General features: G+C 46.6%; 4 protein-coding genes and 1 long non-coding RNA gene across 6 annotated transcripts; 1 reads left to right on the top strand and 4 right to left on the bottom strand.

The window, feature by feature from the left end:
• Nucleotides 1-28,247: 28,247 nt before the first annotated feature.
• GLUL (glutamate-ammonia ligase) lies at nt 28,248-37,634 on the bottom strand. Of its 2 annotated transcripts, XM_081223524.1 has the most exons (8): nt 37,497-37,630; nt 36,339-36,452; nt 34,675-34,853; nt 33,218-33,379; nt 31,475-31,621; nt 30,935-31,062; nt 30,530-30,729; nt 28,248-29,952 (listed from the first exon to the last, which is right to left on the bottom strand). In XM_081223524.1, exons 2-8 carry the CDS (start codon nt 36,347-36,349, stop codon nt 29,634-29,636), a joined length of 1,146 nt encoding a protein of 381 aa, XP_081079650.1. In that variant the 5' UTR covers nt 36,350-36,452; nt 37,497-37,630; the 3' UTR covers nt 28,248-29,633. The 2 variants fall into 2 exon arrangements, with proteins under 2 accessions (XP_081079650.1, XP_081079649.1); XM_081223523.1 differs by lacking the exon at nt 36,339-36,452 and having other exon boundaries at nt 37,497-37,634.
• Nucleotides 37,635-37,884: 250 nt separating this feature from the next.
• On the top strand, nt 37,885-70,240 carry LOC308610207. Its single transcript, XR_014014449.1, has 3 exons — nt 37,885-37,992; nt 38,349-38,967; nt 70,106-70,240. It is a non-coding gene; the product is annotated as an uncharacterized lncRNA (long non-coding RNA).
• Nucleotides 44,101-44,923, bottom strand: TEDDM1 (transmembrane epididymal protein 1; the record flags this gene model as incomplete). The annotated part of the gene is made up of 1 exon (XM_081224906.1): nt 44,101-44,923. One exon carries the CDS (start codon nt 44,921-44,923, stop codon nt 44,210-44,212), a length of 714 nt encoding a protein of 237 aa, XP_081081032.1. The 3' UTR covers nt 44,101-44,209.
• RNASEL (ribonuclease L) lies at nt 54,982-71,217 on the bottom strand. Its single transcript, XM_081223517.1, is given in 7 exon segments — nt 54,982-57,120; nt 57,123-57,244; nt 57,899-58,029; nt 61,897-62,029; nt 62,824-63,029; nt 64,275-64,360; nt 69,058-71,217. Coding segments are annotated over 7 exon segments (2,211 nt in total). The 5' UTR covers nt 70,535-71,217; the 3' UTR covers nt 54,982-57,064.
• An 8,642-nt stretch (nt 71,218-79,859) lies between these two features.
• RGS16 (regulator of G protein signaling 16) lies at nt 79,860-85,670 on the bottom strand. Its single transcript, XM_081225359.1, has 5 exons — nt 85,447-85,670; nt 84,445-84,555; nt 83,601-83,665; nt 83,147-83,313; nt 79,860-81,721 (listed from the first exon to the last, which is right to left on the bottom strand). Exons 1-5 carry the CDS (start codon nt 85,488-85,490, stop codon nt 81,497-81,499), a joined length of 612 nt encoding a protein of 203 aa, XP_081081485.1. The 5' UTR covers nt 85,491-85,670; the 3' UTR covers nt 79,860-81,496.
• Between the last annotated feature and the right edge of the window lie 34,507 nt (nt 85,671-120,177).

Consider the following 120,177-nt stretch of genomic DNA (forward strand, 5'->3'; position numbering starts at 1 on the left):
TTCATTAACTAAGGGTGGGCCAAGAATCCTCAGATCACAGGAACGTGAAACTCAGACCATCTCTCAAGATTTCCAGAGATCCCCTGACCTTGGACCAAATATTCAGGGGTCCCCACCATCACCCCACAGCCACAAGGGTTCCCAACTCAGCTGAGAAAAGGATTACTATGCAGATAGTATCTATGATATCTTACTTATTCCATGTAGGCCCCCCTGAGATAAATACCATTATGCCCTTATATACATGAGGAAACTGAGTTCAGTGAAGTTGAGTGGCTTATCCAAGGTCATGTAGTTTGGAAAAGGCCCCGTCAATTTTTACTGCCTTATGACATTTCCTATCTAGCCTATACAAATGTATTCTCTGTGTTCAAGGGTGTCAGGGACATTCACCTCTGAAAGGTTTCTGAAATGTTATGGAAATAGGACTTCAGAAATAGAGAGACCAGGGAATTCTGTGGTGGTCCAGTGGTTAGGACTCAGCGCTTTCAATGCTGTGGCCTAGGTTCCATCCTTGGTCAGGAAACTTAAGATCCCACATGCCACTCAGTGCAGCCAAAAAAATTTAAAAATTACAAACTAAATAGAGAGACCATGCATCCTGGTTTCCCTAGGAGGTTCTGAAATCCCAGCGTTATTATTAATATTGTCCTCTTCTCAAAATTGTCTTAGTTTGGACAATGTTACATAGTCACCCTATCCAAGATAGACTAGGAGCAAAGGAATAGAAAAAACTACAAAAAGAATTGCTCAAGAGGTCACTGAGCAGTAGGCATGGAAAAGGTCTCATTAGGACTTTGATGTTCTCAGGGTCTGCCCCACCCCTGCTACTCCCGCAGGCTTTGCCTCAGATGCTCTCTTCCAAAATGCTCATAACCCTCCTTGCACAGTGCCAGAGCTGTGACCTACAGGACAGGAGGAAATAAGGTTGGAACATGCCGGAGGATTCTTATGACCCCAGATGACCCTTCCAGTGGATCCCTACCTTACTGTGAGCAAACTAATTCTCCAGGCAGAAGACCCACGTCCTTCTAACCCTAACAGATAAAGGACTCTCTCCTGTGGAGGAGAAATCTAAGAGACCACCAAGGTTTTGAATGTCCTGTTTGAACAAAGTTTTTACCCCACATGGGATCTCCCCCAGAGAGTCTCCTTGATCACATAGTGAAATGACACATGGAAAGAACAAATATTTAGAGATCAGACATTTGAGTTTGTATTCTAACTTGTCCACTTATGAGTTGGGTGACCTTGGGTATGTTTCTCAACTTTTCTGAGCTTCAGCTTTCTTTTTTTTTGGCTGCATTGGGTCTTTGCTGAGTGTGGGCTTTCTTTAGTTGTGGTGAGCGGGGGCTACATTTCGTTGCGGTACACAGACTTCTCATTGTGGTGGCTTCTCTTGTTGTGGAACACTGGCTCTAGGCCAGTAGGCTTCAGTAGTTGCAGCACGTGAGCCTTACAGCGCGTGGGCTTCAGTAGTTGTGGCACTTGGGCTTAGTTGCTCCGTGGCATGTGGGATCTTCCCAGCCCAGGGCTCAAACCCATGTCCCCGGCATTGGCAGGCAAATTCTTAACCACTGCGCTACCAGGGAAGTCCCAGCTTCTGCTTTATAATACATCTGAAAAATGGGTATAAGAATGCCTACTTTGCAACGTAATTACAAAATATCAGATGAAATTATGTGTAAAATATCTGGCACATAAGAGACTCTTATTAATAGTAATGATGATGATGATAATGATAATGAATGTCATCTTTCACTGATAGCAACACAGCAATGCTGGTCACTGGGCATAGAAGGAATATCCCAAAGGCATAAACTCCAAAAGGAATAAGCAATAAATGCTCCTCAAGCAGTCAGAAGATTTGAGGGGAAAGGGTTCAATTACTTAACTAATTCAAACTAAACTGAGATTTACTTGACAATCAGTGTGTGCCAAGTAAGATAACAGATACTGGGCATTTCAGGGATACATATAAATGAGTTCATGCCCTTAAGCTGCTCACAATCAAATGGAGGAGGTGACAGGTTAAGAGGGGACATGTGGAGAGTTCCCTGGTGGTCTAGTGGATAAGATTAGGTGCTTTCACTGCTGTGGCCCGGGTTCAATCCCTGGTCAGGGAACTGAGATCCTGCAAGCCGTGCAGCATGGCCAAAATATAAATAAGTAAATTAATAAAGTCGCACAGTTTCATTAAAAACAAAAACAAAACAAAACAAAAACGGGACATGTGTCCACACCTCACCATGATGTCAGGCAGAGTTTTAAAACACTGTCAGAACAAAGAGGATGAGACTGGCCAGTGTGGCTTAGCAGGTGCAGGAACTCACAGAAAAGTAGGAAAGTGAACTGACCCTGGCTAACTAGGCAGGATTTCTAGGCATCTGACAACAGGTTTATAGTCTAGGCTGAGAAAATTTGGTTACATTCTTCCCTCTGCAAAGAAGACAAGTTGTTTTTCAAAAAGGAGAATAAAGGAGACTCCATACTCCTCTTCCATTTTCTCATCTGAAGTCAGTATCCAATTCTAAAACTGAATACACATCTTGAGAGCCACCTAGACCACAACGCAGAACTTTTGATGCAGAAATTAATCAAGACTTATATATAAATTCACATATAAAAAATGTTTCAACTTCATAGAGTTCACTTTGAGGCATTCAATGGAAAACACAGCATTAACTCACAAAATAAATATACAAAATATGACTTATCAGAGGTAAAAGATAAACAGTACTTGAGACATATCACTGCTAAGAAATATTAACCAAGGTCACTGGCTGGAAAGAGGAATTAGAAAATTCATTCATTAGCCTTCTGCTTCTAATAATATTCTCAAACCTTGTTTAAACTAGTTAAGTTAGAACTTTTTGATTAAATAAACAAAGAAGTAATTAGCTCGGAATGGAAAATGAAACAGAAGCATAATTCAGTTTACTTGTTTTTGTTTGGATATCAGCTAGTAGAGCATGAAGTGTTTCTATGTCGGCTACTGGCCATCTTATCCAATTTTCCTCCATTTGCTCTAAGTCTGAAGCAATAGTTCTCAAGGTCGGGAAATTGCTCCCCAGGGGACATTTGGCAGTGTCTGGGACACTTGATTTGGCAGTGTCTGGGACATTTGATTGTTAAAATGGAGGGGGGTGGGAAGTGCTATTGGCATGTAGTGGGTAGAGACCAGGGATGATGCTAATCATCCTGCAATTCACAGAACAATTGGATAAGCAAAAAAGTTATCCAATATGTCAGTAGTGCTGAGGTTGAGAAACTGGACAAAGTCTGGGTAAGTTGAGAAAGGCCTTGAAAAGAAAAGAAAATTCAGGAAATCCATAGCTTTCTTAATCATGAAATTGCAAGAAGAATGTTAATATGATTTTAATACTTAAAATCAAAGATCCTACAGCATTTTGAGAAGAGCAGATTAGAAACTCCATAGTTGCTGTTCAGGTCTGCAGTGATTCTATTTTATGAACTCCAAATTGAAACCATGGTTTGATAAAAATTTTCCTTTTCTGAGTAGTGAATTTATGTGAACATCTTAAACAGTAAAAAATATACTACATGTGTATGTATGTGTTTATCTATATCTGTATTTATATATATACACACACACACACACATATATACATATGTAGATATAATCCCATTTATTTAAAAAAATTATACTATGGAAACAAATATCCATCAGTGAAGGACTGCTAAAATAAATTATGGTACATATCTTTATATCAGAGTATTTATGTATCCATTAAAAATAATAAAGATGAAAATAGAAATATGATATACTTTAGGATCCTACAACAAAAATTTTAAAAGAAGAGTAGATTTAAAAATTGGCAAATTATCAATAATTGTTGAGGCTGCATGGAGGTTATATGAAAGGTTAAATTTTCTGTATACTAAGTTTTAAATTTTCTATTAATAGAAAAAGTCAAAAGTAATCATTGGGAAGCACTCTGTTTTCATATGGAAATACCTTCAAGATATAATGTGAATAGAAAGAAGTGAGGAGCAGGATGGGGGGACACAGTGGGGAAACATACATCTGTAAGGACTTAAATAAGGAAATTATGGAATGCTATCCAAAAATGAATTAAAGTGGTTACGTGGGGGGCATGGAGACAGAAGTCAGGAACTAAAAGGATGGGGGGTAAAGTTGGCAGCAAGACTTTTCAATGTATACCCTTTTGTACTTTTGAATTTCTGAGCCCTGTGAATGTATTACATATTCAAAATTTTAAACGTATGAAATAAGAGTTCATCAGATAGAAACGAATCTGTCCTCAAAAATTGGGGACATGTTGTTGCCATAGTTACATTCCAGCCTTGAAGAGAACTCAGACTACTTTCACAAAGATTATCTCATTTATCTTCACAAAAACCCTGAAAAATTAAAAATGGGCATGGGGGAGGGGGAAGCAGGAATCTTCAGTCTGATACAGGCTGGGCACGTCACATGAAACAGGAATAAGGTTTGTTCTCCCTGGATCTTAGGGATAGGAAAGAACCAAAGTATAATGGTAAAGAGAGAGAGGGAAATTCCCTGGCGGTCCAGCCGTTAGGACTCCATGCTTTCACTGCCAAGGACCCAGGTTCAATCCCTGGTTGGGGAAGTAAGATCCCACAAAAATAAATAAATAAATAAAAGAGAGAGAGAGAGAGAGAGAGAGAGTGAGAGAGAGAGAGAGAGAACATAAGACTCAACAGAATGTACTTTTAACAGAGAAAGCAGTCTAAGGGAGCCCTCAGAAGCAGCTAATTGCCTGCGTAATCCCCATATAAAATCTTGGTGGAGCATGCAATTTAACAGACATTTATTGAGCTTAGACCGTGCTAGACCCAAAGGTAGAACGGAGTTAAAGATGAACAAACCGAATTCTTAGATATGGCTATCTCTGCAGGAGAGGAGAGGGTTACTTGACAGTATCTGTAAAGATTTAAAATGCCTGGGACTTCCCTGGTGGTGCAGTGGATAAGACTCCACACTCCCAGTGCAGGGGGCCCTGGTTCGATCCCACATGCATGCTGTAACTAAGAGTTTGCATACCACAACTAACACCCAGTGCAACCAAATAAATAAATAAATATATTTTTTTAAATGCCTGCATCCTAAAACCCAGAAATTTCATTTTATGGTAACTACATGTACAAAAGAGGCATACGTATAAGGATAATCTTTGCATCATTGTTCTGCAGTATCCTAAGTTGGAAATGACCTATATATCAATTAATAGGGGATTGACTGACTAAAGAAACTAGAGTATTATATATTCATAGTAGGAAATACCAGGAAGCAGTTTGGAAAAAGAAAATAAAAGACAACTTGAGAAAGCTACATGTAATAAAAGAATATATTGCCAAAATTTATGGTTGAGTTGGAAAGAAAAAAAAGTTGAAGGATTATCCATACAATATGATACAAGTAAAATTGTTTTAAAACTTTGTATTTTCCACGTGCACATATACGTGTACGCAATATGCAGGAAAAGGTCTGAAGGAAAACCAAAAAGTGCTAACAATATTCACTCCCAGGGACTGGGAAAAGGAATGGTGAAGGGATGCCTTTAGCCTTCTCTGTAATTTTCTAAGTTTTTACAAGGCCAGTGAATTCATGGATCACTCATTTAGTTCAAATAGTTGCTTTCATACTTCAAAGCAGAGAAAAGGAGAAGATAACATTCCTTTCTCAGTAATGCTGGGAGATGCAAAAGCCGTCTTTAGACCAGGAGTAGAGCCACTTACGAAGGATGGTGGAGCAAAAACATCTAAGGATGACAAGTGTTGTCTAACAAACACACAGGACTCTGGAGAGGTTCATTTTGGGGAACGAATAGAGGTGCCTGAAAGGCATTAGCCTAGCATGGCTTTGAAAATGTAAAAGAATTGCTGCTCCACTCCAAGGTTCCCTGGGACCACCAGGCCCAGAGCATGTGCCAGACACAACGGGCATCAGATAGAGCCACAGCCCTCAAAGCCTCGGAGAAACATGGAATGAAGCGGGTGGGGGGTGCACGGGCTTCAGATCCCCCTAAGCAAAACCACAGGGCAGAAGGACAGGCTGCTAGAGAGCTGAGTACCTGCAATTTGACTCCAGCGTTTAGGGCCATAGATCCCACTCTACATATAGCAGCAAGTGTGAGGGAAGAGCTGGTGCTTAGGCAGCTGTTTGTTTTGAACCTGCCTGGGCAGCTCCCTGAACATTTATTTCAAAAGCAGGCAAGGAAAGGGGACATTTCAGGGGTGGAAAAAAAGAGCGTAGGAGAAGGGAAAAGAATGGCACACACCCTTGAAATGGATTATATTCCCCAAGGCAATCTTGGTCTTTTCAGATGGGCCAAATCTCCCCTGATGGGATTTCCCGGAGCCTGACCACACCCTAGACCTGGGCTCAGCCAAGGGTCAGCCAGACTAGAGCTAGACTAGACTGGAGGCTGTTTGAATGTCAAAAGGAGACCAAAGTGTCAGTCACTGACATGAAAGGGGAGGAGCCTTTTGAGAAGGAGTCAACTGGGTGGAGCTACTCAGAAAGGCCTGGGAAGATGGTGGTGTGGCCAGTGGGCCCGGCCATGTAGGCAGGTGGGGTTGGCCATTGTTTCCTAAAGTCTGGCAGTGAGGAAGGAAACAAATACGGAAGCAGCTTTAACAACACGGTGGAGTTGAGGACGGAAGGGAGGTCCAGGCAAGAGAGGTAGCCAGCAGGACCGAAGGGGCACACAGAGTGGGAATTTTATTTATTTATTTATTTCAGATTATTTATTTATTTTTGGCCGTGTTGGGTCTTCGTTTCTGTGCGAGGGCTTTCTCTAGTTGCGGCAAGCGGGGGCCGCTCTTCATCACGGTGCACTGGCCCCTCACTGTCGCGGCCTCTCCTGTTGCGGAGCACAGGCTCCAGATGCTCAGGCTCAGTAGTTGTGGCTCACGGGCCCAGCTGCTCCGCGGCATGTGGGATCCTCCCAGACCAGGGCTCGAACCCGTGTCCCCTGCATTGGCAGGCAGATTCTCAACCACTGCGCCACCATGGAAGCCCCCAGAGTGGGAATTTTAGATCGTGGCAGGCTGCAGCCATGCCTGTGCTGCCACCCCATCTCCTAGGGCGCCTCCTATCCTTTTGTTTGCTCTTAGGGTCCTTTAATCTTTTTTGCTTTTAGGATCTCCCAGAGAATTTGAACTTCAGCTAGACAATCTTAAAAATGAAACATTTTTTATGTCCAAAGACATGTTATAATGGTAAGTGCCAAGTGACAAGGGTACTGTGATCATTTAAAGGATGAAACACAGAGCCAGCTCTCAATAGAAACTTGAGAATATTTCCTAATGACTAAAGAGAGGTCAGCAGCCTAAAACTTGAAAGTGAGAAAGGAATTTGGACCACCTAATCCAACCCCTTTACTTTATAAATGAGAAAACTGAAGGTCAGAGAGAGGAAGTGAGTAGCCCTAGTCACACAACTAGTTTGGGTATTATAAACGCAAACACAGAGCACATATACCAGGAACTTTACACTTTCTATCCACTAAGTCATTTAATTTTTACATCAGCCCTATCAAGTGGATATTCGGAGGCAAAGTAATTCATCTGACGTCACACAGAGACAGTAAGCTGCAGAGCTGGGATTTGAACCCACATAATCTGCCTCCAGAGAGTCTGTGCTCTCTTAACCGCTTTTTATTCCCTTGCTTCCTCAGTAGCTTTTTCTCCACTCTCCCAAGCTACCTCCACCACTCCCCATCCCTCTACTTCCTCATCACTACTATCCCTACCCCACCCACCCCCACCCCCCCACCCACCCCTCACCCCGGCCTGCCATCTCCTTTCAATGTCAATAGGATGTCCTTGCCTTTCTCCTGTGTTCGTGTTCGGATAGAGGCAGGAGAGAAGGCTGGTTTCCTGTGGTGTGAAGTAAATGGCAGAGGAAGAGTAAAGGGCAGATGGCCACCACGGAGGCCAGGCAGGGGCTGAGGCATGAGCCAACAAGGATCAGGGCCTAAGCCTCTGCTGAGCTCCCGGGGTGAACTGGCCTCGTCTCCCTCTCTTGTTTGGAACAGAAAGTTGGAATGTGGGGTTCCTAGAGACTTGGTGAGGTGGGGACGATGAGCCCCAGGAAATGGTATGCAAAACTTTGATCATATGCATTTTTTCACATTACACCTCCTCCAGTACAAAAGCTGCTGTAGAATGAACCAGACTCTACGTATTGCCCTCTCCCACATCTCCTGGGATCCCAGGAAAGACAGCCATGATAGAGGCAAGAGCACTGGGGCTGGAGTTAGGGAATTAGGGTTCAGATCCTGGCTCTGCCACTTAACTAACTGTGTGGCCTTACGGAAATCACATCATTTCTTGGAACCTCAGTTTCTTTTTTTTTTTTTTTTTTCTTTTTGGCTGGGTTGAGTCCAGTTGCTGAGCAGACTCTCTAGTTGCGGCGAGCAGGGGCTACTCTTAGTTGCAGTTCGCGGGCTTCTCATTGCGGTGGCTTCTCTTGTGGTGGAGCACGGGCTCTAGGCTAGCAGGCTTCAGGAGTTGCAGCACGCGGGCTCAGTAGTTGTGGCTCATGGGCTTAGTTGCTCCACGGCATGTGGGATCTTCCTGGACCTGGGCTCAAACCCGTGTCTCCTGCATTGGCAGGTGGGTTCTTAACCACCGTGCCACCAGGGAAGTCCTGGAACCTCAGTTTCTTCATCTGTTGAGAATAACTTACCTCTCACCTAGAGGAGTTGTGAGAATCAGATGAACACTTGCAGTGAGCAAGTGCACCCAGATCAAGCTTGGCATGTAGTTGGCCTTCGTAGACTGTTGGTCACATCTGAATCTTGGGAGACAGGCAGCCCCAGCTCTCAGGGAAAACCTGAGCAAGATTCCTAGCTACAGGGTCTTAGTGGCAGCATGGTTGAAAGAGAGCTCTGGGCTATTTGATTTGAAGCTCTATTTGCTTAGCAAGCATACCCTTTTTTGTTTTGTTTTACTTAAAAATTCTATCTTGTCATAACATAAACCTCCCTATTAAGAAATTAATTTTAAACATTTTCATTATAAAGTCCTACATTCTCCTTACTAAACATTTTAAAATGTAGGAAAATCAGCCATAGTTCTACCATTTAATTTTAACACTTAACATATTTTTTCCAGTTTTTTTCAATGTGTGCTTTTTTTTGGTTTTGACTTTGGTAAGATGCTGATAAAAACTAATTAGGTTTTATTTTCTTCTAGGACAAAATTGTAAATACAAATATATACACGTACACCTATAATAAATATAATATAAATATATAATATATAAATATATAAAATATATATATGAGAGTGAGAGACAGAGACAGGGAGAGAGAGGGAGGGAGAGAGAGAGATTTATTTTCAGGAACTGGCTCACAGGATCATGGAGGCTTGGCAAATCCAAAGGGAGTGGAGATTGAGGAAAGAGTTGCAATTTGAGTCACAGCAGAGTCCCTTCTTGCTCTGGGGAAGTTACTCTTTGTCCCACTTCAACAGATTAGAGGAGGCCCACCCACATTACTAAGGGTAAACTGCTTTACTCAAAGTCCACCAATTTAAATGTTAATCTCATCCAAAAACACCTTCACAGAAACCACGGGCAGGCACCACGGCCCAGGCTAGTTGATATATAAAGCTAACACTTTGGTACTTCCATGGCCGTCCAGTGGTTTAAGACTCTGTGCCTCCACTGCAGGGGGCGCGGATTCGATCCCTGGTCGGGGAACTGAGATCCCACATGCCACATAATGTGGTCAAAAATTAAAAAAAAAAAAAATTAACACTTTGTAAAAGTTTTTTATAAATAAAAGTTCTGAGGGTCGAATGGAGCTCTGTGTAAGCTGCTTCTCATACCATAAGGGTATTTGTGGAAATCATGCCAGGTGCTGAACCCTGGGCAAGTTTACTTAATTCTAGGAAGAGTTTTCTAGTAGGTGTGGTAGTATGCGTGGAGTGCTTTACTCTCTGGAATGAGCAAGCTCACTGCTTTTGTTTAGATTGTATGATGAGGATAGGAGTTCGCAGTAGAGTTGATGGAAATTGTGGGTGGAGGTGGTTAAATCACATGACTTTCCTTAGTGAGGTCACTTGGCTTGAAGGAACCAGGTGGGACAATGACATCCTGACAGCACCTCTTAAGGAGACAATGAAATGTTCTTGGGTGTTTCTCTAGATCGTGTCCTCTGGAAAGCATGCAAGCCCAACCTACTGCTTTGACAAAGCTCCATCACCCTCAGGAGAGGGCTTGGGGTGGCCAAGGCAATAAAGGGAATTAAAACTCTGGCAAAAGTGAAAAAAGACTTCAGGCCAAAGTCCCCTTCCCAAAGAATGGGAGGTGGAGCCATGAACCTTGCTATTTCTATCTTCCCAGAGATTACCAGTCTGGCTGGCAGGCATCTCTGTCAAGAGAAATTTGCAGAGCACGAGAGCCAGTAGGTCAGAAGCGTCTGAGGAAAGAATAGCCCCACCCCTGCCCCACCTCCTAACACACCCACCGTCAGCAGCCTCCATCATCAGCAACTTTAGTCATCCCCAGTCTAAGATAGAGGCTGTCCTGCAGCCTTAGCAGGAAAGGTCAGTTGATTTAAATAGCTGTGTCATCCGCAGCAACTTTCCTGGCCTAAGAAAGGAAACCCAAGCCACAAGAGATGATGTGCCCACGGCTCTACCTACTGTGGCAAGGACAGAAAGGGAGGCTAACGAGCATTTGTTAGACATCGGCTGTGTTCCCTACTAGTGTGCTTTGGCGCATCCACAGAGTGACCTTACTTAATCCCAAGGGCTGTATATCATTATAAACATGTTGTAGGTGATGTAAAATCTCAGCAAGATTAAATGACTTGCCCAAAGGTAAGAGGATCAGACATCGCTCCTTCACTGACTCAGTGCTGTAGACTTACGGCCATGGGGCTGAAAAGTGCAGACTTTTTCTTCTGAAAAGATGATAAATGCATGATTTTTTTAAAACTCCACACTGTAGAGAAAAGCAACCACAAACAATTCGCTCTTATCCCTGTCTCAAGGAAGTCACCATCAGTACTTGAAAATTTTACCAAGAATAGTTTATGAATATAAGCATATAATTGTGCCTGGGAGTGTGTGTGTCTGCTTTTGGTGTGCTCCCACCTTTGCTTTTTCACTTAACAATATAGGTCCAATTTCCCTATCAGTACACATAGACCTCCTTCATTCTTCTTAACAGCTGCATAATACCTATGAATGGGCCTTACTTATCTAACCACTTGGTTTCAATAGTTTGCTAATATAAACAATAGGGCAATGATCTTTCCTTACGCGTAATTTATGCATATATGCAAGCATATATATTTCTAGAAGGATATTTGCTGTGTCAAAAGGATATGTGCATATTATTGGAAATAATAATTTTTTTAGTTTTTTTTTAATATCTTTATTGGAGTATAATTGCTTTACAATGTTGTGCTAGTTTCTATTGTACAACAAAGTGAATCAGCTATATGTATACATATATCCCCATATCCCCTCCCTCTTGAGCCTCCCTCCCACCCTCCCTATCCCACCCCTCTAGGTGGTCACAAAGCACTGAGCTTATCTCCCTGTGCTATGCAGCTGCTTCCCACTAGCTATCTATTTTACGTTTGGTAGTGTATTTATGTCAATGCCACTCTCTCACTTCGTCCCAGCTTCCTCTTCCCCCACTGTGTCCTCAAGTCCATTCTCTATGTCTGCGTCTTTATTCCTGCCCTGCCTCTGGGGTTCATCAGTACTGTTTTTTTAGATTCCATATATGTGTGTTAGCATACGGTATTTGTTTTTCTCTTTCTGACTTACTTCACTCTGTATGACAGACTCTAGGTCCATCCACCTCATTACAGATAACCCAATTTCATTCCTTTTAATGGCTGAGTAATATTCCATTGTATATATGTGCCACATCTTTATCCATTCATCTGTTGATGGACGTTTAGGTTGCTTCCATGTCCTGGCTATTATAAATAGTGCTACAATGAATGTTGTGGTACATGTATGGGAAATAGTAATTTAAATTGCCAGATTGCCCTCCCAAAAGGATGTCCCAACTTCCACCTCCACTAAGAAGTCTGAGAGACTGCTGGTGACCCCAACCTGCCATAAGACCCAGAACCTTTCCACATTGTATCTGACAGAACCAGTGCCCAGACCCAGGATTTCTGTTTTTAATTCTAGTATTTGTTTATTTTTCCTTTTATGCAAAATTACCTTCAACATAGACATAGTCTAAAGGAGGTGGGAGAAAGTCAGAATTTAAATGAAACAGAAGGGATAGTGTCTCTACCTTTGGAGCTTAGCTCCTAGGAGTAAAGAAAGCAATACAAACTTTTGAACAAATCACTAAACAACTGAAGGTCCAATGGCCAGCCCTTTTCTGAGCCTCAGAAGTCCAGCGCTTGCATGGATCTACTTTATAGTACTACCTTGTCTCCACTGAATCTCTCCAAGGCCTTCCCTGGGCCTCACTGGGCTTGTCTGGCTCTGAAGTTTTTACTGTGTGGGTCCATAAAGCTTTGCCTTCTTTCCCTAGTGTCTGTTCTCCAAGAGTGAAGGCCCTTGTGTCCATTCTACTGGTTTGCAAGATACAGGTGCCCAGAGCATTCCCTGATTCATACCATAAAAATGGGAGGTGAACTACAGAAAAAAACTTTAAAGACTTCTTAAGTAATTCTTTTTTTGCGGTACGCAGGCCTCTCACTGTTGTGGCCTCTCCCGTTGCCAAGCACAGGCTCCGGACGTGCAGGCTCAGCGGCCATGGCTCACAGGCCCAGCCACTCCACGGCATGTGGGATCTTCCCGGACCGGGGCACGAACCCGTGTCCCTTAGTATCGGCAGGCGGAATCTCAGCCACTGCGCCACCAGGGAAACCCTTAAGTAATTCTTAAAATGATCTTACTTAGGATGTAATTTTGTGAAAGTGAAGGTCTTTAAAAATGCCACGTCCAGTGCATAGTAGCAGGAAAAACTTTGCTTAGCACTTCATGGATGTTAGCTCATTAATTGTAATGACTTTATATTGCTATGTTAATCCCATTCTACTAATGAGAAAAATAAGACAGAGAGAAAGTAAAATGCCAAGATCATATAGTAGGTAAGTAATGAGACCTAAAATTAACCTAGGCCTTCCATTGAATTCTGTATCCCAAGCTCTTTCTATTATCTTATATTGAAAATAATAATTATCGGGCTTCCCTGGTGGCGCAGTGGTTGAGAGTCCGCCTGCCGATGCAGGGGACACGGGTTCATGCCCCGGTCCAGGAAGATCCCACATGCCGCAGAGCGGCTAGGCCCGTGAGCCATGGCCGCTGAGCCTGCGCGTCCGGAGCCTGTGCTCCTCAACGGGAGAGGCCACAACAGTGAGAGGCCGCGTACCGCAAAAAAAAAAAGAAGAAGAAAATAATAATTATCATTATAAGGAATACAGATAATCAACACACAAATAAATAGATTAGCGTGATAATGTTATGCTAATTATGATACTTGTGATGAAAGAAATGTTAAGATGAATGTGCTAGAATAAAGCAGAGGACAGAGTAGAGGGTTTAGAGAGTATGGTTAGGGAAGGCTTTTTTGAGAAGGTGGCAGTTGAGCTGAGACGAAAACAGACAGCTCTGCTTGGAATTTGAGGAAGAACCTCTTTTGACTGAAGAAACAGCACACCCAGAGGTCACCATCTTGGTGTGTTCACAGAACAGAAAGCAGAACGGAGAGACTGAGCAGAGGGAGTGAGGGTGGACTGGTCTAAGATGAAGCTGGAGAAGCAGGAAGGGTCCAGATCAAAGCAAAACCTAAGAGACAACAGAATGGAGCTTGAATTCCATAACAATAATGGGAAACCATTAAAAAGTGTTAGAAGAGATGAGACATAATCCAGGTTAGGTTTTTGAAAGATTTCCCTGGTTGCTGTTGGGAAATACATTCATCAGAGCTTAGAGTTGAAGGAGAAAGACCATTTGCAAGGCTTGAGTGGAAGGACAAGTGAGAGATGATGGTGACTTGGACTAGGAATGTAATGGTGGAGATAGATAAAAATGGGAGGATTCACAATACATTTGTAAATAAAACAGACAGGATTTGCTGATAGACAAGATGGGGAAAGAGCATGCCATAAATGAAAAGGAAGAAGCAAGATCAATTGCTAGGTTTGGGGCAACAATGACTGGTACCAGAGAGGAGAGGAGGAAGAGTCTTAGAAATGGTGCTCTGAAATAAAGAGCTCTTTATTGGACATACTTGAGTTTTAGATTCTTATTGATAACCAAGTGAGGTTCTCAAGTATGTAGTTGGATATAGAAGTCAAGAGCTCAAGGGAGGGCTTCCCTGGTGGCGCAGTGGTTGAGAGTCCGCCTGCCGATGCAGGGGACATGGGTTCATGCCCCAGTCTGGGAAGATCCCACATGCCGCGGAGCGGCTGGGCCCATGAGCCATGGCCGCTGAGCCTGCGCGTCCGGAGCCTCCGGGAGAGGCCACAGCAGTGAGAGCCCCGCGCACTGCAAAAAAAAAAAAAAAAAAAAAAAAAGAAGAGCTCAAGGGAAAGATCTAGGAAAGATCTAGGCTGGAGGTAAAAGTTGGGACACATAGTCTGAGGGTTACCAGGGGAGGGATATACATAAAAAAAAAAAAGAGTCTAGGATAGAGCCCTAGAAACTCTCCAAAATGTAGAGATTGGAGCCAGTCAAGGGAGGAGGAGGAACAAGTGAAAGAGATTGAAAGGGAAAGGCCAGGTGAGATGTAGGGGATGAGAAAGGGCTAAGAACTCACAGAAACATCTGGGAATCCAAGAGCTCCGGACTCATATCCAACTGGCCCTGAAGGGGAGCCTTGGTCAAGGCAATGAGATGGAAGGAATAAGTTAGGACTATACGTATAGAAAGTCTGCTGATCACAAGCCAGGCATTCTAGCGAGCACAGTGGAGGGGTCAAATGTGGGGAAGGGAGGAATAAATTGGTCCACATTAGGGAATGTGTAGAACAGCATGGATATGAGAGACCCTGTGATAAAGGCTGAGGTTTGGAGCTCTGGCTGGAACGGGAAAAATAGGGATGGGGGCTTGATGGAATTCGTATTGGGTAATCAATTCAAAGTACTGTCCAGAATATTCCTAATGTCTGAGTGAGGAGATTAGGCTTTGTAGCAACAAGCTCCCTTGTGCAGCTTGGGGTATTATGAGTCCCACTTTACAAGTATAGAAAATTACACTTGATGAATTTGAGAAAATTGATGCCAGATGGAGAGTGAACTAGGTCCTTTGAGTCCAAAATCTGGGCTTGGCCCGGCACTCCAAAGCTCAGCGGTATTTCCTAAACTTGACTGAGAAGAGTCATCTGGAATGGTTCTTAAAAATATGTACTCCCTCTCTCCCTCCTCTGGAGATTATTATGTAGTTAGGTCTACGGTGGGGTCCCTGATTCTGAAAGTTTATAATTTTCCCCATTACTGCAGTTGTGGATAGAAGATGCTGCTGGGAACACAGAACTCTTTGGTTAGTTTGGAATTTTACAGGACCATCTTTTATATGATTGTGATGTTTGAGGAAAAGGTAGAGGGGAAGTGAAAGGTTGGCTCTAGTTTAATCTAATGTATCCCCACCAATTAAAAACAAACAATATACGAATAAGTCCTTTGCCTTTTGAAAGCAAGAATTATATGGTCAAGGAATACACTAGCTGTATAGCAATTGTAGATCTATTAATCATTTTTCTGAGGGACCTCAGGGACATCACACTTAGTTTCCTTGCTCCTTTCTTTACTTGAACCTCCTGTCCACCTGCCTTTTAGGGATGTCCTGAAGGTTGCCCGTTAGCTCCTAGTATGTCCTTAGGTGTGAAGAGCTCAGGAAACTATGAGAATCATAGTGGAAAATTCAAGCTGTTTGTTTTTCTTCTTCATCCATCTGGTCATTTTAACCCTTCTTGCAGTTCTTTAAGAATACAATAGAGGGACTTCCCTGGCAGTCCAGTGGTTAAGACTCCCCTTCCAATGCAAGGGGCGCGGGTTCGATCCCTGGCCTGGGAGCTAAGATCCCGCATGCTGTGAGGCACAGCCAAAAAAAAAAAAACTATAGAGTTATTATCATTACACTTAGTCTTTTCATATCACAAAGGAAAAGTTAAATGGATTTGACATACAGGTATCCCCCACTTTTCAAAAGTTCACTTTAGGGACTTCCCTGGTGGTGCAGTGGTTAAGAATCCGCCTGCTAATGCAGGGGACAAGAGTGCGATCCCTGGTCCGGGAAGATCTCACATGTAGCGGAGCAACTAAGCCCGTGTGCCACAAATACCAAGCCTGCGCTCTAGAGCCCGTGAGCCACAACTACTGAGCCTGTGTGCTGCAGCTACTGAAGCCCGTGCGCCTAGAGCCCCGTGCTCCGCAACAAGAGAAACCACAGCAATAAGAAGCCCACGGGGCTTTCCCTGGTGGCGCAGTGGTTGAGAGTCCTCCTGCCGATGCAGGGGACACGGGTTCGTGCCCCGGTCCGGGAGGATCCCACATGCCGTGGAGCGGCTGGGCCCGTGAGCCATGGCCGCTGAGCCTGCACGTCTGGAGCCTGTGCTCGGCAACGGGAGAGGCCACAACAGTGAGAGGCCCGCAAAAAAAAAAAAAAAAAAAAAAAAAGCCCACGAACCTCAACGAAGAGTAGCCCCCTCTCGCCGCAACCAGAGAAAGCCCACGCACAGCAACAAAGACCCAATGCAGCCAAAAATCAATCAATCAATAAAATTTCTAAAAAAGTTCACATTATTCCAGGTTCCTTTACACCTCTCCGATTTTAGGAAAGACCTACTACGATAGTACCTGTTTTTGCTAACTGAAAGAAATCCGAAGAGGATTTTTGCTTTTACAAAAGAAGTCGAAAAGTGAAAGTAGGGTTCAGTGTTTGTTTTGCCGGAGCCTCCTTTGTAGAACAGCACACACCCTACCCAAGCAGTGAGAGTGGCCCCAGCAAGCTCCTTCCTGGAAACTACACTCAGCATCTCAGCATCAAACCGCCATGACTTTGAACTGTATCTGTAAGCGCCTGTGCTTGATCTCAATTTAGATGCATCCTAAGGTGACTGCTGCTGTGAGTTACACCATCTCGACTTCTTAGGAAAGGTTTCAGAGGAACACACCGAGGCAACCAAGAAGTCAAACTTAACCTGAGTTAGAAATGTTCCCTTTCGCGGTATGCGGGCCTCTCACTGTTGTGGCCTCTCCCGTTGCAGAGCACAGGCTCCGGACGCGCAGGCTCAACGGCCATGGCTCACGGCCCAGCCGCTCCGCGGCATGTGGGATCCTCCCGGACCGGGGCACGAACCCGTGTCTCCAGCATCGGCAGGCAGACTCTCAGCCACTGCGCCACCAGGGAAGCCCAGAAATGTTCCCTTTCTGAGACACGAAGGCAATGGAGCAGGAGCCAAGAAAACAGGCTCTAAAATACAACTGTGACCACATCACAAAAAGTTAAAACAAGAGAAAGGGCTCTGTTACTCTTATAGCTAAAATTACTGTACGCCAGTGCCATATACTGCAAGTTACGAAGCACTTTCACATTCACTATGTCCGTGCAGCAGTAGTGGTGGGCACAGGACAGCTATCACTGCCATTTTAAGGATGACAGACCAGAGTCCCAGGAAGCTGTGGAACTAGACTGTCTGGGATCAGATCCTAACTATGCCTCTTACTTGTGTGTGGCCTTTAGCAAGTGACTTAATCTTTAGGTGCCTCAACTTTCTTATCTGCAAAATGGGAATAATAATAACAACAGCAGCTCATAGGATTGTTGTGCAGTTAAGTGAGTCAACAGCACCTAGCATGCAGTAATTACCAATAGGGAAAGAAAAATCCTTTACTGATAGTCTTTTATTATAGAGATTTTTGTAAAGTTTATATTTTTTAAATTTATTTTTATTTATTTGTTTATTTATTTTTGGCTGTGTTGGGTCTTCGTTGCTGCGCATGGGCTTTCTCTAGTTGCGGCGAGCAGGGGCTACTCTTTGTTGTGCTGTGCAGGCTTCTCATTGCAGTGGCTTCTCTTGTGGCGGAGCACGGATTCTAGGTGCACGGGCTTCAGTAGTTGTGGCGTGCAGGCTCAGTAGATGTGGCACACGGGCTTAGTTGCTCCGCAGCATATGGGATCTTCCCAGACCAGGGCTCAAACCCGTGTCCTCTGCATTGGCAGGCAGATTCTTTTTTTTTTTTTTTTTTTTTTTGCGGTACGTGGGCCTCCCACTGCTGCGGCCTCTCCCGTTGCGGAGCACAGGCTCCGGACGCGCAGGCTCAGCGGCCATGGCTCACGGGCCCAGCCGCTCCGCGGCATGTGGGATCTTCCCGGACCAGGGCACGAACCCGTGTCCCCTGCATCAGCAGGCGGACTCTCAACCACTGCGCCACCAGGGAAGCCCGACAGGCAGATTCTTAACCACTGCACCACCAGGGAAGTCCTGAGTTTATACTTTTTTTAAAGCACATGCTCAAAAGATAAAGGAATATAAATGAGTAGCTCAGCTCCATTAAGAATTCATCCACATGGGAATTCCCTGGCTGTCCAATGGTTAAGACTCCGAGCTTCCACTGCAGGGGGCACGGCTCGATCCCTGGTCAGGGAACTAAGATCTCACAAGCTGAGCGGCAGGGCCAAAAAGAACAAACAAAAAAACCCCTGAATTTATCCATGCATTCAACAACACTTATTGAGTATCTGCTAGGAACTTGGATAGATATCAGAAAGAATGCCAAAGATAAGGTAGAGGGTTCTGAATTTACACCCATAAAATGTTATTTTACTTCATCTGAAGCCAAGAGTAGTGGTACTGAGGTGGCTTCAGCAATCTCATAATCTCCATCAGAATCTCTACTCAGCCATTCCAAATAGATTTACAAGCTATGTAAAAAGTGTCCCGGTTCTCTAAACGCAGGGACAAGTCTCCAGGCTGCCCTGATGACCGAAGAGCTGCCCTGTGCCCCTCCTTTCAATGGAGCCCTCGCTGCACTCCGAGCCTGCATTGCTGGATCCCTGGCCCTGCCCAGAGCTGGAAATAAATTCAGGAGACTTACCTGGTGCCCAGAACACAAGGAAACGGTGGCAAGTGGCTGCTGCTGGCGGTGTCACTGCCCATGGTACCCTGGAAGCAGGTGGCCTCCTCGCCACTCTGACCCAGCCTCTTCAGGTGAACCCTGCCCCCTTCCTGTCACCTTCCTGGACCCCCAAAACAATATCAATGTCCCTTGTGTCTTGGGGAGTATTTCCTTTAAGTCTTCTCAGAGGCTCCCTTTCTTGGGGAGCCCTCTGTGCCCTCCCCCAGTAAGATTTAAAGTGTTTGAGCTTTCATTTAAGGACTACTGGGGAAGTAGTCTCCCCGGTAGCTTCAGATTTCCACCCAGCTTCGGTTTCCACCCAGCAACCCAATCTTCCCCTGAGGCAAAGAAACAAAAATCCCAGCTAACCGATGGCCAAGCTGTGGGGTCAGCTGGGGGTGGGGGAGGGGAGGACTACCTGATAAAGTGCTCTTGGAACCACCCTCAGTAACCTTAGCACAAGGGTAGACAGGATACTATACACTGGGTGAATGCTGCCCTAATTTTTTAAAATACAAATTTTGGTAGTGAGACTGGCAAGCTTTTTATTTTATTTTAATCTTTTTAATTTTTTTATTTAAATTTATTTATTTATTTATTTTTGGCTGTGTTGGGTCCTTGTTGCTGTGTGCAGGCTTTCTCTAGTTGCAGTGAGCGGGGGCTACCCTTCATTGCGGTGCGCGGGCTTCTCATTGTTGCAGAGTATGGGCTCTAGGCGTGGGCTTCAGTAGCTGTGGCACGCGGGCTCAGTAGTCGTGGCTTGTGGGCTCTAGAGCACAGGCTCAGTAGTTGTGGCGCACGGGCTTAGTTGCTCCATGGCAGGTGGGATCTTCCCGACCAGGGCACAAACCTGTGTCCCCTGCATTGGCAGGTGGATTCTTAACCACTGTGCCATAGGGAAGTCCAAGACACCTGTTTTAAAATCATATCCATTAGAATTGTCCTAGAGAATCAGCCTTTTAGAACTGGATCAATGATCCAGAGAATATCTGGAGGAGTGAGAACAGGCTGGGGAAGGATCTAGAAGTCGTTGCAGGACAGAAGTAACTGGGAATGTTCAATGTGAAAAAGAAACGACTCAATGGAGACCTGAGTCCTGTCTTCAACTCTCTGAAGAACTTTCACCTGAGAAAGATTAGCCTCCTGGGTCTGTGTAATTTCAGAGGGCAGAATGAGGATAAAGATGAAAAGAAAAGAAAAAAGAAAGGAAAAAACAAACAACAACTACAGAGAAGCAACTTTTACCTCATCATAAAGAAAAGCATAAAGCGTTGCGTAAACGGAAAGGGCTTACTTATGATATAGTGATCTCCCTGCCCTAGAGAGTTTGAGCATAAAGTGCATGACAGCCTATAATGAATGCTGTAAGAACAGTTTCTAAACCTGGAAGTCTGTACAAAATCAGCCGGTGGGCAGGAGTTTTTAACCTGAATCCCTGGATAGGCTTCAGGCAGACTCTGAACACACTGAAATTATAAATAAAGCTTATTTTAGGGGGGCATCTGTATCTATCCATAACTGCTTCTATTTGTATGTTTTAACCAGAGTGTCCAAGAAAGGAATAACCCAAAATAAAGTTTAGGGTGACTGCCCTTGGCTGACTTCCACTTCTGATTCTAGGATTCAAATTCCTGCACCAACATCTTTGTGTGCCAAAGGTCAGTGAAACTTCCAATGAGCATGCACTGACAAGAAAAGAGGATTCTTTGGATGCCTGGGACATAGATGTGGGCCATCCCTACCTCAGCATCACTACTTTGGCTTCAGACTTGTTTCTTTTTTCTTTTTCTTTTTTTTTTTTTTTGGCCATACCACACCATGGCTTGCAGGATCTTAGTTCCCTAACCAGGGATCGAACCCAGGCCCCCCACATTGGAAACTTGGAGTCCTAACCACTGAACCACCAGGGAATTTCCCTTGGCCTCAGATCTAATCTGTAGTAAGTGAAACAAAGTGACATTTTGTGGGTACAAATTCAAAACCCTTTAGCCTTCTTTGGCACCTGCTCCTGATGTCTACCCAGGCTCCTGTAAGTGGGTGAGAGTAGGCTCTAATCTTCTGAAATACGGCAGAAGAAAAAGGCCTCAGGTCTCCAGGACCCTCTGGGGCTTTCCTACTCACCAGCCCCTGACTCCCGCAGTCAACATGGAATTGTCTTGGAGGCTGCATGAATGGAGACAGTGTCATGCCTGTTTGTCTTCCACTTAGAAGACTGTGCTACACCATGCCAGGCAGCTGCAGCCTCCAATAGGACACCAGTGGGCCTCGGGGTGATGCCTGCAGACAGCTGGCACTCAGCAAGCTTTTCCACAGATTGGGACCTGAAGGAGACCTCCAGCCCAGATCAAATGAGGGGAGGAGAACTTTTCAGGTAGCATATCCTGTCCCTGGAAACCAAAAACATATGAACAGGCAGGAGAAATAAATAGTCTCTTATCCCCACTCTCCCTTCCAGTTTTCTCTCTTTTCTGCTCCTCCATTCTTACTCTCTCTCTGTATTCTCTCTCCACTTCTTTGATTGCTCTTCCCTTCCCCTTCTGTGTGACATCTCAGTTGGCTCAGTGTCACTATTCAAAACTTTAGTTACATAACATGGCTTATGAAAGCGAAATAACCCTGCCGCCTGCCATGCCAGGCTGGGTGAAACCCAGATGGAAAAAAAAAAAAACACCTGGTGCTCGGTGCTTCTGGGTTTTCTTGGATTCTTCGCAAGGAGGATCAGCAGAAAAGGGCTTGCATGTTCTGAGGGCACCAGACATCTGAGTCTCTCTTGAGATGAACTCAGTCAGGTCTTGGAGCTTTCCAGCCTGTTAAAAGGCAGAGGAAGAACAGGTCAGAGACAAGGGAAGGTGGGGCTGGAGTGAGCGGTGGCAAAGACAGACGCAGTGATTAAATAAACGTGAGAACTAGGACAGGAACCTTCCATTCTTTCCATACTCTGTCACCACCTCTGGAATTCTAAGTTGGCATCTCTGCTGAAAACTTTGCATGATACACACTAGTTTAGTAGCCCCTAGACGTATTTCTTGGTTTCTCAATAGATACGAAGACAAAGGGCAGGTCCACATCAATAGTTTCAAGCTCCCAGAAGTGACTTAATTTAACCTCGTCCCCTGGGAGATGTCCTTGGCTCCCAGATCTTGATTATTCAGGCAGAAATATTAATGCAACCCCCCCCACCAGGGGTCTCTCCTGGGAATGCTGTGGTAAGAACCTAGTTTTTTGCAGTTTCTGGGTTTGTATTCATTCTGCTGAGGACTCACCTTTTTTTCCTAAGTATGGATCAGGAAAAGGGCTGATCCATAATGTCATTTTTTAGGCTTAGAGAAAGTTTAGCCCAGGCTAAAGGGGAATCCATCACACTGTGTATATATCTTCTCCAAACATTTTAATCCAGGTGAAATGTGGATTACAATGATTATCAAGGGCATCTTTGACAGAAAGGAGATATCTCACAGAGGAGCATGCAGGTTTGGGCTTATAGTGGAGCTAATATGAATGGAGAGGTTGCACCTGGCTTTGGTAGGCCTATAGGACTCCAGTCTGGGAATTTACTTTATATGCACACACACCTGGGGGCATTTTTGGTCCCTGGAAACATTGCCTCTATTTTCTTGCCTGGTCCGTGTTCCCTGTATGGCTCCCAGAGGACCTTCCTGCTGTTTGGGATGGAGAAAGGGAAAGACATATCCAAATTATTCCTCGCTCCCAATTAAGTGCAGGCATTGAACTGGAAATCCTTAATTCCACTCTCTGCCAGACAAGAGAGAATCATTAAAAACAGGAATCAAAGAAATGAAAACAGAAACTGTAAATAAAAGACTTTCTCCCCAGGATAATACTTCAATCTTTACTATTGTCTCAGGGCCAAAGCTGCTCATCGTGATACATTTAAACATTGGCCCAAGCTCAAGAGGTGGAGCTTTTCCTTCTCCTAAGCGTGGACTGAATTTCGTGACTCAGTTCCAGCATATAGAGCATGGCAAAAGCGATGGGAGGGGCTTCCCTGGTGGCGCAGTGGTTGAGAGTCCACCTGCCGATGCAGGGGACGGGGGCTCGTGCCCCGGTCCGGGAAGATCCCACATGCCGCGGAGTGGCTGGGCCCGTGAGCCATGGCCGCTGAGCCTGCGCGTCCGGAGCACCGCAACGGGAGAGGCCACAGCGGTAAGAGGCCCGCGTACCGCAAAAAAAAAAAAGTGATGGGATGTCACTTCTAAGATTAGGTTATAAAAAGACTGTGTCTTCCATCTCTCTCTCTTGCTTTCATTTTCTTTCTTGCTTCACTCATTCTGAAGAAAGATGTGTCATGAGTGGCACTGTGGAGAGGCCTGTGTGGGAAGGAACAGTAGCCTCCTGCCCAGTCATGTGACTGAGCTTGGGAACAGATCCTGTAGTGCAGTGACATCTTCATAAACTGCAGCTCTGACAGTTTGACTCAACCTCCAAAGAAACTCTGAGGCAGAACCACCCAGCTACGTCACTCCCAGATTCCTGACCCCAGGAAACTGTATCAGATAATAAATATTTGCTGTTTTCAGCTGCTATATTTTTGGAGTAATTTGTTATGCAATGATGGGTAACACACTTCAATGCTTTCAAATTATATATATCCCTCAGGGGTGGAGAGTACTGGGCTAATTTCCCTGGGAAAGATTGTCATCCAGCTTTAAGATTCCTGTACATGAAGCAGGAGTCTTCAAACACAGAGAAACTGTTCTCTCTAACCTAGAAGAAATGAGTTTTCAATAGGTTAAATATTCCTATTATTACTCATACTAAAATGTTGCCTCATATTTTTCCCCCCAAAGAAACGCTGTGTCAAGGTGTGACTTGTTCATTTCTTTCAGACTTCTCCAACATCCCTGACTTTCTGAATTTAGCTGTGAACCTTGATCACAAATAAATAACTGTAAGTTGAAAGCAGTCATCCTCCAAGAAAGCAAATTTAACCCTGAGCTTCTTCATTTCACGGTAGAACATGGTTCACTGCATGGAATTCTAAATCCAGAAGGAATTTCAGGGATGTCCATAGCTTATCTCAGGCTGATTCTATTAGGATGATGTCAATTTCTGTACAAATGAATCATTTAATGCCAGATAGTCTAGGTATCAATGTGTTCCCAACTGTTCCCTCCTTAGGGAAGGGAGGAACCTGCAAGACTCAGCTGTTTTCAGGATAGAGCAGTTGGGGTGATCATCCTTGAAGGCCCTGCATCTGGGACCAGGGAGAGGAGACTATTTCTGGACCAGGTAATTTGGGATGAACTGCAGGAGTAAGGAAGCTCATACACAAATCATAAACATCTAAGATTCATGCTTGTGATAAACTGCCCTCCCACACCCATCCTCCACCCTCTATTCACTTCTTTTAGCCACTGACACTGATAATGACCTTTCCAGTTAATTCGACAAACATTTACCAAAGGCTTACATGGCTACAGTGCCTTAAGTAGGTTAAGCCATAATGTATTTATGTAAAGATGTTAATAGGGTGACAGTTTCTGGTTCCTAAGCCCACCTAGGAATGAGTCTGGAGGTAGGTTATTTGGGGAGGAGAAACCCAGTACACATTTCATTTCATGATCCTCTCTTGTAAACAAAGCCCTGGGGAAGTGGATTCTCCTACTACACTGTCTCTCTTAATATATCACAAATTCCTTGCCCGAGACCAGACAAGTCGCTTCTCTGCCCCTCCCCCAATCCTCTTTCTTCCCTTCTACCACCAGTATGATACTGTACTTCATTATATAGCATTATTTGAGTAGTTATCAAAACAGCTCAAAAAATCATTGGAGGATAAGCTAGTATACATAGCAATATGTCTTGAAGTCTCATACTGTTTCATGATGCCAGTGACACTCTTTTAGCTGTAAGAGGGAGGGGCGTGAAGAAGAGGAAGAATTTCTATTCAGTTGACACCCTCATTCCTATGTTTGCACCAAAACACCAAAAAGTAGTGCCTATTTGGTCCACATTATATCTATTAAATTTTGCAGGTATCTTGAATGCCTCTTCCATTTAATGTCAGTAGAGCAGAATAATAGTCACAAAGGAGGAGTTCTTCTGAATCCTTATTGAAAAGCAAGTGCAGAAATGCTGTCATGCAGTTTAGATTTGACGAGTGTGCACCCACTGGAGTTAAGCCTACAGATCTGCTGACTCTGCCATAATGTGGAGGAGGAGAGGAAGCTGAGACAGTCACAACCTCGAGACAATGCAAGTAACTTAATCTGAAATCCATGAGAAAGAGGACACCTTGCTGAGGTCCAAGGCCCTGCAAAAGCAAGTCATCAAATAACAATAGGAACTGCATAGACACTTCCTCTGTAACATGGGACCAGGACACCACCCCCTTTATATCAGAGGGGCTCCAGGCAGTGAATCATAGATAAACAATTAGTTGACAGTGCCCAAAAACTTCTTGGAGAGGGTAGAATTAGAAAGGGTTGGCGGTAGAACCATGCTTTGAGAATGATTATAGCATCTATGTCCTGCCTCCCCACTCCTAGTGACAGCTTTTCAGACCAGTGAATCCGCTTGAATATGTACTGCTTCTGGAAGAGATATTCTTAAGTTCCTGTCTCCTTTATAAGGTGCTATAGCTTTTGCAGAAGGTTCGTGTAGGGTACCTGGATTGTGTTCTAATGTGTACATATATGCATATGTCCCAATATGGTATGTGTCTATATTTTATATATGTGCATATTATAAAATCAGGTTGACTTTTTTTTTAATGAGTAGCTGGTGATTGAGCTAAAGCCTATAAAATGATAGGGCTCTAATCAAGTCAAACTGGTTACAGTAGTAATCTACCTGAAGCCTTTGGAATGACATGGTAACTTGCCACTACTCATAAAGCAACATGAGGCTCTTGGCAGCCTGACTCCAGCCAGCACCAACCACGCCAGCAGTCATTAAAGATTCAGTGAAACCTAACTTCACCTTAGTGCCATGACCAGAGTTAAAACACAGCCAAACCACCAAGACCTTATGGGTTTAACACCACCCAATAGAGTTGTGGGCTTAAAGCTTGCAAAACTGGTACTTAAAAATAATTCAGGAAACAAGCCCTGCAGGCACCATGACAGGTCGGGATACAGCCCTGAGAAAGAAAAACAGGATCCCTGCCTTCATGAAGTTTACAATCAAAAGGTCTAGTGAGTGAAGGGCTTTCTTTGCAATAGCAAGTTACTTTTCAAACTTTGTACTTTTATTGGTGTAAGGGCCAAGGAGTAGCTGGAATTACTTAAGTGCAGCCTTTGGTGAGATATTTGGAGCCCCGGCACCAAGTATTTGTTTAGGAAGTTCTTTTATCCACTAGGGTAACATTCTACCCAGCAGCGCAGATCTGGCTTGTTAAATGATCCCAGTAGTAACCATCCAAGGAACTCCTTGGAACCCTTTATCAGCTCCTCGACGTTCTTCTACTAGCTTGTGTTGTCATTTAGCTCTTGTCCAATAACTGGCAGGATGGAATTCAGGGAACTTGTGTTTAAAATGGAGAAACTCCTTTTGTGAATACTGGCCTGTCTCTTTAAGGCTGAAGGCTTGGCCGTCATTCTGTTTAATCTATCACTGATAAAGTTATCACGTAACCTAGTGTCTGCTAAATGAGCTATAAAAAACACCTTAGAAATACAAGGGGATTGCACTGTGACCTGTAGGTCAAAGCTAACTCTATGTAAGAGGGTGGAGAAGGAAATACACTAGTTGTTTCCACCTAAATCCTGTTCACGTTGAGAATTCCTTTCTACGTAATCTGTCAGAGAATTGTCTACAACGAGCACACAAGCAAAGCGCTCAGGTTCTCTCCTTAATGTAGTGCTTGCGCTGTGCAGAATACCCCCTCACCAAGAACTGTGCTGGTGACCCAGGGAAGGGAAGCCAACTTCGGCTGGAGAGAGGGAAACAGAACTTCAGTTGAAATAAATAATTTATCAGCAAAACCTGGAAAACACTGAGAGCAAGTGGGCACTCTTAATAATCATGCCAAAACATGGTGCAAACTGCGACCACTCCCAGCAAACCAATAGGTAAGATCATCCTACTTTGAAAATGGGATATAACTTAGAAAAAAAAAATGCAGGTATCTAGGATTACCTAAGACTAGAGCAATAAGCACTTGCCCAAAGAAAACTCATCTCTATAAATTTGCTGTAACAGGCACCAGCTACCTCCAAACTGATAGAGGACACTACTTTTTAAAAAGGTAATTACGATTGCCCACAATACCTGGTACCTTACAAGGTCAAAGGATGAATAAGTGCTTTTGCTAGAGGTATGTGCACAGCACCGGAGAGCAGGAGGGAGCTCCTACCCAGCCTGATGTGGAAATGAACTAAGGTAGGAAGAAGCCAGGACGAGGTGGAAGAATTTCCAGTTAAAGGGACAGGGAGCAAAGGCACCAAGGTGTCAACATAGTGCTTTTGGGAGTATCACAAGCAGCTCACTGGTCTGGTGCAAGGAAAAGCGTATCCAAGGCATGTCTGGGGCTGGCTTGCCCTCAGCACAGCCAGCCTCAGAAGGCTTTAACCAGCGTAGCAACGTGGTCAATATTTGCTACTTAGATGAATCACTGGCAGCTGGGCACAGGATGAAATGGAGACCAGTAGGGATAGTAAGACCAGTTGAAAGCACACTAAACACTTTAGGCTGCTATAAAATTAAGCCAGAGGGGTATTCAAAACAATGTGATAGCATTGATAGGTCAAAGCCAAGCTCTGGAGCACATGCAGGGGACGGTTGGTGTTTGTACCCTACTGCAAAATTCTAAGGCTGGGATATGCCTTAACCCACAAATCCAAATTCCCAAAGCATGGGAAAGATCTGGTTGGCAACAAGACTCGGGAAAGATTTTTTTTTAAATTCCAAGAACAGGTAAACCTGAACTTACTTTGCCTCTTTTAAAAAACTCCCCTTTTTTGGTAGTAAAAGGGAATGAAGAGGCACATAGGGATTTAAAAGAATCACAAAGAATCAAGTCAGAAGAGATCTTCTAAATGTTAGGTTGATTTATAAGAGCTGCTCTGGGCAGTTAACACAGTTTGTTTACAGTGAGTAGTTATCTATCTCTGAACATACTGTATGTACATGGCAATTAGAAGTTGTCATGGTAAGAAAAAACCATAGCCCGCCTGCTGCAGCCAACACAAACACAGCCAGAAACAGTAGGGGAGAGAGACGTAGGGACAAAGGTGGGGGTTTTTTTAATTATAAAAGAAAAAAAAAAACTCCTCAGGAATCTAAAGGAAGGGAATATTTCACACTCAGAGAATAGACATCAGGACACAAAATTACAAGTGTTTTGACTCCAAACCTGTCCTCATCTCCTCCATCAGCAGACATGGGAAGGAGACAGCTGAAGCAAACAAACAATTCTGTAAAACAAAGACTTAGAAACCCTACAAATACGATTAAAATCTAAACTTGTTCTGCTTTAAAAAAAAAGATTTTTTTAATATATCAAAAGGCCTGCTTTAGTGACATGCTAGTCCCGCCAGAAAATAACCCCCAAACCCCCTTGTCAGTAACATGCTCAAGTTGACCAGCCAACTCATATTTCCAAACCCCTGTGTGTACAAGTACGTGTGTGTCTTTTGAACCAAAGCCCCAGGGCTCAGGTGACTGCTGCTGCTCCCGCGGGCTGACACAGCCAACCCGTGCCAGCCTCCCCAGAAGGGTGAGCAGGGCAGAGAAGCCCTGAAGCGGTAGTGAGGGGATGAGAGCCCAGTAGCCAACTTGTCAAGCACCCCGCCCTGTCCCCCCCCCACCGAAAAGGAGACCAGACTACTCAACTCGAATTTGGCTCCCCGTGACCAGAATGGTTTTTACTTGCTAAGGAGAAAACACACATTTATCTGCACACCCGTATATATAATTTTTTTGTTTTTACATTTAAATATAAAAATACTACTCTGCTTTGTGTTATAAATGGAGGACCAAACAACATGGAACTCTTTCTTTTAAGGTAGGGCTATCCATCCATTTATGCTGAGCTTGTCAGGGCATTTAGCCCCAGGCAAGGGAAGCACCACACTAGGAGATCTAGGGCATTTTCCGACCTGATTTCCCACCCTTCCTTCTCCCCTAATTCTCACTTTTAATAGAAAGTTGGTTATAACCTTATAAGTAATGGAATTTCTCACCAAGAAAGGGAAATCCTAACCTTACCACAGAATCAAGCCCCCTGCCCCCCACTCAGCTACGACGCAGAGAAAGTACTCCCCCTCCCTTCACAAATACTATGCTTTCTGTCCGGATAGCTATGCCTATTGGACAAACACACCTGATTAAATGGAAGCAGTGGTTATGTTTCCCCAACCCCGCCCCGACTAACGCACTAGAAAGCTTCAGTGATAGGAAAAAAAATGGGGGGGGGGGGTAGGTGGGTGTGAAGAGATTAAGAACTTGACCCCTCTATCCTGGCCAAAGAAAGCAAGAGTGAGGAATAAAAAAAGACCTTGACATCCCGCCCTTTGAGTTAACAGCTATTATGACAGGTGAGAGGGGCGAGAGTGGCAGCAGGATGTAGGATTAGGAGGGGTTTTGACGGCTGCAAGTCTAGTCCACTTAGTTTTTGTACTGGAAGGGCTCGTCGCCAGTTTCGTTGAGAAGACATGTGCGGATGAGGGCTTCTGTCACCGCAAAGGGGTCACAGTTGGCAGAGGGGCGACGGTCTTCAAAGTAACCCTTCTTCTCCTGGCCGACAGTCCGGGGAATGCGGATGCTAGCGCCACGGTTGGCCACACCGGCAGAGAAGTCGTTGATGTTGGAGGTTTCGTGGAATCCAGTTAGGCGCCGGGCGTTGTCCAGGCCCCCCTTGGGATCGTAGGCTCGGATGTGGTACTGGTGTCGCTTGCTTAGTTTCTCGATGGCCTCCTCAATGTACCTGGAGGAGACAGTTAAGATGAGGGTCCAACCTGCCACCAGGAAACCCGCCCTTCAAGGGCAGAGGAGCAGGTGTGGATCCAAGAATGGAGCGACTCATCTACCAAAGACTGTTTTCCAGGGTCTAATTCACCAAAACATGGCCCCAGGAGAACAAATTCTCCACAAGGGCAGCACTTTGCCTTGTAACCTGTGTCTCTTAGTGCTCAGAAGAGTGCTAGACATGCAGTAGAGGGCATTTGTTGAATGAAAAGACCCCAAGCAAGGACTTTCTCCCACCCACAGGCATTAAATTCATTCATAAGCCTGTACTGTTACTAATTTAGTTCTTACTAAAGACTTTCAAATGCATTCATCTGTGTCAACTTTCCCCTATCACCATCCTTGAATCCTACTCCTAGAGTATTTTTTGGGTACTTTTCAAATAGAAACAAAATGACAGGATCAGAAGACAGTTTTTGAAGCCAAGGGGTAAGGTGCGAACTGAGAAGGCGGCTTACTCATCCCCAGTACATCAAACCCTTGGCAAGTATTCTTGCAAAGAGCGTGAAACAGCCCCAGCAGGAGGCGGCACTCACTTCAGACCATTCTCCTCTCGCATGGCCTTGGTGCTGAAGTTGGTGTGGCAGCCGGCACCATTCCAGTTCCCAGGAATGGGCTTAGGATCAAAGGTGGCAATCACTCCGAAGTCTTCACACACACGATGCAAGATGAAGCGGGCCACCCAGAGATGATCTCCCATGTCGATTCCTTCACACGGCCCTATCTGGAATTCCCACTAGAGAGAACGAGAAGACTGGCCTTTAAAGCAAAAACCCACTGCTCACCCCAACCCAGAAGCTGTGACACATGCACCCTTCTCACCTCTACTCCAAGCCACCTTGGGGACTTTGGGTTAAGGAGTGGGGCCCCATAGCAGCCCTTGCTAGCAGAAGTCCCCACTCGCCTCTAGGTGGGGAAGGTGATGGGCTAGAGCCATTTACCTGGGCAGGCATGACCTCGGCATTCGTGCCCCCGATCTTGATGCCGGCATACAAGCAGGCCCGGTAGTGAGCCTCCACGATATCCCTGCCATAGGCTTTGTCTGCTCCCACACCACAGTAGTAGGGACCTGCAGAGGCGTCAAGATGGAAGGTCAAGAGGCAGGACATCAAGAAAATTCCTATCTATGTGAGATGCACGGTCCAAAGTCAGAAGTCAGAAAGCTCTCAACACTTGCTCTCTGGAATCACCATCCCTGCCTTCACCCGGAGGTGCAGGAGTGGAGTGCAGGGGGCCCTCCTGGCCACATTCTCAGTAAGGCCAAAGGTTTTCCCGCAATGTTAATGTCTCAACATCCACGTCTGGATTTGGGTAGCACGAGGGCTCTCTCTCTTTACGGTATTATTTCAGCCAATCTCAGGGATACTCCCCTAGCTTTTTGATCCACAAGGATTCACTCCCATCTCTGGAGAGAGAGACTTTCCTTGCTAATTAAGCACTTGGGGAGGAGCAAGATTCACCCCTCACCAAGGGGGACTTACCTTGGGGCCCAGGGAAGCCATTGGAAGGCCAACCAAAGGGATGCCCATCTGTGCCCATGAGAGTATATTCCTGCTCCATTCCAAACCAGGGGCGCTGGTTGCCCACCATGTCCATTATCCGTTTACAGGTGTGCCTTAAATTGGTCTCTAGGAAAAAGAAAGAGTCAACACACTATTAGAGACATATGGACAAATGTACCGAACCCCTGTGTTGATGGGAAATACTCCTTGGACTCCAGGTACTTGAGATGATTATAAGCTGAATTGACCCAGTGTTAACCTTTCTGTGCCCTGGTCGGTGTAAAAGGGGACGATAAGAGAGGCTATGATTATATATCTGCAGGGAGACTCTCAAAAGGCTTTATTTATAACTAAACTGGGTTACAACAAAGTCACATGGGAGTGGATCCAGAACAGAGCAAGTTTTCACCTTATCTGCAAGCTGGCTCCTTCCCAAATACCAACTGTCAGGCACTTAAACCCTCTATTCACAAAAGAACTGCTTCTAGCTGTCAGACTTATTCCTAGTTTCTCAAGCATTTAGAGCCAAATCTACAATTTTTATTGAGAGAATCATTTGCCTATTAAAAGAGCCTTACATTCCAGGTGAGCAGATAAAGCGCTAAGTTCTATAGCATTGGTTAGTACAAAAAAACAAAAATAAAATAAAATGCGACGAGCTCAACTGGGAACAATTTCTAACCCAGAACAGAACTTTATAGACTCATTATGGCTGTTTCACTATGTCCCAGGAACCATTTTAAGACTTCTATGTTACATCAAAGAAAACCCCCAACTTCGTTTTCCTAACAGCCCTGAGGTGGGTATTACGAGTCTCCGTTTTTACAAATGAGAAAATGAGGCTCAGAGATGGTAGGTAGCCTGCCCAGGGTACAGCACAAGCAGCAAGGTCAGGAAACCCTGCTTGTTGACTTCAGAGCTCAGGCCCTTTACCACAATTTGATAATGCCTCTCAAAACAAAGACAAGTAAGGTCCAGAGTCACTAAGTGACTTGCCAAAAAGTCTCACTGGCTGAGTGTGGCAAGAGACTTCATGGAAGTGAGACTCCAGCTGAGCTTAAAAAGGTGAATGGTGGAGAACTGGGAGCAATGGGTATGCCAGACAAAAACCAAAGGTGCAGTTACAGCAAACCTCAAGGCAAACGTATATTATCAGTGAACCAACATGCTCTTATTTTAGTCAGTGGACAGAGAAAGAAGACAAGCTCTCTGGAACGAAAAGGCAACCAATATTTACCATACAATTCTTCTCAATCATTTGCACATATTAACTCAATTAATCCTCTAAACAACTTTATGAGACGGATTTCATTATTTTCCCCATTTTAAAACCGGGGAAGTGAAAAGTATAGGGGAAAAATAACTTGCCCAAGTTCATACCAAGTAAGTGGCAGATCTAGAACTCAAGCCCAACATTCTAACTTCAGAATCCGTGTTCTTAAAATCTACAGGCAGGAGGACTGTGACATGTGGCACTCCCCCGGCAAACAGATTTAGAAGAATCCAATGTCATTTTATGGAACCAACAATGGGAGGATGGACCATACAACCTCTCTGAACAAGGAAGTTCAGGATGGAGAGGTCCATGTCCAATCCTTCAGACTTCTAAGACAGTTCTGAGATAAGCTCCGTCTTTCCAATACCAATTTTGGAATATCCTCTCCCGCCCACCTTTACAATTCATGGATTGGGGTGGGGTATCCATACCTATCCTATACACACCTGCAGGCTTTCGGTTGTACTTGAAGACTTCACAGAACACCAGCTTGTTGGGGTCCTTGCGGAAAGGGTCCCGAAACATGGCAGCAGGGACGAGATACATGTCACTGTTGGAGCCTTCGGATTGAAAAGTACTAGAGCCATCAAAATTCCACTCCGGCAACTCTGGGGTAAAAAGAGGGGGAAATTATAGTTAAAATGCACAGGAACTTTTCAGATCTTCACAAGATCTATACTCTCTTGTCCGGAAAGCCAGTGAGGCATGCATAACTGCCACTATTAACATGCAAACCCTGATGTTTGCAGCTAGCCCTACAGTCCTTCCTATCTGAGTTCCAAGTAAGACTATTGCATCACTTTCCTAAAAGAAGTAACAGTCACGAGAACAACCTAAGAATGACGTTTCCTCTGTATATAAGTCTACTGGACACCAAGGACACAAACTGGATATCACCAGTCAGTCAGTCCTTATTTAAGGTATTGAAATAGGAGAAATAAAGACTCTCTGACAGCCAACTGTGTTGCTTCTTTCTCTAATTCCTCCCCCCACTGTGTGATGGACCGTCCTAGTTCAAGTGGTGTCCTTATTTTAACAGATGAGGAAACAGACACTAGCCAGATGACTTATTCAACGGTGCTCCCACGTCACTTATCCACACTATGTTTTAAAGGCCGGTTCCTTCATCACTCCAGTTGACTATGAGTTCTCCGAAGGCAGAGACCAGACTCTCACCTTGTATTCCCAGGGCCTATCTAATACCTGCCACATAGCAGGTGCACAGTATATGCTTTATATTACAGTCATTCATTCATTTGCTCAAATGTGAACATTATCAGAAGAGTAACCTAACCTAAAAGTAGGTAAAAGATGATGGACCACGGTCCCTTTCCAGAAGGAGAGCGGCTATGGTTTGTTCTAGACCAAAAGAATGAAGTTGTCACAACTCATATAATAGCTCCTGTAGGATAAGCAATCAGCCAGTTTAAGAATTTCCAGAAGTGGCATCAACTAAAAACTAATGATGGCTGGTCCTAGAGACCAGTTTAGCGTGTTTGTTTTGCATGTAGAACCTCAGTGACACATGAGTCTGAAACAGCATTCAAAGAGTTTGTAAAGTAGATGGCATAGTCAGGTTAGAGCGGTGGTTTTCAAACTGGGTTCCTGGCAGTACCTTAGGGCCAATTAAGTAGGACTGCCCAAGTAAACAAAGTTTCCAACCCCTCTCTCCCCCAGACTTAGTCTCTTTTCCTTCAATATACTGGCTTACACGCAAGATTTCATTTAAATGAAGGGGACCATTGCTGTTATGCTTGGAGGCAGTGTAGGAGCTTAATGTTGGTTGAATGAAGTCTGAAAAGTCCCGCCTTCGAAAAGCTTTACAAACAGAGGCCAAATCTAGTGGCTCGGTCTCAGGCTGCCGCCCACCCTCATGCTGCTCCCACCCAGCTCAGTCTCTCACCTTCTATACACTTGGGCTCACAGTCCAGGGTCCGGGTCTTGCAGCGCAGTCCTTCTCCAGTACCATCAATCCAGATATACATAGCTTGGACTTTCTCACCCTGAGGCAGGGACATGTACACCTGCTTGATGCCTTTGTTCAAGTGGGAGCTCGCTGAGGTGGCCATGGTGGAAGGTGTTCTGGAGAGAGACAAAATAAAATAAGAACACCAACTCCAAACAGATCCTCTGACGCAATAAGGACAATTAAATCAAGAAGCAGCGAGAGTGGTGGCCCCTCCCTTTGGAAGTCACACACTCAAAAGTACAGTACATTTATTTAACTTGCTTTCAGGGAGATTAAACTTTTATACTAGACAAAAGTCTCCTTATAAGCTTCCTCAAGCCAGAATCTAAACTTGTGAGCACTAAGCTCTACTTTTTGCAGTTTATCAGAGGTAGAGGAATTGTTTCATTCTTCACACTAAGATACTAGAGGGAGAAAAAAACCCCAAAACACAATGAAGATACAAAAGTTCTGAAACAGAAAGTCTGCCGAACAGACATCATCTCCAAGGAAAATCCAGCCACTGAAAGGCTTGGCTGCTATGATCTCTAGGTTAAGTCTTCCCTTTTCCTTACACCCCAGAGGATATCTCAGTAAAAAGGCGTTTTGAAGATTCCTCCACCCTTCCAAAAAACAAACACCCCCCCCATTTAGTTGGTAGGATGAAACAAGGGGGCTAACTAGATTTAAGAGACTGGTGGCTTCCTAGAAGAACAGCAGTTATTACAATTACCAAGATGTAAAAATAGCCAATCCAAGTTGGATTCTAAGATACACGATGGCATAATTTGCATCAGTCTGAGGCAAAGTTCTCACTTCAGAGAGGAGATTTAAGTTTGACCAGATTCCACCAGAGAACTTTTCAAGTAATTAAGAAATTCCCACTTCTAAATCAAAAAGCTCTGGGGTTTCAAAAGCTGAGGCATGCTAAAAACTGGGAGCCTCCACCGCAAAACCCCTGAAAGAATAGACACTGAAGCCACAAAACCAAACCTCAACATTAAGAGGAAACGTTCTACCCCTCCCTCTGCTGTCGACAGCCCAGGGTGGCTGGAAAGGGAACACACTGTTCTCCTCCAAAGACTTGGGTAACTTTCTGAAGTACAGTGGCAAAGTTTCTATGGGCATGTTTGCCCAGCTGAAAACGTAACTGCTTCTCCCTCCAACAGCCTCACCCTTCCCCCACACCCCCCCCCCCCCCGCCGAAAGCGGAGAAGCTGTCTGTCAAGCAGTGTTAGCAGACAACCACTACCTTTGCCTACTCCCTGTAGAAGACTTGGGCAGTCAAATCCCACCCCCGACGCCCATCCTACCTTTAAAAGCCAGAGGGAGCAATCCCTGACCCTTTCAGCTCCCACTAAAAGCTAAAACCCGGTCTCTGGCTTTCGTTCCAACCTGTTACACCTCCAATTTCAAACCACGCTGTCTCCCTTTAAGCCTCGGATCCTGCTCTTTTTGGTGATGAGTTGCATGCCAACAGCCTAGTCTACTGTATCAACTGGTGCCGCCGAGGTGCCAAGATTACGTGGTGGGTGCTGGGAGGGATGGGATTCTGCAGTTTTTAGCTGTTGCTGCAGCTGCAGTGGGAGCCGGGGTCCTCATCCCTGCTCCTCACTCACCCCAGCCACATAAGGTCAACGGTATCGATGCCCTCCTCAGCCTTTCTCCTTTTCGAGTGGCGTTCGCGCCTCTCGTGGGTCTCCGGCTCTCGCTGGTCCAGGCACCGGCGCTTTCTAGGCGAGGGAGACGGAGAGGGAGAGGGAGTTGGAGAGCGGTCGGGATCGGACCGGGACGAGCAGGAATGCGAAGGCTGGTGGGTCAACGTCTCGATCTTGACCCGCGGTTTCTCTCTGGCGTTCACTGAGTAGGCGACGAAGCCGAAGCAGTTGGAGGGGGACCCCGAGGACCGAGAATCCAGGTCGTCACTTTCGTTCGTGGTCGTCTTCACGGATTTGCGGCCATGGGAAGATCCCCGCTTCCCGCCCCCGGGGTGGTTGGGATAATCCACTTTGAGAGCAGCCCTTTCCCACAGAAAGGTCCCGAAAGTCGGCGCCCCGCCCCTCGGGCCCCCGTCTGGATCTCAGGGCCTAGCCGAGGGGGCCAGCCCTCTCCAAGGCCAGGGCTAGGAGGGGCGGAGGATGGGGACATCCGCCAGCGGGACAGCGTGACGCTGCTGCCCCTGTCCGGCCGGCCAGGCCTCTCCACCGCCGCGCCCGCCGGCCATGCCGTATCCCGGGCTCCCCATTGTTCAGTCACAGGGGTAGGCCCCCGGGAGCCCGCGGCGGGAGCAGGCCGCAACACAGACGCTCACTGCCCCTCGCCTCCGCGCAGGCGGCGAACCGCGACGACCGCCCCAGGGCCCGCCTCCGCGGAGGAAGAGAGCGAGGGTCCAGCAGGGGACCACTCCATCCACCACGCACACCACACGGCCGAGCCGGGGGCGCCGGGCCCGGGCAGTGCCTCCACAGCTCGCCCTGCCGAGCGACCTCCAGGGGCGGCGCTTCGGGCTGCAAGCAGCTGAAGGAAGATCAAAACAACTCCCCGCCCTTCTCGAAGGCCTGGCGACTCGCGCGCCCCGCCATCGCCGACCCAGACCCGCCGGGAGGCACGGGCGGCGGAAGCAAGCGGGAGGGCCCGCAGGCCGGGGCGCAAGGTAGAGGCAGGAGGTGGGAAGGGGCCGAGCCGAGCTCAGCCGATCGGTCAGAGCGCGGCAGCTCGGGAGGCGGCGGGGGCGGCGCGCGACACTTCCGACCCCCCCGGGCCGGCCAGGCGCTTACCTGGGCGGCGAGCAGGCGGCAGGGTGGGCAGGCCGCGAGAGCGAGGTGCGGAGAGGAGAGGCGAGGAGGCCGGAGGAACTGCTCACACAGGCTGCTCTTCTCCCATTCTCGGCTCTGCAGGGCCTTCTCCGATCCCGCACGCTTTATCGGCAGCCGGGGCCGCCCCCGGCGCCCTGATTGGCTCCCAGAGGCCCGGAGCCCGGGCGGATCAGCTGATGCGCGTCTCGGCAACTCGGCCATTGGGCGAGCCGCCGAGCGGGCGCCGCCGGGGTGGGGGCGAGACGACCCGGGAAAGAAAGAAAGGGAAAGGGCGGTGGGGGAAGGGGGTGTGGGGGAGGGGAGCGAGGAAGGGCGGGGCGGCGGCGGCGGCGGCGGCGGCGGCGGAGGACCCAGTGCCTGCCGGGAAGGACCCCGCCGGCCCGGGCGGCCGCGCAGCGCCGCGGCGCCCCCGCCCGCCTGGCCTGGGGTCGGACCCGCAGCCCAGTATTGCATTCAGGTCGTATATTTTGCGGGAGAGTTCTCTCTTTTACTAGGTCACACTGCACGCCCCAGAGCTCCCAGAGGAAATTCTGACCCACGGGCACCCACTTTTGCCTTTTGCTGTTAGAGAACCCCCGGCCCCCTTTCCCGGCCCTCGGGTCAAGTTTGTGAGGGAGCTCGCGGGGCGGGGGAAGCCCTGGGCTCGCCGCAGCCGTGGCCAGGCGTGGGAGGGGGCGGCGCAGACAGGGGGCTGCCGGAGGTAGGCCTGGAAGAGCCCCCTCCCCGGCTCTCTCGGCGGGTTTGGGGATGTGAACAGAAGTCTAGGATCTCACATTGGTACTGAAAGTGCTGTGTTTTTGTCTCATTCCATAGAAGGGATCCTGGCGGGCGGAGACACAAGTCGGGAGACCTGATTCTGCCTCTGCCACACCTGAGGCAACTCTCGCAGCCTCTCTAGGCCCAAGTTCCCTCATCTATAAATAAAGTGGGACTTCCCTGGTGGTGCAGTGGTTAAGAATCCGCCTGCCAATGCGGGGGACACGAGTTCGAACCCTGGTCCGGGAAGATACCACATGCCGCGGAGCAACTAAGCCCGTGCACCACAACTACCAAGCCTGCGCTCTAGAGACTGTGAACCACAACTACTGAGCCTGCACCCTACAGCCCACGAGCCACAACGACTGAGCCCGTGAGCCACAACTACTGAAGACCACGCGCCTAGAGCCCATGCTCTGCAATAAGAGAAGCCACTGCAGCCCGCGCACCGCAACAAAGAGTAGCCCCTGCTCTCTGCAACTAGAGAAAGCCCGTGCGCAGCAACGAAGACCCAACGCAGCCAAAAATAAATAAAATAAATTAATAAAATAAATAGAGCGGTTCAAGAAAGGACCTTAAGAGTCGCCCCTCAGATTTGAAATTCTGTGTGCAAACTGTTTCCCGAGGACAGCTGAAAGGAAGGTGAAGTCTTGGCATCTCCTCTTTGAAGCTCAGGGTATGTCAAAACTTTAGAATTCCTGAAACGAATTCTGTCTGTTTTTGTTTGTCAAGTAATTTATTGCACGTTTTTGTAATAGGGAAAATGAGAATCAATACCCCTTCCTCCTCTCTCCTCATAGCCTTGCTATGATAGTTGAGAAAACGTGTATTGTGAACACAAGTCTTGAAGTGGATGCTTGTCAACAGATACACAATAATTATATATATGTATATATGTATACAACACATACACAACACACACGTGAATATAATGTTTTCATTGCTACCAGTGCTATTACTTGATCATACTATTTTTATTTCCTGAATCCATCTGAAGGTGTCTAGCCTTTATTGCATCTTTCAAGAGCCCCAGTATTTGAGACTTTGAGGTTTTCTGTTTGAAGACTAAGAAGTCATGTTTCCAGGGCCTTTGGAAGAGAAAGGGAAGAAGTTTGCTCTTCTGGTTATTTTTTGTACCACAAATATGGAAAAGAAATGTTGCCTGTGACCACACACACATAACTTGGCTTCTTTGGTCAACATCCCTTCCCTGTGAGAGAGTGTCTAACACTGTAGTGATTTAAAATGAGAGATGCAAGATTCATCTCAAACAGGGGCTTTTGGTATGTTTCAGACAGGTAACACTGTGGACCAGGTAAGTCGCCTTGCGAGTGTAAAGGATTCCATCCTTTATGTGATCCTTCGATATGATGGTTAAAAGCTGGGCTTCAGTTCAGGCAACGCAGGTTCAGATCTGGGCTTTACATCTTTTTTTTTTTTTTTTTTTAATGAAGGTGTGCTTTTTCAAATGCCAGTAGAAGGCTGATTATTTTTTTTATTGAGTGCAGTGACTTTATGAGGTAGGCGCTATTGTCCCTGGTCTACAGCTGAGAAGACTATTACTTTTTTTTTTTAGAAGATGTTGGGGGTAGGAGTTTATTAATTAATTAATTTTTTTTTGCTGTGTTGGGTCTTCGTTGCTGTGCGAGGGCTCTAGTTGTGGCAAGCGGGGGCCACTCTTCATTGCAGTGCGCGGGCCTCTCACTATCGCGGCCTCTCTTGTTGCGGAGCACAGGCTCCAGATGCGCAGGCTCAGTAGTTGTGGCTCACGGGGCAGCTGCCCCGCGGCATGTGGGATCCTCCCAGACCAGGGCTCGAACCTGTGTCCCCTGCATTAGCAGGCAGATTCTCAACCACTGCGCCACGAGGGAAGCCCCTGGGCTTTCCTTCTTACCAGCTTTGTGTTGGGGTAGATACTTAGCCCTAGAGCCTCAGATTCCTTGCCTCCAAAATAAGAATAACGGCTACCTTGTATATTGTAAGGATTAACTGTGATGGCCCATGCATATAGTAAATTTTTAGAAAAGAGCAATAATAATTATTATAGGCCAAGATAATCTGATGGGATTAGATTATTTCTTTCCCCACCATGACCTGTGAAGTACAACTTCCTAACTTCGCGTAATGCTCTACCATTGGTTTTATGAGAGTGGGCTTAGATCTGGTAACAGTGAGCTGTCTTCATTCCATTTCTTTCTGTGATGTCTTGAGTTTAAATTGTTGAGGAGGGGGCGTGAGGGAGGGGAAAAGTCATGTTCTTGTTTTAAAAAATGTTAATTTCCAGGTGCCAAACTGCCAGAAGTGAACCAGAGCTTTTTACTGTACTCGTCACCACCAGCACCCGAGGTGGGGATGGCACACAGAATAGAAAATGGAAAAGTAAGAAGCATGTGCAGTTCTTAAAGCTTCTAGTCTGTGAGTGCCTGCTGCCCTTGCTGGTGTCTTAACCTCCCTGAGCAGCTTATTCATCTTAGTGTCCCCCAGTAGTGTCCAGGGTGAGTGGTCAATAACCGATGTTTGTTGACCACACAGAAATGACAGCGGCACCATCAAGAGAACATGTGCTTTGAGCTGCTTTTCCAAGAATGGAAATGGATTTGCTTTGATCCATTCATGTGACGGGGGCATACTTTTTGAGGGTTAGGAAGGTAATACATGACTACTGAGTTTTTCAGGCAGAACAAGAGGCCTTGTCCCCCTTAGTCAGCACCATACTTACTTAACCCAACCGAATTAGGGCCCAAATGAGTCCAATGATTGTTCAGGGAACCTTAAAAGAGTATGAGGGAAGAAAAATCAGAAGAAAGTCCTTAAACTAACTGGTTCGCCCCCAGAAACCCAAACTGTACTTTTAGAGAAGTTAGAAGTAGAATGGACTGTTTGATCCTGTTTGACTTTGCTGTGTCTGCTGCCCTTTGTTCTCTTTCTCCGTCTTCCCTAAATTGCTACCCGCCCCCCATTCTCCACTCGCTGCCTAAAAAGCATTAGAGCACTTGAACGGATGAACTCGTCTGTACACCCAGTATCAAGGCACACAGGGGATTCTGTTACATGTGCTTTGAAGTCAGGTTTTTCTCTCTTAGAATAGAGCAGCTGTGTCCAAGGGGTGGGTGGAGTGGGAGAGATATCACAGGTAAAAATTTGGTTCCAAATCTGCAGAAATGACTGGCGACTAAAAAAAAGCATTTCTTCAGTGTTGTTCTGCTGCTTGAAATAAAGGCCTTGTCTTGGGTGGGCTTTACCTGTGAGTTCTCTCAATTTCTTTCTCTCTTTTAAAGGACCCATTCTCACTCTGCAGGTCGTAAGCCCTTAATCTAGTGATCTGAGCGTGCTTTCCCAGGGCCTGTGTGGTTGGTTGCCTTGCACTCATTGGAGACAAGATTTGGGGTAAGGCTCAAACATACTCAAACCTTCAACCAGAACATATAGTTTGGGAAATGGAGTTCTTCCAACATTTGAATGATTTCAGTAGGCATTGAACAAAACCCTTAACTTAGGCTAAAGAGACATAGCTGAGACTCAGGCTTGAGGAACACCCTGGAAACCCAACCCAGAATTATAAATTTTTTTTTTTAATAAACCGACACCAGTTCTTTCCAAAAGAATAGACCATTGTATATCTTAAAGCAAAACAAAAATAAAACAAAAGAAAAAGAAACAGCCTTGGAAGTTGATGTCATTACTCTTAAAGCACATTTTGGGGAAAAGCTGCAATTGACCAAGCCTTCAAATTTCACAGTACACAATTAAAGAAGGAAAGACCAGGTTTTGCGTCAATTTGGTATCTAGCACTGAACCCAGAGGAATTGTTCTTTATCTCTTTTCTGATTGTTTGATATTCTTAAGCTCAGGTTAGGAAATTAGAAATTCAAGTCTCAGCTTTTTTTTTTTTTTTGTCTGATTTGAGTTTTGTTGAAGGCCCCTGGAAACCATTCAAATATAGAGAACACTTCGTTTCCTAGGCTACACCTTATGATTGAAGGTTTGGGTCTGAGCCCTACCCCAAATCTTGTCTCTAATAGGAAACTGCTGGGAGAGTTGGGAGGAATTAAGTTCATCTTAGCTAACGACATGGTAAAATAAGTGCTACTGAGAAAATTACAGCTGCATAATTCTAGAATGAACCTTCAAATCATTCTAGCTGACCAGTGAGGAAGCTGAGGACTTGCTCACTTGCAGTAGCTAGCTGGATTCACCTTAGTGCAGTATTTCACAGGCTAATATGCTTCCAAGGTGCAATTCCCTTGAGAGCCTTTTTCTGTTTCCTTTCCTTCAGCCTTCTTGGGCTGTGGATGATGCATTCCTGGGACACCACCTCTAAACTCCGAAATCCCTACTGTACCCACTAAGGAAAGTACCCAGTCCAGGAACCAACTAGTTTACCTCTGAATCCTGCATTGTGGCTTACCCAGTGCCTTACATACAGTGGACATTCAATATATTCTTTGTGAATAACTAGATTAGCAGGGGAAAAATTGCTGTATGACAGGTTCTTTTTTTTTTTTGCGGTACGCGGGCCTCTCACCGTTGCGGCCCCTCCTGCACAGGCTCCAGACTCGCAGGCTCAGCGGCCATGGCTCACGGGCCCAGCCGCTCCGCGGCATGTGGGATCCTCCTGGACCGGGGCACGAACCCGCATCCCCTGCATCGGCAGGTGGACTCTCAACCATTGCGCCACCAGGGAAGCCCCCCTTTTTTTTTTTAAAGAAGAAGTTGGGGGTAGGAGTTTATTAATTAATTTATTTATTTTTGCTGTGTTGCGTCTTCGTTTCTGTGCGAGGGCTTTCTCTAGTTGTGGCAAGCTGGGGCCACTCTTCATTGCAGTGCGCGGGCCTCTCACTATCGCGGCCTCTCTTGTTGTGGAGCACAGGCTCCAGATGCGCAGGCTCAGTAGTTGTGGCTCACGGGCCTAGTTGCTCCGCAGCATGTGGGATCCTCCTAGACCAGGGCTCGAACCCGTGTTCCCTGCATTAGCAGGCAGATTCTCAACCACTGTGCCACCAGGGAAGCCCCTATGACAGGTTCTTTTTAAAGGAATCTTTGGAGATCATTTTGTGTATTTAATAATCTGTTTCGTTGTTTTGTGAATCTGGGATCTTCATAGATAAATTTTCTTCCTATTCTCAAGGCATGTATGGATTTATCTTTGTTCTCTAGATTGATTGGAACATTATTGAAGCTTATTTAGAAGTTTAGGAAATTTAGCATTGTGGTCAAAAACTGACTAGGATTAGAGTGTGTCCTTTAGTTGGTACTTTTCCCAAAGATATTCTCGACTGGATCCACAGCCCATCCTCCCTCACTCCTATCCCATTAGTTGATTTGAATCCTTGTTTATTTCACATTTCCACGCCAAATTTTAGCGGGAAGCAAACAGCGCTTCGGTACATTTTCTGGATATTTGGACAACACGTAAACTTGGCTCTATATTTTTTCTGACCTCCTTTCCCCTCCCCCCAGTTTTTTGGAACCGGTTCTTAGGAGACTTTTTACTGGGTTGGAGAGTGAGAGGCTTGGCTGGGGTAATGTGAATATAGTGCCCTCTGGTGGAATTTTGTGAGAATTGCAAATTTCTCCCCCCAACCTTAAGAGTGTTTGAGAAGTCTTTTCTTGGCTGGCCTTCAAGGGGAGGGCTTCTCTGTTACATCTCAAATACTATAGTAAATTAATAGCATGCAAGTTTATTCCTACACTGGATATTTTAGAGATATTGTGTTGGGGATATCAATTGATTACTTGAGGTTTGTTTATCATTATAAAATTAGGCCTCAAATGACTAGAAATGGGCAGCTGGCAGCACCTGTGCTTTTTCATCATCTGACATCAATGTGTATGAGAGGTAGACAAAAAAGGAGTTCCCCCAACAAAGGTAATTTGAAAGAGTCTAGGAACCAAGAATTAAGGGAAAATACCAGGGATCAGAAAACTTGGTCACAACAGTTGTTATCCTCAGCCCTCACTAGGATCTGAGCCCAGACATTTAAGACCCAGCTAGAGGTTGAGAGTCTGCCAGACTCTGACTGATCCACTTCCCGCAGCAATTTGTAGAGGGGTCCCACGGTGCTCGTGTAACATGGAGCTTCTCTGGACCCCGTCAGCTTCCAGCTGGGACGGTAACAACAATGCCAAAAGGAAGAGACGCCATAGATTCCCAACAGGCACAAAGCATTGATCATCACATGCCAGCAGAAGAAGGTGGTGACAAACATGATGTCAGTGATGTCATCATCCTGCCCCGGGTAGCCGGTGACTGGTTTGTACAGAATGAAGCCGGCCTGTACCAGCCAGGAGCCCATCATCTGAAACAGAAAGGTCTCGATCACTGAGAGTTGAAGCGTGTCGGGAACCCACAGCTGTACGGTCAACACCAGCATCAGCAACAACACCACCAAGATGAGCAGAGAGTGAACCTGCAGCTCCACCCCTGCTGAGTCCTGAACATGCGACACCAACAACAGCAGTAACACATAGAAAGTCAGCACCAGGGTCCCTTTTTCTAGGGGCACACAGCGCTGAGGCAGCAAGTTCTTGCTTACAACATCTACACAGCCGTTGAGGGTGAGAAGGATGAACATGGTGACATGCTGCCACTCTTTGGCGTACATAAGTCTCGGGAGCAGCTCCCTGTTCATCAGTATCAGCCCTCTCTTCACGCAGCTGATCAATGCTGTCAAGCCAGAGCCAGCCAGCGTCTTCAGCAAACCTCCGTAGGATATTTTCCACAGCCTGGCTCATCTTCCCTTATTCCTGGGAGGGGATGAAGGATACAGGAAAGAGCCACTGAATATCACAGCTTTGGAGACCACTACTGCTTGATACAGTCCATATGAGAGTAGAAACAGGTTCCCATTGAACTAGAAGTCCCTCTAAGGTGAGAAGAGTACAACCAAAGCACGTCCACACCTTCTGATCTGGACACTTCAAGATCTGGACTTTGGAAAGAATTGCCTTCCACCAACTTTTATCATTTCGCCCCACCCACTGCTCCCCCACAGAGAGGAAATGCTTCTTAAAACAAGCCTACGACTTTGGTGGTGTAAAGCCTCATTGTTCCATTCCATTCTGGGACGTTGGGAACTAACTGGCTTCTGCCAAAGAAGAAAGCTGGTGGATGTGCCTTTAGGGGCTCCCCTCTAGGGCCCTTGGGGTGCTTCTGGTCATACTTGTCCCCTTCCCCTATGGCTTCCTTCCCCTGGTACTGCCCAGCACTCAGAGAAGGACACAGAAGCATGGGATGGGGTTAGGGGTTGCCATGGTCTCTAGAGGAAACCTGGGCACTCACAAATCCTCAGGTTTCCTTTGGTATCTCTCAGACATAACTTTGGCCTGATTACAAAGTTTTCTTTCTGGATACATATATTTAAAAACATTTGGATATATGAGCATGTTTCGTACCTATCTGGCTTTTCTTCTTTTATAGACACGTTCTGAGGATCACCAAGAAAGGTCCCTTCCTCTCCTCCCCTTATCTTTTCACCTCCCCACCTTTGTCTCCCCAATTCAGCATTTCTACTGGCCAGTAAATGGATCTGAAAAGCTAACTTCTGATACTGATTTTAGAAACAGTGGGTATTTGGTACTGTGTCAACCTAACTAAGCTTGAGCCATGTTTCCTAGAGTTACCTTCCCTATATGATTCCAGATTGAGTTGGCTGCAAGAGAAGTTTACAAGAGAACCTAAAGATGGAAATGAAGCAACCTAAGACACTCTGAAGGTGTAGGGTACCAGGCGCCACTGCAGTTCACGCATTCAGTTACTGATCTGCTGGCTCAACTCCTTGGCATGGACAGCCAGGCCTACAGCTCCCTCAGCTTCTCTTTGTGCAAAGGGTACCAGCTGCTTCTGCAGGCCACCTGCCACTGAAGTATGAGGTGATGAGAGGAAGACAGAGGCTTCAGTCTATCTTCATAAGCTGCAGTTTGTCCTTGCTCTTCCCCAACTTCGTGTAATGTACTTCTTCCTGACTGCTGCCAATTTGGGCTGAAATGGCCTCCACCCCATCACACAGAGAGGCAAGAGCCTTCCACAGACTTCCTCACTACAAATGTGTAAGGTCTAATATCCATAAGAAATCCATATTCCCATGATCTATCCCTAACTGATACAAGGGATTAAGGTGTAATCCCTAAAATGTAGATACCGTTGAGAGGAGTGACTCCAGTGAGCTAGTGTTGGCCATTTGGATTTTAATATGAATTAGCCCATCAACTTCATTTATCTATGACTCTGCTAGTGTCTAATGCACCTCAGAAGACAGAGTGCTAGGTACTGGGTAACAGCCAGCTGAGTATAAGGCAGAGAGGATGGTGAAGAACAAAGTACAGATAATGTGAAGCTCATAGTGGTTCTGGGTTTACTGTGGAAGGTACATGGAATAGGAATTTCTCTGGGGGGTGATAATAATGCTGAGGGGAGAGGAAGTTCATTGCTCAACGTGAATGGTACTGACATCACAGTCTTCTGCATAATCATCTGTGCTTACAGTACAAGTAATGCTGTGGAGCAGAGAGGCAGCACCTGTATGCTGACAGTGCCCCTAGTGAAGAGGAGGAGAACTTAGACACAGGTCACAGCACTGCCTCTTGAGACCTCACCCCTACCCAGCTACCTACACTTCCGCAAGTCCACTTAATTCCAGAAAAAGTTAAATCTCTGCCCTTGAGGATGACAGTAATTCAGATTTCTTCTTGCTATTTAGAGGTTTGGTGGGGCTAGGGATTTGAGTGTGAAGGGAAATTAGAAAAGCAAAACTTAATTCAGCTTTCTGTGGGATTTTTCTAACTTTAAATTTTAAAGTTAAGTATTTTTTTTCAATTAATATACAATCATTGTAGAAAAGTCAGATAAAATGCATCAGCAAAAAGAAGAATGTTACAAATAATCTAATTTCATAATCTGGAGGTGACCATTGTTACCACTGAGGTGTAGAAACAGTTCTAAGAAAGCAGCACAAAGAATGGAAAATGCATCGACTGGAAGTCAGAAATCTGCCTTCTCACTCCAGGGCCCCTTGATTTGCTGCGTGTCATACACCTCATTTAAAAAAGACTGAGTGTTGAACTTAACTTTCTATTAAAGTGAAAATAAAAGGGCATGAATATGGTTGCACAGAAGTGAACATGTTTATCTTCTGTCTCCTTCTCCCTTCTGGTGAATTATCAAAACACTGGGAGAGCTCTGTAGTGCTCAATGCTCAGAGGTAGGAGATTCAAAGGGAAAATCTGAGTGACGCGTCTGAAGTAGTCAGGAGGAGAGAACCCAAGGGATTCCCTTAGGTTCTTGGATTTGCTCTGGGAGAGGCACAGGGTCCATCGCTCCTCTATGTATCAGCAGGGCCAGGACAGGAAGCATGTGGTTACAGGCCTCAGGAGGAGCCACATTTGGTTGCTTTTAATGTTGCTTCTAGTACTTCGAGGCTGTGGTCCTAGTAAGGTGGGGGCAGCAGAGCTTTCTCCAGCTCCTATCCTCCTCTCCCCAGTTGTTCCTGCAGCTGTGAGTCAGTGGTTAGAAGAGGAGAGAGAACAGCAGCACTGACCCCACAGCAATGTGAGGTTGAAAGTGGAACATATGAGGACAAGGAGCCCCACTTAAGGTCCCGTCTGGGTTGCTCTGGCCCCCACCTTGGCCAGGCACCAGGGCTGCATGTTGTTCATTAAAACATGAACATCCTGACCAAGACTTTGAAGACAGGAATCACCCATCCCAAACCAGACACTCACTGCCCACCAGTCGCTAGAAGGAAGCCAAAGATGGTGAATGATTAGCAGAGCTGGCAGACAGCTCCAGCGTCTTTGGACACCAAGTGCCTCGAAAGAGTTTCCTGAGGAAAATTCAGCTTGACCACAGGAGCCCACGGAAGTCCTTCATGGTCTGGCTGCCCCACGGCGAGACTCCCCCTCAGACCTGTCTCCCCTACCCACCACCCCATGTTCTTGAGGGGCCCCAGGCACAGCCACTGCCACTTGTCTGGCATGAAATGCCAGGATGAGCCAGAATGCCTTCAGGAATTCAATACATATGAATTTACTAAATGTTGTGAGATAATCTTGCCCTCACAAAGCTTACAATAGAGTTAAAGATGTAGTAGACTCAGACATGCACAGGAAATATACAAATTACACACTAATTAGAGAATGTCATGCTGAATGATGAGTGCAGATTAGAATAGTTCAATGACAGGAGGTGTTCCTGGGGGAGGTTCAAGGTTGGTCAGAATCATCCCTGGATATGTCTTAGAAAATTGCCAGAAACTCAGGGAAGGTTCTAGCATCAAGTACTTTCTAAAGCCTTTATACCAACTTGAAGGGAATCCGTCAGTTCTTATTGTTGCAGGGCCAACATGGCTAAGAACCCAGTGCTGTACTGGGTGTGTTGTAGAGTGGCAGGGCCAATTAAAGGCCTGCCCCCCCAGTCTCTAATGCTAAGACAAGGGCTCCCGTGGGGGAAGGCATGGGACCTTGAGATCTGGAATGGGGAAACAGGGGAGGCTGAGAGGTTTGAACTCCCCAATTCCATAGGACCTCTCTTTCTGATGGAGGAAACCCATCTTCCCACTTGAGAGAAAAAGTCTTCCTCTGCATAAACACCTTTCAGTGACTGCACCCGGGACGGTCCCATCACCAGGGGATACCAGTCTTTATAGGACCTACTCCCACCACTCTTAATACCTCCATGTCCCTAACAAGGGTAGATCCCAACACAGCCCAGACAAGGGGGTACAAGACCTGGCCTGAGGTGAGAGAGGGAATCGACCCACCAAAAAGGTTACAAGACCTCACCAATCAGCATTGGCAAGAGTATGGGGAATGTGGATGTGAATGAATTCTAAAGGTGTTTGACTATGTGGAATGAAATTGAAGAGTTGATTGAGCCTCATTTATCAATATCAGTTGACTCTCCTGAGATTCTAGGTTTAATACGTGGCTTGAGCATCTGGGAATGGTATAAATATCGAGAGTTGGCTAGTTTGGCCAATTGAAACCTGGGCTCAATGGCGGCCTACAGTCAGCAAAGTTGACATACTGGAACTTCCCTGGCAAACTCTAGAGAAGCACTGCCAAGCAGAACATTCTGCAAGGATGAGAAGTTCCTAAAATCTGTGCTGTCCACTATGATAACGTCTAGCCACTTGTGGCTACTGAGCACTTGAAATGTGGTCAGTGCAACTAGGGAAGCAAATTTTTCATTGTAATAGATGGAAATTTAACTAGCCACATGTGGACAGTGGTCATTGTAGCAAATGGTGCAGTGCTAGTGTAAAGAGCCCGAAGGCTCAGGAAATGGCAAGGTGACTTCTTTTTGATCTGAGTCCACTCTCGCTGCATCCCATGGGTTTTGGTTTTTTGTTTGTTTGTTTTTGCGGTACGCAGGCCTCTCACTGTTGTGGCCTCTCCCGTTGTGGAGCACAGGCTCCGGACACGCAGGCTCAGTGGCCGTGACTCACGGGCCCAGCCGCTGCGCGGCATGTGGGATCTTCCCAGACTGGGGCATGAACCCATGTCCCCCGCATCGGCAAGCGGACTCTCAACCACTGCGCCACCAGGGAAGCCCATCCCATGGGTTTTGATACACAGAGCGCTTTCACTGTCATTCACTTCTGAATAATTTTTCCATTTATATTGTCATTATTACTTTATTTATTTTTTATTTAACCCAAAAGTTATCTGGAAAACATTTCTCTTTTTATTTCTATCAGTTTTTATTTTATGGATATAGAGGCCGCAGTGTTAATGCATTAAAATTGATAATTGTTATATCTTCTGTGTGAGTTGAAGGTAACAGAAAGGACAAAATATATTTGTCCCTTTTAATGTTAGTGATTCTCATCTTTAGTGTTCTTTTGTCTGATGTTAGTATTATAACATCTATTTTCTTTTATTATTTTTCTAGTCTACTTTAATGCCTAAGTTCTCAGCCTTTCTGTGCACAGTTGTTTAAGCATATATCTTATAATAAACATATAGCTTGACTTTTTATTTTAACCTGTTCTGAAAATCTATTAATTTGACAGGGGAATTTAAGATACTTACATTTACTGTGATCATTGATATATTTGGACTTATTTGTAGAATTTTATTTTATGCTTGCATTGTTTCTTATTTTAGTCCTGACCCCAGTTCCATTTTTAAAAAAATTTCCATAGGACTGAGTAACTTACATTGACTAGAATTAAAATTTCTTCTAAAACAAATATATGTCTGTTAGAATTGAAGGCGATGGGAACTTGAGACTGGTGATACTTTACTGTGCTTCTGTGTTCGTCCACTTTCCTCACCCCTCTGGCTCCAGCTTTGTAAAACTTTACAGACCATCCTGTTGAATCCTGAAACCTTGACATTCCATATAGGCATGTCACATAGGCAAAGCTGTCCTTAGCTTCTCATGGCACCAATTGTTTATGCAACAACCTCTGTTCTTTCATTCCTCAAGTAAATCAATTTTATATGTGAAATTTAACAAAAACCAAGGCCTTACCCCACTCTTCAGAGCAGCACCATCTAAGGCAGCAGTTATTGGTTAGTATCTTTTCTGCCTGCTAAAAAATACATTTTGAGACATCCTAAGAAACAATAGGATGTGGTGGTTAGTCGTCCAGACCCTGGGCCTATTCTGCCATGGCTGGAATCTCAGCTTTTCTGTGTTCTGTTCCACGGCAGTGATTTCCAGCATTCTATCTTCCAACTCACTTATCTGTTCTTCAGCCTCAGTTATTTTGCTATTGATTCCTTCTAGTGTATTTTTCATTTCATCTACTGTACTGTTCATCACTGTTTGTTCTTTAGTTCTTCTAGGTCCTTGTTAAACATTTCTTGTATCGTCTCAATCTGGGCCTCCGGTCTGTTTCTGAGATCTTGAATCATCTTTACTATCATTACCCTGAATTCCTTCTCGGGTAGAGTGCCTATCTCCTCTCCATTTAATTGGTCTTGTAGGTTTTTACCTGGCTCCTTCATCTGCCACATATTCCTCTGTCATCTCATTTTGGCTAACTTACTGTGTTTGTGGTCTCCTTTCCTCAGGCTGCAGAATCATAGTTCCTGTTGCTTCTGGTGTCTGCCCCCTGATGGGTGAGGTTGGTCCAGGGGCTTGCGTATCCTTTCTGGTGGGAGGTACTGGTGCCTGCACTCTGGTGGGTGGAGCTGGGTCTTGTCCCTCTGGTGGGCAGGGCCATGTCAAGGTGTGTTTTGGGGGGTGCCTGTCAGTTTAGTATGACTTTAGGCAACCTGCTTACTGATGGGTGGGACTGTGTTCCTGTCTTGCTGGTTGTTTGGCCTGAGGTGTCCAGCACTGGAGCTTGCAGGCTGTTGGGTGGAGCTGGGTCTTGGTGCCAAGATGGAGACCTCCAGGAGAGCTCATGCCGAGTGATATTCCCTGGGGCCAGGAATTCTCTGTCAGTCCAGTGGCCACGACTTGGCGCTTCCACCACAAGGGTTCAGGTTCAACCACCAGCCAGGAAAGCAAGACCTGCAAGCCACGCAGCGCAGCCAAAAAACAAAAAAAGAGAGAAAGAAAACAAACAGACAAACAAAAAACCAAGACAAACAATAAAAACAAAACTAACAAAAACAAAAAACAAAAAAACAACAGAAAAGCAAAGAAAACCAAAAATAAACACAAAAATGACAACAAAAAACAAAACAAAAACAAAAAAAAGAGCAAAAACAAAGAAAAATAGAAAAATTAAAAATGTACTTTAAAATTAAATAAATAAATAAGTAAAATTTAAAAATTAAAACAAGACAAAACAAAAAAAATTCCCTGGGGCCTCTGCTATCAGTGTCCTTGCCCCCATGGTGAGTCACAGCCAACCCCCGCCTCCCCAGGAGGCCCTGCAAGACCTCTAGGTAGGTCTCTGGACCTGCTGTGAGCACTGTGGGGGCAGCTCAGACTCTGACCTGGCCCAACTCCCATGTGTACTTGCCCCTAAATTCCACAGCTGCTGAAGCTAGACTGGTCTCAGCTGTGGGAGCACTTGTCCATTCAGATTTTCTGCAGGCGTTGGATATACCAGGCCGATAGCAGGGGTTTAATCCATGGCTTGTGCAGCTGCATGGAGAGATTTCAGTTCCTCTTCCTGAGTTGCACAACCTCTGGGGCTCAGCTTTGGTTTCAGCCCCACCTCTGATTGTGGGCCGTCTTGAGGCATCTGCTTCCCACCCAGATGAGAGGGGGTGAAGGCAGCGACTGACTGGGCACACTTGCTTGCTTAGATTGGAGGGACAAGAGGTGGCTACCAACTGGGGCATGCGTGCTTGCTCAGGCAGACGGGCAATAAGGCAGCTATGACTGGGGTGTGCGCGCTCGCTCCCATGGGATCCCCCTCTAGGGCCCACGGAGGCACGGGCTGGCAGGAAGCTGTGACAGACTGGGGCATGAACGCCCGCTCTGTTGGGAGTCCCACCCAGTGCCTGCAGAGGCAGGTGCTGGTGTGTGGGGAGAGAGGCCCACGATGGTGGCCCTGCCCTTTGCGTGCCACTCAACAATGGTGCCTCACTTCCAAGGCAGTCCACGCTTCCTCCAGCAGCATTCCCGGCTGCAGAGGTCCTCACTCCCGTCCCTTCAGGCCATCTCCGCACAGCCAACAGAAGTCCTTTCCCCAGGTCCACTCTCCTAACCCCACACTTCAGCACCTAGGCCCTACCAGCATTGGCAGACACCCATCTCAGGCTGGGGCATGCAGGGCTGTGGCCCAGCCCATCTGTGCAAGTCTTGCTCTGTCCTGCCTGCCACAGACGGGCCACTGCACTTTCTTCTGATAGCCCCTGAAGCCCCCCCTCTATTTCAGCGTATTTTGCCACTAGTGGGGGGCCTCCCTGGGTGCAGCTCCCCAGGCCTACTCCTCTCCTCTCCTTCACCTCCCCACCAGGGGTGCAGGTCCCAACCCATTTCCTCTTTTCTTTTTCTTCCCTTTCTCTCCTTTGTTCTACCCAGCTATGCGGGGATCTTTTCTTGTCCTTTCAGGTGTCCAAGGTCCTCTGCTAGTGTTCAGCAGGTGCTCTGTGCGAATTGTTCCGCTTGTAGATGTCTTCTTGATGTGGGGAGACGTGGAGAGATGTGGGGACTTGTGGGAAGAAGTGAACCCCAAGTCTTCCTATTCCACCATCTTGACCTCGACTTGGTCTCAGCATTTTTGAGGAACAGAGATAAGGCCAGTGCGGGAGGAGTTGAGCCTTCAGGGTAGGAGAGCAAAGCAGTGGGCACGACTGTACAGACACTGTCAGCTCACATAACGCCCTGTGGGAGCAGCTGGGTTTTATCCTAACTGCCATGGAAAGTCCTGGAAGGATTTTAATCTGGGAAGTGACCTGACGTGATTTATATTTCTTCAAGATCACTTTGTGGAGAAAAGATTGTTGGGGCATGAGGATGCAAGCCCAATAGTCCGTTACAAGGCTCATGCTTCAGTCCAAATGAGAAATGATGGTAGTTTGAGCACAGCAGACACAAAAGGTTGTGAACAGATTTAGAATTTATTTTGGTGAGAGAACCAACTGCACTTATTAATAGATTGGATGTAGGGCGTATGGGAAAAAAGAAGCAAACAAGACTGATAATTTGTAGGCAATTATGTGGATAAATTTCAGAACATGGATATCATCTGTCTATTTATGATGATAACTCGTCATGGCACTTGAAAAGATCATCCATGGAGAAAAGAGGAAAAGTGAATTGCTTGAGGATTAATTCGGGGGCACTCAATGTTTAGGGGTTGAGCAGAGAAGGAGCTGGCAAAGGACACTGTGGAGGAGCAACCATTGGGGAGGAAAAGCAGGTAAGTGTGGTGCTGCAGGTGCTAAAGAAGACAGGTGCAAGAGCAAAAGAGTAGTCAGCTGAATCAACTGTGGTGTGAGGTTGATGAAGACAGAGAAGGACCATTGGATTTGGTTGCTATGAAGGCCGTGGGTAACCATGACCTCCTAGGCTTTAATAGGAAGGAATGGATAAAAGCCCCGATACACACGCTCACAAAGACCATCCAGCCTACCTGAACTCCCTATCTTTGGCTCTCCAGAAAAACCACACCCTTTGGACTTGCAGACCTGGGTTTGCACCCTGGCTCTTCCACTTACTACCCATATGAACTTGGGCAACTTAGCAATCCTTTCTGAGCGTTAGTTGCCTCTTCTGTAAAATGGGAATAATTACATCTTATGGCATTGTCATGTTTGTTATGGGATGTCATATATAAAAGCATTAGGCTCTGGAAAGCAGTAGGTGCTCAAGAGGTGGTAACTATTATTCTTACCATAATTTTCTCTCCTATGTTGCTTGTTCAGTGCATTCTAGGCAGGCAAGCTCCCCTCGTCTCTGTGTAACTGGCACTTCTGCTTGACAAGCCCAAGCACAGAATCACTTTGCCTAACACAGTACCTAACGTGAACTACAAGCTCAATTAAATGTTTGTGATAATGGCAACTGAATAAGAAATATTTGCAGCATGTCCACAGAAACCCTTAGAGGATTAAAGCAGAGAGTACAGTGATCAGACCCTTCCTTTTCTACAAGGACCCCCAAGGTGCGTATTGTTCCCGAATTAATGGAGGGCTGAAATTAGGCTCCTTTTCCCATTATTAAAGAGCAGAATGCCTTTCTTAAAACTTACCCAGGAATTAATCACTGGGCATTTTCTATTGTTGATATCACTACTCTCTAAAGTAGAAATGTCACTCAGAGAAAATCAGACATTCAGATAATTCAAAGTTTTATTGAGTATGCTTTACAAATGGGCATTTGATTGTCATATCCAAGTACTCACTACAAATCAGAAAAACAAATCTTACTTTTAAAACTTAAAGCAACCTTGCTGCTCCTAAAACCTTAAAGTCTTAAGTTTGTTTCTTCCAGTACTTGTTAATTTCATTCAGTGACACCCTTTTTAGACCACCTCCTTTTTAAATTCTATTTATTTATTTATTTTTGGCCATGCCCTGCGGCATATGGTATCTTAGTCCCCAACCAGGGATCGAACCCGCACCCCCTGCGCTGGAAGTGCAGAGCCTTAACCACAGGACCACCAGGGAAGTCGAGACCATCTCCTTTTCAGAAAGAACCTAAGATACTGTTTTTTCTCCCAGCTCCTCTCATTACAAAGCTTCATCTTCACCACCACAGTGAGGATAACTGGAAAGAACATCAGACTTCATACCAGAAAATCTTTTCAAATTCAGACAGTGACTCTTCCTATGCATTAGAGTAAATCAACACGTCTCTAACCTTAGTTTCCTCATCTGCAAAATGAGGATCACAACACTTATCTTACAGGATTATTTTGAAAACTAAAGAAGTAAAATATGCAGGTGTAATTTATAAGTTATAAAACACCATCAAAATGTGTCCTAGCATTATTACTCATGTATGAAGATGGATCATTCATTTTTCAATGAATATTTATTGGCCATTACCATGTGGCAGACATTTTGCTAAGCTGTATGATACACATCAAAAAAATATATATATCATTGGTCCTAAGGAGCCAATTATATATATATATATATCATTCCAGTGGGGAAGAATCATGCTCTGGGTGGAGAGAAACATGCTCTGGTGTGGCCATGGGTGCTAGGGAGCCAGAGAGGACACTCAGACAGGGGTGTGGAAAGTGAGGGCATTCAGAGGACTTCCTGAGGGGGTGAAACTGGAACTGTCTCACTGCAGATCCAAAAGCAAGACATCAAACTCGAGTCACGCCTCTGTGAGGTGAGCCACACAATCCACAGTTCTGGGCTCCCAGCCAGTTCAAAGGTAGCACAGCCCACTAAGGCAGAATTTCTCAACCTCAGTGTCACTGATAATTCTGTTCTTCTGGATAATTCTGTGTTTCGGGGGTGCTATCCTGTGCATATCATAGAATGTTCAGCAGCATCCCTGACCTCTATCTACTAGATGCCAGTACAACCCCCTACCCTCAGCTTTGATGGACATTTTAACTGCCAAATGGTCCCTGAAGGGCAAGATTGCCTACAGTTGAGAAATACAGCCTTAACATAATAGAAAACCAACACAGGTGATTCTAGAAGGAATGCATTTCATACAGTCGGTGCTTAGACTTATACTAGTTAGTGCTCAACAAATATTGAATGAATCAATGAGCCACCCAGAGCCCATTTGACCTTTTGGATCTCATGTAGAAGAGCTCTGAGCTAGTAATTAAGTTCTAAGGTGCCGAGTGAGAGTTAACAATAACACCACGTCCATTTATACTGCGCTCTGTGCAAGTAGTATTATCTGGGGCAAGTAGTTCAATTTCTCTGAGTCTCTCAGGCTCTTCAGTTCCTAAAAGGGGATATTAATCTTATCTTGCAAGGTTGTTGGGAGAATTACATGAGATAATTGATGAAAACATAAAGCATTAGAGGTTTAGGAACTCACTCCTTTGGTGCAGTTGACAAGAGGAATCTTAGCAGGATGCTCTCCCAGCTCCTGCCACTAAGCTTTACCCTTAAAAAGGACTAGAGTAGTTTGAGCATATGCTTTTTTTGTTGTAAACGTGGAGAATGCTGAGCACGGCACCAGGAACTGACACATCAGCTATCCAATTCATTGCTCACAAGCAACCAGGTTAGTCAAGAGGCCCAGGGAATTCCCTGGTGGTCCAGTGGTTAGGACTCCGTGCTTCCACTACAGGGGGGCATGGCTTCAGTCCCTGGTGGGGGAACTAAGATCCCACACGCCACGTGGTGTGGCCAAAAAAAAAAAATGTCAAGAGGCTCAAAGAGTTGTGACTCGCCCAGGATTCCACAGCAAAAAAGTACTTCCCTGAATTCAAAAGGCACTAGGGCTGGCCAGCCTGCTCACCACCACCACCTCCATCACACCTAGGCTTATTTAGATGTGAGGTTTTGGAAAATGCTTTGTGTATTCTGTGTTCTGTAGTTTCCTATAGACATACATGACCAGATCGGGAAATTTCTCCTGAAAATACTGGGAAGGTTCTCCAATTCTTGACTTCATCCTGAAATGAAACATAAATATTTTGATATGCTTGCCCCAAACTCTGCATCCCCCCTTTATAGCATATGGCCCTGGAAATCTTTTTTTTGCTCCCCTGGTTTCTATAGCAGAATAAATGAGGACTTTGGAATCTGACAGAGCAAGATTCATCTCCTGACTCTTCAACTAATGGACTAAACTTTGGCAACTTAAGTTTTATGAACCTCAGTTTTATTATCCATAAAATGTACATAATACAATCCCACAGTCCCTTATCTACAATGCTGAAATCCAAAAAAGCCCTCAAAACTTCAAGTTTTTTGTGAGCTTACAGCTAAGAATTTTGGTAGCAAAAGCTAATTGGATTAACACGGGGCTACTCTTCTAATGCTACATTTGCTTTACCCAGCCACGCAGTCCCCTGTATTTCTTCACACAAGAATTGCTAGCCTACTGTTCAAGGGGGCTCAGCAAAAATTGAAAAGGAAGAGGAGAAGCTGCAGGGCATGTCCACTGTTGACTGTAAGACCCTTGTGATGGCCCTTTTCCAAACAGAAGGAGGAATGACTTTCATCAAAATAAATTTTCTTCTTTCCTTCAAATAGCAGATATAAATTTAGAACTGGAATTTTTAAATTATTCTCATCCCATACATGACTTCTCATACATGACTTACATTTTATTCTTGTCTTCATCAATGTGCTCTCCCAAATTCCGGATGAACTTCAGCAGGTCACCCACAGTGTCCTGATAAACATTGCCATTTTTATAAAACTCATTCATTTTTTCCATCACAAATTTGTCAATCTAAAAAAAATTACACAAAAATGTGGTAGCAACACAAAATAAATCCTGAATGTTAATACAAAAAGGCAGAATACAAATTTGAATATATGCCAAAATTTCCACTAATTAATAAAGCAAATTAATACAAAGAAAAGAATGGAAGTAAGCACCATACACCACAACGCTAACTGTAGTTGTGTTTGGATGTGGAATTATAAATAACTTTAAATTCGTGTATCTATTTTCCAAGAGAATTGTTTTCATAGAAATTAACTACATTAAAACATGGTTTAGGAAATCGTTGGCTACTATACGAGGAAATTTGCTCACTACACTCTGCAGTAGCACTATCCTTGTGGCCACCCTTCCAAATTCATACTTGATTACATCTCCTCCTTCAAGAGGGTTGTCCTGACTGAAACCAGGCGTTGCAGCCATTGCCATAGTGAGTGTGGTTGTTCTTTGTTTTCTTTTGTTTGTAATTATGTTTCCAAAGGTTACATGTTTCTCCTTGTCCCTAGGTGTCCCAGGGCAGCTGCTCTCATGTTAATAATGCCTTCCTGGGCTTCCCTGGTGGCGCAGTGGTTGAGAGTCCGCCTGCCGATGCAGGGGACACGGGTTCATGCCCCGGTCCGGGAAGATCCCACATGCCGCGGAGCGGCTGGGCCCGTGAGCCATGGCCACTGAGCCTGCGCGTCCGGAGCCTGTGCTCGGCAATGGGAGAGGCCACAACAGTGAGAGGCCCGCGTACCACAAAAATAAATAAATAAATAAATAAATAAAAATAATAATGCCTTCCTCTTGTAGATGGCTCTGATAGGTAGAAAGAGTCTGGAGTAAGAGAATAAGATGCAACAACCATGAAGCCAGAGGGTCCCTTAGGAAGAGTAACTGGTGACTAGAAGCCTGCCTGGGGGTACTATGTGTGGAGCACATGTGAGAAATGCTGAGCATGTATGTGTGCGAGGAGAGGCAGCCATATGAAGAAGGTGGAGTCCACACTGGAAAACTGGTTGCACGCCCAGGAAAATGGGCAAGTCACCAAAATCAACAGGACAACAAAGCTGAAAATGAAAACGAAAAGATAAGACTTGAAGTCAATCAAAATTCAACATATGTCAATGAAGTTTCAGGGAAAGAACCAATGAACTGAGAGACAAAAGAACAGAATTCTCTTCCCAGCTCTGCCAACCTCTGGCTTTCCAGCCCTGAGTATTTGGGGTTCCACCTCTGAGCCTCAACTTCCTTGGCAATTAAATGATTTGGTGGACTTGACGGCATCATAACATTGTGCAGTGAGCCACTTTAGTGCGTGGCCTTTTTTTTTTCCCATTTTTTTATTGAAGTATAGTTGATTTACAATGTTGTAATTTCTGGTACAGCAAAGTGATTCAGTTATACATATATATACATATTCTTTTTCACATCCTTTTCCATTATGGTTTATTAGAGGGTATTGAATATAGTTCCCTGTGCTATGCAGTAGGATCTTGTTGATTAAATACGTTTTTATATTTTTATTTTTAACCAGTTTTAAATGTTTCTCTAGGGGAATTGGCACATTTAATATTTGGTCTCATTTGTATTATCTTTTTTTCTGTATCTCTATTTTCCTATTTGCTTTTCAATTCTGTACCTTCTATTACAGTAGATTGGGTATCCTTTTTGTCATTTGAAGTACAATCAGAATAAAATCTTTTTTTTTTTTTTAAATTCAAAGTGTTTAAATGCTTCCATTTTGAATAATTCAGTTAAGAACCTATACAGGTTTGTTCCCAGAAGCTAATGCATCAATCACTAGTCTCCACTAAGGAAGAATAAAATCTTACGTAAATTATCTGAGGATAAAAAAGTAGTTCTACCATTATTTTTCATGTTTATAAATAAAACTGAGGCTCCTTTCTCTGAATGATAGAGTCTTGTGTCTTTGGGTTCAGCCCCATTTTCTCCAACCCCTTTGTCTCCCAGGTTCCTCGTTGTTGTATCTTGTTCTCTGGAAACACTTTTTAAAATTACATTTTTGCACCTTAGAACCTGCCTGTATCATCACATCTGATGACTGATAACGTTCCATCACCTCCATAACCTTTATCTCTCTAGTGATATTTAGCACTTTTCTTTATTTGTACTTTCCTCTTCATTTCAATTCTGTCCTTCCTTCTTATACCTCTGGACCTTTGGGCTTTGACTGATAATTTACCCAACACCACTGCATGTTCTCAAACCTTGCTTCTGCTTGCAAACAGAAAGTAAAGGCCAGATAATTAACCTTCAAGGAACGACTTTCCTATATGGTCTGAAAATAATGCTCCATTTAACACTGAGTGGAGAGTAAGAAAAGAAGGGAAACAATAGCTTTCATCACCTGCTTCTTCTGTGCTTTGTGCTCTATACTTCTCTTATTTCTACTTTTGCAACCACTTTTATTAGCACTTCAGTCTTGAGGTTGGATTTCTCCTTTCTGTTGCCTGTAGTACTGTTTCTCTGTCTCAGACATTAAAAAGAAAAAGAAAATGACAATCTCTATCAGCTACAGGTTAGCACATGGCCTTTAAGCCAGAGTGCCCAGCTTCAAATCCTGCTGCACCCTTTACTGATTCTGTGCCTTTGAAACAAATCACTTGTCTGTGCCTCAGTTTGCCCACCTGCAAGATGGAGCTAATTGCCTCAGAGGCTGTTGTAAAGATTAACTGTGGTTACTCATGGAAAGTCCTGAGAACTACAGCTGCCATATAGTTAGCACTATGTGATCGTTAGCTATTACTATCATCTGCTCTTGTTTCAAATGTCTTTGTTTCTACAAGTTTAATTTTTAGCTGAACTTTTATAGACATTCATTTAGCAAAGAGTCATGGCACACCTACTCCATGCCAAGAATACAATGACAGACAAGACAACAGATGGTCTCTGCCCTCGTGGAACTTACTGTGTAGCAAGAAAGAGAGACGTTAAGCCAGCAATTATGAGTGTGATATGTGGTCTAGAGGCCAGCAAGGGAAGGAAAGCAAAATGAGACGCAGAAATGAAGAGGTTCGGAAGAAGCAAGAGTCCTACATCAGGCTTAAGATACAGAAGCTGCTGGTCTCACTCGAAGACTTGAGAGTTATGGATTTTCCCATAATGCTTTGTCCATGTCTCTGGGGTACCCAGCATGTGTCCCACAGCCATCATTCTGTGGGTCTCTCCGCCCCACATGGATGCTGTACTCTGTTTTGTATATCTCTGACCTTGCATGGGCCTAACACATACTGGTACTTGATAGATGTCTGCTCATTAATAATAACGAAAGTTCTGATAGTACTGACTAGACTGAAATGGTGATTAATTTTTATGTTCCACTATACTGAGTGGACCTTCTCTGGAAGAGGAGGAATTTGAAAGATCATCTTTTTTCTTTTTTTTTTTTTTTCATTTTCTGTTCTCTCACACAGAAAATAGGTGCGTATATGGATGCTCAGGCTGGGCTATTCACGGACAGCAGAGGCAGCCAGTCTCCCTGGATGGAAATGCCCCATGGGGGAGTACCTCCTTTGGACTAAACTCTATTTAATCAGCTGCTCTTGTCACAGTGGAAATAGAATTGTTTGTCAGACCTCGCTCAGAAAACAAGGCTTGAGAGAAAGAGTCACAGAAAAGAAAAAGGCTCTTGGGCTGTGACAAGGCCATCCTAAACAGGAGCCTGGATGAGTCTCTCAGGAGGGCCTGGCCTGGAGCAGAGACTCAAAAGGGCAGAGGGGACCTGGGATGGGAGGAGGGAAAGGAAAATCCCCTTTCTCACCACTTGGTTGGGCCAGGCCCATAGTATAAAAAAGTTAGGAAAACCAACGTAACACATGACACAGATTCTTATTCCTGGAATAACTCCCAGACCGTAGGAGTTGTTCACACCTTAGTCGTCCACTGGGCAAAACTTGTGGAAAGTTCAGATGTTTCAGGTTGCAGACGCTGGAGGATCTTGCCATTAGCCTTTCTCCTTTTGATGTCAGATTCATTTCCCACATTCCTAAGGGTCCTGTAGCGGCTGAGAATGATAGAATCATCACGGTTGTTCCATCCTTCCCACTCTTTACAGAACTATTAGATTTTGGCTTTTGATAAGAGTAGTAAAAGCATGTCTCTCAAATCTGCATAAGGGGAGAGCTCTCTCTCTCTCTGTTTTCCCTCATCCTTTTTCTATTTTTCAATGGAGAAAACCAGATCCAGAGACGTTAAGTCACTGCTCCAATGACAGCCAGCCAGGAAATGCCAAGCTGAGAGAAAAGCCTGGGTCTGCTGATTCCCAGCCTGACTCCTGCCCACCTCACCATGATGGTTAATTTTATGTGTTAATTTCACTGACCACACAGGGCCCAAATTAAATATTATTCTGGGTGCGTCTGTGAGGATGTTTCCGAGGAGATTAGCATTTGAACCAGTGGACTCAGTAAAGTAGACAGCCCTCCCCAATGTAAGTGGGCATCATCGAATCTATGGAGGGCCTGAATAGAACGAAAGGGGAAATTCGCCCCTCTCTGCCTGGTTGCTTCAGCTGGGACATGGCTCTTCTCTTGCCCTCAGCTCTCCTAGTTCTCAGGCCTTCAGACCCTTACTGGAATCTACATCTTCAGCTCCCCTGGTTCCCAGACCTTTGGATTCAGATTAAATTACACCATTGGCTTTCCTGGGTCACCAGCTTGAAGATGGCAAATAGTGGAACTTCTCAGCCCCAATATTGCATGAGGCATTTCCTTATTTTGTATATATATAAAGAGCCCTGACTAATACACTCACTGTGTCTGTCCTGGAGGCCTGTAATATACACTCAGTTTTCCTTACCTCGCCCAACTCCAAAAGAAAGGATGACCCAGCAGGCCACTCAGATGGGCCTTCACGTTGTCCCCAGGGAAGAACAGGTGATGAATGAGGTCCCGAGTTTCCTCATCTGGAGAACGTTGAATCAACTCTTCAGTTCTTAGATCCTTCAGCCTCTCAAAAGGAATGTCTCCCTGCTTTACCACATACAGGACCAGCCGTCCCAGGGCCTACACAAAAACCATAAATCAAGCTAAAAGTGCTTATGAATTATCACTCTATTTGGGGAACTTTGGAGGGTGTGGCGCAGGCTATGAGCAAATGGAAAACGGGTAGAATCTCTACGAGATTCCACAGCCTGGTCAGGGAGAGAAGGCATGGGCTTGTGCGTAGAGAACTCTTCAAGGTAGTATAGTTTAGTATACTACCTCTTCAAGGTAGTATAGTTTATAGGTTTAGGTTTATAAGGAACAAAAGATAATCCCAGGCCAGAGTTGTCAGGGCAGACTGCTTAGAGGAAGAGGAATTTGAGCTAGACTTCAAAGTACGGATAGAATTTAGATAAACAGGGGAAAGGGAGAAGGTTTTAAACAAGGGGAATGCTCAGAGTCTGGCTGGGAACTGGGACTTTGGGTCAGGCCTATGTCAGGCCACAGAGAAAGGAGCCAGACCAGGTCCCGCAGAATAGAGTGAAGGCCCCAGGAGTCAGGGCACAGCAGGGAGGAAGGACCAGGAAGGAGGCCAACATAGAAACTGCACTGGGAAGGACACCAGTCAGGGAAGGAGCTAAAATCTGGAGCCACTGAACCAGAAAGGCCAGGCATGGATGGAGAGTTCTTGTCTATTGGGTTGGAAGTTCAGCACCCTGGAGAACTCCAGGCGAGAGCTGCCCTGGCAAGCTCAGAATCTATCTGGGAGCTGTGGTCTGCAGAGGCTACGTCTCTGTTCTGTCTCCTCTCTGGAGAAACAGTTCTTTCAGGATCTTAACCTTTGGGGCTAAGTTTAGTCTCTTTCGAGTTGCGGATCGATCCCATCCCTCCGCTGTGCTTCAGAGGGCCTTAGTCGCTGGCCCTCCTAGGAGTTTGGCACACGTGTTTGAATAGAGTGGGAAAAGAAATCTCATTTACTTTGTCTTTAGGCAGAAAATACCTCCTACAGGAATTGTGGAATTATTTTGGAGAAAATCTCCTGGCGGTAATTCTGGAAGAAGTGTGGCATGCTCAGTGTATTTACTATTCAGCCTGTGGGGTCAGAGAGAGATCTAAAGAGATAGAGAAAGGGGCCACGGCGACGGCCAACCCCACACCCACTTGGCTGTCTGCAAGGGAGTGAAGGCAATGAGTACCAGGGAAATGCCTTGAAATGTCTTTCCTTCTGGTTGAAATAGGAACATCCTCTAACTGGCCACAGGGAGTAAGGTAATGAACAAAAAAGGAAGCAGAAAGGTGGAAAAATAAATTGTTTGTAGAAATTACCTCTAGATCTCTCTCAATTTCCTGTGGATCTCCAGTCCACTTGATGCTTTTATCGAAATCTGCCAGCCAAGCACCATTCTTGGAATCTAAGGGATAGTTTGTAGAGATGCATTGAAAATCCTCATTCTCCATGCTGTAATTAATTGAAATAAGTCTGGAACACAATGTACAATCTATCATCTCTGAGGAAGACAATGATAAGCTCACGTCTGCTTTGTTGTTTGCTTCTCAAAACACCGTCATGTGCACTGTGTCGTTTGATCTCTTAGGTATCTGCCAAGAGCAGGACTTACATTTTATTTGTTCCAAGCCAAGGGGTGGGGAAGCATGAGGATAAGAATAACCAGCTCCCCAGTCATGCAACTCCTGGGGTCAAAGAGCACAGATTTGTAAAGAAGCTGCTGGCAGGAGTTAAGGTTACATCCTATAGCTAAAGAACAACTAAACAACAAGGGTCCAAATCCAAGACCACCTTAAGCATAGCATTCCACCAAATCAAGCCCACTAGTTAATGCCCACTAAGACGTTGTAATCTGTTACCACGAATAAGCCATGTGCTTGTAATGAGTCACTGCCTCCTTGCCCCCTTCAGAATCTTCCTCCCTTAAAGGAAGCCACTAAGTCTTCAGAAAGAGGGATGCATGGATGAGAGAGGTCAGGAACAAAATGAAAGGTGGGTGAGTCAGTAATTTGTCCTCGAAGAGGTGCCTTAAAGGAGTCTGAGAGGAAGGCTGGGTAACCCCACATAGGATGATGGCCACTACAACTGTGTGCTTCTCAAACTCCTTTCATTATGAACTTAGACATCAGAGTTGTGAGGAAACTCAGAGTCTAACAAAAAGGAACCCATTAAATCATTCAACAAATGTTTAGTGAGGGGAAAAAAATGATGGTGAGGAAGGAGAACACAGTCCTGGCCCTACAGAGTTTAGAGTCTCTGGGCAAGGAGACCAATACTAAAGGAGGGTAAACATTAAATTAATTGCAATTTTGACAATGCTAGCCCAAAGTGCAGGATGTCCTAAAAGTGTATCACAAGAAGAGCTACATGGCTGGGCGGCGGGGTGGGGGTGGGGGGTTGTGGTGCAGGGAGGGTGGAGAAGTTTTCCTTAAGGAAGAGACGCCTAGGGAATCCCCTGCTGGTTCAGTGGTTAGGACTCCGAACTTCCACTGCAGGGGGCATGGGATCAATCTCTAGTTGAGGAAATAAGATCCCACATGCCGCATGGTGCAGCCAAAAAAAAAAAAAGAGGAAGAGACGCCTAGACAGAAAAGATCAGAAAGTAGAATTTGGGTAGGTGAGTGGAATGGGGAACAGAAGGAAGAGAGAATTCCAGATAGGAATGCGTGGAGAATTCCACTCTGGCAGAAGGAAGGCCCAAGTGTGCACTTGGGGAGGAGGGACAGAGTCAGAAAGTTGCTTGTGATGAGGTTGAAGGGGCAGATGGGGTGCAGATCATAACCACAGACCACTTTCAATTATGTGAAGTGATAAATTCCCTTCACTTATTTAAGCCACTTGGAGTCGAGTTTTCTGCTACTGAAATTTGAAAGTACCTAATGGAATACCTCACATCTCTTCTAACATTTGATTTGTTTATTACACGCCCCAATTTTTTATTTTTAGTTTCAACAGACTTTGTTAAAGTGCTATAAAAAGTTTTAATGCAGGCTTCCCTGGTGGCGCAGTGGTTGAGAGTCCACCTGCCGACGCAGGGGACACAGGTTCGTGCCCCAGTCCGGGAAGATCCCACATGCCGTGGCGCGGCTGGGCCCGTGAGCCATGACCGCTGAGCCTGCGCGTCTGGAGCCTGTGCTCTGCGACGGGAGAGGCCACAACAGTGAGAGGCCCGCGTACCGCAAAAAAAAAAAAAAAAAAAAAAAAAAGTTTTAATACTTACACTCAGTTTCTGTACTACAGTGTAGAGAGGGAATTTGGCCCTGCTGACACCTGATTTGGCGCCAGTGGAACTGGTTTCATACTTCTGGCCTGCAGAACTGCGGGAGATTAAATTCCTGTTGTTCTAAGCCACCAGGTTTGTGACAATTTCTTTTAACAGCCATGGAAACTTACACATTTGGTTAGCTATGTTTCTTTGGGTGTAAGTTCTTCTGTTTCATGCCTCTCTTTCACAGTATTGGCACCTCTCCAATATCTTAAGTGATTTTCGACTGTAAGCCTTACTTTGCGGTTGGGACTCCCTGACGTCCTGCGAGTTGCTTCTGTTAACGCCACCCAATATAGTGGAGGGATGGAAGCAGTCGTCAGAGCTTCTGCTTTGCGTTTTATTCAGTGAAGCTCTGGGGTAAGCAGGACATGCCACTTAGTAGCTGCTTTGGCAGAAATCTTGCATGTTTGACTGCTCTTTGTTTCTCTTGATATCACCAATGACCCAGTGTCTCAAGCAGTCCCCCTGTCTGCAGAAGAAAGGTCTGTCATAGATGCTTGGTCCCTGGGGAAGAGGGGAAGCCCAGGGTTTGATCTTCCTAGTGTCGACTGATGCAGCAATCTGCCTGCTAGCTGGTCCTTGGTCCTCTCCTGCTTCTGGCTTCCATCACTTTGGAGTGGCACTTTTCTACACTGTTCCTACATTCATGAGTAATGTTTCTCTGTGGCTTCTTGCATTTGTCCTGGGCTCCTGTATTATTCTTCAATCGCATCCTATCTATGTTTAGTCTCTCCATGATTCTTCAAGGATTTTGTCCTCTAGGAATTCTTTTTTTAATGTTGATCTCAGTTATGAATTCATTTAAAAATCTTTTCCCGGGCCTCCCTGGTGGCGCAGTGGTTGAGAGTCCGCCTGCTGATGCAGGGGATACGGGTTCGTGCCCCGGTCTGGGAGGATCCCATATGCCGCGGAGCGGCTGGGCCCGTGAGCCATGGCCGCTGGGCCTGCGCGTCCGGAGCCTGTGCTCCGCAACGGGAGAGGCCACAACAGTGAGAGGCCCGCATACCGCAAAAAGAAAAGAAAAAAAAAAAAAAAAATCTTTTCCCATCATTTGAGGGATTTAATACAGGGAAGAGTCTGCAGTATGTGCTAGGTTCGCCACCTTGAGGCAGAAATATAATCGGTTCTTTACTGTTCAAGCTTAAGAATGGAAGAAGTGGTGCTAGAAATTTCAAAGAATAGGTAGTCACAAATTATTTTTCTTTAGAACGTGATGTGTGACCCTCTTGCATCAAGATCAGCAGGTAAACTTGGGAAGGACCTCACCTTTGGCTGAACCTCAAAGACTCTTCCTTACTGGGTAGAGTTGCACATATTTCTGGCCCTTGTCAGTCTCCCCAGCGAAGTTGCTTAAATCCAGGAAGCAGTGCCACAAGCACCTGTCCTCAAACTAAAACCAGATCTTACATCTACCTATTTCTCTCTTCCAGGACCTTAAGTACTGTTCTCTGACTCTCAGTACCCACATCTTCTTTTTACCCTGGTCCCTTACACCAAGCTTAAATGTCAGTGCATATCTGTAGGTTAGGTATCTGCTTCTGCTTAGCCCTCTAGACAAGTACCTGGCCTTTGTTGGGCACCTACAATGTACAGATGACTTGTCCATTTGACATACTGCACTTAGACCTCATAACAACCTTATGAAGGAGGTATTATCAGTCTCAAGTGAGGAAACCAGTGCTCACAGAATTAAGTGACTTGCTTGAGGTTACAAAGTGGTGGGACAAGGCTGCAAGGCTCCTTAAATATGGCTGAAGCCAAGGCTCTTTTTACTGTATCACCTTGTCCCCTGGGACTTTACACTCAGCTCTGCTTGTTGTTTTTTTTTTTTTTGAAGTTTTGAATTTTATTTTATTTATTTATTTTTCATACAGCAGGTTCTTATTAGTTATCTATTTTATACATATTAGTGTATATATGTCAATCCCAGTCTCCCAATTCATCTCACCGCCCCCCCCACTTCCCCCCCTTGGGGTCCATACATTTGTTCCCTACTCTGCTTCGTTTTTTTTGTTTTTTTGTTTGTTTGTTTGGCTGCGTTGGGTCTTCGTTGCTGTGCAGGTTTTCTCTAGTTGCAGTGAGCAGGGGCTACTCTTCGTTGCAGTGTGCAGGCTTCTCATTGCGGTGGCTTCTTTTGCTGTGGAGCATGGGCTCTAGGTGCGTAGTTGTGGCTCGCGGGCTCAGTAGTTGTGGCTCGCGGGCTCAGTAGCTGTGGCACACAGGATTAGTTACTCTGCGGCATGTGGGATCTTCCCAGACCAGGGCTCGAACCCGTGTCCCCTGCATTGGCAGGCGGATTCTTAACCACTGCGCCACCAGGGAAGCCCTCAGCTCTGCTTGTATCCTTGAATGTTGCTTTAGTTTATTTGGTTTTGGCTTGCAGCAGTGGACACTGACTTGTTCGGCCTGCTTGCAGTATGTTTCACTGTGTCACATCTTAACCTGGATCCCAATTTTAACCTCAGTTTTGCAATTAAGTTTCACTGTAACTGCCACCTTCTCTGAAGGAACACCCTTTCTAGGTTCCCTGACTTGCAGACTACTCCAAGAATTCAAACTTCTGGAGCTGGCTCCATCCAAGACCTACCTTCATATTTGTATTTGCCAAGGGCAATATAAGGTTAGCCTGCTATTCCATTGGCATCCTCGACCTCCACGTGGAATACGAGTTATACCTAGTAGCAGGAGAGGTTGCACTGTAACTATGGATTTGTTACATTAATCCTCAAACTGAACAACCCACACTGACTCTAGTTCTTCCCTGTTCTGCCATGAAAATCCTTTCCTCTCGTAACTAAAGACCCTACGTTTCTAAGAGAACACTGGGGACTTACCTATTAACATGTTTTGTGGCTGCAGATCCTGGTGAGTGTATCCAGACAGGTGCAGTTCCTCAACAGCCTTAAATAGAGATGAGAGGACATTTCGAGCAAACTCATCTTCCTTGTTTTGCACAGCCTCCCCTCTGTGGTCAGCCAAGTGCTTCTCCAGTGTGTGTTCACACAGGGCGAGGCACACGTACAGAGAGCCCTTGTAGTTCTCACTGCCATAGAATGTCACCACATTACTGTTGGTTCGGTTGCTCTGCAACAAGGAGACTTCATTTTGTCCACGTGTGCTGCCTTCATAGAATAGCTTCACAGCTACCTCTTGGTCTTCATAGAACCCCAGGTAGATGCCCCCTTCAGAAGTGTCAGCAATTTTATATTCTTCATCCATAAAGATCTTAAGTTTACCAATCATAGGGCGGTATATCCTGTGGAGATGTTTCAGGGCTTCCCCCCAACGTGAGCTCTGCGGCTTCCAGTCTTGAGCAGGAGGGTGAAAATCTTCTATGGCTCCATGCTGGCAAAGAAACTTTGCCAGGTCATGGTCATAATTGCGCCTTGCTATGGCAAGAAGGTCTCCACAATCTGTTCTGGCTCCTTTGTCGCACAGCAACTGGGCGATTTCCTTCAGCTTGAGTTCGACAGCAAGATACAGTGCTGTTTTGCCCTCATTGTCTGTGTCATTGATCTCTATATGTTTTTGTTCCAGAAGCATCTGCACCAAACCCAGGTTCTTCTTTTCCACTGCCAGGATCAGGGGCGTCTTCCTTCCTTGCCCCCTCACACTGACATCAACCTTACAGTCCAGCAGAAGGCGAGTAATGGCCTTCACCTTCTCATCATCAGAGTTCATAAGAGCATAGGTCAAAGCATTTCTGCCCATATTGTCTCGGGCATTGACATCTGCCCCCATCTCGTGAAGGAGGATCCTCACGACATCTACATGCCCTTCTTCAGCAGCATCCATGAGAGCAGTGGCCCCTCCTTTCCTAATCTTCTCTTGATCCTGCTTTGTCTTTCGATGCAAATTCACCTTTGCTCCATTGTTATACAGGAACCTTAAGGCTTCGACTCTACCATACACAGAGGCTTCCATGAAAGCTGTGAAGCCATGAACATCACACTCGTTGACATCTGCTACTTTCGGAAGTAAAAGTTGGAGCACCTTCACATTTCCAGCGATGCCAGCAAGTATGAAGGGAGTGGCTCCATTCCTCTTCCGCAGACAAGGCTCAGCACCATGATTAAGCAGAAGATTCACAATGTCCTCGTTGCCACTTTGCACTGCATTATGCAAAGGTGACCAGCCCCATTCTTCATCCTGGAAATTGACATCAGCCCCTTTTTTTAGCAATTGCTGGATCCACTCAATGTCTTCCTTTTTAGTAGCTTTAATCAACAATTTATTGTCTTCCACTGAAGCCCTCCCATTAGTAGCGGGTGTGGGTCTTTCCTGAGGATTGTTAGGGCTCTTGGTCTCCATGATGGTAAATACCACTGGTTACAAATTTTTTGCCTTTTTTTCAAGAAAATGAAAAACTTATCTCCTTGGGATTTGATCAAAGAAACGTGGAACTCTTAGAAAATCCTGTCAGGGTCAATCAGAATTATCTGGCCACAGACCACCAGTAACAGGAAGGACAATACTCTTGAAGTCTTCTGACTTTCCACCTGGAGATGAGAGAGGAACTTTATAATTTTATAATAGTGAGAAAACATTTAGACTTCCCTGGTGGTGCAGTGGTTAAGAATCTGCCTGCCAATGCAGGGGACACGGGTTTGAGCCCTGGTCTGGGAAGATCCCACATGCCGTGGAGCAACTAAGCTTGTGAGCCACAACTACTGAAGCCCACGCACCTAGAGCCCATACTCCACAACAAGAGAAGCCACCACAATGAGAAGACTGCGCACCGCAACAAAAAGTAGCCCCTGCTCGCAGCAACTAGAGGAAGCCTGAACGCAGCAATGAAGACCCAATGCAGCCAAAAATAAATAAATTTATTAAAAAAAGAAAACATTTGAATTCGAGAAATTAATTTTACTAGCAACTTTTTCAAAATACATCTATTATAGAAATTTTAATTATAGAATATTAAAATATATATAAATTTTAAACAAGAAAATTATTACTTTATTCTCCCACTGCCCAGGAACAGGTATTGTTAATATTTTAGTATAGTTCTATAGATTTTTTAAAAAATAGTTGGGCTCATGCTCTGTAAGTAACTTTGTATCCTGCCTCCTTTCATTTAATGCCTTATTATAAATAATGTCCTATGTTATTACAAGGGTTTTAAAACATTTTGATGGCTATGCAATATGCCATCAGAGAGGTTTTTCAGTTCTCTACTATGGAGCAAATTTTTAAAATAACTTTTAAAACAGAGTTTCAAAATGATTATTTTTTTCACAATTCTAAATAATGTTGGAGCAAATTTAGCTTATTTTAGCTTGTTTTCTTATGATAGATCTTATAATAGATTTCTTATGATAGATTTCAAAGAACTGAATGCCGAGACAAAGGCTATGATTGTTTTTAGGATTCTCAACCTATATTAATACATTTTTTTCCAATGCCATATAAACATACTCTTACTAGAAATAGATGGCCTTTTTAAAAAACCAGAACCCTCATTTAATAAGCAAATATGTGTTTTTCATCAGTTTGTGTTTCTGGTTGAACATGCTCAGCACAGTCCTGGTTCTTTGCACGTGTGCAGTCCTATTCAAACTAGTGTAGAGTATGGTTAAGAACTCAGACTCCCAACTCAGCAAGATCTAAGTTTGAGCCCCTGATCGTGTAATTCTAGACTCTTACTTCTTAATCGTGTAACCTTAGATTATTGAGCCTCAATTTTCTGTTCCCTCAAATGGGGGCAACAATAAATACAGTCCCCCATAAAAAGTGCATTGAAGTAGGGAGAGGGGGAAATATTAAGCCTTCAATAAATGGTAGAGCTAATTACGTTCGTTTATGAAAACAAAAGTTAACAAGTCCCAGTCTCCTCACCCATGTGCATATACACACTATACAAATAGGGAACCTGGGGGGTCAGTTTAATCCAACTGCCCTTGATCAGCTCTGAGCAATTTAGACCCAATTCAAATAGCAGATGGCAGCAAACTGTTACCTGAATATCTGCATAACTACGTCTGCTGCAAAATTCACAGAGCAACCATTTTTCAGCAATCTCACCCCTCCGACAGTGTCAAAGCCCCTACCTCAGAGGTCTAATCAAATGTGCAGTGGAAGCACAATCACCCGGTAATGAACTCTCTGGACCCAATGTTTGTGTAAACACTTCCGGTGACAGTGAGTGTGAGGCGTGCTGGAATAAAGGACCAGGGAAGGAAAGAAGCTCGAAGAAACCTGGAAGACTCGGGGTTTCTTCGAACTTCTTTCCTCCTCTGGTCTTTTATTTATTCCAGCCCACCTCCAACTGCTAACTTCAGTGTAATACAATCGTTTAAGAATACCACATCTTTGGGGCTTCCCTGGTGGCGCAGTGGTTGAGAGTCCGCCTGCAGATGCAAGGGGCACGGGTTCGTGCCCCGGTCCGGGAGGATCCCGCGTGCCGCGGAGCGGCTGGGCCCGTGAGCCATGGCCATTGGGCCTGCACGTCCGGAGCCTGTGCTCCGCAATGGGAGAAGCCACAGCAGTGAGAGGCCCGTGTACAGCAAAAAAAAAAAAAAAGAATACCACATCTTGGACTCCTTTTGAGGAAATGCAAATAAAAATGACGATAATGATAATAAGAGAAACCTCAAGTAAAATATCAGAGTAGAAAATAAAAATAACCCGTCAAAAACACTTTAAGGGAAGAGTCCTGCTTTCAGTTTCATTTTCTCCACATGACAAGACGCGCCTGATAAACGGAGATGACTTGCATAAATAATGTGTGGATTGTGACAGAACCCTGGGAATCTCGGGTGGGCTCAGGCCCAAAGGGCCCCCTGGGGCTGGCCAGCTGGCTCTGTGTGCTCTTTCCTCTCCTCCAGTTCTACACCCACTGTCATCTCCAGTCCCCAAAGCCCAAGGAATCCTTCAAAGAAAACAACTTCTCAAGCTTTCCCAGCTCTCCTCCTTCTGCCCACCTTACCTTCTAAACACAGACGCCTCCTCCCTGGTGATTTCTCTGGCAGCACTTAACCCTCAAACACTGTAACCAGCAAGGAAACAGTTCCGCCTGGGTCTGGAGCGTCTGGAGCGTCCCGCCCAGCTGGGCGGAACCTAGAAAGGAGAGTGAAAGGAGGAGGGAGGGGACACTGACCACGCCTACACTCGGCAGAGGTAGCCTGAGCTAGCAGCGCCTTTAAACCTCCTAGAGGAAAGTGGTGGCTCTTTTGGTTTTTAACCTTTTATTTTCTATTGGAGTATAGTTGATTAACAATGTGTTAATTTCAGGTGTACAGCAAAGGGATTCAGTTATACATATACATGTTTTTATTCGGTGGCTCTTAACTGATTGCTGAGGGCTGATTTGATGTCCAAGATCGTGCTGCTCAGCCTTCAGCCTTTCAGGTCACAGCTCCAACCTGACCACGTTGTTCCAAACCCCCTATCTTCTTGAGGGAAATGAATGGTAAATAAACATTTATTGAGCACCAACAGGGAGCCCGGCACTATGTTCATTGCTTCACAAGAGACTCGGACCCAGTCAACCCCTAACAATCCTGATGATGATGAAACTGAGGCTCCAGGAAGCTAGATCAGCCCCAGAGCCCAAGCTCCTTCACTCACCTGGGTGCTCTCAACTCACCGCCCTGAGGCAATGTGGCCTCCTGGAAAGGGCACAAGGCTGGCAGTCTTAAGACCTGGTCCTGCAGCCAGAGCTGTGGCTGTTTTGCTGAGTGACCACAGGCAAGTGGTTGAACAATGTTGGGCCTCATTCTCTCATGTTAATATGATTTTTAAGATTCCTTTCTGCTCTAGAAGTTCTGTTCCTGACCATTTTCCTAGCACTGAGTTGCACGCTGTATACTGAAGGCTACAATGGGAAGTATTCCTGTCCTCAAAGAACAGCCAGTCTTGCTGGGAGACAAACTTCCTAGAGGGTCATGAACAGCAAGCAAGGTGTGGTAACATGTTGGTCACCAGTGGCACGCCATCCAGACTCTCAACCTCTGTTACCCCTTACACCCCAGTGACTCCCAAGCCTCTCTCTCTAGCCCCAGCCTCTCTGCTGAACTTCAGACCCACAAATCTAGAACATGTCCCAAACAGAGATTCTCATCTCTCCCTAAATCTGCTCCTTTCCTTTTTCTCCATCCCCATGAATGGCACCACCTCCTGAATGCCACTCCTCATTCTCATCCCAATCCCAAGTCTCCTACTTTCATCTTCAAGGGGATGACTACCTCAGCCCTTACTATCGCTTACTGGAAGAAACTGATGGCTTGCTTCTCAGCCTCTAATCTAGTATTACCTGCTTCACTGACTTGCCATAATGTTCAGGACAAAGTTCAAAATCCTTAACCCATCATTCGTTCAATTAATATTTATTGAGCACTGACAATGTTGCCAGTGACTATTCTAAATGCCTGGCATACAGTGATTTATCACAAGTGCCTCATGGGGGTCTTCCTGGAGCTTGCATCTTAGTAGGCAGAAATAGATCATAAGTAATTGAGAAATGCAATATGTAACATGATTTGAGGTCCTGATATGGTCCCTGACTGTCCTGATTCCTCATGGGCATCATCACTACTACCACCCAGTTCCCCATCACATCACACTGCTTCCCACCACCATGTCTCTGCACATGCTGCTTTTGCTACCTGAACTAATAATAATGATAAGAAGAAGAAGAATGATGATGGCAGCAAGCATTTATGTAGCTCTTTAGTATGCTCTAGGAACTGTTCTGAGCCCTTTATATATATATATATTAAATCATATACTCTAATCTTTATGAGGTAGGTACTGTTTTTTTAATATTTATTTATTTATTTTATTTATTTGGCTGCGCCAGGTCTTAGGATCTTCGTTGCCCCAAGTGGGCTCCTTTAGTTGCAGCATGTGAGATCTAGTTCCCTGACCAGGGATCGAACCTGGGTCCCCTTCATTGGGAGCTCAGAGTCTTAACCACTGGACCACCAGGGAATTCCCTCTAGGTTTATTGAGAAATAATTGACATACATCACTCTAGAAGTTTAAGTTATATAGTATGATGGCTTGATTCACATATACTCTGAAATGATTACCACAATAGGTTTAGTTAACATCCATTATCTCATATAGCTACAATAAAAAAAAAAACAGAACAAGTAGAATTGCTGGATCATATGGCAGTTCTATTTTTAATTTTTTGAGGAAGCTCCATACTGTTTTCCATCCTGGCTGCACCAATTTACAATCCCACCAACTGTGCACAAGGTCTCCCTTCTCTCTACATCCACACCAAGAGCTTCAGTTTGTTTTTGTTTGTTTGTTTGTTTGTTTTTTTGGTTTTTTTGAGGTACGCGGGACTCTCACTGTTGCGGCCTCTCCCATTGCGGAGCACAGGCTCCGGACGCGCAGGCTCAGCGGCCATGGCTCACGGGCCCAGCTGCTCCGCGGCATGTGGGATCTTCCCAGACCGGGGCACAAACCCGTGTCCCCTGCATCGGCAGGTGGACTCTCAACCACTGCACCACCAGGGAAGCCCAAGAGCTTCAGTTTTTAAAGGTGATGTCAGCCCTGTTGGCTAAACAAATCTAATTTTAACCCCTGTACCCCCTGGGCTACCTTAGCAATTATGCTAATAATTTTCATTTCTATTGAAATTTCACATCTTTATTAAACTGCATTAATAAACAAAACTAAAAGTTATACCTCTTGGATATAATTCCAAAGGAAGGAGCCAACTTAAAATGAGAGCAAAGTTAAGCAATTCCAAGGGAAAAGTTTGTATAGCCTGACCTGACATGGCCACAAGGAGGCAGCAAAGGGTGAGGGATAGGCCAGAGCCCTCCACAGTCAACACAGAAGCAACAGCACTGATGCGGAAATACACGAGCCTGGGTTGAGTGAGTACCCTCTGGATGAGTACCCTCTGGATTTAATGGCTCAGTCCTTGATCTCCTCATCTGGAATTCTGGAATGCTCTTCATATCAGATAAAATACAGTATGGAGACAGCTGTACTATACTTGGGAAAATAGACTTGGAATCCTGGCTTTGAACTGTGACTCTTCCTTTCTTTTCAAAAAGTCAATAAATAGTTATTGACTGTGTACAAGGTACTGTGCTGAGTACCTGGAATCAGATAATAATAATAGTTAATATTCGTGGGATATCAGCATTGTGCCACTTTTCTTTCATTCCATGTTCCCTCTGAGGGGTGCACTCTTACTGCACTCGTTTACAGATGAGCAAAGTAAGCCTTGGAGAGGCTTAGTAGCTTCCCAAGGACATACAGCGAAGGGGCCAGTTCCAGCCCCAACATTCCAACCCCACGAGCTGGGCTGTGTATCGCTCAGCCGTGGTCTGTTCTGCCCCATCTTATCAAATAATGTGGCTCCCCATCTTGAAGAGAGTGGTTTAGTGAAAGAAAAAGAGCTGTGAAGAGGCAAGTGACAGTGCCATGTCACACATGAGGCGATCAAGGTTAGGACAGGGTGTCCTAGAATCACGGAAGTGGCAGAGATGAACTCTGGGCAGTGGACGTCTGGGAAGGAAGACTTCACTTGAGGAGGTGATGTTTTTGCTAGATTTTCAGGAGGCCTTTTGAGGAGGGCATTCTCCTCCTCAGCCCCCAACCCCTAATTAAAAGAAAGACAAAGAGGGCATTACAAGCAGAGAGAACAGCATGTGTGTAAGGGCCATCTGGGCAGGGGAGAAGTCAGGAGAGGGACTTGGGTCAGATCAGCGCGAACCTCGTATGTCATCATAAGAGCTGGACTTTCTCTCGTAGTCAAAGGGGAGCCACTGAAGGGCTTGAATGCAGCCATGGAGTGCTCAGATCTGTGCTTTATGGATAAAGACTGACATGGCGTGGAAAATGAACTGGACGGGGAGAGCACTGGGTAGGGGCACCAGGTGGGAAGTCGTTTTTATAGCCTAGGTTGAAGAGGATGAAAGTTTCCTCTAAGAAATCTCAGTGAGGGTTTCCCTGGTGGCGTGGTGGTTAAGAATCCGCCTGCCAATGCAGGGGACACAGGTTCGAGCCCTGGTTCGGGAAGATCCCACATGCCGTGGAGCAACTAAGCCCATGCGCCACAACTACTGAGCCTGCGCTCTAGAGCCTGTGAGCCACAACTACTGAGCCCATGTGCCACAACTACTGAAGCCCACGTGCCTAGAGCCCGTGCTCCACAACAAGAGAAGCCACAGCAATGAGAAGCCCGTGCACCGCAATGAAGAGTAGGCCCTGCTCACTGCAGCTAGAGAAAGCCCATGTCCAGCAGCAAAGACCCAACACAGCCAAAAATATAAATAAATAAATAAATAAAACTATTAAGACGTCTCGGTGAGCCGGGAGGAGAAGCAGCATCTCTCCCTATCAGGGTTACGGGACCAGAAGGCAGTGGATATCTGAGGGGGGACGATGAGGACCTTGGCTTTGAATGCGCTCCATACCATGAGCCTGTGGGAAGTCCAGGGAGAGGAGTCTGGTAGGAAGTTGGAAATGGTCATCTAAACGTTTCTCCTGCTGGATTTAAAATTAATCATTAACGCCATCTGCTAAACATGTATATGCTAGGCCCTGGGTGTAGAAAATTGGAGAGGGGGACATGCCTAAACCCCAGGAGTTTGCCGTCTGGTCAAGGGAGACAGAAAGGAGGGATGTAAGTCCTCTGATGAGGGTTAGCAGCAGTCGGGGCACATGAAGCACAGGCTTCAGGGATCAGACCCAAAGGCTCAGGGAAGGCGCCCCAGAAAGACCCTTGAGCCTGCTTTTGAAAGATACGTCCCCAGGCTGATGAAAGAGTGATGAGAGTAGGGGACACAGCAGGGAGGTGGTCCAGGAGGCAAAAGCAAGGAGGCTTGAACAGTAGGGTGAATCTGGGAACCGTGAAAGGTTTGTTTTCAAGGGGCAGGTGAGCGATTGGGAGCAGAGGCCGGAAAGGCATAAGCAGGCCGCTCAGGAAGTGCTTTGCCTACTAAGCCAAAGCCTGAAGTGCTCTGGGGGAGGACCAGAGCCAGTGAGTTTAAAGATATTGGAGACCTCTTGCTGGCTGCGTGATTTTCAGGAAATCACTTAAACACTCTGAGAACCAATACAGTAGAGGTCCTGTGTTGGTTTGAGCCTGACACCTGGGAGATGTATAGGTCAGCCAAGAGTCGTTCTTCTTTATCTCTAATGCGTATCTACCACCTTCAGGCCACGCCATGGGCTCCAAGACCACCCTGTATGTGAGAAGAACGGCTAGGGGAGGGGAACAAGCCTTGAGGATGGTCTTGCTGGATTGAGGAGCCTGCCAGCACCCACCCCAGTCAGTGGATGTCCGTCACCCCCATTCACTTCTCCATTACTAGCCGATTACACCCACGTTTTCCTACTGGCACCCATACTGTTTCAGAAAATACACATTTGTGCCCTTGTCTAAACTTATCCAGAATCCCCACCCACCATTAAATGAGGCTACCTGCAGTTCATGGTACGGCTACTATTTTGGTCTTCTGCCAGGCACATAGAATGCACTAGATGCAATAAATGCATGTAAAAAAGGCAAAAAGATGGAAGGAAAGTAATGAGAAGAGGAAAGGTTCCTACCTCCCCACCTGTCTGGGTACCATCTTTCTTCTTCCCTCATCCATCGTATCCCTCAACCATCCCTCACAGACTGGACTCCCCCAACCACGGTGTCACTGGGTTCCAATCTCACCTCTGCCACTCTCTCGAGCCAGCTGCCCTGGGCATGTTCCCCTCTCACCCCCGATGCCCTCAGGAGCTTCAGTTTCCTCATCTGTATTGTAGGGTTATCATACCTACCTCACAGAGCTGTTGTAAGGACTCAGTGAGATCAGGGCCTGCCACGGTGTGTGTCCCCATCTTCCTTCCCAGGCCCTTAACCTCAGAATCCCTCCTGGCATCACGCATAGAATCACCTCTTAGATCTGGGCTTAGAATGTGATTCCATGGGGTTTTCTACTCGATGTACCTGAAGTCTGGTCACTTTACTCAGTATCTTTATATAAACAGATAATTCAACACAGAGAAGAATTTAGGGAGAACAAGTAGGTAATCGGCAGAGGGAAAGCAGATTGGAAGCCTACCTTGCAAGCCTACCCCAAAGTTCTTTCTAGCCCAGCGCAAACCTCTCATTCCCTCTGCCCCAGGAATGGAACAGTCCCATGTACCAAGTGGCTTCCCAAATCTCATCTCAGAGACGTCTATGAAATTATAAGGAATACTAACTCCCTGAATTTACATGACATCTTAAAAGGATACTAATGCAAATTGGAAAATGGGCAAAGGTGAAAATGGCACAGAAGTCCCCCCCAACTGATAATGTGTGGCTACTTGGCCAGGGGCAACCACCCCGTGCTCTGTTCGAAGAAGAACTGGGAATGGCTGTGCTGGGCCGGGTGGAGAGAGGAGATGGGCTCTAAAATGACAGCTGAGCCAGGTCCAATCAACATGACACAATGGCTTGACACAAGTTGGGCTGTCACCAGCTGAATGAAGTTACCCATCCTGATGACCACCGTTCGAACAGGTCACCAGGCAAACTTGAGCCTTTGAGTTGTGCCTCTGCCCATAACTCAAAAGCTCCCCATGCATCCTGTGGCATCTCCGGACGCCAGCTCTCCCACAAGACTCCCGCCGGCACTTCCCTTTCCCTCTTCCCCTGACCACACAGCCCTTGGAGACAGGATCTCATATTTGGGTTTTATTTTATTTCACAATAAAATAACATGCTGAAACAGGAAAATGGGGATCGAGTACATCATTCACATTCAACTAGAAAACCAGTTCCAGTTGTCAACAATAAATAAATATTTAAACAGGGAGGAGTTCCTGACAGGCGCTAAGAGGTTCCCAGCAAGTTCAAGAGGTAGAGTCCAGTGGAGAGGGAGACAGTCAGGCCGTCAGCTCCTGTTGAGATTCTCCAGTAGAGGCAAACTTAAATAACAATAAATAACAATAGCAACAACACGACAACAGCAGTGAAAATAATGTGCCATGACCACTGTCACAAAACAATATGATAGACTTAAATAATTGTCTCCTGGAGGAGCTCATAGCGTAGAGAGAACAGTGTGGATTTTCCTGGGGCACAGGGGAGCTGCCCGGTTAATTCACCTCCCCAGCCTGGGCCTGGGGAAGAAGTCCCACCACGGATGTGTGCTCAGTGATGCCCTGAGGTGACAAGCGGGTTCTGATTGCCCCCAGTCCTGCTCTTCCCAGCTTCACTCCCAGCTTCTATGGTCTGGCCAAGTTCATTGAGGCCCCTGCCTCATTTCTCCCGACACCCCAGTGAGTGTACCTCACATCCACAGGAAAAAAACACGAGGCTCCCCTGCCATCCTGGGGAATCTCTTTTTCGCTGTTCTCATACCCACAAAAATAAAAGATGAGCTTAATTTAAAGAGGATTTTCTGGAACTGCCAAGATTTGTTTCTCAGGATCCTTTTCTCCCTCCTTCCACCCTACCCGGCAAAAGAGCTGGACTAGCCGCTCACCAAGAGGCCCCATGCCCTTCTCCTGATGGGCCCCACGTTCAACAGCAGCACGGAGCTAAGAGAGGGTACAGCCCAGCAAAAGGTCCTCAGCGGGCCCTACTCACAGGTGGACCCTACTGCACACACAGGGTCGGGGCACCCACAAGAGGCCACCAAGAGCACCAAGGTTCATTTCACATGGGCAAGATGGCCTCTTTTCAGGGCTCTCTACTCATCTGGAAAGGGGCTTGAAGGCCAGTATTTGAGGTAAAAATCTCATCTGGGGCAAGCATCACATTGGTTCTCTGGCCTTGACAAGACTGCCAGGCTGGACACTGGAGTGTTGAGAAATGCAAGCTAGGTGAAGAGGACGGGACGGGAAGGCTTCACATCCATGGTTCCCTGTGTGCCCAGGACAGGCTGGGAATTAGGAAACCAGGATGTGTCCACCGATGGACAGGCAGAACGGCTAACCTGGTTGTCCTTGCCTCACTCATTTTCAAGTTTCCCTTTATCCACAAGTTTCCCAAAGCACCCTGGAATAGCCCTTGCCCCGCTGAGAACGGCCAGAGCCGATGCTGACTCCTGCACCATCCTTCTTTTCCCCCCGAGAGAGCCACACACAACCCTCCTCTTCAGCCCTTGGGCGCAGGTCCTAGAAGTGGGGGAACCCTCTCGCGCACGCAATTCAGTCCCAGTCCCGCAGTGTCTGGAGGAGAGGGTGTCACCGGGTGGGCGTTTCCCTTCGCTGTCCTCTCTGGCTTTGCAGAACCCGCCCCCTCCCGCACGGGGGCGGAGCCTCAGCTATGGGTGACCCAACCTCTCTGCCCGGCTGGCCCCCTCCCAGCCCGGAGGCTCAGGTATGCGAGGGCTCGGACACGGAGGCGGAGGCGGAGGCGGAGGCGGAGGCGGCCGTGGCTTGGGCAGCTAGGTCCAGATAAGCTGGGGACTTCAGGAAGCGCGGGTACGAGTCCTTCTCCATCAGGGTGCGCGTCTTCCCCTGAGCCACGTTGAAGCACATGGCCGTGGGCGTCCGCAGGTTCGTCCTGGTCAGCTCCCTGGTCTCGTGGTCTATGTTCACCTGTGGGAAGGAGGGCAAGCAGGTGGGTGCGTGGGCGTCAGGGCACGGGGTGGCAGAGGCAGGAGGCCAGCAGGCACGGGAGGACTGGCACGTGGGGCAGTGGAAGGAGCACTGGATTCCGAACACGGAACCGGGTGTCTCCAGAGTTGACCATCAACGCACTTTTCAACTCTGGGCCTGTCCCCACCTCTGATCCAGTGTCTGTCCTCCAGTCTCTCAGAATGACCTAGGATATGTTGAGAATGGGTACAAATCCAACCTCTTTTCACCCATTCCACTGTAACAACCCGGGTTCAAGTCACCATCACCTCTCTCCCAGACTAGTACCAGCGCCTGCTACCTGGTGTCTCTCTCTTCTCCCCTTAACCCCGGGCTCTGTTCTCCACCCAGCAGCAGAGCAAAGCCTTTTAAAACCCAAGTCAGTTTGCTAGCAGCTCTGTCGTTTCCCGTCACTCAGAGGAAAAGCCCAAGTGTGCAATGAGCCCACACGGCCACCTGGGCCGGCACCTGGCCATCTGCCACCTGTGTGACATCATCTCCCACTCTCTCTCCCTCACTCTCTGCTCCACATGGGCCCACTTGCTGGTCTGTGATCACAACAGGCACTCTCTGGGCTTTGCACTTTCCGTTTCCTGTGTTAAAATGTCCTTTCCTCCTTTTCAGGTCTCTGTTCACATGTCACCCTATCAAACAACCCACCCCTCACTTCCCTTTATAAATCGGAAAGACCTCACATCCTCCCACCCCGTACTCTGGTATTCCCTTCCATATCCTGCTTTGTTTTTATCAGAGCACAGATCATTCCCTGACAATATTTACTTAATTGGTTATTGTCATTTTCTCCCACTGGGGTAGAGACTTTTTGTTCACTGCCATATCCTCAGTGTCTATACTAGTGCCTTGCATGTAATTGATGCTCAACAAATCTTTATGGAATAAATAAAAGTGCTCAGAAAATAGAATATTGTACAGATACAAAAGCAAGGCATTACTACTCTCTCTCCACGAGGTGGCGCCATATTCTCTAGCAAACAGTGGAGGCCTGGGGGAAGGTTAAAAGGTTCACAGACCACAGACCTGAGGCACGTCAACCAGGGGACTGAGCCAGGTTATCCTATGATGACCTGTCTCCCCAGTTGTGTAAGTGTTTTGAGCTCTAAAAAGGGCTTAGTTTACAGAAGTGCATATGGACAGAAGCCCAAAAACCCCTGCCAACCCCTCCGGTCCCACTGGTGAGTATGAGGGTAACAGCAGGCAGGGGTGGCCCAGAGCCTGGCTTTATAGTCTCCAGCCTCCTGTGCCAAATGAGGCCACTCTATTTCTAAACTCGGCCCTTTCCTTGCTGGCCCCCCACCATCCCCAATCCTCAGTAGGGAAGGAGCAGGCAGGGTCTGCAGGATCCCTGGAATATGTCACGGCTCTGACCTCTTTGGGGGCTTCACTGCAGATGAATTCCTCAAAGATCCTGTGAGCCCGGGAGCCCAGCTTGGTAGCTGACCGGAGCTTCTTGAACTCCTCACAGGCCAGCCAGAACTCCAGGTTCTCCTCGCTGAACTCTGTCTTCAGGAAGGCGTGGAAGGCGGCCACTCCATCTGGGGTTGCAGGGAGAGAGGAAGAGACTGGTCAGACAGCGGGACAGCCAGCCGGGAATAAAAGAAGAAAAGACAGCGATTGTAGTTAGTGGTCTATTTTTAGGATGTAATTTTCTCGAACAAGGACCTGCCTTTGTATTCTGAATAGAGGCTGGCACACTAGGGGATCTTTATTATTATTACTACTACTACTATTTTGCTCACGCTTTCAGCATCCTCAGGCTGGCTCCATGGCACATGGGTACACATGTGCCATCCACAGACAGACACAACAGGGTCCCACTCACTTTTACTGCTCAGCAGCAAGTCAAATGACTCTTTCCACCCCAGCACGTCTTCTGAGAAGTTTTTGCTAAAAAAAAAATGCAGGATTTTAATTAAAAAAAAAAATCAACAAACTACTGCACAGCACAAATCCTAGCCAGAACGCTGATGGAAGTTGTATAATTCACACAATTGTATAATTGGATAATTATTGGAGCTGAGGCCTCAAACTCTTAGTTGGGGTTCAGGGAAATAGTTGTGTTTTCTAGAGGACAGCTCAGTAACCAGAAACCAAAGCAGGGAACTTCTGGCCCTCATTAAATACCTAAGACTGTGTCTTCACTGTCCAAAATTCTTTCTATTCCCCTGACTCTCAGAGCTTGTTTTGTATACTTTCTCAAGGAAATAAGGGTCTTATGAATAGAGATTATGTCTACCCATAACCCCAGAGCCTAACGCAGCGCCTGGCACAGTTGATGGTCAGTATAAAAGGGCTTCCAGCTAAAGTGCATGTCAGTGGAAGTACTCACTAATTTAAAACCCACCAGTGGCCTTGGACCCTGCCCTTGCCCTGGTTGCACGTGCAATGACATCTCCAGGTGCGAGAGTCTGGTAACTAGACATTCAGGTCCTGGGTATCCTCATTTGTTGGTGGAATTAGAAGCCTGGAGCCATCCACCCAGTCACCCATGAGCCAGGCAGCCATAGCAGACCAGCTATGACCAGCTCCATTACAATCTCTAGGAAGAGGTCACCAACGTCCACGCTGGCATGTCCTAATTTCTCCTGGTATTTTCCTTCTCAGGACTCCTTTCCTGAATCTGGCTCCCTCCCACTAGGGGCCCCAGGCTGTTCAGCAGGACTTACCCCTCTTTGCTGTGTTTACTGTCCCACTCGAACTTGCCAACATTCCCAGTACCGGAGCCCAGTTCTGACTTGTGAAGAAAGATCCCCAGCCGTGTCTTGAACTCTTTGGCTCTGGAAGACAAAGCAGGAGCTTGTGAGGATTCTCCATTCGCTCAGCCAGGGCAGAGAGATTTATGAGGTCCCAGAAGAGCTCAGGTTAGTGTCACTCAAGTTCCAGCCTTGAGGTTCCTGGGAACCCATAACTGTTCCCAGGGCCTAAACGTTGCCTCTCTCAGCGGTATCATGAACCCAGAAACAATGAAAGCAATATTTAAGCTGTGCCTCGGTAGGTCTTATACTTTCTGGGTCTACAGTACAGCACACATGGGCTCTTTCCCACTTCAGTCACACTGATCCATCTTTGTGCCTGTTGATTAGCAGAAGGCAGCTCAGCACTCTCTTAGACTTGTCACAAATATTTCTGGAGCTATGTGGAAGCTGATTTCTGCCTTCATCTTTACTTTTTCCTTCCCAGCTCCAGGAAAGATTGGAGTGGGTGAGTAGCTCCCTGGGAAGCGGGCACATCCCTCACTGGGGGGGCTGCTGAAAAACACTTCCCTGCCTTTCCAGGGCCAGAGGAGGCCATGCCCCTAGACCTATGACTTAGAATGAAAACCAAGTGCTTAAGAAACCGGGGAAGGCTCAGTTCTGCCTGGTGATGCCACCGTGGTTTTCCTGAAACTGGGCCACCTGAGTAGAACTGCCACTTGTCGGAGGGTGGGGAATGGCAGTAAGCAGTGGTCCCTCTGCTTCCCTTTGCTTTGCCTTCTCCGTTCTCGTCGCCCATCCTTCTCTAAGACTCTAAGGGAGGCATCTGAGAACGTGGAACCAAGTTGATCTCTGCCTCTCGTCACTTGCGTCCCATTCTCCAGCCCACCCAGGTCTGCAAGCCTGCCGCCGCTGCACACCCTAAGGTTGGTGGGACTTCTTCTTCCTCCAGGCAGCTGGACAAGCTGCTCTTACCTCTCCAGGCAGGTGGTGGGGAAGGCGGACAGGGTCCGGCACATGGCTGCGGGTGCAGGGCAGCACGTCGTGTGGAGGATGGTGACGGGCTCCAGCGGGCACCGCAGGGTTCGAGGAAGCAGAGCAGCTGCGGCCAGCGCCTGTCTGCACAGGTTGAGTTTACTCAACGGCTTGCGCCGAGCCAACGGCTTTTATTGCCTTGGAGGGGGCGGGGCGGGGCTGCGTGCCGCCGACCAATCGGAGAGCGGTACTGAGCGCGGGCGAAGGCGCAGGAGGGGTCTGGAGCTCGACGGGGCGGGGGGCCCTGCCCGGGATGCGCCGCTACCCTCGTGCAACCTTCACACCGCGGGGGTGCTCACGGGGCTAACCCCCTCCTCCTGGCGGACACCGGCTTGGGGAGGGAGAAGCGGCAGAGAAGTCACACGGAGATGAGAAGCGCACACCCAGTTTAGTAGGAGGGAGAAAAAAAAAAAAAAAAAAACACCTTCTGCCGCTAGTAAAAGCAGGAAACCAACTCAGCGGTGCCAGGAGGATTGGTGTTGGGGTGCCTCCTTGGGGAGGCACGCACGGTGCCGAGCACAACCTGAGCCTGAGTCTGTTGGGTCCTGCAGGACCGGAGCACAGGATGCAAGCCAGGCAAGAGAGCATCATGGTTATACTGATAACTTCCATTGACTGTGCTCCTACCCAAATGGCCACGGGTCAACTAAGTAAGCCCTTTGTCATCATCACCTCCATTTTATAGATGAAGAAACTGAGTCAGAACGTTAGAGAGACTTGCCCAAGATCAGAGTTAGAAATAGCAGACAAGGGGTGGGGGTGGTGGCTGGCTTTATTGAGCATCTACTATGTACTTTTTTTACTAAGACTCGGGTTAAATAACTTGCTCAAAGTCACACAGTAAGTGTTTTGCCAGAAGTCAAATATGAATTTACCATGCTTTTTCACTGCCCTGTCCGCAGATTACAATCCCACCACCTCCGGAACTAATGAATGATCCTGCCTTTAAGCAGTTGCTAGCTAGTTCGGCGTCCTCATCTCTGAGATAAAGGTAATAAATGCTCTACCTCTCTCCTCACTTTCCCATCACAGCCTCCCCATTGCCCCTCACTTCCCTTTGGGATTGCTATTAAGAGGCTGCACTTGAGGTTAAGAGTGTGCCATCTAGGGACAGATTTCTCAGTTTCAAATCTGGGCTCCACCATTTACTGGTGGGAGACATTAGGAGAGTTTCTCAACCTTTCTATGCCTCCGTTTCCTTGTCTCTAAAACGAAAACATGATGCGCTTATTTCATAAAGTTGTTGTGAGGACTAAAGAAACTTAATTCTTAGTTTGAATTCACCAGGAGACGGGAAACTCAGTTCCTCAGAGGCAGAGACTTGCTGGGGAGAGTTCTGGGAACTAAGAGGGTGTGAGGGAAGCAGGGTTGGGCAGGGAGGAAACGAATGCCCGAAGCTGGTCTCAGGGGATGCTCTGGAGTGGGATGACGCTTCTGAGCAGACCTGCAGTGAAGCAATGGGCCGGGCCTTTGTATCCCACATCAACGGTTCATTGGACGGCCTAATTTTAACTTTTTTTTTTTTTTTTTGCAGTACGCGGGCCTCTCACTGCTGTGGCCCCTCCCGCCGCGGAGCACAGGCTCCGGACGCGCGGCCACGGCTCACGGGCCCAGCCGCTCCGTGGCATGTGGGATCCTCCCGGACCGGGGCACGAACCCGTGTCCCCTGCATCGGCAGGCGGACTTCCAACCACTGCGCCACCAGGGAAGCCCCACGGCCTAATTTTAAACGAGGCAATTCCCTCTGTCAAGGGCAACTCCCAGCGAGAGACGGCTGTGAGCCTACAGCAGCCAGCACCCTGGGGGATGAGGGCCTGGTCCCAAACGCAGATCTGGGAGACACACCACAGCACCTGTAGCCACACCTGGAAGGTGCTTGGGACAGTACTCAGCTCGTAGTCAGTGCTCAGTCAACCTTCGCTCTCAGGTTTACTTAGTAGGGTTATGGGGGTTGCTAGACAACAAGGAAAAGTAGCAAGTTTTTTTTTTGTGACTCTCGGAGTTTAGGTGTTTATTTCATGAGGGGCATTTAAGAGTTGCTATTCCTCAGGGGGACCTGGAAGTAAGGGTCGGAAACCAGAGGCGAACAGGTTCCACCTGACAGAGCCCAGTGAGAAGTCCCAGGAAAGCTGGTCCGGGAAGGAAAGGGGAAAACCAGAGAGGGGAAGACGGGAGGAAGGCCTGTGAGAGAGCCATTGAGGCACCGCTATAGGAAAAGAGGCCCAAATCAGAACAATATGGGGGGTCTTTTGTCAGAGCAGATGCCCTTGTTAAGCCAGGGCCTGCAGAAGATGATCCAGTTAGTCAAAACCTAATACCCTCTGAAGCCAGAGCTGAACCCTCCACAGCCTCCTGGGTGGTTAGTGGAACACAGGGACAGACGTGGCGGCAGCTCACACATTGGTAGCACCATCTTAGATGCCGCTTCCCACCTGCGCCCCGTCTCGCCCACCTTGGCTCTTGTTCTACTTTTCTCACAAGTCCAGGGCTGGATTGGTGTGGGGCAGGGCGATGGGCAAGGGTTGGGAGGGGGGCAACGGAAGGATGCCTTTTTGAACGTTTGCTTCTCAGCACAGCCCTTGGTCCACACGATGACTCAGCCCACCCGGCAGCATTAGCAGGCCCTTCTGCTGGAGGAGTTCGTCAGCTGGGATGAGGGTTGTTTTGTCACCTGCTGCTGCTCCTGCCCCAGTGCATATGCTTTTATGATGCAGCTGCCGAATGGGGACGTGGGTGGTGTCCGAGACAGCTTTTCTCCAAGCAATAAAGGCAAGTTTATGGACGGATTGAACCCCCAGTCTTACCCTCAGTAGTACCACATTGGAATCAGCCTGTACGTGGCCACATGACAACAATAATAGTGATTAGGCAGAAAACCTCCTCAAACCTTCCCGTCCTTTCTGCATTCCCTGTGAATAGGCCAGAGGAGCTTTTAAATTTCCATTCTGCAGACAACAAAACGGCAGTGCTAAAGGCACTTAGTTAAGTGCAATGGAGCTGAAAACAGCTGAACCCTGGGCTGAATCTCCAGATTCCTGAGCTAGTACTTTTTCATTTGACAAAGAAAGCGAAAGAGACAAAGGAATTGATGCATGGTGCGCAGATGGGCAAATCCAAGAGCACAAAGCTCCTTGCTCAAGATGAAGAGCCCTCTCCGAGTTCAACCTGCCTCCCGGTTGCCATGGTTACCTCTTCAGTTTCCAGGCAGAAACTTTTTGAAGTTCACGGTTTACCCCAAATTCTCTTCCCAGCAGGTAAATCGGTTCATGTCTACAATTGCAGTAATGACTCAACAGTTGCTGTCAATCCAGCAAGCTGAGCTCGCCTGTGAATCGTACTGGCTTTGACAGAACCTGACCTCATTTTTGCCCAGCGCTCCCAGTGCAGCTGTGCTCTCTTTAGTGGAGAGTATGGGGACACAGCTCTGCAGGCTGGGTCATCTGGGGTCAGGATTCAACATCCCACAATAACCCAGCCACGTTGCCTTCCATCTCCTTCAGCCCCTCTGACCCCCCAGGACCACTCTTTCCACAGAGACTGAGGTCTAGACAGGACCTTTGTCTACTGAAAACAGTTAGAGGAAATGAAAATACTTACTCGACTTTAGCACAGACGATCCCCACAGTGGTCTGGACCTTCCAAAGTCAGTCATCAATCTACTAATAAATATTTATTAAGAATTTACTATGGGGCTTCCCTGGTGGTGCAGTGGTTAAGAATCCACCTGCCAATGCAGGGACACGGGTTCGATCTCTGGTCCGGGAAGATCCCACATGCCACGGAGCAAGAAAGCCCCTGCACCACAGCTACTGAGCCTGCGCTCTGGAGCCCGCGAGCCACAACTACTGAAGCCTGCACACCTAGAGCCCATGCTCCGCAACAAAAGAAGCTACCGCAATGAGAAACCCGCGCACCACAACCAAGAGTAGCCCCGCTCTTCGCAACTAGAGAAAGCCCACGTGCAGCAACGAAGACCCAACGCAAACATACATAAATAAGTAAATAAGTAAATAAATAAATAAATAAATAAAAGAAACATGACCCCAAAAAAGAGAATTAAAAAAAAAAAAGAATGTACTATGTTCCCAAGTTGATGGGGAAACAACAGCTTTTAAGGCTCTTCTCTGACTGTAATGGCCTTATATTTCCTTCCAGCTGAGGAAACAAAACTACCAGAGGGGAGAGGGAGAGGTGATAGGAAATTATTTCCTGGTGTTGCAACAAGTGTCCAGGAAAGGGAGAGATCAGAGAACGTTGGCAGTGTTTTAAAAAAAAAAACAAAACAAAAAAACAGGAGTGAGAGAGGTTCGAGCACCATGGAAGGTCAGAATATGCAGGGCGTGTGGGAGGAAGCATGCCTCGGTGGGACAAACAACTAGGAAATGCCTGTTGTAGTTTGGGGGTACAGCAAAGATGCACAAAGATTTAGGAATTCCTTACATACAGGCAGCGGCGCTTAAGCTGGCAGTGTGCGCACTTGGATTCCACTTTTAGGTTTAGAAGCACAAAAACAGCAGGGGCAGCACATATCCTAAGACGTCTACATGAGAAGGGAGAGATCACCTCCAGCAGACATGGAATAGACAGTCTCTGAGGGTCAGTTCCCTGCTGCATCATGACAGGAACTGTGGGTATTCTCCCTTCCTGGGCAGGGGAAGTTGACAGAGTTCAGCCTGGGTGCAAGAAACGACTGTTTTCCCCTGATTATCCTTTAGGGCATTGGGTGCAGCTCACTTTGATGGCTGTACTACTCAGCTCTGATTTCTTCTCTTCCCTCCCCTCCTTCCCTCTGAGCAGAGTTTTGAGGGGATGGGAGCCCTGCTTCTCTCTACCCAACTGGACCAATGGACCCCTAGCCTCCAAGGAGGGCAGTCCCAGCCACCTGGGAGAGGCTGAAACTCTTCAGCAGCACCTATGGCTAGTAGGATCATGTCTAGTCTCCTCTACATGGCACCTAATGCACTAATCAACTGATCTCACATCCTTCACCTCACACCCTAACACCCAGCCAACCTCAGCAGCTGCAGGTTACCCCAGGCACCAAGCTGCCTGCACCAACAAGCCCTGAGCATGAGGTTCTCTAGGCTTGAAGGACCCTCCAATCCCAGTTCTACTCATTTTATTTTTATTTTTTTATTTTATTTTATTTTATTTTTGCGGTATGCGGGCCCCTCACTGTTGTGGCCTCTCCCATTGCAGAGCACAGGCTCCGGACGCGCAGGCTCAGCGGCCATGGCTCACGGGCCCAGGCGCTCCCCGGCACGTGGGATCCTCCCGGACTGGGGCACGAACCCGTGTCCCCTGCATCGGCAGGTGGACTCTCAACCACTGCGCCACCTGGGAAGCCCCGAGTTCTACTCATTTTAAAAGATATTTTCAATAAACTGATTTTTATATATTGAGATATAGTTTGCATATAATGAATGCACAGATCTTAAGTATACAGCTCGATGGGTTTTGATAAATGTAGACATCCATGTAACCATGGCATACACCATGCCAGCTTGCTGGGTGGCATTTTAATCGAGAGCCAATCAAGCTACGGAATACTCCTGTCACCCTAGAAAACTTCATGCTCCCTCCAGCCAGCCTCCCTGCCACTCCCCATCAGAGGCAACCACTAGTCTGAGTCCTAGAACCATAGGACTCACATTGAATCCCGAGTTTGTTTTCTACATATTTTTCAGGCCTGGCGCAAGTGCTCTCTCATCCCTGGAACTTGTTCCTGCCTATGTTACCCTGAACTCAGAATTGATTCCCAATCTGTTTGCTCTGTGAGCTCCTGCAGGGCAGGGACCATTGCCTTGGTCCTCTTTTTATCTTCAGCCCCTAGCACCATGCCCAGTTTGGTGTGTATTCTATAAATGTTGGCTGGCAGGCTGGCTTCTGTTTCAACACAAATCTTAATAACTATGAACACTAGCTGTGTGCCAGGCTCTGTTCTGTGTGCTGTTTTCCCCTGAATTATCTTTCAGTTCTCACAATTACCCCATAAGGCAGGTTCTATCTTGTCCTCGTTTTACATTTGAGTAAACTCTGGCAGAGATTGGTTAAGTAACTTGCCTGTGATCACACAGCTAGTGAGTGGTCGAGCTGGGTTTTGATCTCAGTCCAATTCCAGAGCCTGTGTTGCTAACATACACCATGCCAGTTTGCTGTATGGTGTTTTCTAGAACTCAGAGTTTGCTCACTATGAGAAGGACGAAGCATAAGCTTGGGAAGGACGTTACACCTCATCGTCTGTTTTCTGCAGTTTTCCTTCCTGTATCCCCCCGACCCCGACCCCTCTTCTTTGCTCACCCCATCCCTCTGCGGCCATTCACGTTTCCCACTTTCTGTCTTTGCCCTCAGCTGTGTGTCGTCACTGGCTCTGGACTTGTCTGCTTCTTCTGTCTCTTGTGTATGCAATTCCCACACGTGGCTGCTGAGAGCTCCTTTCTCTGCTAAAATCCCTTGGTTAACATCTGGGCTTTTATTATCTTTTCAGGAAAACTCAATTCAGCTGATTTGCCTCACCCCCTTTCCCAGCTGTGCTTCCCAAGCCCTCTTTGCTCATAGAGGATCCTGGTTCCCACCTTGGAAAGAGCCCAGGGGCAGCTTTCAAGGGAGGCGGAGCTCCAGTTCCCAAAGCGTTTGGGATGTGTGGTCCCTGGAAACATTTGTTCCTCTTCATCCTCTTGCTGGTAGATGGAGCCTCTGGGGTTAATGCTTTCTCCGCTGCATGCGGGCCGTGGCCCTTCACAGGCCCTGTGCTTGGTGTTTGTGGTCTCCCCCATGCAGGTGGGCTTGCCTGCCTGGCTGTGATGGTCTGCTTTACCCCACACCCCAACCAGACTGTCTGCCTGCCTTGAATCCTGAATTCTCCCAGTGTCCGGGGTCCCCCTGCAGCGTGCTACCTCAGCTTTCACTTGCATGTGCTCGCATATTGATTCATTCCCTAAAGTATCAACGAAATCAGTGGCAATAAATGAGCCCCCCCACCCTAATACTGCCAATTCCAAAAGAGGAGGGTTACCTAAGCGCCCTGGGTTTCTGTCTTCCTCTTTTTCACCCTCCCTCCCCATCCCCTTTTTCACTTTTGTCACGAATGTCATTTTTCTGAGAGCATCTCACTTCTACTCACTGAGTCTTGGAAACAAAGTGTATAAAAGTCTGGATTGTTCTCATTTAATAATCTTCCAAGGCCCTGAGAAGCCCCTGTAGAATGAAAGATTAGAGGGGGCAAAAAAGTGAGGCCTGGGATTTGCAGATGACTGAAAGGTGAAACTTACATTTCCAATTCCCTGTTCTTTCCTGGACTGAGGAGTGAAGACTTTTGGATTCCAGATCTGGGACGTGAGGCAGGTATTGCCTGCCGGCTTGTGTCTCACTCCAGGCAGGAAACAGGCACTGGGGGAATCTAACAGATACCACCCCCTGATTGGGGAGGAGAGGGGGCTTCTGACCAACTCACTCGCTCTACCATATTCACCGGCCGGGGCAGCCACCAACACTGATAGGCAATGCTCTGGGCAAGGAGAAGGCCCCCTGCTCTCTGGGAAGCAAATGGCCTAACTGAAATATTGTTTTACTCTCAAACCACGTGCGGGGGGAGGGGGGTGGCAGACAGGGGACTGAAAGACCCTCAGAGACGGAAACCTCTGCAAGCAGCAGTTTAAATCCCAGCCCGCCCACCTTCATTTCTTAGGAAAGCTCAGCACACCAGTCCATCCCTGGTTCTAGAGACACTTCATGTGCTCTCCTCGGTTGGAAAGCTGCCTTTGAGATGTAGGTGCTCACCTGGGCGGGTCTGAAATGGCCTCAGGGTGGCCTGGAACCTGGCATTTGTACCTAGCTCAGTGTCGGGCATAATATAGATAGTCATGAAATATTGGATGAGGAAAGAAGGAGTGCGTCCCACTGGACATGGTGGATGTCATTGGAGAGCCATTGTCAGCTCAGCCTCTCCAGGCTCCTTGGGATCACAGACACTCTTGGTTGAACTTCAACCTGACGACTTTCTGGAATTGGGTCACAGACAGGCTGCCTTACGCAATGAAATTTATTATTATGCACCTCCCTCACATGGCCCCCACTGGGGCTGGTGGATTCCCCCAGTGCAGGCAAACCGGCACAAAGCCAGGGAAAGTCTGAATCACATCCATCATTCCAGAGCCCAGCTCGAGTTGGAAACAGGGCACCAAACACACACAGAACTGTGTCACTTCGTCCCATCTCTCTGAAGGTCTTCAGTAAGGAGAGGTCCTGGCACACCTCGCCGCCTTTCCCCCTCTCCTAGGTATTCCAGAGAGGCAGGTGCTAGGGAGATGCTGTGTTTGGTAGTAAGAACAGATTTCAGCTGCTTGCAGCTGGCTAACACCTGGCCCTGCTCTAGACCTTGTCTTGGAGGAAGGGACATGCCATTTGCAGGGCCCCCATGACCCAACACTGAGCTCAGTGCTTTCCAGATGGAGAAACCGACAGTGTGGATAAGTAATCTACCCACAGTGACACACTCAGTGAACAGAGGTGCCAGGATTGAAACCCAGTTCTGTCCAGCAGATCCGGACGCAGGGCTGCTCAATGCCCCATCCTCTTGACTCTGAGCAGCATTCCCCCTGGCCCCTGGCTGCTACTTCAGGCCATTTCTCCCCGCTGCCCTAGATAGGGATATATGTAGGTGCTTACACAGGCCACAGATGACACACGAGGACTGCTCACACAGCAAGCCCCGGCATGTGAACGTCTCACACACGTGCAGAGATGTCAAGTCACAGCCACAGGAGTTGTTTGCCATCTCCTGGGAGTTTGGGACCTGCCGTGTTTTGAGTCACAGTCCATGAACCCCCATTTCAATAGGGAGAGAATAGGGGCGGGTGGGGAGGGTTGAAGGAGGGGCACAGAGGAAAAGCAATCTTGTAGGAAAGCAGGAGGCTTGACAAAGCATCAACCCTAGCTGTTCCTCCGTGACAAGTTGGGAGGAAACGTGCCTCCTTACGCTGTGCCCGCAGCTCCCCGAGCGAAGGGAGGAACGTGGCCGGCTGTCTGAGCCACGGGAGGCTGGGGCCGACAGAGCTGGGGTGGGAGGGAAGGGGGCGGGGGGAGCCATGGGAACAGGTGATCCTTTCACAAGCTCCCCGGCCATCAGCTCCTGACATAGCAGATGTCCTAGAAACAGGCCCAGGTGGACAGAGGGAAGAGCGCAGCGGGAGGCTGCGTGATGTTTTGCCGAGAAAGAAATTAGCTCTGCCTAATGGGCCCCGGACATCTGGACAGGGGAGACACGCGCTGGGCTGTGTGGCTGAGCCCCGGCGAGCCACTCCCTCTCCACTCACCACGTGGCTGTGCTGCTCCGGTGTGGGCTACAGGAGAACCTGTTGGATCCGAATCCCCAGGCTTCCCAAACCCCCGGGCGGCAGCAATGGTGATGACAATTGCTACGTGAAGCGAGCATTCTCTGTGCTCCACATTTATGGTTCTTCTCATCTCATCTCATCCTCACGCTAACCTCTGCGGAAGGTATGCCTACTATTGTGGCTTTACAGATGGGGAAACCGAGGCATAGAGAGGCTAATTGAAGAAGGGACAAGAGGGCAGAGCCCTGGTTTGATACCGGGTCGTCTGATGCCAGCACCCACGCAGTGAGCCACTTACTGTGTAGACAGCCCCCTCCTCGCCCCCTCCAGAATTGCAGAAAGCTCTTTCCTGCCCTGGGTTCCAAACACTCACAGCCGCACCTCTAAGAGGATTTGAGAGATGAAGGTTTACCTTCCTTCTCTTTTAATTCAGTCTGGTCTTCCCTTCTTGGGAACAGGAACAGGGCTTTCAGCTTCCAAGGCTCAGTTCAGGAGGAGCCAGCCCTTCAATCCCAGCAGCTTTTGACCCTGGAGCCACACTCATCACCTAGAACATCCATCCACTCTAAAAATGGTACTTTCGGGACTTCCCCGACAGTCCGGTGGTTAAGACTTTGCCTTCTGTGCTTCCCTGGTGGCGCAGTGGTTGAGTCCGCCTGCCGATGGGGGGGACACGGGTTCGTGCCCCGGTCCGGGAGGATCCCACATGCTGCGGAGCGGCTGGGCCCGTGAGCCATGGCCGCTGAGCCTGCGCGTCCGGAGCCTGTGCTCTGCAACAGGAGAGGCCACAACGGTGAGAGGCCCGCGTACCGCACAAAAAAAAAAAAAAAAAAAAATTGGGAGACAAGGGCCTACTGTATAGCACAGGCAACTATAGTCAATATCTTGTAATAACCTATCATGGTAAAAAATCTGAAAAAAATGTATATATATTCTTTATGTATATATAACTGAATCACTTTGCTGTACACCTGAAACTAACACAACATTGTAAATCAACTACACTTCAACAAAAACATTTTTTTAAGTTGCGGGAAAAACCACCTCATCTGTGATTTGTCCTCATTGGCCCCAACAAAGTGTTTGTTTGTTTGTTTGTTTATTGGCTGCGCAGCTTGTGGGATCTTAGTTTCCTGAACAGGGATTAAACCCTCGCCCTCAGCAGTGAAAGCGTGGAGTCCTAACCACGGGGGTGCCAGGGAATTCCCCCCAACAAAGTGAATTACCCCTTTCATTGTGTTCCCTAAACATTCTGTGTTTGCCAACAACACAGCCCTTTACTACATTTTATTCTAATTTTGCATTTAACAACTTTCTCTTCTGCAAATTGTGAACCTGCAAAAGCACAGTAGTTGCACACAGCAGGCACACAATAACTGTTCATTTGCATGAATGAATGTCCTCTCTTGTGAGGTTGAGAAGCAATAAGCCATAGGAACAGGAAGTCTTGGGAATTACCATAGACCAGCCCCCGGGCTACGTTCTCTATCACATGGATGCTGACAAGCACAGGAAGGCAACTTGGCATGGGGAAAGATAATAAATGGCTGTTTACTGAATGGCAGAAAACAGTTTAAAACTCAGGAGATCTAGCCTCTGTGACCAGTTCCGTGACTAATCAGCTGTGTGACCGTGGGCAATGACCAACCTCTCTGTGCCTCTGTTTGGGAAAGTGTGTGACTGTGCTCTGAGAAGTCTAAGATTTACACAAATAATGCGGTACTCTCCTCATTTCTGTTATTAAAATGAACAAGACTTTTTTGTCGTGGCCAGGACCAGTGAAGAATTCTGAGTCACTCTGTCTGGGGCTGGAGGGCGGTGCTTCGCTTCATTGAAGGATGGGAATTTCCACCCAGCTGGAAGGAATGAGCCACTGTGGCTTGGGCCTCATCTTTTCCCACCCCCGCTTTCCCTTTCCTCTGACCAATTGACAACTTCTGGGAAACAGACAGAACTAGGAATCTTAAAATAGAGCAGCAAACATCTGGGCTCGTAGCCCCAGGCTCGGTTGCACCCTCAGGGGACTTTGGCAGCAGACACCGAGAAATGGATGGCTCACGTGGCATCCAGCCCCCTGCGCTGGAAGAGCCAAGACCATGGAAAAAGTAACACACTTAAAAAAAAAAAAAAGTAACACACTGGTTCTGGAGAAAAGCAGTCACCCAGGAATGTGATGTTTCAGGTGGCTGCCCTGCCACAGCCTGTCTGGGTGAAAGGCTCTGCCCCGATGTTCCTGTATCATCCAAGGCCTGGGGATCCCAAAAGGAGCAGCTCTTCCTAGAAGCAGTGGCTGTCCCACTAGCCCCAGCAGGCTGGGGAAGGACAGTGAGAGGCCTCTGAGGAAGGAGACAGCGGGCCAAGACTCAGTGGTTCAGAGAAGCTTGGCTTCCCAGGCTCTGAGCACCCAGGTTTGGGATGCTTATGTAACAAAACAGGGGCAGCATGAAATACTCAAAAGATGAGAGCACGTCGAAGACTGGGCCCTTGGTTCTGGACCCCAAATTTCAATCTGATAAACTCAGCCTAACCCTAGGAAAGGGGTTCTCCACTGAGAGTGAAGGTTAAAGCAATGGGACAAAGATCATCAAATCCTGAAAAGCAGCTGCCTTCTTATTTGGATTTCTCCTAAGTTCATCCATGAACACTGTGTGCCGGGCACTCTTCTCATATGTGCCCTCATTTAATCCTCACAACAACTGTACACAGGAACTGTTATTATCCCTGCTTTACTATTAGGGAAGCCAAGACACATGGAGGTCTGAAATCTCACAGTGGCAATGCCATGGTTCAGACCCAGGCAGGCTGGCCCCGGCGTCTGTGGGCATATGCCAAACAGCTTCCAGGAGCCTGGCTGTGGATGGACCCCAGAGGACGGCAGATGAAGCCCTCAGGCAGCTTACATCCGGAAGGGGAAGAGAAATAAGGAACAAGCATCAAATTGGTAAAATAATGATGAACAGTGACGAAAGCAATAAAGGAAACAGTGAGCAAAGGGGGACCTACTTTAAGTAAGGTGATCGGAAAGATGTCCTGGTCAAGTTTCTGTTGCTAAGGATGGAAATGGACTGTCTCTGACTTAAAGAGAAAAAAATTATTGAAGGGAGTTTGGGGTAGCCTACAGAATTTTCAGGGAGTCTCCGAACACAGACAAGAACAAAGGGAGGCTCGGTGGCCAAATATCCCTCCACAGAACCACTCTGATGAGCACCAACAAGGTGCCACGGCTGAAGGCTAGATGTCTCAGCCCGCTCCACAGCCAGCGCTGGAACTCCCCAGAACCCCCCTGCTGGCTCTGCTGCCCCTGGAAACCAGAGGCTACGGCCACCACTAACCTCAAAGTGGAGTCTCCCCAACCCCATTTCTTTGCATCACCAGCTCCTGACTCAAGAGTCCCAGATGAGGGTACCTAACTGGCACCCTGCTGCTTCTGATGCAAAATTCCAAGCTGTGCTGGGCAGATACAGGCAGCTTCTGGCACCGGTCCAATTGCTGCTGAGTATGCAGACCTGAGCTTAGGGCTGACTATCCATCCACTCTTTATTGAAGTCCGCCCCCCTCTGAACACACTTTGGCTGATGGCAGCCTTTCTCTTTCCTCTTGATGGGATTTCAGCCTCTCTTCCAATAAAAATAATAGCTACTAATTTGGAGTGCCTATTATATGCAAATCCTTTACAGACATCATCTCTCGGGCTTACTACCTCTTTGCAAGGTAAAATAGATAGCTGGTGGGAAGCAGCCGCATAGCACAGGGAGATCAGCTCGGTGCTTTGTGACCGCCTGGAGGGGTGGGATAGGGAGGGTGAGAGGGAGACGCAAGCGGGAGGGGATATGGGGATATATGTATATGTATAGCTGATTCATTTTGTTATACGGCAGAAACTAACACAACATTGTAAAGCAATTATAGTCCAATAAAGATGTTAAAAATAATAATAATAAAAAATAAATAAATGTATCAGCGAAGCTCACCATGAATGGACTCCCAAGGGAAATCATCTTATAAAGTGAAAAAAAAATAGTTTTTTGATAAGAAAGATCATCCCCAAAGACATTCGTATTGTGAACTGGATTTTTTCTTCTTGGTTTTTATTCATCAGATTGCATGTCTATACTTAGAGGTGTGGTAATAAATCAGTACTTTTAAAATGGGTAATTTTGTTAAATTAATTAATCTGGAGAGAGAAAGAGAGAGGCAATGACAGTGAAATGAATTTCTTGCTCTTTTTGTTACTGGTTACTCATGGGCCACCCAGCTGGCCATTCAGGACTCAGTTTCTCTCTTTGAAATACAGAGCACGGAGTTTTTTGTATATTTCATGAGGCTCTCATGAGATTTTAATGAAGCTCTCTGGTTAAGGCCCTTTGAGATGAGCACAAAGTACTATTCTAACGCAACTGCATACATCTAAGAGAGCAGCATCTCACCTATGGGTATGATGAACAGGTTGCTGCCACTCCTAGCTAAGTGCTCTCCCCTGGGCCAGGTTTCTATTTTCCCAAAGTGCTGAGTCATCCCTAGCAAGGAGGGCCGGCATTGCATCATCGACACTCTTCCCCAAGGCCCAACAAGACAGGCAAAACAGCTGTAAAGTTGAAGACCCAATCTCAGTCTGCTGCTAGAAATCTGCACAGCAGTACTTCCCCTGGCCGTAGACAGCGGCCGTGTTAGGTGTGAATCAAACACGCAAACCTCTGGAGATTTGTCTTTCACTTCCCCAAGACACAACTTAGCAGAATAAATGAAAATATGGTGACACATTGCCTCAGCCCTGGGGCTCTCAGGGAAGTGGGGGAGGGGAGGGGAGGGAGGGAGGGTTGTTTCTCACCAATGCTCAGGAGGGAGCCCAGTCCCCATCACCGCCCTCTTGTGGACCTCCATGCCCTGCCACCATCTCTCTTCTCCACCCTGTCTTTCTGGAACTGTCAGACTCTTAAGAAGTCCGGCTGGCCCCCAGCTGCACCTGACACCTGTTTGGGACTGCGATTACATCTCCAGAGGCACTGAGGCTCTGTCTGGAGAGTTCTGGGCAGGAATTGGACTGGAAATGAGCCCAATGGTTCCCTCATCTCTCCCCCGATCACTTGAGTTAGGAACCCAGTCCGTATGTGTTTGCATGTGTACATGTGTGCACACACATGTGTGATTCCTAAGCTAAAGGATTGAAATTCTCTCCAAATATGTCAGCAGTTTCAGCTGCATTGATCTGACTTTCCCATTGGAGGGTTGGCGATTCCCTGATGATATATGAGTGGGATGGTACAGGGTAGAATCATTCTTTAGCTTCCTCCGATGATGGATTCAGGTTAGACTTAAAATGAGAGGCTGAGGGATGCCAGGGAGCCAACAGAGGCCTATCCAGAACTCCTGCATTTGGGGCCTAGGAATTTATTTTATGTCATCATTATGTGGTACACTTGGTGTTGATTTATCTGCAAATGTACACATACCAGCTGTGAATCCCTGTCCTCAACCTACTATTTTCTTTTTCTTTCTTTCTTTTTTTTTTACTATTTTCTTTATTTCCTATAGGTTAACCTAATTTCTCAATTTGAGCACCCATTCTGCAAACTGCTAGAGAAGCAAAAACAAAACAAGAAATCAGACCTACCTAGGTACCTCTCCATGAAATGTTACCAGGGTGATAAGGCTTCATACAACACTGAAGCATCAGGTAGTGGGAGTGAGTAGCCCTCTTTTGTCCTTGGTCCTCTGTCCACTCAGGTTTTTGCTCAGACAGCCACAATCCCCATCCACAGTCAGGTCCAGCAGCAGCTGCTGCTTCGTAACTTCTCTTGCTGAACAGCAACCTTTGGAAGTACTGTCTATGGACCCCTTGCCCTCCCGGCCATGACTCTCAGGGTCTTGCTGCCTCCCTGGGGACACCCGTGGAGAACAGGTCCCAGGCCTCCTCTGCTTTGATGACCCAGCAGCTGTTTATTCTTTCCTGGCCCAGCCCCAGGGGAATCACTTTCCAATGGAGAGGTCAGAGTGCTCCAGAGAGGAGACTTACAGATGCTGACATTTGGGGTTTCCCACAGAAAAAGCCCCACTTACGCACGTAGAGCTTTTAGTCACATTCTTAGTGCTTCACTCTTAAATGTGAGGGAAAAACCAAGGATCACCAGACCTTAGAGCAAAGTCTCAAACATGAAAGAGAGAGACTAAAACAAATAATAACATGGAACCTGGGAGAAACAGAAACAATGCAGGGAATGGAAGAAAAAGTAAACAAAACAAAACAAAACCCATCATTAATATCCTCAGACAAGTAGGAGAAAATATTGCATCAGGAAGTAAGAACCGAATTTTGCTTTCTGAGGACTAATCAGAGAAAAAAATACAAACTCTTGGCAATCAAAACTACAAGAGCAAAACAAACAAACAAAAACAACCAACAGAAGTGTCCAAAGGCAATGTTGAGGAAATCTCCCAGAAAGTAGAAAAAAAGATAAAGCAAAGGACAATAAAAAAAAAGTGAATAAGACCATTAGGGGATAAAGCCAAGGAGTGTCATTTCTAACTAATAGGAGTGCCAGAAAAAAAAAAAAAACAGAGAAGACAATGCGGAAGAAATCATCAAAGAAATAATATAAGCAAACCATCCCCAAATTGAAGCATGAGTCTTCTCCAAATTGGCAAGGCCTACTACATGCTCACATGAATGGAAAAAGCCCCACATCATTGTAAATTCAGAACGCTGAAACAAACAAAAAAGATCCTATAAGTTGAGAAACCAGGGTGAGGGAGACCACAAATGATACACGGGAATCAAAATAATCCTTCTTCTTGACAGCAACATTGAAAATGGAAAACAAGAGTAGTGCCTCCAAAGTTCTAAGTGAAAACAATTTTCAACCTGGAATTCTGTACCACTCAAATCAAAGGTGAGCAGAGATGAGATTTTTAGTAAAAAAAGTTTCCAAAAATTATCTCCCATGCACCCTTTCTCAGAAAGCTACTACCAGAAAGTGTGCTCTATTGAAACAAAAACAAGAAAATAAGAAGAGAGAGGATGGGCTGGGAGATGGGAATTAGGAGATGAGAGAGGTGAAAGGAATTCCCAGGAAGTCAGCAAAGGAAAGGGCCACAACATCTAAATGGCAGACTGAGACAGCAACTGTTCCCTACTAAGGGGGTCAGAGGACTCCAGGAGAGACATCTGGGGTTGTGAAGTGGGGTGTGGGGATTATCTGACAGACTGGACAATGTGGAGGTATCATTGGGCAGTGTTTTACAGCTGTGGGAGCACGTGGGAAGATGTAACCAGGTGTTGATAGAACACTAAGCAGATGAAAATTAGAGGCAATTATTAATCCCAGGGGGAAAAATTGTGCAGTAATGGATATGTAATTAAAACATATTAATTGGCTTAACAGTAAACAATATCTATACAATCATGATAACAAAAGCATTGTTAACCAGAAACTGGGGAGACCTAGAAGAAGACAAGAGGGGAAAGTACATGAGTTTAGAATCCTCACTACCATCATGAGAAGTCTAGAACTGACGTCTAAAGTTGATGAATCAAGAGGGAGTGGCATGAGTTAGAAGTATAGGGGAAATCACCAGATAAAGAACTTAACGCTGCATTGACAGTGGTTTTCTCTGTGGAAAGGGAGCTGGGGCAGAGGGGAGGGGAATAGAAGACAGTTTTTATTGTGTTTTTTCTTTTTTTTTTTTATAATGATGTTTGCCTATTTACTTAGTTATTTGTGTATTTATTTATTCATTTATTTATTTATTTTTGGCCATGTCACATGGCTTGTGGGATCCTAGTTCCCTGACCAGGGATTGATCCCAGGCCCTTGACAGTGAGAGCACAGAGTCCTAACCCCTGGACCACCAGGGAATTCCCTATTGTGTTTTTTCTGCATCTATAACTTACAACTCATTTCCCAGCAATATTTTTATTTAAAATAGAAGTATGTTAAGTGAATATTAAAAATGTGCCCCACTGGTCATATATGTGAAACAGACACATAAACAGATCAGTACAGGAAAGAGTTACGGGTGCTACATGTGTACAGGTAAGACATGGGCATAAAAGAGAGTAGCCAATTCTACCTAAGAAGGGAGGGCCAAGAAATTCCTGACTTCTACCCGCCTGCCCCCCTTACCCAGGGTCACTGCTGCCAGTGTGTGTATTCAGATGTGGCTCACTTGAGAAACCTGAGAAGCAAGGCAGAAACTCACCAAACACTCATGAAGATGTTGGTAGGATCTGCTGGTTAGGATCCCGAACCTGAGCGTCACTCTAACTGAGTTTGAATCCTAACTCAGCCACCAACTAACTATGTCATTTTGGACATGCAACTTACCCCATCGGTCTCCTCAAATGTTCCTACCTCGTAGGGTTATTTCAAGGATTAAATAAGTTAGTGTGTACAGGGCTCAGAACAATTCTTGGTACATATAAGTATTATATTCTCTCAGCAACCACTAGGGACATCTGCCAAGTACAGGCACTGGATAGGCAGTGGGGCGGCGGGGGGCGGGGGGCTGCCACTAAGCCTGTCCCTGCCCTCCAGGAGCTTAAGGAGGGGGTAGGGAGTGGGCCAGAAGATGCACCCATAAATAAGCATATTACCAGCACCAGTGTCCAGGTGGCTGGATGCAGAATTGTAGGGGACTAGTTTCCTAGAGGGAGAACCTGTCAGTACGTGCTCCATGAGAGGGTCTGGGGGACACCTTCTGGATTGTGGCTCCAGTACCCCCTTCTCTAAAAACTTCCCTTTCCCCTCCTGTTTCCACACAGTTGCAGGAGAAGCTGTGTTCTGGTAAAGTGAGCTTGCCTCCTTGGCCCAAGGGAGCACATCCAAATCAATTTGGGCCAGTCAGTCTGGGAGTTTTTTGACCTGAGACTGAGAGACGGAATGGGCTCCTCTCCATGTCTTTGTGTTAGGACTGATATGTAAACATGGAGCTACCAGCCATTTTTTGCCATGTGAACTGGGAAACAGAGGAAAACAGTCTGCAAGAAGAGAAAAGGCTGCGGCAGGTGCACAGAGAGAAACAGAGGGGAGGAGAAACAGGGCTTCCGGGTTCCCTACAGCTCTGCTTACTGTTTCTGATGCCAGCTGGGCTGCATCCCTGTCTAGATTCCATGGGATGCCCCATACTCTGACCAAGTCCCCCTTTTATTCATGCTGGTTTGAGTTGAATTTATGTTGCCAACCAAAATTTCTTTTGTAATGGAGGCGGCCCTCCCGTCTTCCTCGCTCCTGTATACACAGCAGGAAAAAAAGGAAGATCTGATCATATTCCCTCGTCTGGTGAGACACTGGGTGAGTTTAAACTTGGAAAAACCCAAAGGAGTCCCTAGGGTTGCATTGAGATGTAATCTGGCTCTGGGCCCAAGACCGAGCTGCTCTGGCTTCCTGGGACGGTCTTGGACTGTGGGATGGGATGAGAGCATGGACAGAAAAGGCTGAAGTCCTGGGCTCTGGGGGAAGGCGAGGGCATCTGCGGCTGAATTTATTCAAACTTGAAGTGCAGAGGCTTCAATGGGAGGATGTGAGGGGAAGGCAGGGACACCCGACAGCCGTGGCAACAGCCAGATGAAGAAGGAGGGGCAGGAGCCACAAAGCAAAAGTGGGTCACACTAGATGCAAGGGTAGGCCAACCAGTAGTAGCCTTTGCCATCACTGACTCTGTCCTTTCCTGCCCATTGTATGCTAGGCAGCAACATTTGGGGACAAGAGAATGAAATACCAGCTTTTCAGGGACTCTGCTATGGAGATGAATCATGGAATTATGGGGTGTTTCCATTGTGTTCCCCTAGATAAGTGCGGCTGAAGAGTCACCAATCGGCAGGTAGACGCACCATTCAAACCTGCAATTCAAAAACTTCCAAGGAGGCAAAGATCAGAGAGCACGGCTCATTGGGAAACCTGGGAAGGCTTCATAGAAGAAGTGGACCTTAAAGGGTGGATAGGATTTAGACATTTAAAGGCCAAGCTTTACAATGTCCTATAGCCAGATAGTGTTCCTCTTTGTAGCTCCAGCTCCCACAGTCCTAAAAGAGAAGATGCTCAATGTTTATGCTTAATTGAATTGGATTCCAGGCAAAAGGAATAACATAAGTAAAGGCAAGAGATGGGGAAGGGTATGGAGTGCATCTATAGGAGCCCCAAGTAGAAATCCTATTTGTTTTTAACAGGAGGTGCAAAATCGATCAATGGAAGATATACTGAAAAGGAAAGTTGAGGCAGGAGCTATAACTTAGGAATGGCTGGTCAATCTTTGAGCTCCCTGAGGACAGGGACCATGACATTTATCTTAGCCTGCCTAGTCATGGGCTCAAAGGCCTACAGACTAGGTGCACAGAAAGTATTGAAATGAGTGAAAGAATATAGAAAGTTATCCAATTAATGAAAAGTTTACCCCTGGGTTTCTTTAAATCAAAGGTCCCTTAGTCCTTTTAACTCAGGACTCAGTGCACAGAAATGATTTTTGCACACAACTCTTAGAATGAAGCCCACTGATGTAGTAAATGCTTTGGCGTCTGGACCTGTGTCTGAATTCCACCTGACTGTTGGGGGGAATACTTATTTCTGATTCCTTGTGTTTTCATGTTAAGGGACTCCCTCAAAGTTATACTTGTGGCCTCTCTCCCCAACCTGACTCAGTCCTACCCATGGAAGCAGCAGCTTCTGAAGTGGCCTGTCCCCAGGAAGCCTGAAATCCCTACTCTTTGCTAGGTTTAGTGGGGCCTGAGGGAAAGCCTGAAATTTGAAATTTCAAGTCAGGTCAGAAGAACCTATTAGCAGAACCATTTAGCAGCACTTCTCAGCCAAGCCTTCCAAACCAGCTTTTATCAGTAATGAAGTTGATATTTTCATCATTGTGTGTCTGACTCTTGAGTCAGACAAAGGGTTCAGAACTCAGGAAGTGAATGGGAAAAGGGGGTGTTAGTTATTGGCTCCCCCAAACCCCAACTGTTGCTGCATTGAGAATTTCTTACCAGTAAGATGGATATGATGGTAATAGCCATCACATAGGGTTTAGTGAAAATTTTTACAGATCACATGTTAGATATTGTCTCAGTCAGTTTGGGCTGCTCTAACAAAGATATCATACACTACGTGACTTAAACAACAGATGTGTATTTCTCACAGTTCTGGAGGCTGTGAAGTCCAAGTTCAAGGCACCGGCAGACCCAGTAGACAGCCGCCTTCTCACTAAGTCCCCACATGGCCCAGAGAGTGAGAGGTCTCTAGTCTCTTTCCCTCTTAATCTCTTAATGGGATTAAGGAAACTAATCCCATTATGGGGACTCCACCCTCATGACTTCATCTTTACCTAATCACCTCCCAATGGTCCCACATCCTAATACTGTCCCATTGGGGGTTAGAGTTTCAACATATCAATTTGGGGAAGACTCGAACACGCAGTTCATAACAGATACTCAGTAAATCTTTATTCGCTTGACTCCTTTTTTTGGAAGTCCTCTTCTTTTAAGCATTATCCCCAGGAAGTCAGGGTGTATATTATTCCGTATGTCTAGCATATTTGTGGATGTTTTATAGAGGTTTAAAAAGTGGAAATGGTAATTGCAGGGCCTCCCAGCAACTGATTCATTTCTGCCCATATTTTTGTAAACAGCTCTATTAAGGAGTAATTAACACACAATAAAGTATACATATTTAAAGTGTAAAATCTGATGTTTTGACATACGTAAACACAGTGCAATCATCACAGTCAAACAGTGAGCACATCCATTACCCCCCAAAGTCTCTCTCATCTCCTTGTAATCTCTGCTTCTCACTTTGTTGTGCCCTCTCATTCCCCAGGTAACCACTGAGCTGCTCTCTGGCTCTATGGATTAGTTTATATTTTCTAGAGTTGTATATAAAGGGAATCACAGTATCTTCTCTTCTTTTGCCTGTTTGCCTGTATTTTTGAAGAGTAGTACACAGTCATCATTGAATAGTGAGAGAATAATCATTTTGGAGCCAAGGGACCAGGGCCGTTGTCCTGAGTAGACAGGTAACAGGTCATGTGACCTTGGACGGCTCATGTAACTCTTCTGTGCCTCAGTTTCCCTTATCAGTTAGATGGGGGAATACTAGTGTCTTCACTACCTCACAGATTCCCTTATAGAGGAAATACAATATAAGTTATAGTACTCGAAAACAGAGAGTGCAAGTGCATGTGTAAGTAGCTAAAGGATATTTGACATTATTAATCTGGGGTTTTCTTCCCCTACCTAAAACTTCCCCTTTTGGCCTTTCTCACCTTCTGAGATGGCCCACATTCTGTCTGAGGAGTGTGTTTCTCCCAAGGCCTTTGTCACCTTCTGAGGTGGCCCATACTCTGTGGAGTGTGTTTCTCTCTAAATAAATCCACTTCTTACTTATCAAAAAATAAAAAAATAAAAATTTCCTCTTTCACTTCCTCTCTTCAAGCAAATAAGCTACTTTGTACCTTCTTTTGTCAGAGGAGGGTTGTACAGAGCAAGAAAATAGAAATAGACCACTGATCTTCCTGGCTTTGGAATTCCCAGACCCTAAACCTTGAGAAGGGTTCAGGATTGCAGAAAAGTAAAAGGAGGAGTTTGTGGGTTCATAGCGATGGTGTCCTAGGGAAGTAGTGGGGAGGCTGTGGCAAACACTTCTCACCAGTCTCTCAAACAGTCCTGCTCCAGCGTCCCCATTCCACACACCCCTGCTGATTCCTCTAGCACCAGAGCCTTTCTGGATTTCTGCAGGCCACTGAACTTGACCCTTGTCAGTCAACCAACATCCCGCTCTTCACCCCTACCCCTCAGGGCTCAGATTTGGCTTCTATCCTCTCTGCTAAATCACTTGTCATTCCTCCCTCTGCTCTCTGTGTGTTATTGTGGGTTACAGATGCTACCTAGTTTCATTGAGCCTCAGTTTATTCTGCTGTTTGCTGTTTTCCTAGCTGTGAGTTGTTTTTGAGAGAAGAGGGGTACGAACAGGTCTTTACTCTGCCTTATTGAAATTGGAAAGTCGTGATTTCTTTGCCTCACATTTTTATTGAGATGTAATTTACATACAGCAAAATTTTGGGATGGCCAAAAAGTTTGTTTGGGTTTTCCGTAAGATGGTACGGAAAAAGACGAATAAACTTTTTGGCCAACCCAATACACAGATCTTAACTGTTTTAGTTCAAGGAGTATTGACAAATGCACTCACCTATGTTACCCACATTGCTATTAAGATCTAGAACATTCCCATCACCCCAGATAGTTCCCTTGTGGCCCTTCCCAGTTTCCTGCTACCATCCCACTCCATCCATCCCCAACCGGGCTCTTATTTTTTTTGATTTTTTAAAAACCATAGATTAGTTTGCCCGTTGTAGAATTTCACGTAAACAGAATCACACAGGATATAGTACTGTGTGTCTGCCTTCTTTAGCTCAGTATGTTTTTGAGTCATCCGTGTTGTTACATGTATCAATAGTACATTCCTTTTAACGGTTGAGTAGTATTTTCCATGTATGACTACACCACGATTTGCTTATCCTGCATTGTCCTGCTTATTTGGGTTGTTTTGAGTTTTTGCCTATTGTGAAGACAGCTGCTATGTACATTTGTGTGCATGTCTTTTTGTGGACATATGTTTTCAGATATGAAAACTCCTTGAGTAGAGTAGCTGGGCCATAGGGTTAGCTTTATAAGAAAGTTATAAGTTATATATAACTTATATATATGTTATATATGTTAGCTTTATAAGAAACTGTCAAACTGCTTTCTGAAGCACTTTGTACCATTTTGCATTCGCACCAGCACTTTATAAGAATTCCAGTTATTCCACATCCTTGCGAACCCTTGTGTGACCAAGATTTTCATTTTACATGTCTGGTGTGCGTATATCACTGTGGGGTTTGCCATAATTTTTTCCAAGTGTTCCCTAGCCCCTGGAAGAGCCTCTTAGAGCCCTGGACAGGAGTCTCTTAGCACTCTTTTTGGGTGTCACTTGTACTTCACAAGTGTAGCAGTTTATGGGCAAGAGAAAATCGTTAAGGTGTTATACTAGTAGTAACACGAGTTTGCATGTTTACAGAGGATGGTGACTGCAGCCCACTGGGAGATCGCTCCCTGGCAAACAGAAATATTAATATGCCATTTCTGAACTTAGAAAAGAGGCCTCGGAGGCCATTAATGAAGGATTACAAAACCATTGACATCTATGGATCATCTAGCTGTATCTTCATGACTTTAGTGCTATGGATAAAAGTAATTTGGAGGCAGAGAACGGATATGAGAAAAAGTTTTATAACTAAAATAAGAAAAAGCACTTGGGAATCCATGGAACTGTTAAGGACACACACAAAGCCATTTCAAATGGTGGCACTGCTATTTAAAAGCAAACTGTTGTCAAGCTACTGATTTATACTCCCCGAATGATTGATGGTGTTGACTAGTTTTTTAATTTGGTTTACTGGCCAGTAATGTACTATTCATTTGTGAAGTATATGTGTAAGTCTTTTGACCAATGTTTTATATTGTTTTTTGTTTGTTTTTTATTGAGTTATGGGAATTCTTCACATTTTCTGGATACAAATTTACTGTCCGATATAAGTATTGCAAATATGGTCTCCCACTCTGGTTTCCCTATTTATTTTAGCGATGGTCATTTCATGAGCAGAAATTTTAAACTTCGATATACTCTAATTTATCATTTTTTCCTTTTATACTTAGGGCTTTTGGGTCTATCTCCAAGCCAGGAAAGTGTTCTGTTTTCTTCTAGAAGCCTTATGGAAATTATTGCCTTTTGAACTGGCCTCTGAAAAACCCTAGAAGGGCCTCAAGGGGACATGGTGAGGTCTGGCCAACATGACCTCTGACCTTCTACCTCTTTCACCCCTTCCTTCCTCTATCTCCACCTCAATCAAAGCAGCCCAGCCCCTCTTCATGTTACGTATTGAGGTTTTAAATTAAAATTTCATTTAACAATAAGATTCCATGCCCCCTCCCCTTTATTTAGCCAGTCCTGAACTATAAGCTCCTTGAATACAGGAATCATGCATATATTATTCTTTATGTTTTCAGCTATGCACAGTGCCTGGGCACATTGTAAACGCTTAATTTAAAAAAGTTTAGTTGATATAAATCTAACGAAATTTGAACTGGGAAGAGGGGCTCTATCACTTTAGCCAAGTCTTACATAATATGTATTCCTGGGCTTCATATCTGGGTCAGGCTCCAAGGAAGGGAGAGAGGCTCCCAGTGGGAGTGAGATCAGAGACCTCTGCTTGCATCAGTCTCCATAGGAAGCAGTAAGAAAAGCATCACCTTACGCTTATGTAACCTTTTACTATTTATAAAACCCTTTCATATACCTTATCTCCCCCCCAAAAATGTTCCTAAATGTAAAAGCCTGTCCCTACTCACAAAGATAAGCAAATACCCCAGAGTTTCAAATCTATGGGAGGGTGGGGGGAGTGAGGAGACTGGCCACATTTCCAAATAGGACAAAATTCTGCCCTTTGGAGTGAAGGGAAGGGCACCCAAGGGGTCCTTTTAAAACCCTCCTTCCGCCCGAATTCCTACTGATGCTCAGAATCTCACCAAGCTCTATCCCTTCAGGCTAAGCCTTTCATCCCAGTTAAATGCAGATTCTGCTGGGGTGAGGGGCCAACATTAGTCACCTCGTTTCTCCACATGGTGTGGCAAGATGGGCTGTGTGGAAAGGTCAGTATTGCCAGGAGATAGTTCCAGCTGGGAAGCTAGGGGCCCCCAGGGCCTCCCTCCCAAGTCTCATAACTGTGCTCTGGTCAGAATCCGCAGACATCACCCCTGTCTCTGAGGTAGACGGGCAGGTGTGACCTAAGATACAAGATGCCCTCACTTCCTGTCTGTGGCAGCCGCCTCCGCCCTGACACCTGGTTTCTGCCCTCACATTTTCACTACTTATCTCTGGGTAACCCCATCTAATCTAAGAAGTCATCCCAAGTCTAGAAACTGAAGATTTAGAGACATATTGGCGAGATACCGTAAAGACTGCTTTTGGAAGTACATGAAAAGCTTTGCACAGTGCTAGAACATAATGGGAGTTCAATGTATCTCTGTTTTGAAAGTAAGTTTCAGAGTTCACCCCAGGCTTCCGGTCTATTTCACAGACCCAGAACTAATCATGGGCTGGGCTGGGCTAAGTCATTTTTTTGAGGAAAAAGAAGATAGCTTTCTCAGGCCAAGCTTAACAATTTTTAAAAGGCCTATAAGATGTAAATTACCTGTACCCTTAAACCTTCCTCCCGACTTCCACCTCTATTAGGGTTCTCCAGAATCGATATCCAGCAACTTATTTTCCCTCCTAGGACTGCTCTGGTTGTCTCCTTCCCTTGGTTCCATCTGACAGAAAAGTTGAGAAAAGAGCCACCAGTACATGTGATTCGTTTTATCTTTTCCAGTCATCCTGCACCAATGGTTAGGGCTCAGGAAGTAAGGAAAGGGGTCAAGGAAGTCCTTCCAACCCCATGATAAATGTCACCCATCAATTCATCAGCATTGAATCTCAAAATGATGCTTTCTTGTCAGATCTGGATTAAGCCATTTTCACTCTAGCTGAAGTGAGTGTCCCAGTGCCCCAGCAGGAAACTTGGGCTCTGGAGAGGATATAGGATTCAGATTCAGCAAGTAGTTTTGGAATGTCCGCTATGTGTCAGGCAGGCATTGTACTGATTCTGTGTATGTGTCTGTTTAATTTACATTCAACGTGCATTGTACAGGTAAGGGAAGCAGGGCTCAGTGATACTGAGTAACTCGCCTACCTACAGCCAATGAGTGGGAAGGTCAGGATTCTAACCTAGGTTTTATAGCTCCAAGTCCAAGTCCAGGGTTCTTTCCATTTAATCACAGATGCCATTACAGGGGCAACGCCTGGCCACCTCCTGCAGCATCCCCCTAGAATATTAGAGATCACATCAGTCTCTCTGCTCCCCAGACCTCAACTGCAGGGCCACGGGTCCATTTCACTTACAGAAGCTGCCCAGCTCAAGAGTTGTGTCTTGTTGTTTTCTCTCACTGGTAGAATGCAGGACACATAGGAAAGTGACAGTTTACTGGGGGCACTTAACAATCTCAAAGCCTTCTCTTATATAGTATCCCCATAACTCTGTGACATAGGATAAATAAGCTTTATTTGCTCTGGGGAGGGAGAGGAGAGTAGGGGGAGGGAGGAAGGAAGTAGAAGAAAATTAGTGAGTGATTTAGGATTCAGCCGTAAAGGATCAAAGCACTGAGAATCCTTACTTATGGGGAGCAAGATAAATCCCTGGCTGGCTGGGAGAATTGAGGGATTAACTTAATTTCTTGAGTACCTACTGGATGCCAGATAGTGGTTGTTATGAATATTATCTCATTTAATGGAATCCTGCAATCATATTTTTTAATGGAATCAGTGTGCAAAATTGAATTAATCTTTACAATTTTTGGATTCATTTCATACTATCCTTATTGATCCATGCTTGTTCCCTACTTATTTATTTTCTAATTCTTTCAATCACTAATTTTAGTGATATGACGAGCACCCTTGAACTCACATCCAACCCAAGAATTAAGACACTGATGCTAAATTACATTTACTCATGTGCTCCTTCCCATTCCTCTCCGACCTCGCCTTACCTAAGTCAACCACTTCTCCTATCATTCCCTTGCTCGTTTTTAGTTTTATTGCATATATATGGAAATCTCAGAATACACTGTTTATTTTGGTTATATTTAAATTTTAATAAAAGGACCTTCTTTTTTAGCTCAACGTTGTTTTGCTAAATTCATCCATACGGTAACTACAATATCACTGCCGTCTGTTCACTTTCACAGCTAGATGGTATTCCACTGTGTGACCGTGCCACAATTTATTCATTCTTCTTTCTAATGCCTGGCGTGTGGTATCCAGCCTTTGGCTATTGCAAACGGTGCTGCTAAGAACACTCTTGTGTCTACTGGTGTCCTTGGATAAGACTGTCTCTGAGATTTATATGCCTAGGGGTGGAAATGCTGGGCCCACTTTACAGCTAAGGAATCCGAGGCTTAGTGAGGTTAAGGAAACTGTTCAAGATCACACAACTAGCAAATAACCAGATCCAGGATTTGAATCCAGGACTGCTATGAAGAGCAGAAGGTGAGGAAAAAGTAGGGGAAAGGAGTAATGAGGAGTATTCTCCCACCCCTACCCCATGCTCACACACTATGGGGTGAGGCCACCCACAGAGCCATTTAATCATCCCCAGATCGAGGCCACATCACAGGCGCAGACAACAGGAAGGGAAAACAAGACCTGCAGCTGCCCTGCGATGTCAGCGATTGGGCAGATGGGCATTCAAATAAAAATTAGAATTACCAGGCAAATATGCCCTCGGCAGGCCAGCTGTTCGCTGGCTCCAGGCTTACAGGATTCACAGATCTGTGTATGTTTAAGTAATGGCAGGGCCCATAAAACCCCTCCTCACAGGGCCCCCAGGCACAGATACTGTTCCTCTGGACCGAGGCCTCATTCTTTTCCAAGCCTGCAGACCTGTCCTCACTCAGACCTTCACCTTATAATGGAATTTGCTGAAGGTGACTAGGCGAATGAGTGTGGGACCCAACTGGGAAAACTATCTCATACTGAAGCCCTACAGAGAGAGGGTCAGGGAGATCATCTCACGCGGGAAGGACAGCCAGTGCGATCTTGGATCATCAGAGAGCATTTGGGGGCTCAGTGTGTAGCATCCAAGGGCCCTGGGCAGAGGAGCTGCCTGCCAAGAAGTATCAGATTTGGCTCTTGCTCTTGGAAAGCTTATATTCTGGATAAAAAGAGAGAAAATGAACAACAGATGAAAAGTTAAATAAATGGCTTAGCTCTCTCCTAGGAGAGGTGTCTAGAGAGGTTTGGCCTCTCGGAAGGCAGAGCACAGACGCAGGAGGTTGCGAAAGGCCAGGACTAAGAGCACAGGGCCCTGGGGCTTCCCTGGTGGCGCAGTGGTTGAGAGTCCGCCTGCCGATGCAGGGGAGACGGGTTCGTGCCCCGGTCCGGGAAGATCCCACATGCCGCGGAGCGGCTGGGCCCGTGAGCCATGGCCGCTGAGCCTGCGCGTCCGGAGCCTGTGCTCCGCAACGGGAGAGGCCGCAGAGGTGAGAGGCCTGCATACCGCGCAAAAAAAAAAAAAAAAAAAAGAGCACAGGGCCAGAGTCTGCAGTGCCCTCCTGCCAGCCCTTCGGAGCCTCATGCCCCTCTCTATAAAACAGGAGGATGGGGCTTCCCTGGTGGCGTGGTGGTTGAGAGTCCGCCTGCCGATGCAGGGGACACGGGTTCGTGCCCCGGTCCGGGAAGATCCCACATGCCGCGGAGCGGCTGGGCCCGTGAGCCATGGCCGCTGAGCCTGCGCGTCCGGAGCCTGTGCTCCGCAATGGGAGAGGCCGCAACAGTGAGAGGCCCGCGTACCGGAAAACAAACAAACAAACAAACCAGGAGGATGATGCCTGCTTCCTAGGGCTGCGGGGAGGATTTAACCGTGTTTGTAAGGCATATAGTAAGTGCTTCGTGAAGAGCGGCGATTTCTACATCTAGTTCTCTGCTCAAACTCTAGGATTACAGGATGTGTTACTTCCTCACCTCTGGGTCTGTTTCTTTCTTTCTTGATTGGTGGTGAATATGTACACATGGCATTTTCTTCTACAGCTTTATAGAACATGTCCCTGCTCCCCTACCCAACAAAACCTCCTCCCTACATAAGCACAGACACCCCATAGGTGGTTGGTTGGCCCTGCTCCGGGGCCTGCACTTGTTCTAGTGGAAGGGCTGGCACCCCTGAATCTCTCTTCCCAGCCGGCTGCCAGCCTGTCTGGCTCTGGGACAGACACCTCCTCTGGGACAGGGACATAGGAGCAGGGGCGTGTGGCACTGAGACAAAAAGGCCCGCAGACGGGACAGCTGCCAGCGTCCAGAGGGGACCCTGTGTGGGACCTTAGGTGGAGCCATAGGCCACGTGCCCCACTCACGGCTCACCTCCCGAAGCTAATGGCCAGGGCAGGCGGCACTGAACGCACCCTTTATTCTAGAGGCCAGCCTCCTTCGCTCCTGCTCAAAAGAGGACTTAACTCAGGCTGCTGAGCAGGTGGCCGACAGCTGCTCCTTCCACAGAGTGAGACTGTCTCTGTGGCTGCAGAGCGGGCCCAGATGCCACCCCTCTGCATGAGAATGTTTCCTCCTGGCCGAGACAAGTCCTCCGCCGAGCTGCCTGCCAAGAGCCATTGGCCAGTGAAAGGGCCCAGGGTCCCACGACTCCCCTGGCTGCCCACAAGCACTAGCTCCCCTCTTCTCTTGCAAAGTCCCCGTATCTTAGCAACTGCCTTGCCCGCCCTGAGTCAGGAAAGGAAACCTGTTTGCCCTCTGGCCTGGGTTCAGTCTTCCCCAAGGCCAGGCCACAGTGAGGACTGATATTACGTTTGGGTAATTGCCCCCTATTCATCTCCCCAGGAGTCAACTCCCTTTCTCCCCGTGATGCAGGGAGAGGAAGTTGACCTCGACCCAGCGTGCTACTGAAAACCCAGGGCTTCTGTGATTTGAATGATTTAGGTTCTAGAATCCCCCTTCCTAACTCCTCACCCCTTCCTTGCCATTTCCTGGGAGTTGCTGCCAATCTAGGCCCTGCGGGCTTGTCGATTGACATCATCCTTGCTATTGGTTACAAATGACCTGATAAAGCATTTACTGGAAAACCCTGACGATTTCACTTTTAAAACACATGATTGAAATGATTTCCCTTAATATCCTAGCAAACCTCCACACAGCTATTCTGTAGTGGAGGCAGGCTCCATTTTAATCTACTCCAGAGCCAGTTACATACTCTGCACCTTGCATGAGAATATCCACATTAGTTTTGTTTCCTGAGTTTCTGCAAAAGCTACAAGTCAAAAGTATAATTCTGGTCCCGGGGTTAATTAGAAAACGGTGTACTGGAGGTGCCTGAGCAGTTAAATTGGTTTTGAAAGACACAGGGATTTTTTTTAACTCTGCCAGTTCAAAGTCCAATTAGTTTGTTGCCTCTTGAGTGCCCTTTGAAAAGCCTGTGTGACAAGTGAGTGAGGCCTATTACATTTAGCTCACAGGGCACCCGTGGAGCGGTCCTAACATCTTGGCCAGGGCAGAGTGCCCTCTTGAATGAAAGCCACCTTGTTTTGTTTCTAGCTGACAGAGGTCCTGTTTTCCTGCAAGTACAACTTACATTCGACCCAATAGACTTTCCACTGCCAACAGCTCCATGACAGGTTCTGGCCCTCAGAAGAGGTTAGAGACCTAGCACCAGGATGTCTGCAACCTTGGGCCTGGATCTCTAATACTTATAGCTGCCATTTTTTGAGTCCCTATCTGTACCAGCTCCTGCCTCAGGTGCTTTGCACGTAACACCTCTAATCCTCACAGCCACCCTGCCTGAAAATGTAGGCATGATTACCCCCACTTTTGCTAATAAGAAAACAGAGGTTAGGAGAGGCTAAGTTCCCCAGAGTCACACACACAGAATAAGCAACAGTGTCAGGATTCAGTCTCGGGCTAGTTCATCCACATCTCTTATTCTTTCCCACCCTGTGGCTGGAGGAAGAGCCCCCTGTCCCTTTTGGCGCCTGCAAGGTAGGTCTCAGTGCCTGAGAAGATGGGGCTATTTCTCCCTCCTTGGGAGCAATGTGCTCACCCCATGGCAGATGCAGGAGATGGAGCCAAAGGTTTTCTGCAGGTGGTGGGCGGGGCTGTGACGCAGCCTCCCCCAGAAGAGTGGTGGGCTCAGGGGTGATGCCCGAGTGGTGCTGTGGGACAGCAGCGGACTTATCGTACACATGGAGAGAAAGTACAAAGGTCAGGGCAGCAACAAAACAAACCCGAATAACTGCGCCTGAACGCACGGCCAGGGGACAGCTCAGGCAGATAATTGGCTAATCCAATTTCCAGCAGGCTCTGCAGTGTGTCTTTCAGACACCATCATTTTCCATCAGGCCTCCAGCTTCTCCAGGAGCCCAGATTTCCACCCATACCCTCACCCTTACCTCACCTGCATTGCTGTGCCTATGCATCCTTCCCATCCCATGAGCATTTAGTTCCAGCCTTCCCTCCCCTCCCCTATACCTCCTCAGGTCCCCACTCCACCCCTATGCCCCCAACCCCACATTCCCTTCTGGTCCACTGGCATAACAGGGGTTAAGAGCATCGGTTCTGGATTTACAGGGTTCTAAATCCTTATTCGCCACCCGCAGGTTGTGTGACCTTTGGTGTGTTACTTAAGCTCTCTTTCCTCATCTGTGGGATGAATTATACCCCCCCTCAAATATTCATATGTTAAAGCCTTACCCCCTAGTACCTTGGAATGTGACTATATTTTGAGATAGGTGGTTAGAGGGGTGATTAACTCAAAATGAGGCTGTTAGGGTGGGACCTAATCCAAGCTGACTAGTGTCCTTATAAGAAGAGAAAAGGACACCAATGGTGTAAGCACCGCGGAAAGACCACGTGAGGACACAATGCGAAGGTCCCATCTACCAGCCAAGGAAAGAGGCCCTGGAAGACATTAATCCTGACTACACCTTGATCTTGGACTTCCAGCCTCCAGAATCATGAGAAATAAATTTCTGTTGTTATAAACCACTCAGCCTGTGGTACCTTGTTATGGCAGCCCTAGCAAACCAATACACTACCTCATAGAATTGTTGTGCAGATTCAACTAGATGAGGCATCTAAATTGCTCTGCAAAGTTCTAGGCTCCGAGGTGTTTTCTATAAGTATTGCCACTGTGACTATGCAGCCACATAACTTCTTTACCACTCATTTGTTAAGTTCTTTGGTATCTGAGATCTGTCTCCCAGGCCTTGGGAAGGGTTAAGCTCCTGTAACAGTGAAATAAGCTCTTTGAGGGCCCAGGTCGTGGATTTCTTGCCTTCACTTCCAAACAATCCCAGTGCCTAACTTATAAGAGGTGCTCAAAAAACATTTGTAGGTACAATATTCTTTCAATAAATATTCAGGGACTAGAGCAGGGAACAAAGCAAACAGTCTCTGCCCTCAGGGAGTTTATGGTTTAGCAGGGAAGGAAGAGACATTGAACCTGTCATATCATTTGCTTTGAGTGGTTTCCTTTTTCAATCAAGAAGGGGGTGCTGGCTTGAGCCCTGGTGATCCTAGTGTGAGAGAAGATGCCAATTAGTACGCACTGTGTGCTTACTATGTGCCAGGCATCATAATAACCACTCTTCTATGTTAACGTATATAATGTTCACAACAGCCCCAAGCAGTTGGCTCTGTTTTTTTTTTTTGTTTGTTTGTTTGTTTGTTTTGCGGTATGTGGGCCTCTCACTGTCGTGGCCTCTCCCATTGTGGAGCACAGGCTCCGGACGCGCAGGCTCAGCGGCCATGGCTCACAGGCCCAGCCTCTCCGCGGCATGTGGGATCCTCCCGGACCGGGGCACGAACCTGCGTCCCCTGCATCGGCAGGCAGACTCTCAACCACTGCGCCACCAGGGAAGCCCTGGCTCTGTTATTTTAGTTTTGCAGATGAGAAAACTGAGGCACAGCGAAATAACTTTCCTAGGCTCACACAACTTATAAGAGTTAAAGCTGGGATTCAAACTCAGAATCTGCATCAGAGCCCCAAATATGAGGAGGAGTGTGTGATGAAACCCTGATCAAAGACAGTTCTCCCAAGCTTGTGACTGTTTCCCTGGCTGGGCACGAGCCACTGTGCCAGGGGCTGGTGGACCTGGACTCCCCTCTATGCTGTAGAATGAGGCCTGAACAGGGGGAAGCACTCCCATGATGGATCCCCACTCTTTCCCTCCTGCCTTCAGGAGGGCTTTGTCCCACAGCTCCTGGGCAGGGGACCAAGACAGACACCAGCCAAGAAGTGTATTCACAGGAGAGGGCGTTATCTCAGTGACCCCTACTTTGTCTCCCTCTGGCTGTGGATCTCACTTTGTTGATGTAAACAATGGGACCAGAAGGGACTTTGCTTGTTTTCTTCCACATTTACTGCATGTTAATGAGATGCCCCTCATAGTGTAAAGTCTGCGTAAGAGGCTTCTGTCAAGGCCTAGGAGATAGATAGGAGATCTGAAGGGTTCCAGATCAAGCAAATACTGCAGGGAGGGAGTGGAGAACCAGCGACGGGCACTCAAAGCCTGTCTCCAAGGGAAAAAGGTCAGGCCTAGAGAATTTGTGAAAGTTTTTGGAGAGAGCTGTTAGAGGACTGTGAGTCCCACACCACGCACGTGGGGCTGAATGCCTGCCTCTCACCTTGCCCCCAGGGAGAGCAGGGGCAGTGGGTTCCCTTGGAGAGCTTGACATGTGCCTCCTGATGCTTGGGGATCTGACTCCAGCCTGGAAAACTGAAAAGATGAGCAGTGGGCTGGCTGGAGGCTCTGGCTGCAGAAAAAAGGCAGAGCAGCTGCTGCCTGGTAATTCTAGGGCCAAATGAGGCCCCAGTGCTTCCAATGGGCCAGTCATGGGTCTCTGAGAGAAAGAGACTAGCAAAGGGTCATCCAAGCAGCTGTCCAAGAGGGCGTCCTGGAGGGACAAACAAGACTGCAGCAGAGAGACGCCAGGGCACCTCCCAGGAAGAAGCAAGCCACCAGCCAGAGGTGGAAAGCATTCACCCTGGTTGAGAGAGCTGGAGGGAGGAAGGAATCCCCCAGAGACGGGGCCTCCCATGAGCCCGGGAACGACCCACCAGAGTCCTCCCAGGTTCAGAGAGCCAGAGGCCTATCCCAGGAGGCATGAGCCCAAGGTCTGAGCCCCTTGAGCCCTCACCTCACCTCCTACCCTGCTCTTCTCAGGCCTGGGGGCGGGGTCAGAAAGTCCAGGTGGCAACTGGGGTAGGAAGGAGTAGAAGGGAAAGCTGGGAAGAGAGGAGCCAGTGCCATCCCCTCCCCAGGGCCGGGCCTCCTGTCCGCAGCAGCCTGCTGCCAACTCCCATGGCCAGTCCACAAACCTGGGATTGGTTGGGGGGGGGTTCATCTGCATGGCAAAGCCTTCTTCAATTAACCCAAAGCATTCACCTTTGAAGAAACATCAGCTTTCCTTTAAAGAGAGACCTTCTCTGGTACATTTTAATTATTTTGGATGAATGATATTTTGTATATCTCTGTCTCATCACCACAACTGAAAAATGAGCTTTTGTGAGCAGGCTCTCCAGCTCATTCTCCTGCGGTCCCCTCCATGGGGCCCATCACCAGAGACTCTGGAAGATTCGATGACTCACGCAGGCCTTTCTGGGGCACGCTGATTGTACAAAGGGAGGTAGGGGCCTAAGCAAGGTCAGCCCACTGCATCTTCAGATTGCTCCAGCTGGACAAATATATAAACCATCCCTCAGCCTGTTCTCTCCCTGCGTTTTCACGCAG

This window comes from Mesoplodon bidens (genome assembly GCF_964165515.1).
Source record: "Mesoplodon bidens genome assembly, chromosome: 2".
NCBI classification, from domain to species: domain Eukaryota; kingdom Metazoa; phylum Chordata; class Mammalia; order Artiodactyla; family Ziphiidae; genus Mesoplodon; species Mesoplodon bidens.

Excerpts from the sequence above, each read along its gene's own strand:
- GLUL (XM_081223524.1), bottom strand. Across the intron at positions 31,622-33,217 it reads GTACAACCGAAAGCCTGCAG|AGACCAATTTAAGGCACACC; the intron begins GTGTGTATAGGA and ends TCTTTTTCCTAG. Across the intron at positions 29,953-30,529 it reads CGAGAGGAGAATGGTCTGAA|GTACATTGAGGAGGCCATCG; the intron begins GTGAGTGCCGCC and ends TGTCTCCTCCAG.
- RGS16 (XM_081225359.1), bottom strand. The coding sequence starts at position 85,490 with ATGTGCCGGACCCTGTCCGCCTTCCCCACCACCTGCCTGGAGAG. Across the intron at positions 84,556-85,446 it reads CCCACCACCTGCCTGGAGAG|AGCCAAAGAGTTCAAGACAC; the intron begins GTAAGAGCAGCT and ends TTTGTCTTCCAG. Across the intron at positions 83,314-83,600 it reads CTTGCTGCTGAGCAGTAAAA|ATGGAGTGGCCGCCTTCCAC; the intron begins GTGAGTGGGACC and ends CTGCAACCCCAG.